Source organism: Augochlora pura, chromosome 5 (assembly GCF_028453695.1).
Source record: "Augochlora pura isolate Apur16 chromosome 5, APUR_v2.2.1, whole genome shotgun sequence".
NCBI lineage: Eukaryota > Metazoa > Arthropoda > Insecta > Hymenoptera > Halictidae > Augochlora > Augochlora pura.
In genome coordinates, this window is record NC_135776.1 from 9,269,083 (window position 1) to 9,413,261 (window position 144,179).

The 144,179-nt window shown below is 35.6% G+C and overlaps 6 protein-coding genes across 16 annotated transcripts; 4 read left to right on the plus strand and 2 right to left on the minus strand.

Annotated features, from left to right (window-relative positions):
* The first annotated feature begins 2,748 nt into the window (after positions 1-2,748).
* Ptx1 (pituitary homeobox homolog Ptx1) lies at positions 2,749-74,338 on the plus strand. 2 transcript variants are annotated; one of them, XM_078181297.1, is made up of 4 exons: positions 2,749-3,625; positions 31,206-31,403; positions 36,949-37,205; positions 73,534-74,338. In XM_078181297.1, exons 1-4 carry the CDS (start codon positions 3,340-3,342, stop codon positions 74,332-74,334), a joined length of 1,542 nt encoding a protein of 513 aa, XP_078037423.1. In that variant the 5' UTR covers positions 2,749-3,339; the 3' UTR covers positions 74,335-74,338. The 2 variants fall into 2 exon arrangements, with proteins under 2 accessions (XP_078037423.1, XP_078037424.1); XM_078181298.1 differs by having other exon boundaries at positions 3,427-3,625; positions 36,967-37,205.
* A 229-nt stretch (positions 74,339-74,567) lies between these two features.
* Positions 74,568-76,473, plus strand: LOC144470312 (uncharacterized). Its single transcript, XM_078181299.1, has one exon. It carries the CDS (start codon positions 74,596-74,598, stop codon positions 74,890-74,892), a length of 297 nt encoding a protein of 98 aa, XP_078037425.1. The 5' UTR covers positions 74,568-74,595; the 3' UTR covers positions 74,893-76,473.
* Positions 76,474-104,996: 28,523 nt separating this feature from the next.
* On the plus strand, positions 104,997-109,254 carry LOC144470558 (uncharacterized). Of its 2 annotated transcripts, XM_078181851.1 has the most exons (5): positions 104,997-105,146; positions 105,227-105,476; positions 105,725-106,150; positions 106,284-106,535; positions 106,618-109,253. In XM_078181851.1, exons 2-5 carry the CDS (start codon positions 105,336-105,338, stop codon positions 108,076-108,078), a joined length of 2,280 nt encoding a protein of 759 aa, XP_078037977.1. In that variant the 5' UTR covers positions 104,997-105,146; positions 105,227-105,335; the 3' UTR covers positions 108,079-109,253. The 2 variants fall into 2 exon arrangements, with proteins under 2 accessions (XP_078037977.1, XP_078037978.1); XM_078181852.1 differs by lacking the exons at positions 104,997-105,146; positions 105,227-105,476 and adding an exon at positions 105,492-105,650 and having other exon boundaries at positions 106,618-109,254.
* A 12-nt stretch (positions 109,255-109,266) lies between these two features.
* Dmtn (transmembrane and coiled-coil domain 2 protein Dmtn) lies at positions 109,267-123,365 on the minus strand. 9 transcript variants are annotated; one of them, XR_013494144.1, is made up of 12 exons: positions 122,504-123,363; positions 120,653-120,798; positions 120,279-120,477; positions 119,571-119,736; positions 119,223-119,451; positions 118,790-118,846; positions 118,412-118,494; positions 117,034-117,362; positions 116,493-116,893; positions 116,029-116,202; positions 115,734-115,841; positions 109,267-114,474 (listed from the first exon to the last, which is right to left on the minus strand). XR_013494144.1 is itself a non-coding variant. In XM_078181856.1 (11 exons), the coding sequence occupies exons 1-10, from the start codon at positions 122,549-122,551 to the stop codon at positions 116,037-116,039; spliced, it is 1,785 nt and encodes a 594-aa protein (XP_078037982.1). In that variant the 5' UTR covers positions 122,552-123,365; the 3' UTR covers positions 109,267-115,841; positions 116,029-116,036. The 9 variants fall into 9 exon arrangements, 8 of the variants coding, with proteins under 8 accessions (XP_078037982.1, XP_078037983.1, XP_078037981.1 ...); XM_078181856.1 differs by having other exon boundaries at positions 109,267-115,841; positions 117,034-117,323; positions 122,504-123,365; XM_078181857.1 differs by having other exon boundaries at positions 109,267-115,841; positions 117,034-117,323; positions 118,790-118,834.
* Positions 123,366-123,402: 37 nt separating this feature from the next.
* On the minus strand, positions 123,403-124,092 carry LOC144470561 (GSK3-beta interaction protein). The gene has a single exon (XM_078181862.1). The coding sequence runs from the start codon at positions 123,759-123,761 to the stop codon at positions 123,408-123,410; it is 354 nt and encodes a 117-aa protein (XP_078037988.1). The 5' UTR covers positions 123,762-124,092; the 3' UTR covers positions 123,403-123,407.
* Positions 124,093-128,087: 3,995 nt separating this feature from the next.
* On the plus strand, positions 128,088-133,378 carry LOC144470307 (F-box only protein 39). Its single transcript, XM_078181293.1, has 7 exons — positions 128,088-128,279; positions 129,259-129,491; positions 130,403-130,567; positions 130,982-131,208; positions 131,762-131,920; positions 132,573-132,737; positions 133,227-133,378. Exons 1-7 carry the CDS (start codon positions 128,088-128,090, stop codon positions 133,376-133,378), a joined length of 1,293 nt encoding a protein of 430 aa, XP_078037419.1.
* The last annotated feature ends 10,801 nt before the right edge of the window (positions 133,379-144,179 follow it).

The window sequence follows — 144,179 nt, forward strand, 5'->3', positions numbered from 1 at the left end:
AAATGCTCGAATTAATAATGTTTGACACATGGAATTTTTTTCGATCTGATTACCATGGCGATCGCAGCCTTCGATAATCGCGGAGGGCGAAAAAAGGAGGCGTTTATCGGCCGCGGTCCGATACTCGTCGAAATAATCTGCAGCGAATGAAAAAAGAAAGCCGACGATAATGGTCGAGTGTCCGTCTGATTTTTCTTTGTAAAAATTCAATTACGAGCCCGACGAATGCGATACGGATAAAGCCGGCGGCGGAAGACGTAGCTGCGCACGTAGAGGGCCGGGAGTAGTGGCGCAGCAATTACGTTGAGCAATAGGAAATTCGATTCGATAGCACAGCGAAGACCCCATTTTGACAAGCTATACGTTACACGCGCGACACACCTCTCGGTCAATTTGAAACGCCCAGCACAGGAGTGCTCTAGTCTACCAAGATAGATGTTTGCCCCGATAGATAAGACAAGCGATAACGGCATGCACTCGACTCGAGTCGCGGTGTATCTTGGGAGATTTTCTAGCGCGTATAGAGAAGCTTTTAGAACGCTCGAGAAAAATAATGGCGGTGCCATTAGATCCGCCGAATCTGGACCTCCTTATTAATCGAGTCGAACGCGGCCTCGAAAATGGCGTTCGTCGAACAAAGAAGTCGCTGTGCTCGATGTTCGAGTGCCGAACGGAAGGGTTGCTGCATCTATTTGCGTTCTCCGCGCAGGAACGGTCGCGGCGGCGGCGGCGGCGGCGAGGCGCGTTGAAGATTAAGCTCGCGCGTGAGGAACCAAGACAAACGTCGCTGAGAAGAAACAAACAATAATCAGAAGGTAGACGAAGCTCGCGCGGAGTATGGAAAAGAGGACAAAAAGAGGAAAAGGGAAATACTGTGGAGAGGGTGCGTGTGCTGCGTGCGTTTCGTTCGTTTGCTCGAGAGGGATAGCAGAGACGGGTCGGCTCGCGTCGGTGTGTACGTAGGAGGGGCGATGCCGAGGACGTTGGAGGGGTGGCAGCAGAGTGGCTGGAAGGGATGGACGGAGAGAGGTGCGCCGACGATACCGAACATAGGCGAATCGGTGACTGGTTCGAGCGGAGCGCGCCGCGGCGGGACGAAAAGAGAAGGCGGCGGTGTGAGAGATCACGGCGGGGCGCACACAAGAGAGAGAAAGAGAGAGAAAGAGAGAGAGAGAGATCCACGTTGGCTAGTAGGGGTGCGATAGGGGTCGAATCTGGCGGTGAGAGGGGAGACTGGGGGGCCAAGCGAGGAGATACATGCGTGGAGATCGTAGGACGGTGGGACGGAGCGCGGTAGCCTGAAAATGTAGAGGAAGACGACGAGGGTAGACAGAGAGGGAACGAAAACTGGGGTGGAAAAGTGGGGGGGAACGTGCGAGGAAAAAGGACGGGTAGGGGTACGCCTGGAGGGACGAAGGGAGCGCGAGGATGTGAGAAATCGCAGCGGTGGGAGGGAGACGGTGGTCTATAGAAGGGAGATAACAAAAAGCAGAGTGGGAGAGCGGAAGAGAGAAGGAGCGGATGGAGGGGAGTAAGAGCGAGCGAGCCAGGGAGAGGCGCAGTCAGACAGTCAGGCAGGCCGCCCGGCAAGCAAGGAAGGCAGGCAGGCAGGCAGGCAGGATAGCAGGCAGCCAGTGCACCAGCCAAGACCACTAGATCCGCTCGGCTTACCGACTTAGAGACTTAAGCCGGCAGGCAGTCCGAAAGGCTCAACCGGCTAAGCCTGGCGGACCCACCTACTACCGACGCGCGGCCACTACACGTTCCATCTACTACGAAAACCGACTATACTACCGCGACCTGCAGCACCACTCACGCTTTCTTACGTTTCCTCTGTCTGTCCCTCTTTCTCTTTCTCTCTCGCTGTTGCTCCTGTCGTTCCTCAACGGCCGCGTGCCCGCCAAGGTAAGAAGAGCGAGCGACGACGAGCGCACCGTCGTCGACGACGTCCACCATCGACGTTCCCGGTGATCGCGGTGTCGGCCGATCCTCGTGGTGACTTTTCACGGAGGGATATCGCTCCGGCCGTGTGGTGCAACCCTGCGTGGATAAGTAGTCTGCTCCCGGTAACGTTCGCGAACGATCGCGTCCCAGTGACCAATATACTCCGTCGGAAGTGTTGATGCTGTCTCGGGCTCTCGGGTGTCATCGGCGGCGCATTCGGTGGTGATCTAGAGGATTAAACGCAAGTGATATTGTTCCAGGCGTACAAAACAAAGTGCGGTGACAGGATATCGTGTGAAAATCATTTGCCGAGAGTTTCGGCGAAGTCTGAGGAACCCGGCACGCCGGATCGAGGATTCTGTGCTCAGGACGGTGAATTTCTACTGCGCGTCGCTCTCCATGTCTGTTGACTCGACCGTTGGAAGAATGCCCTGTGATTATTGACATTGCCAAGATAACCGTCGCTCCATCGGCGTGCAAGCCCCGAGAACGGAGCAATCAATCTGCAAAAGTGGTACACTGAAATTCATCGAATCCGCTGCCTAGCTCGGCCGTAGTGCGAGCCGTTTAACCTACTTTCCATTGTGGGTGTTTCTAAGTCTCCCACTATTCTCGTCGCGTCTCTTGATCCTTACGTAACGCGTCGTCAGCCGTCGTCGGCCGTCCGTCGTCGATCCGCGGTTATCTGATTTCTTAGTTGCTTGTATCTAAGTGCTGGAGCACGTGTGCTCTGCCGGGTCCTTCAACGGGACAGACGTGACAGCCGGGACGGGGATCGGGGTAAACCAGTGGCTACGTTCGAAACCGATCCATGGAAACAATTCCCGCAGGCCCCGGACGAATCCTTAGCGCGTACGTGTTGAAGAGCCGCAGGAAGTCGGTCGCGAAGCAACGTAGCTCGACGCGCAGCGACGGTCACCGCTGGATTCTCGAGCTCTCCTTTTGACGAGTTGCCCGCTCCGATAGCACTGATGTCAACTGAACCTATGACGAGGGGGCCCGAAAACAACGGACAGACGACAACAGCAGATTCTCTAGAGTCGCGATCGGTCCTATCGCCGGCGAGACGCGCTCGATCCGAGCGAGTTTGTTGAAGGCTCTCGAACGCCAGCGTCCTTATCCATGTAACCGAGCGTCCGCTACCGACGGCCGTCGCCCAGTGTTGAGCCGTCTTATCGTCGAGACGAGACGAATCGAGCCGGAACCTCGTTTCCGTTAAAGAGACCACGTTCCGTCACGGGTGCGCGACAGGCGAATGCTATCCTGAGACCAGCATCCGTAGCATCCGTTTCGCCCGATTTCTTCCGATATACCTGGACACACGAATACGAAGGCCTGGCTTGATCCTGCGTCGCGTTGTACAGATCAGTCAACACGACGTTAACCTTCTATAGCATGGAGCGGGGCGACGGGGGCGGGGGGAGCCTCGAACTCGCCGGGGGTGGAGTCGGCGGTGGCAACGCGGATTTGTTGCTTCAGGATCTCGTTACGGGATCGACAACCGGTCTATCGGTGCAGCATCATCAGCACACCTCCGCCACGTCAGCCATGGCCGGCCTTCACGGTGACCACTTTCAAGGAACGATGCACCATCCTGATCTTCACGGGAACTCGCACCACGACACCTCCATGGGCCACAATTCCATTCATCAGTTGCACGAACCGTTGGAAAAACTGAAACGTGGTGAGTCGGTCACAATACCAAAGGACGCTTACTTGCTTCTCAGGGTGCGCCGCGATAACGGAGTCGATGATTCTTTCCTCGATTCTCTAAATAAACGACGAACGAAACGCAAGAACCGCGTGCAGGTGTAATCGATTTCATTCTCCGCGGATAGACTGTCTTAATCCTTGCGCGAGGACCGCTTTAGCAACGCGGATCTACGATGACGTTTATCATCGGAACACGCTGTATCGTTCGAGTCCATTGAATCGAGATAACTTCGAGCAAATGTACAATCTTATTTCCTGGCTTTGCGCAAAGACAAGATTAAGAAACGTCGTCTCACCATTCCATAATTTCAGTTCAAAATATCAGAAATATAAATCAAAGTATAGAGAACGTAACAATCATAGTGTTATTAGGATGCTCGTAATTTCGACTCCGTTATCCCGGCGCACTCTGTCTAACCCCGTGTTTCAAACTTCTTACGCTATCCCATGAAATTCGGCAGCCAAAATCCGGAAATAAATTCCGCCGCGCGTCCTTTTAGAATACGCGTAAACTCATACGACATACACGATTTGTGACTTTGCATTCTATTCCAATTAAACACAACGTTTGTGAATAATCGAGTGTTTGAGTTGTCTATGGGCTGGATGTGCTAAAAGAGCAATGTATGATTTTAATAGTTGAGCCGTGGAATTAATAGATTTGATGTAACGATGATAAATCGACCAAATATTCGTTACAATCCACTTGGAAAATAGACGGCGCTTGCAATTCCAGTCGGAAATTATTTACGAGTTTGTTGAAACAGTCGACAGATCTATAGGAACATAATTAAAACAATACATCATCCACATACGTCGTCTAGTAAATATCTATCGCGATTCGTTTCGGATTTTAAAATTCATAAATCATTGCAACTAAAAGGAGCGTTCAGACTGAAGAATTTTAAAATCTACCAGAACGTCGATAATAATCTCTTGATTACGCTTTGACGATTTTTATCTATTGTTATTACTTGACATTGTTTAATCGGAGATGACTTTTGCAAGGAATTTTGTATATTAACGGTAAACCTGACGCAGTCGAATGACTGGTGTCTCATTTTAGAATAATAAAAGTTACAAAGACGCTTTCATAAGAAACGATCGAATAAAGTACTTAATCGCGACAATTGCAGCCATGAAAACTTTACAGAATCTAAATAAATCGTATCCTGCTAGTTTTATAAAATAAAGTAGACCAGTCAGTTTGACTATTTGTTATGTTCAGTGTTAACGAGGCTTACAGGTGTCACAAGCATAATTACTTTTATCCGTGTGTCGATCTAAAAGAGATACGAGAATCGTTGCTTCCTCCTTCGTCGTCTATCGCGATATAATCGCTTGTACGAGCTTGTCGATTCGTGTGATTTCGTTATTTGCGACATTATCGATGCCGTCCGTCCGACCGACAAATACTCGCCGCGTACCTGCACTGAAATCGCGCACTGCGTCGTTTCCGTTATCGCGCAACAATTTCAGAAAATCTTGACGCAGCGAATTTCCACGCACGCCGCTTTGTTTCCGAAGCCTACGAATCCTACCGAACCTCGACGATTATCGCCGAAACTGCGAGGCTACGCTAATACGAGCAGTTCGAATCCAACAATTATCACGATATCTCCTCTCCCGATCGTGTTCGTCCGATAGGTTAGTTTCTCAGATAGTCCAATGTCTCTTTGTTTCCTGGATCGGGTTTCCCGACGTTGTCCGGCGGAATAGTCTAGAACGGAAACGGCGCTGTCATGACATTCCATCGACATTGAATCTGTTTGAATTATTTCGTTGCAATACCGTTGAGCATTTTCGTGCGATAAAGCAACATTGTACGTCGGTTCTTGTCAGGTGCCAGCCGAGCACAGATAAAACATTAGTACGAATAGCGTTGATAAGCACCGCGCCCATCGTGTTATTTCAACGGCGATACGCCGCGGCAAACAAAATTTCGGACTCGTTCCCTGTTAATGCAATCGCGGAATTCCTTTAGATCGCAAAAACCAACCGTTCGACGAATCAGGCGCACTCACCTGACCACTGTCATCCTCATTTTACCAGTTTTTCTTTAAATTTTATTGACCTGTTCTCGTCTGAATGCATCGGTTACGTGTCCGCGGACGCGATCGAAATATTCTCCAGGTTTAGGTTATGTCTACGAGTCCTTCGCTGGTATTGTTACGACGGGAGTCAAGCGAGCACTTACATGCGACGATGATGGTACGAATAGATACAGTTCTATCTGCGACTTATCTGCTGATTTGTTCCCACTCTTCATATCAGTGTGTTGGATATTTAGTTGGATATTTGAATCGAACGAATTTTCAGACAGGTGGATTAGTGCAGAAAGTACAAAAGAACGGTACAGATAGAACTGTGGGAATTGTGGAACGATTAGAGAGATTTCTTCGAGAACCCGAAATGGCTGTAGAGGCAATTAGAAACGAGCTTGACTAAGATTCAGGTAACGACGTTGAAATTTATCGTCTCGATGATAAGAAATCATTCAACTAAAATTTATTTTACGTGTCGTAATGCTGGCCCACTGTTTATCCGAATCTGATTCGTTTCCGAATGCTAGCGGACGAAATTGGTAATATTTAACACTGCGTGTTTTTTCCTGACTTGTTTATTAATGTCGCATATGCTTGATAGCAATTAGCGACCACTCGTGGGATTACAGTTGTAGGTTAGTGTATGCCGATTAGGATATATTGTATACAATAGTATTTGCATTGAATTCCTCTTTCATTAGGTTATTATTCTATTAATTTATATTATAGTATCTATATTATCTACTTATATTAAATTATTTTCTTAATAGATTCCTTGAGTTATCATATAATTTCGCTAAACAATCTGGTCTCTTCTAGATATCGCAAAACTCTTTTTGTATTTTTCTAGTCGTCCAAATATTCTTTGATAATACTGAATATTTTTACAATTTTATATTATTTTAGGACAGGTAAACTAATAAAAAGTGTTTAATTGCAAGTTCATTGTTACAATTGATATAAAGAGGTTCATCTGCTATAGAGAACATATCCTCATGGGTTATTTGCATTAATGTAGTATAGTACAATTTGTTTATTTCTTGTTAAATATACTTACGGTTGGAGTTAACAGGATTCTTTACATCATTTCGAATGCTGTACAACTATTAAGAGAATTCGAAGGAAACTTTTATCTCGCAAAAAATTCGCAATCTAATAACCATTAATATTTGCTAGCCTGCGCTATTTAACCCTAAAACGACTCCATGAAGTTGTCAATGGTCCCACAACATTTTGAAATTGTCTGCAAATGTAAAGAACGTTAGAAATACAACTGTGAAGATGTGGTTTCGTAAAGACTTAATAAATGTTAGAACATTGAGGTTCTCCTGATCTCTCCAACTCGTGTTGTACTTCAAATTTTATATTTTGGAAGTAATAAATAATATTTTGATCGTCAAGATACTGTTTTAAGTCATTCGTAATCTCGCGATGTCACTTGCGTCGAGAAATGGAAGGAGGATGTTCTAAGGTTAGAAAAAGTTTATTATAATTCGCAACGTATTATATATTTATAGATCTATATGTAATATAGTGGCAGTGCATTCTTCTCAAAAGTTTTGAAATTTTCAGGCTCTGGCATTTCCGTATCTCAAGCTAGAAATAATTTCACTATCTTCCTGTAGTATATTCAAACATTTCCAAAGATATCAAGCTAACTAGTCTGGAATCATTTTTGACGAAATGATTTTCAGGTGCATACGAAACATACAAAGTATATCACGAAGTATAATCGTTGAGAAATTGAGTTAACGATGACAAATATTTCATTCTCGCAATGTTCAGGTGATTATTAAATTAATATTTCGTGCCACGGGTGGCATCAGGCTTGACATTGAGTTAAAGAGATAAGCTTCTGCGCAACTCGATTATGGTAGGTACAAGTTGTTAGATACCAATTTATGTACCTCTGCGATGATAAACGGACTTTCTTTCGAGAGAACGCGTCGGGTAGCATAAATCAACCCCAGAAATCCCCGGGAAATGATAGCGATTTAATTAAAATGAAACTACATACAGAAAGACAAAATTTATCGTAAAAACTTATAGTTTAATTCTTTCGTATACCAAATGTGCTAGAAAAATTCAGTTTGTTCGAATATATCGCAGTAGAAATGAATTTCGAAGCCAGTAAAAAATTAGTACCACTTATGTTAGCACCACATTTAATACTCGACGTATTAAATTGATCCGCTCGGCGCACGCGAGTTAACGCCTATGTAGACGACCTATTTCATACTTGCATTAAAAATTCATTAGACGTTCTCTTGAAAATCAGAAACGCTATTTCAGTTTATATTTCTATTCAACAAATCGTGCATAAAAATGCTTTAAATAATGAAGTTCCATAACTGTTCAAGTAACCGGTTTTATATTTTTATTTCATATTTATTGAGGTTATATTCATGTCCATTAAATTGTATTATATCAATGTCCATTAAAAATTGTTGAATATATTTCTTTATTTAGATACACACTGTTATGAACATTGTAATAACTTGAGTAACATCGATCTGGTGATTCTTATGGGGTGATTTTTGTCAATTGCTTTCGAACCTCAGCAGGTTTAATGTTAATTACGACGAATGTACCAACATTTATGCTTAGAGGAATATTTAGGTTCTTATTTATAGATTGTTGATCATTCTGCATATAAATAAATTGTTGGAATCTTCGTGACTCCTATACATTATTTTCAAACAATTGTTTCATGTATTAAAATAATATATAAAAATGAATATCGCATATACTTTAAATTGAAAATTGTTCGTTGTGGATATCTTAAAATCAGTATTTCTCTATTTTCTATTATAAGTATTGAAGAAGCACTCATTTCTCCAGTTTCCAATCTAGATATCATAATATATGATTTATGTAACATAAAACTTTTGTTCATTAATTCCAAAAAGTATGGATTAATGAATCAACGGTTGAAAACAATACGTTGTCATTTTTAAATATCCTTAATGCCCAAAAATGTATAAACTTCGCGAGATCAAAGTTACTCCAGTTTTTTATAATAGTTATGATAGCGTATACCTGGGTAAAGAAATATATATTCAACAATTTTTATTGAAAACAGCTTTATAACTTCAATAGCTACGAAATAAAAAATATAAAATTGTTTACTTGATCGGTGGTAGTAGCTTTAGTGTTAAAAGACTGCATCTTTGCGCAATTAGCTGAATAGACATCTAAATATATACAAAATATAAATCTGCAACGAACAACTTTCTTATCCATTAATTACTATTCACTTATTAATGTACTACTATTAACTATTAGTCTGTTCCATAAGTTTCTTCCTCTTTTTAATGCGAAATCAATAGACGATATTTGTTATTAAAGGTTGATTTATTTTGTCCTATACGAATCTTTTTGCTCTATTACCTTCTTGCATCTCTCAGTAAGCCTTGTTATGCCCTCTTTACAAAACAGCTGAGACTTACTTGCAAAATATTCATCGAGCTTCGTTTCTATTTCGTTTTCGGATTTCTCACATTTATCACGGAGAGAATTTTTTAACGAGAGACACAAGTAATAATCGGATGGAGGGGATATATAATAATCGGTCTGGGGAGTGAGGAGGATCAGGTAGAACATTCTAATCAAATTGGAAGAGTTTCTGTCTTACGGCCAACGCAACATGGCGGTCTTTCGTTGTCGTAATGAAAAACGAAACCTCGTCGGTTCGCCAATTCTGCCCGTTTTTCGGTTACGGCGGCTTTCAGTATATCCAGTCGATTGCAATATTTTGCAAAATTGATCGTTTCACCTTGTGGAAGAAGCTCGTAGTACACTACACCTTTCCAGTCCCACTAAGTGTACGAAAGAACTTTCTTCGGATCAAGTCCTGACTACGCAATAGTTGAAGGTCGATTTTCCTCGGACCAAATGCGTTTTCGATTCACATTTTCATATAAAATCCAAGTCTCGTCTCCAGTGACTTGGCTCTTATATACCGTTGTCCTGGGAATGTTAGTGTCATCCACTATCTAGTGACCACTATGTCGCGGATTTTTTGGAACTTGTGAGAAACCTTAATACTTTCTTATCAAACCTATAGCTAGGAAATAGTCTGTCTTCGTTGTCGAACACTCTACACTGTATTAGAATCAAGTAGGATTCCATTGGTGCTTATCGTCGGTCGATTCTAGGCGGTTCGATGCGGCTTGGTTGGGCCGCGGGCCGGCATAGTGTTTCATTTCAAATAAAATGCTCCGTGAACGAGCCGATGTGTCGAGCTGGAGATAAAGAACGGGGCAACGAGTGCGTGAACAAACATTGAAGCCAAATTTTCTGGTATCAGTCAGGCTGCTCTGCGCAGAGGAACAAGTAAATTAGAGGGCCGTGGAGAAGAGTTCGGATGCGCGTACCGGGCAAGTCGAGGACGGAAGACAATCTCTCAGTGGCGCCACCACCTGTTTTGTGATTCATTAACTCACCGGCTTATCGGGATAAGGCAGACTTATCCGGGGCTCGAACCCGACACTGCGGCTAAACCCGATCTTATTCCAATGGCATCCCACCTATCCCCGTTTCAGTTTCAGTCCCGGTGCCATGCCGTATGCCGGCAGCTCCCGCTTTGAGACCGCAGCCATCCGGTTCCGCTCTTTACAAAATCAACCACTTTTCTCCCTTAACCCTTTTAGTGTTGAACAACGATGTATCGTCGTTCGCTATACTCGTGAAAAGTGTCAGTGACGATATATAGTTGCGCATGTGTCGGCGCCTTATTAGCGCGTCACGAGAGATTTGTGTCTCAAAATCACTTTAAAAATCGTTGTAAATGGTTCGAGTTCGTTGCAACACAATTGAAAATATTGTTTTTGTTATATTCTATGCTGATCGGTGGCGAGGCTTTGTATACGCTGGATAGAGATAAGGTAGAAACTTGACACGGAGTAGTTTATTGGGGCCGTAATCGCAATCTGTTTAAGACATCAGACAACTTTGATTATTTTATTCAAAATTATTGAAAATCAAGTACTTATATACTATATTTCATTCTATGTAACCTATATGAAATTGATCAAACGATGATTAGGATAAATATCGTTTGTAGAAGAGAAACTTGGTTCTATATTTCCTATCGTGGTTTATATTGTTGTTATTCGTACGATTTTCAATAAGTATCGAAGTACAATTGTTATTATATTACTCTCCCTTCCTCTCTCAATACGCTACATTTTGAATTTTTTTAAATATCGTTCTTAGTTTGATTTTTATGAGCTTTTTCGTAAACCTTAGTAAATTCGTCCAGTTAACGTCGCATAGGCATCCGTTTACGCGCTGAAAGGGTTATCCCTTCCGCATCGATAATCCAGTACGTAGAAGTACTGTCACCGAACGGAAACACGCGACAGAAATACACAGGTTGTAATAGAGTATGTATAAATTAGGTTGTATTTAAATACCCAGGTCCCAACCAGAAATTCGTGGTTGAATTTTTTACTAAAAAATATTATTGTTCCTAAAAATAAAATAAGAAGGAATCGCATTTCTGAGTACTATAGATTAAAATATCCCGTTAACACTGAGGAACATACGATGTTTAATTCGTTACCGTACTTTAACGACTTGTGCTGGAAATTGCTAATAGTAATGTAGAAATATATTATATAATAAGTTTGTTTAAAATTAGAGAAACTATAAACTAGAATAATTAACAGAAAAATACCGAAATTGAGAACACGCCTACTCGACAATGCTTAAGCTTCTTTACTCTTCGATTTTTGCAACAATCTGCCGTCCCTTTCAGCAGACGAAAATCGTTAGTTGATCTTCTTTGTTTAAACTATTGTCCTCGCAACAACGGATGCGAGTAATATCGGATCTCAGTTTCTATTTTTACTTTATTTATTTCATTAATCATAAAAGGTATCTAATATTTAAGAAATCATATGATAATATACGTCAATAATTCATTAAGTATGCATATTATTCTATTCTTTAAAACTGAAATAAAATTCTAATTACTTATCATTGACATTTAACTACTTTTAGTCAATTTTAGCATCGAATAAACATTAACTTCCTTTGCCTTCTAAGAAATTATTGTAATTGAAAAATATCTAATCTCAATAACTGGTATATCAATAGAATAGTATATCAAGGGGTTAATGAGAAATCCTTCCCATGGACCAGTGACAGAACGTTTATCCTACGTCTAAATCCAACTGCGATTTCCTCGTGGTCAAATCAGGAGAAAGGAACCCTTCGAAAAATCTTTTATCCCGTTCGGTCAATGCCAATATCCCAATATTTTGTCAACAGGGTGGCATACGGCTTCTACTGGCTTCCCGATCGAGCCCCCCCGGTAGTCATTAACTACCCCTTTATTATGGCGACGGCTCTGTGATCGAGCCTGGCAGATGCGCCGAAGTCAACCCTTGTTGCCTTCCTCTAATGGTGTTGACAAATTGCTCGGCTAGCCGCTAGGTCTCCCCAGGGTGGCCACGCTGGAACTCTTCTCGCCGCAGACACTTTGGCGTTTCGATCTTTCAGATCAATGCGTTCCCGAAATAAGACGATCCACCCTTTAAATTACCCTCAGTCACCCTTTGAATTACCTAGAGTCACTCTTGAATTGTAATTATAATAAGGATAACTGAATAACAGAAACACTACAACGAGGTTCGATGGCATTAATGGAATTCTGGATTTTTACAATTTATAATAAGTGAGGTTAATGTTTGCACATCTTCTAGAATGCAATAGTAATATTTTCTATCTTTTAAGGAGTACAATGATTCAATAATTTGGTTATTGTAATTAATAATACGGTTAGTTTAGTCGCTGTCTACTTTTGTGGATAAATTGAAGTTAATTGGAATGATAGGGGAAATGGAATGGTTTTTAATTTATTTTTTACCGAGTCTGTAATGGAAATAATGCAATTGGTATTGGGTTTTGGTAATATATATGCAAGTTAAATATGTTTGTGATAAATTCATTAATTCTGCATTTTAGTCATTATTATGTGAAAGAGGTTATTTATGTCCTTTTAGATACAGTGAAATGGCTAAAAATCCTAATGGAATTTCGACAGTTCAAGTGTCAAATTTATGTATTAAGGATACTTGTAAATATAGTTTGTTACCTTAATTTGTGAACGCATCTGAAAATATTTGTAATATTAAAATACATTTTCGGCTCATTTACAAGCTAATATTAATATAATATAGAAAACATTAACCACAATTCTAATTTTACAAATTTCTTCAGATGCATTAATAGATTAAGATAACAAATTATATTTACAATTATCTTAGACGTAACTGTTCATACTCAAGTTGGCCGGATAAATTGCAGCAAACAAACATATACTATATAGAAATCATAAAATCGTTTAAAATAGAAATATATAAAACGACATCGATTATAAACAAATAATAATTTTTAATACTTCAAACTTCTTGAAATATATTATTAAATAGTAGAGGTAGAAAATTAGCAATCAAAATGTTGAAAATATTCATTTTTATAACTTTTAAACCTCACTTTATAAGTCGTCCGACTTATATGGTAAGCATTATTTGATAATTATAATTTATATATCATTAGAATATATATAATTGATATATAATTATAATATAATTGTAATATATAATTATAATATATATAATTCAACGTCGTTTTATATTTTTCTAATTACGTAACTAAAATTTTATATTAACCCTTTCGGTACGAGCACTTTATCCGCCATGACACTCTCGCTGTACGAGCCGCTGCTCCGAAAATTCACATATGATCAGTCCTCCTTTACACGAAGATTGTCCTAAAGGTTAAATAAAAACTGTGCTCAATAGAACAGTGTTTTTTAAACAAAAAGTGTTGCTTCTAGCTTTAATATTAAGAGATATAAAATTCTGTTCTTTATACGGGTCATCGCATGAACGCCGGATATATCCGGCTTTCGTATCGAAAGGGTTAAATCGAAAGTCTGTTGTATTATGTCATTTATATACACATATATACCATAAATTATATTTCCCTCTCAATATATATTTATCTAAACATACGCCATAGAAGTAAAGATCGCACTACCATCCAAATACTTTTGGAAATAACTGTACTATCCTCGGTCCACACATTTCCTGCTTAGCAAATGACTCGACCATACTTTTTTCTCGAAAGACTCGATCCGTCCATTCCACGGCAATATTATAGAGAACAATAGTGCGACTATTGTAGCGAACTAACTTCTTCAATCAAATAGCACAAATACTATAATGAACTAGCTTTTCCGTTCTATAGTACGAATATTATAGTGAATTAGCTTTTCCGTTCTATAGTACGAATATTATAGTGAACTAGCTTTTCCGTTCTATAGTACGAATATTATAGCGAAGTAGCTTTTCCGTTCTATAGTACGAATATTATAGTGAAGTAGCTTTTCCGTTCTATAGTACGAATATTATTATAGCGAAGTAGCTTTTCCGTTCTATAGTACGAATATTATAGTGAACTAGCTTTTCCGATCCATAGTACGAATATTATAGAGTCGACGGAGGTAGTTAAATCTCCCGATGAGCCGGGCTATCAAGTCGATTTTCCGGCTCGAATTTCTCGATCACCGAGGCAATCGTGGCGGTCTTCTAAGCGCGACAGGAACCAAGCCCGTAGGATCAACATAGAAATGAACTGATTTCCTTCCCATTATCTCAGCTGCCGTGGCAAGGTGAAAGCCCGGCCCGACCCGGCCCGACCCGGCCCGTCTTCCTCTGGAACGAGGTTTGTGTAGAGTGTACTCACAAGCGGGTTTCGATTGAAGTGGGCAGGGTCGTTCCGCTCTGGGGAAATTTCTGTGCGTGCCCGAACCTGTGAAGACCGAGGACACCCGAACCGGGGAGCCATGGGAAACCATCGCGAACCTCTCGTCGAATTCGAAGCTGTAATTCTAGAAGTATCTCAAAACATAGCAGGTTCCTAAAAACAACTAACGCAGGGAATCACGCCTCGAATGCACCCGCTTGGGAACAAATTTGGAATTCATACCTTCCGACGAAATTTCTGAAACGGATCGTGTTCGAAATGGGGATGATAGTCTTTCAGTTTTTAATTTGTTGGTTAACGATTTATTTGCAAAATAATGCGTGCATAGATTAATAATTTAATGATGATATTGAGTAAACATTGAATAATATCCATTTTTAGTTATAAGGAAATTGAGAAAGGAATTCTTAATATAGTTGACGTTATTTAGGAGGAAATTTGTAAACTATTTTAATTTGTTTTTAGCATTGCTTATTATCTCTTTATTCTTTCTTTGTTCAGACAAGTTATTCAATTAATTTTGAGATCTATATTCCTATAATTTATTCGATTCATTTTACAATCTCCATTCGAATAATTCATTTGATTAACTTTACAATTGCTATTTGAATAATTTATTTGATTAAATTCACAATCTTCATTTCATTATCGAAATTTATTTATTTACATTCGATTTATTCGAATAAATAGATAGATTAATTTATAGTGAGTTATGAATCATTTTTATTCGAATATATTATTCAACTAAATAGTATTCATTTAGATAATATTTTGAGATAAATATTTAGTCGGATAATGTCCACTGTCATAAATACATTATAGATTGTGTGCAAGTAGATTTAATATGATACAAAAAGAAGCGAAACATTAATATGTTCGCAAACAATAAAAGTTCGAATAAGCTGCAAAAATATACAGTTGATTAATTCTTAAAGTAATTGCGATATAGGCATTCTGATTAGCCACATTTTGTCCGCTTGCTTAGAATATCAAATTCTAATAATTATATATATTATATAACATCCACGTCGACACAGATAAAATTAAAATGCATAATGATTTCACAAAATAAGTACCATATATATATAGTAAATGCATAACAATATAGCTTACAAATTTCAATTTTAACCATTCACGTAATTTTGCATTACAATGAAAATTAATGTAGCAACCCTAACGTCTACGAACGCGTTAAAGTCACATCAAGATTACTAAAGGAAAATTAATTTTCTAGAAAGTAGTATTTGGAAAATACATTCGTTAGCTGGTGTAGCACGCTTCCGTATCTAAATCCCATCGTTCGCGAAGCTGATACATCCATAAGGAACTCATAAAACAGTGGAACGGTGACGCGAACACATGTTTTACTTCCATGACACCAGGAAGCATCGTTGTAGCCTAATTAATTAGCTCCCTTGCCCCATAGGTCGCAGGGGGTTCCCCTACGTAGCGCCAAGCTGTCTAAAACTCTCGTAAGACATTCTATCCGTAGAGTTTTCCGAAACGTCTTGCGTCACGCGTGTTAAACTGGAAAGACACATTGCGTCTCGGATTACTTATCGGTCCCATGTGCTCGCCCCCGTGTCAACTTGGAACTAAACAAATTGGTTAACAAGCGCTGCCGAACCCTATCCAACGAACTATCCGCTCGGACTGGTCGTGTTGGATAAACAAACCTATATACGTTGTTTGTCTTGACGCTGGTTTAGCTAGTTTCTCGTGGAAAGCGAATTTTTATGGGACTCGTCAAGTGTTAGTTTTTATAAATCGGAAATAATCGAATATTTTTTCTAAGAAAAACGTTCGATTTGCAAGAGCTGTTTATAAATTGTACGTCCGACGCGACTATTTTCGGGATTCTCATTTTATTTTTATATTTATATATTATTTCTATTTTTATATTTTATTTTTGCCATCATTTTGTTCCACTATAATTTCACGAGAACACTTTTTTTAAAAATTGCTCGTTCGGTTGTGATATTACTATTATTATAGGGTAATCTCTGTTAAAATGTTTTTATTTTCTTAATACTTGCGTTAAATAATATTTACTTTATTTTATTTTATTAATTACGAAAGGTATCTAATATTTAGGAAACTATGTAATAATATCGGAGGTTATAGCAGCTCAATGTTAAATTATAGCTTCTATGTTTATTTTACATATTTTGTTAATCGCAGAAGGTATCTATTATTTAGAATATTATACAATAATATTCAAAATTGCAATAATAGAATTTAACACTTTAAAAACCGATCTACAGATTACCGGTGAAGTATTAAGTTTAAAAATGCTTTATTAGGAAAATTACTCGTTTCGATGTAAATTGAATCCAATTATTCAATCGCAAAATTTTATTTCATTTTTATCATCATTTCGTTTCACTATAATGCCACGAAAATCCTTTCTGCAAATAAAATTGACAAAATTTAATTCTTTTTAATAATATTATCGTGTTATCTCGCGCATGAAAAGCGAAACTTCTTTATAATATCAAAGAAACAAAAATTATGTTAATTTGAAAGGAGACTACCTCCTCTTCCCGAACAAAGAGCCGAACAGGGGACGTTCGTTTCCGAGAAAGCGTCGCCCAAAAATATCATCGATCGGCCAGCGTTTCCGAATACATATTTCTAAAAAGAGCAGGATTCCCGGTTCAAGTACACCCGGTCGTCGCCCCAACGATGCGACGCGGTCGCTACGGTTGACTAATAAACGACTTCCTAAGGAAGCTAAGGATTACGAGATTAGGAGATCGTAAGCAGCCTGCGCTCACAGGTGCTACTGCCACGCGGTCGTACTTCAACCCCTGACGGGCACCCACGGTTTTTCCTCCAACCGGAGGGACGTCGGGTTCGGTAATTATCAAGTGGCCGACTGCGCTCGTTCGTCATTCGAAGATCGGTTCGGTGAAGCCGTCGCGCACTCTTCTACGTGACAAACTTTGATTTTTCGAAGACGTGACTCCGACACAGGAAATACGTGCGGTTTGCGTCTTCGAGAAACGCTTCGATGGTTTATATTGGGCTGGGAACTAGGTGATGGAGCATTTTGACAATAGTTGGTATTAATATATTCTTTGCTATTCAACGCACCTGACTTAAAGTTGTTTTCTAGTTTGGACTTCTACTCTAAACTTAGTGAAAGAATTGTGTAGATTTGTTATTTAGTTTCGTTTCTATCCTAGTTTGAAAATGGAAGGGCAAGGCGCATATTACAGACATATTTTATTCTATTATTTCTGACAAAACAAGATCAAAGCACCTAACCTATATTGTTTTCTTGTTCTTTGGACTTCCATCTTTAATTTAGTAAAAACATTGCTTCGATTAGTTATTTTGAGGAATAACACATCTGATAAGTTATTCTTAATAAAGGATATTGGGGTTCTAATCCTTATTTTGGCTGTCTTGCTCGAAAATTATTAGGACACAAAAATGTGGTGCCTATTATATAATACATGTAATGTATTATTCACCACTTTATTAATAATTTATTACTAACGAATAATATAAATTACATATGTATTACAGTTAAAATACTATGGTTAGACAAATTATTTCAGATTCGCAGTTAAAATGACTTTGAGTGCAATGGATTAATTAATAGTCATCGCTACTAATAATTATGCGATTTATAGGTTTTGCAGCAAAGAAACAATGCGATTGGTTGTCAGTCGCATAGCAAAATTCCGTGATCGTTGAGAAAATAATTATCCAGGCGATTAAGGGAAAATTCGCTGGGTTTCGGTTTACCGTTTTGCAAACCAGCCAAGATCTTAATGAATTCAATCTATCAGAGTTATAAAACCCAGGGATTATAACCAGAACCACTGCACCACCGTAATCTCCGATATAAAATTATCGATGGAGCGTTATTTCGGTCCTGCTTTCATTACCCGGAAATTTTACCAGCGCGGCAATAAAGCTTGTACCAATATCCCCGGCATCGATCAAGAGATATTTGACGAGGACTGACATTTACCGTTAACGGATTTATCATTACCGTAATATTTTCTTTCCTAACAGATTCATCTAATCGTTTTATTAACGGAGAACGTTAAATAGTTTTCGCCTAAGCGGTTATCTAGCTGATGAAAGATGGCGGTGTTTTATAGCTTCGTGTACGAGAGTACTACCGGTTCTCTATTTTACTTTCTTTTTAGAAGAACCGTGAATTGTCTCTGGCAAATTAATTGTTTAGAATGTTGTTTTATTGCTGTTTCTGAAATGATAGGTTTATAGAGATCTTTCAAAATGGAAATGGAAGTCAGCTTTTATAATGTCAACGAATAGCTTCTTTCGAAGTTATTTGTTAACTTGGACATTCTTATTATTCTTAGTTATCATTAATGTAATATTTCGATAATAATAAAATTGCAAAATATGTTTTCTCGAAATTAATAAAATAATGCATTACAGAGGCTTTTTTAAGAGGAAATAAAAATTAACTGTTATAAAGGCAATGAATAATCTTTTTTAGATTTTTTTATTATAAAATATAAATTAGTATACTATTACTGATATTACATATGTTAATACATATATTATTATTATTATTATTATATATTTTTTACAGATTTTAGAGTATTTTCTAAGATACAAATATTTTCTTATATTTAACTGAATGATCGTATATTCAACTTCATTATACAAGATCTCTTTTGCCTTGCGTTTTACAAATATTATTCTTACTAAATCTATTTAAATAAATATATTTTTACTAAACTTAAATGTTCATTTTCTGCATCATTGTTTTATTCTTACATAATTTTTCTGCCGTAAAATAATTGATTCAATTTATCCATCATTATTAATCCAGCTACCTCGAAAAAGCATTTAAAGAACAATAAACGTATTGTATATTAATTTAATTATTCCTTATAATTATTAATTTAATTAATATCAACTAGCTTAAAGAATTACCAATTTCGATTTCCCTAATAATATATTCCCAAATAAATTAGAGTATTATCCTTGGGAGGGGAGGGATGATTTATGATCACGTGTTAATAGCGAATCCGCAGCTGGCAAAATTAATGTCGTCGTTTCGAAAAAAATGCTTCGTGTTGGGAAAAAAAAAATAGTGTACGATTCGTCGATAATCGTTCAGCAATGATACGGTTGTATGCGGACACGAGTAAAATGACGCGTTGTGTAAAAATTGTGGGTGTTTAGTGGACCGTGTCGCGATTGTAACTCAACAACGAAGAGGGTTGCGAGGGTCGCTAAAATAATCGTATCCCGCAGCTGTGGGGACCATCGAAGGTCCCACGAAATTAGTCATTCCGGTAAAATTCTTGAACTTGACTCGCAGCACAAGTACTATAAATATTAGCAGTTAATAATGTTGGGGTTCTTTTCACAATTCGGGAAGATTTATTGACCGCGGAAATTTATGGCAACGCGTACGCTTTTTTTCTAATAATATTAATATAATATAATATTAATATGTAATAATACTAATGTAGTAGAATATTAATATGTAATAATACTAACGTAGTAGAATATTAATATCTAATAATATTAATAAAATACAATATAAATATCTAATAATATCTAAAAATATCTAATAGTATAATAACTTATACATATATATTTTTTACTAACATTCTGTCACAAAATCTTCAGAAATTGGATAATTAAACGTGAATTGTTCGATGCATATCTTTTTATTACAAATTAAGGTTATGTTTTAAGATTTTAATAAGGGCGAACGATATTTTTATTAGAAGCTACAATATTCAGACTGACATTATTTTTATGATTATTCTCCGTTTGTTGACATCTTTCTATTGAAATTTTTATTATTATTTGTTTCTTTTTTATTCACAATAAAAAACTAAATTAGAATCTTGCTATTACTTATTTTCTAAGTTTCTTCATTTACTATTTTTTTACAAAGCAACAATAATTCTTCGACTTAACACTCGAACAACAAACGCATCTACTAGAAATAATATCGACTATGCTTAGCATAATATATAACTTCATTTTATCATATCATTTAAGGTATTCTTTCTGAACACATTAATTATTCCAACTACTTTGAGAAACCATGCGAAAATTACGATTATTTAAACTCGTGTAAAAATGTTTTAAACCGTGATTCGATTTTTCGATCGGGTTTCCGTCGGATTCGTTCGATTCTGGCGGTAATCGATGGGGTTTATTCGAGTGTAAAACGAAAATGGTCCATCGGGTGTCCTCGGCGTCGCGACGCGTCGTCTTCTTGGCCGAGAGCGACGTCGCCGGTCGCATGCACAGCCGCTCCGTAAAATCCGTGCGGATTAGCGGTCTACTAATATATCCCGCGGGTGTAAAAATGCGACGAAGCAGCTGAGATATTCGTTTCGTCGTCTTCCCCTCGGCTCGTACATGGCCGGTTTGTCTTTGACATAAAATAACTCGAAGCTGCGGGGAAAAGTAATAAATTTGTGAGTTACAACCTGTCTCGGTGTCCCTCTAGTTGCCATCTTTTGCCTCTTTCTCTCTCTCTCTCTCTATTTTTCTCTCTTTCTTTCTCTCTGTTGCTCTTTTTTGCTCTCTATTACTCTCTATTGCACTTTTTCTAGCTCTCTACTGCACTTTCTCTGTTACTCTTCTTCTATTGCTCTTTATCTAGCTCTCTATTGCTCTTCCTCTGTTGCTCTTTATCTAGCTCTCTATTGCTCTTCCTCTGTTGCTCTTTATCTAGCTCTTTATTGGTCTTTCTCAATCGCTCTCTATCACTCTATATATGTTGCTTTCTATTGCTCTTTCTCTGTTGTTCTTTATTGGTATTTCTCTGTTGCTCTCTACTCCTTTTTATTGCTCTCTTTCTTGCTCTTTCTCTGTTTCTCTCTTTCTCGATATCTTTCTTGTTCTCTATTGCTCTATCATGCTCTCTATTGCTCTTTCTCTGTTGCATTCTTTCTTGTTCTCTCTCGCTGTTTCTCTCTTAAAAATTACAAATAAATTCGGTCTTTCGTCTTCTCCGTCTCTTTCCCGGAAACGGAACAATCGAAATATCTCCTACCATCATGTTCTACGAGGAAATTTACGAATATCTGTTCTCCGAGTCTTGTCCTTTACTAATCCGTTTACAGAGGATATTAGTACACTGAAGAGATCGATCCGAGTGTCTTTCGCTAGCGATACTCGCCGGTCTTGGATTTTACGATTATCCCGATAAATATTTCTTCGACAAATAATTCTTTGGCATCCATTTACGGATTAGGTTTATATCTGTTTCTTTATTTATTATTGCTTCAAGCCGGATGGTTTACTTAGCAAATATTGGTTTTTGTTCGACAAAATTGTAAATTATTCTAAGTCTGTCCTTATCGCTATTAATATGTTTAATATGTGGAAATCGTTCCATTACATTCTATTACATTACATTACGTTCCATTTCATTCCATTCCATTTCATTAGATTACATTACATTACATTACATTGCATTAAATGACACTGCATTGTATTAAATTATATTGCATAGCATTAAATTACATTAAGAAATATTACGAAACATTACGTTATATGACATTACATTAAAAGTTAATAAATTACATTACAATATGTTAAATTATATTATAAGAAAAATATTAGACCTAATTTAATTCCTGCATCTTACAATGATCTCACAAAATTGTTACTCTCCATCAAATTTTGTTTCTACTGTCATCGATTTTACATATTCTTGACATTATTACAATAATTACGTAATTAAATTCCACACAGAATTTACACAATAAATTGACGGAAACCAAGGAACATTTCCACTATCCGAACACGCGTGAAATCTCAAATCGTTCGGATATTTCGAGAGAAACTCGTCAACAATGGGTGCGGGGTGGGGAAATGTACAGTTTTCGATTCTATATATCGTAAGATGGCGTCCTATAAATTTCGACCGGTTGAGCAAGTCGGTTTAATAGCGGGTGTCGGATCAGTACGCAGATTATAAGATTAACTCTAATCTTGGCATAATACACAAGCGTCGAAACGAGGAAGTTCGGCCGTTGTAACGCCGCTTTTATCAAAACACCATCGGGGAATACATTTTTAGTGCGGCGGCCATCGGGATAACACCGTGTTTCATCGTTCTACACCTACAATTCAAGCTCGGCTACCCGATATGCGGGGGGGATCACCGACGTATTTACGTTCGGGAAGAATAAAAGCCGTGACATGTGCGACAAAAGCCGTCACAGTATTTATCGCGTCGTACACGGGTATTTATTATTTTGGACGCGCGCATCAGCCGAATTCACCAATTGAAAAAATAAACCGGCAGTTCTCAGCGGCGAGCGATTTCGGTATATTTCCGAGCCACTTTTTCAAACATCGAATCCATGGAAACAACAGCGATGCACGCGATCTATCTTTAACCCCTTGACGTGCCATCTTCTTGGGAGTCGATGCGATTAAGATTTTCTTAGTTGCAATCGTTTCTTAAGGGAGACAGAAAATGTCTCAAATATTAATGACAAGGATTGAAATTTTATTCTTATTTTAAACGTACTTAACCTCTTCAAGGATGAATTTTAATAGTGGGGAGCAATCTATTTTATTGTTTCTTTTTTATTTATCATACATCTCATTTCGTTCGATGAGGTTTTGTTAGGAATGCTGAGAGATTCTGTAGCAAATACTTTCTCAATTGGATTCGCATTTTCTTTACGCTTGAAATAATGATAATTTTAAGAAAACTAAACGTACTCATACGTGGCCTTGGGCGTAAAGAGATTAATAATTTATTACTATAATTTTCATTACGAATCGGATTTATCGAAGTATACTAAAAGGTTAAGATCGGTGTAGATGAAAAGATAATTATGCTAGTTGGTTTCGTTCGCAAGGAGTTATGTATATTTATGTTTAAAAAGTATTAATGGCGAGGGATTGGAATTTTATTCGAATTTTAAACAACAGAACAACACTTGTACTTATTACAACAGCGTAAGTATAGTACTACAGTACTATAATTATTGTACTTTTCATAACGAGTCGGACTCGTCGTAATACGCTAAAGAGTTAAGTTTGACGTAGGTGAAAAGATAATTATGCTAGTTGGTTTCGTTGCGAGTGATGCGTATTTATGTTTGAAAAATCATGCTGGAGCTCCGTGCGCGTTCAGTCTGCGTGTGTGCCGTGGCTACATGTGTACTGTAGCACGTGTGCCGTACTTGTACAACAGAATAAATACAGATAAAAATAGAGATAAAAAGTTGTACAACAGATGAACGCTCGAGTACTACTTGCATGGTGTTACGAATGCAACCGAAACGCTCCTAGTGCGATCTAACAGGTTAAGAGCGACAATAATGGCCGTGCATAAGAGCCTGGACGTAAAATCGTCAACGTTGCGTGTTATTTGATTGGTAGAAACGTTTATAGTTTCTTCTACAAGTATGCGGATATTAGTATGAATTTAACGTGTATGTTATATATTTAAATAAGTGCAAGTGTACGACTGTCCAAGTGCAATGAACTCTTGATTTAGAATAGAAGTTTATTTATATAATTCAAGGAATGCAAGAAAACATCGAAATATATGTAATTATAATATAATTATATTGTAATTATACATATATTATATTATATATATTACACGAGTCGGACAGCTTTCAATGTTAAGTATAAAAGTTACAAAACTTAGTGCTTTTTAAATTCTCATTGCTAGTTCTCTATAATTTTATTGTTCTAACAATATACTTTGACAAGTTTGACATTTTTATAATTATTATTTTCAGTGACTTCCTAAAGTATTTGGACACTAACATAGCTATAACTTCTACGCCATATATACTGTATAAGTGTACATTGAAAGGAAAAAATCTTTAATGGTATATAAATATCAAAATATAACAAACTTTCGATTTAGCATAAAACATTATCTGCATAATTAAAAAAAACAACATCAAATTATATACATATATATATACATTATAATTATGGAATTATATACATTACCTGTATTATTGTATATAAATCACACAATTTACGAAGTTAAGTATAAAAGTTGTAGAAATAATTATTTCTTATATTTTCATTACTAGTTTTATACCTCTATTCTGTAATAACAAATCTCAAGAAGTCTGCAATTATTAAAATTATAATTTATTTATGATCAATATCGTTTTATATGTCTATTTTATACGATTTCATGATTTGCTTATAGCATGTATCCAGGTAGCATAAAGACGTCTTTAAAACATCTGAATAACGTCTAATGTAGGACATTCGGGACGAACAGCTTGAAAAAGGTTTAAAAACGTCTTATTTTGCAAATCAAAACATCTTCTAGAAGTCTTTAAGACGCCTAAAACACTTTAAATTGAACGTCCTTTCAATGTTTGAAATAAGATATCTTAAAAACGTCCATTCTATGGCGTAAAGCGTTGAGACCTAAAATGGACATAGAATGTACATCTATAAGACGTCCAGTGCTTATTAGTTATTCCTTTATCGCATGTACAGGCGCATACAAAATACTTATAAACACAATTTATTTAAACCATTCGCGGTCGAATAGCGACTCTAAAGCGCCGCTAAAAAGGATCGTACTACGTTTCAAATAATTTTTATCAGATTTACTTATATTTAGAAAATTGTGAAGAGCTGTTAACTGTTGCACGAGTCTCAAAACACAATTTCATAATATATAAACAGCTCCAGATTGTATAAAATGGAAACGCTATAAGTCTAAACAAATGTTCTGGATTTCCAGTTAACCCTTTGCACTCGAGGCTATTTTAGTTCTAAAATGAAGACATTTATTCCAACCCATAGTTTTTCCATTTTGTATGATCGTTTTTATTTGATGTATACGAATATTGAACGCGTATGCTCAAAGAAGACTTCTATTACTTGACAATTCATCGAACACAGATAAAATTAATAACGTGAAAATTTTTTTGAAAATGTTGTAGCGTCGCTCCGGATTCGCCAGACGTGCGTAAAACGTTAAAATGGCTCCGACTGCAAAGCATTAACAATAAATATAAAATTTCTTTTTCTTGTAAGAAATTAGCGTAATCCGAAAAATGCTAGTCATAGCAATTGTAAAGAAAATGATGCGGCAAGGGGTTAATTTCGCACGCGCTATTCTTTATTGCCTTCATTGAAGAGACACGCGTTTGACAATTATAGTTAAAGCCACGATTAAAAAGTTAAACATCGAAAGTACAAGTTCGTCTCTTTTGCATATTAAGATCCTAGTAACATTATGCTTGTTTAATGTATTATAATATAACATAAAAAAATTATTAATGTCGGCTATACGTGATCGACGTGACAATCAACGCGTTTCTGAAATGATACGATAATATTCGAGTTTAATTTACATTTCTACTTTATTAAACATGCAAGGTATCCAACATTGAAAAAATTACATAATAACAATAATGTACAATATCAAAGTAATCAATAACAGAATACATTTACAGTATACATGTAATATAAGTGAAAAATCAACGAAAAATGCGACGTGAAGGAATTTTTCCTTGCAATATATATTTGTTTAAACACAGTGTAGAAGCTATACTAACGTTCGAATTCTTTCGGGAGTCATTGTATTTACGTCGGCGACGTTGTTCGCATTCTTCGGCTACATGTTCCGTGATAAATTGCACGGACTTCATGTTCCGAGCTCAGATGTGTTTGCCGAGGAGGCATCGCCGATAACGGCGCATCAGCGCGGTGTGCACGCTTTTCCTTAGGGACTGGCCTAGCAAACAAACCACTCGGGGCCACCCTCTTCGGCAACACGGCTTATCCTTGTATGGCCGTCCGTAGGTCTCTACACGTGTTCCACGGTTAGCACATCAAATAGGTAACCGATCTGTTTGCCCACCGTAGATTAAGAAACTATTCCGCGCGCTCTATGGAACGATCCCACTATCGGCAACATTCTCTAATTACTCGGGGATGTTCAACTCCTCGCCGTACCATTTTCTTCATAGTGACAATGGTAAGCACCTTCTCGGTTGCAATCATTTCTCAGGAGAAAAAGGAAAATTTATATTGATTGTATGTCTACACTTATTAGAATGTTTAAATATTGATTATAAGAGAATTTTATTCCGGCTTAAAAGAACGGAATAATAGTCGCACTGAACAGGATATTACTAGAAATCTCCGGAACAAGTCTGACTCGTTAAAGTACGGCAAGGGGTTAACCACTTGCGCTGGAAAAACGTGCCACGTACGTCGTAATGCTTTTGTCAAAGAATCACCAACGACGTGATATGCGCGTCGTCATGCGATTGTCACAGAAACAAAAACGACGCGCATTGCTCGTCGGGAGGGATTGTTTGCCAAAGTACAGATTGCACTACATAATGTAGACAAAATTATTAAAAGTCCTGGATCGAAATTAAATTAGTTTAGAAAATATAAATCTTTTTCCGATTACTTTGAGGCGTCGAACACTGCGCGACACCTTCCAGCGAGTTACACTGGACCGTTCAGGTGTACGCGTCGGTGAATTTTTTGCTAGATCAAGTAATCAACCCCTTGCCGTACCATTTTCTTCATAGTTGCAACGATTTGAAGTTTTTCGATTGTAATATTTTCTAAGAAGAAGAAAAGCAATTTAGATTTATCGTGTGTCTACAGTCGCTTCAATGTTTAAACACCGATGACAAGAAATTAGAATTTTATTCAAATTAAAACAACGGAATAGCATTCGCACTAAATAAATTATTACTAGAAATTTCCGTTGCATGCCAGACTCGTCAAAGTATGGCAAGTGGTTGACATCAGATTCGAATACGTCGCGCTCGCAATTTCGCAGCTGTCATCCGTCACGTTGCTATAGACGATACTCTATAACAAAATTTAAAAAGCGAATCAAATTCAAGACAGCTTATCTTTTATATAAAATTTCTAGTCTATTTTTGATAACTCTGTATACCGCATTTGAAACATACTTTCATTGGATGTTCCATAAAACATTGGATGTTCCATAAAAAATTTAATGTTAGATGGATAGATTTCTTCTATAGAAATTGTTTACGACTTTCTCGAATCATTGAACAATTTCTCTATACTCAGATATTTGCAATACCTGCGGCGCGATTTTACCATTTCGTGTTCCGTATTTCACCCCTTGCTCACTATGAAAATGAGCCAGGCTCGTGATAAATATTCAATGCTGGATCTAATAAATATGAATATTATTAATATAATTGAATTCTTTTATTTTCTTCTGAAGCAAATAAAGACAATAGCAGAAATAAAAATGATCTGATCCTGTTGAGAACAGTATTATGGAGAAATAAGTTTTAATCAACGCAGCGTGAAGGAAGTCGTAGTGCAAGGGGTGAATTTCTTGAACAAAAGACAGGCAGTCTAAGCGACGTTTCTATTATTTTATAATAAAATATATTTATTTTCGAAAAATATTAAAGACAAAGTATTGAAATTTTATTCGAATTTTAAAAAACACAATAACACTTGTTCTTAACAATTTATTACTGCAATTTTCATCGCGAGTCGGACTCGACGGAGTATACTAAAGGGTTAAGACTGGCGTAGATAAAAAGATACTTATGCTAGTCGGTTTGGTTTCGAGTGATGCGTATTTATGTTTGACAAATATGAATGACCAGGGATTGGAATTTTATTCGAATTTTAAAGAACAGAACAACATTCGTACTTGATCAATGCTAGATCTAATAAATTGGAATATTATTAATTCCGTCTAAATCGAAATAGAATTTAATTCTCCTGTTATCAAAGCCTAGAAACGAAAGCAAATAAAGACAATAGAAGAAATAAAAATGATCCGGCCCTATTAAGAACAGTATTATGGAGAAGTAAGTACTAATCAACGCAGCGTGAAGGAAGTCGTAGTGCAAGGGGTTAATCTCTTGAACGGAAGACAGGCGGTCTAAGCGACGTTTCCATTATTTTCTCCGACGAGTCTGACGAACGGTATCGCTTCGTCATAAACTAACATTTGTCGTCGACCGACACGGCGCCGTGTCTGAAACGGTCAAATCATCCGAGAGAGTCGGCCCCGCCGGCGCACAATCTCTCTCTGTCTCTCGGGTAATTATTTATCCGCGCGGGTATTCCGGCGAGAATAAAAAAGAGAAGGAGCGGAAAGTAGTCGAGAATAGGGCTCGCGAGTGTGCGAGCTGTCAGTGGCAGTCGGGCAACGGAGAAGTTAATCGGCCCGGTCGTTTAGTTTCGCTCCGTTTAGTTATATTTGGTTTCCACGGGGGCGGCAAAAGGGAGGGACGTGGTTCACAATTAGTCGGCGCGTAACTCGGGCTGATTTAGCGACGTGCTGCCGGCTACGAACGATGGGGATACGCGTGTCACTCTTCCACCGTGTCGCCGATTCTATTGCAACCCTAACCGCGCGCGCGCGCGCGCGCGATGCTCTTCTGGAAAATCTACCTGGAAAATAGGGACCACCCATAATGTTCGAAATATTCACTGTAATGGTTACTAGCTTCTCTAAATTCTGGATTTGATTAACACCTTGCTGTACTTCAACGAGTCACACACGCGATGGAGATTTTTATCAACAAATATTCGTCCGCGTGACGAAACTTCGTCAATAGCTTAATGACGGATATTCGTCACGTGTATATTATAGAAATTAATTGAGTCTTGTCCTTTGAATTCTAAATAAATCAAATTCTAATTTTTACCAAACATGGATAATGCCAATAAAGAACGGATTTCAGTTTCAGTTGCGTTGCATAACGGTGCAAACGTCAACAGAAACAAAGTAAAAGCGTAGTATTTGGTATTGGGTATAGAAGAATTTTATTCAAAGTTTAAGCGCTTGGCTGTTCGGATTTTATATAACTTCAGGATGCAAGAAAAAATTAAAAATTGATATATAAAGACAAATTTTTTTTATATTATTTTCCAAAATTTCACTGAAGAATATATGATTTCGAACAAGTTACGTTGTTTTTATGTAGATCATATCATCTCTACAGATAGCAAAAAATTCCGGTATTTTGTGAATGACGACGCAACAAATTATCGGATGAATATTTGTTAATATCCTGTTAAACCCTTGCACTGTAATAACGAGAGTCAGACTCGTGATAAAGATTCCATGCAAGATCAATTAAATATGAATGATATTAATTTCTTCTAAATTGAAATAAAATGGAACTCTTTTGTTATCAAAGTTTATAGACGGAAGAAAATAAAGACAATAGAAAAGACAAAAATGATCTGATCCTATTGAGGACAAATAAGTGCTAAATAACGAAGAGTGACAGAAGTTACAATGCAAGGGATTAATTATGATTGTTATTCCATTCTTTTATGTAGGAATCAAATTTTATTCTTTTGTCACCATTATTTATACATTCTAGGACAGGATAAATATAAAATTCCTATTTCTTCTAAGAAATTAGTGCGATCTAAGGAATTCGAATCGTCGTAATTGTAAAGAGTATAGTACAGCAAAGAGTTAATTTATTATCGATCAGTCTTAAAATTTCAAATGTTATGGCTCGGAATTTTTCACCGTAACGTTTTCTATTATGTCTAGACCATGAATTTGATTAATTTATTATTGATTAATATTAAAATGTCAAATACCATGGGTCGACATTTTTTACCGTAACCCTTGTTATTACGTCTAGATTGCGGATTTGATTAATTTATAATTAATCAATCTTAAAATTTCGAATCTTATAGCTCGTAATTTTTCACTTTGTTTACTACGTCTTTGATTAATTTATGATTCAACAATCTTACAATGATAACACATGTAGGGAATTTGTAATTTGTTAGTGTATTATTTGCAATTGAAATTATTAAGTATTTTATTTCGCATTAAAATCTTTCGCGCACTTCTTTAGAAAGAACAATTCTTATCTATCTTCGACGCGGTATAATAATTTCATTGTTACAAGTAGACTGCATTTACTATGAAACTGCACAAACTATACAAAGAATAAATAAAACAGAGAAAATATGAGACATAAACGAGTATAAATTAGAATGTAGTGTAATAAGGTGTATAGAATATATGTAATATAGAATAATATAGTAGTTAATAAATATTACGTTGCTACATACATTACGACATTAAAGTTAGATCAGACAATAGATAAATATAAAATAACAGAGTAGTTATTAAATATTAGGTTTCTACATATATTGCGACACTAAAATTAGATGATACAATAGACAGACATAGAATAATACAGTAGTTAATAAACATTAATTTCCCACATACATGCAACACTAAAATCATCCCTAGTAAAGATCCCTTCACAACGAAACTACAAACCATTGTGGAACCTCGATTATCCGAACAAGGGGATCCGAATATTCCGCACACTAGAGTACAGCTGCAAATTACAGTATCCATTTCTACGGTAATTACGATAATTCGTGTCGCATTATCCTTAGATTTACTAGCACGAATTTGAAATATATTAAATAAATTTTCATCTAATTCTACGGAAAGTCATGTGCGCGTGTCTCGAATTTAGTTCAATTCAAATACAGTAACACAATTTCTATATAATAAACTAAATAATAATAATAATAGTAATAATAATAATAATAATAATAATAATAATAATAATAATAATAATAATAATAATGGACACGATTCGGACAATGAGAGTCCGGATAATCGAGGTTCCGTCGTGCTGGGAGTTCCCCTCGGTCGCGAAACGGAACGTAGTAAATAGTGGTGATAATGGAGAAGGTAGACAACGTTGCAAGAGGGTGTAATGCGTTTTGCAGTATGGACACAGGGTGAATTCCGGGAAGAAATGAACGAGAGTTTAGCGAGGCTCGATTTGACGGGCCATGGACCTCACACTCCCGGCGGTAGCAACCCGAGTAAACAGGGCGCGACGCCCACAGCACCCTCCGGTGGATTTTCCACCGCGCCGCCCAGGTCCCGCACGAACACGACACACAGGCCGCATATCCGAAAAGGTACGCCTACCCACTTTACGAACTTTCTTATTGCAACCGTTTATGCTCTACCTTTCCTCGCAACTATCATCGCGCCGAGTTAACCCTTTCCGATCCGCGCTGTATTCGCAGGTTCGTTCCACCGGTCCGCACAGATTCCGCGAATCGCTTTGCCGCTTGGTACCGTTCACTTTGGAATTTGCCCAATCCTTAATTTTGATGATTTCATTCTGAAAGGTGTTCCATTTCTATTCGTCATTATCATTACAGTTAAACGGCATTGCATGTTAAGTAATTTTTGGCCGAGAATGATGCTAGTATAGAGTCTGTCGGTGAACATACAGTATCCTACAGCTTCGGGTATCGACTGCTGTAGATTATTGTACAGGTGTAAAGCAGTCCGGATTTATCGACTGGTAAATCGCGGTAAATTAGTGTGTCTGTCGTTTGTTTTCCAAGATATGGTAAAAGTATACATAAATATCCGGATGATGAGTCAGCCAATAAGTATAGACGAAGTCCCCATTTGTTTAGTTTTCTGGGATTATACATGTAATATATTATATGTATTATATTTAATATTTTATAATATATTATATTATATAATATATAGTTTTGAATGAAATTCTTTCATTTGAACGCAACATTGGATTCGTCTACAGAGATATTCTGGGCTGGTACAAAATGATGTCTGAACTTTTTGTCGAAATAGTCAAGAAAATAGGCAACTTTATCTACAGAAATTCTTTCATCGATTCACACTCGACATAGGACCGCTAAGGGTTAAACGCGAGTCCAATTTAACAAAGGCAACGGGCCCCGGTTTCAATGATCTTGTCGTATCAGGTAACCTCGACACAGGACCAAGTTAACCCTTTCACTCGAACGATGACTCTGAAGTACCATTAAAATTGTTCTGTCACATTTCAAAATGATCTTTATACTAACAAAGTTTGCATTTAAAAAAATTTGTAGGTTATGTCAGGTTAGTTTGAATCACAAGAATCAATTGCATAAAATGCACTTTGTTATACAAGATGGAAATACTATAAGCTAGAGAAATTGTTCTAGATTTATAATTGAAATTGTTTCGAGTGCAAAGAGTTAATATATACAGTGTTTACAGAAGGTGCGAACAAGAGTAGAAAAAACTCTTTTTCAATGCATAGAATACACTTTGTTATACAAAATGGAAATGCTACAAGTCAGAGAAATTATTCTAAATTTCCCGTTAAAATTGCTTCGTGTCTAAAGGATTAAAAGTACTCAGTCATAGTGAATAAAACAATAAATCAATTATCATATTACGATAAATGAAATACTATCTCTTTAATTTAGCTATCAATCGGATTAATAGCATAAATTAAAGCTTCTTCATCCGAGGCTGTAAAGATGCATTTTATAGATCTCGATAATTGACAAGAACGTACACAATTACCGACACAAAATAGCTTTTACAATGTTACCGATGATTAAAACAAAATTCAACAAACCCCGCTGTATTTTTTGTCTCCATTTCTAATTATTTCTAATATCGAACGAATTAATTTCGTTACGACCTAGAATAAGCTCGTTAAACCTTTGTACTCGAGAGACTCTGGAACGCCACTAAAAATTACTATACTACTTCTCAAAATAATTGTAATAGTATTAGACCCGTTTATATTTAGAGATTATTAAAATAACAAATATTGTACTTGCTAGTAAGCTAAATTTCTTACGCATAAAACGCAACAAATGATAAAAATAGAAATACCGGGAAATATGTTTAAAATATAATAAAAATAGCTTCGAGCGGAAACGGTTAAAATTCGCTGTAATGAAATTCGGTAGCAGGGAAATTCCTTATGATCATCCCTGACAATTCTCACGGGTGGCGCTATCAAATGATAATAGAGAGCGTCGCCGGCGTGCGCGCCGCGAGAAAGGTGAGGAAAATGCTGCCATCGTTTGTTTGCACGTTTGTTCGGCACTTAGCCGACGCTCTCGCAGCCGCCCCAAATCCCCGCAAATTGAAATATCTCTCCGAGTCTTACGGTCTTGGTTAACAACAAACCCCGGGGACGGATCTCACTTCACTCGTTGTAATCCCGAGACGAGGGCGAAGCCTCTCGTACTCCTTACGCGAGTCCAGCACGTACCTCTTGTTACCGGCAAAGCTCGCTAGTGTGTCTGGATTCAAAACTCCTTATCGTCGAACTGCCTTCGTGGAACACCAGCCACCCTGCACACCGATCTTTGTTATTCCAAATTATTTCATAAACGAGTCCTCGATCCTGTTCTCGATCAGGTATACCGATGGATGAGGACGATAAAGAATATACTCGCGTTGGTGTTCACGTTGACACGTTACATTATATTATTAATGATTAACAATAATCTTGACACGTAAAGTTCTGTTATGAATAATTAAAAATAATCTTGTCATAACTTTCATACGTAAGGTTCTATTATAATTGATTAAAAATAATCTTGACATTACTTTGACGCCCAAAGTTCTATTATGAATAATTCACCCTTTGCGGTCGAGTGGCGACTCCATGGCGCCTTTAAAAATGATCATGCCATACTTAAAAATAATTTCCATCGAATTTACTTATGTTAAAAAAATTATTAAGGGCTGTTAATTGTTACGCGAGTAACAAAATGCAATTTCATAATGTATAAAAAATGCCCGAGATTATATAAAATGGAAACATTGTAAATCTCAACAAATATTTTGGATGTCCAGTTGAAATGGCTCTGACTGCGAAAGGTTAAAAATAAAGTTAATTACAGCTACTTTATTGTGTTTATCAAAGTTTAACGCACAGAAGAAAGCTACAGAATTATAAAGCTAAAGTAAAGAAGCTAAATGTTTGATAGAACTGGAGACAGAAAGTATGTTGACATTGTAATTCATGTGATTGTAATATACACTTTACACTGATTGTAATATATACTGTAATTCATGACATTGTATAGATTTTGATATTCTCTGATTCTTATTACTTTAAAAAAGCGATTTGGATTACTTCTAATTAATTTGTTTAACATACAAAAGCTCAATTCGATTTTTCAAATCAATGATCGAAGCATCAATTTTCAAATCGATAATCGAAGCATTAATTTCCAAATCGACAATTGCTCTATTTTTAAAATCGCTAATCGAGAACCCCGAAGCTATTTATTATCACAAAAACCGCCCAATCAAGCAGTACAATGATTTAACACAGTAGTCTTCAACAATGAATATAACATTTTCGATGATACACTTTGGTTCCGTGCGAGCCCTAGCTAATACTAAATAAATTCGAATGCAGCGATAGAGAAATCGAGCGATCTCGATACGGAGTGCAGCCGATATCAGCGCGGCCTAATGTCGGTTAGGTATCTCTGTAAATAATAGCCGGGGTCCTGAAAGATAGTTAGCGGCATCATCAGACGCGGGGCCAGCGGCAGTCTTTGAAAAAGTAGGCAATCGATCACGAGTTGTCAATGGAAGTAAGGGGGGTTGGTGATTTGTCGCGGGGTCAGGGGCGGCGGCATACCCTCACCTGTCACTATCATGACAAACACATATTCGTGGCAGCTCCTGAACAACGGGATGGAGCTTCGCCGTCGCACAGAGATAACTATAGGAACGATCTAACTGGTGTAGGATCTGCGTTGGTTCCCATTGCATTCCGACGCTTGCATTATTCTATAGATAGATGCGTTACTGTATGGACACTACACAGATAGGTGCATTACTGTATAGATACTATAGATAGACGTATTACTGTATAGACACTGTATACATAGATGAGTTACTGTATAGACATTGTATAGAAAGATGCATTTCAATTATGAAAATTATAACTTATTTATAATCAGTGTCGCCTTATACCTTTATTTTACACGATTTTACGATTTGCGTATAGAATGTACTCAGATAGCACAAAGACGTCTTTAAAACATCTAAAAAACGTCTAGTGTAGGGCATTCGGGACGAACAGCTTAAAAACGGTCTAGAAACGTCTAATTTTGCAAATCAAGACATCGTTCAAATGTCTTTAAAACATCCTTTATACGTCTAAAACACTCCAAATTGGACGTCGTTATAATGTCTGGCATAAGACACCTTAAAGATGTCTATTTTAGGGCGTTGAGACCTAAAATGAACATAAAATGTACATCTATGAAACGTCCAATACTTATTAGTTATTCCTTTATCACAACTCATGTGATTAATTCTATACTATAATTTATTACAGGATCATACAAAATACTTATAAATACAATTTATTTTAACCCTTTGAATTCGAGTGGAGACTCTAAGGTGCCGTTAAAAAGGATCGTGTTACGTTTCCAATCATTTTTAGCAGATTTACTTATATTTAGAAAATTGTCAAGAGCCGTTAACTGTTGCACGAGTCACAAAACACAATTCCATAATGTATAAACAGCTCCAGATTGTATAAAATGGAAACGCTATAAGTCTGAACAAATACTTTGGATTGAAACTTTTGCACACAAGGCTATTTTAGTTCCAAAATGAAGATATTTGTTCCAACCCATAGTTTTTCCATTTTGTATGATCGTTTTTATTTGATGTATACGAATATTGAACGCGTATGTACAAAGAAAACTTTTATTATTTGATAATTCATCGAACACAAAGAAGACTTTTATTATTTGACAATTCATCGAACACAAAGAAACTCAATAACGTGAAAATTCTTTTCAAAATGTTGTAGCAAATTTTAGCGTCGCTCCGGAGTCGCCAGACGGGCGTAGAAGATTAAAATGGCTCCGACTGCAAAGGGTTAACGATAAATATAAAATTCCTTTTTCTTCTAAGAAATTAGGACCGTCTGAAAAATTCTAATCATAGCAATTGTAATGAAAATGGTACGGCAAGGGATTAATTTCGCACGCGCGATTCTTTATTGCCTTCATTGAAGAGAGACGCGTTTGACAATTATAGTTAAAGCCACGACTAAAAAGTTGAACATCGAAAGCACAAGTTCAATTCTTTTCCATGTTAAAATCGTAATAACATTCATATATTATAATAACATAAATCAACTAGTAGTATCGGTTGTACGTGATCAACGTGGCCCTTAACGTGTTTTTATTTTATTAATCCTGCAAGGTATCTAATATTTAAAAAAATCATACAATGACATTGAAGCTCAGTCTACTTTTATTTAATTTATTTCATTAATCGTGCAAAGCATTTAACATTTAAAAAATCATACAATAACATTGAAGCTCAGTTTCTATTTTCACTTTAATTATTTCATTAATCGCGCGAGGCATCTAATATTTAAAAAATTACATAATAATAAGAATTTACACTATTTCAATCTAACACTTTTATCTCAACAATGAATCGGAAATTATTAGTCTTCATGAGGATCAATAAATTGTTAATAGCGCCTTCGACCAGTTTTTAATTCCTTGCTCATTCTATTATATCTATATTATATATCTATACTATATGTATACATATGATATCTATCTATATTATTCCAGTCTATGTATCTGCTAGGATAAAACGTCGCTGTCTTCGTTGAGAATGTGATATCTTAACACGTTTCAGATGTTCGGACACCGACAGAAGTAAAACACGAATTGGGCGCTGGCGGAGGGGTGGTTTCTCCTGTTGGCGTGGTCGGTGTGAACGACGCAGACGATAAGGACGGGAAGAAGAATAAACGCCAAAGGCGGCAGAGGACACATTTCACGTCGCAGCAACTTCAAGAGTTGGAGCGGTTTTTCGCGACGAACCGGTACCCGGACATGCCGAGTAGAGAAGAGATGGGTCAGTACCTGCGGCTTGCAGAGTCACGAGTCAGAGTAAGTGATAACATTTTCACATATTTTTCATAATATTTTACTTTCGATTTTAACGGGATTTTAATAGTATTTAACAGTGTTTTACTTTTGTCTTTTACTGAATTTTACTTCCGACTTAAAGGATATTTTAATATAATAGTATTTTACAGTATTTTAGTTTCGACTTTAAGAATATTTTAATAGTATTTAACAGTATCTTACTTTCGTTTTCAAGAATGTTTTTAAAATATTTAGCAGTATTTTACTGTCGTCTTTAACAGTATTTAACAATATTTTACTTTGGTCTTTAACAATATTTTATTTTCCTATCGTCATACTTAATGCTATAGTGTGTAGTAGGATTTTTATTCTAAAAATTAATATCACCTTGTATGAAATATTTTTTAAATACAATTCTTAGAATAATATAGATTTGTATATAATAATCAAGACCCACGAAATGAAATTTATTTATTGAAAGCCACAGTTAGAAAGTTAAATATCGAAAGTACAACACTTAGTATCAACTACAGTACTTGGATCAAGTTACGTTGATTTCACAAAATTAGATTACGATTATATATATTTAATACAATGATATTATATATATTATTGTGTATATAAGAATTGTATATATAAATGGATAGATATATATAATTACAATAAATACTTTATATACATATAATTTAGTAGATATAAAATAATAATATATACAATATCGTTACATATAATAATATATATACGCATACATATGGAAGACAATAATGCATATAACATTATATCTAATAATATATGTACACACTCACATATCTTTTAACACGTTCGTCGCCAAGCGTGCATTGCTCGAGTTCCTTACTAGGCCCAAATATAATCGGAATGTATAGAATAACGTTATATTTTATACATTAAATATAAATTAGTGTATAACAAATCTAATAATGTATAAATTTTAAGTATTTTTATCATATATTTTATATTTGCCGGTGCTTATTCCATTAAATTCCTGTACTACAAATGCGATTTTCATAAATTAAATAAATAAAATAAATAAAATCCTATTTAACTAGAACAAGAAGAGCGTCACTCTTATTATGGTGACGGGTCCCCCACAGAAACATACCTGTCACTCGATATGGGTGACACGACGACGAACGTCTTAAGCAAAAAAAGAACATTCTCTTATATCTACTATTTCTTAGTAAAATATTCAATTACTCTATACATATAAATCAACAATTAAGCACGCTACCCTAGCACAAATAATTAATAGTCGTAACTTGAAGCGGCCATATTTTAGAAGTAAAATCATGCAACAATGCCCCGTACCCAGAAAAATGTCCCAAGCTGCAGAATACACAAAGTATAAATTTCGAAAGCGTACGAACGCGTTCCGAAATATTCGTCGAACCGTGCGAACAAAATCGCGACGGCATTTTCTATCGAAGATTGCGCAGACGAGATATACTCGGAGAGACCCGCAAGCTAATGAGTCACGTTGCCTCGTGACTAATTGCCGTTCGATTAAACGTGCAAAATGAGTCGACACGCGGTGTTCGGGTCGCCTGCGGGTTTTTTCTCTTCGTCGAAAAGCACCGCTATCGGCTCGTTGCCGCGTTATCGTCCGATCGAGCCTCTATCGATCATGTTTCTTATTCTGGACAAACAATTCTGCGCAAACGGAAACGTTACTATCTATTTTAATCGGCATGTATAGCGCGTCCTGTTGCAAATGACTTACCGAATGTACACACTCCTGAATTTCTACGTCTCCCGAGCTCGGGCGCGAGCAACCTCCATCCCGCTCGATCGAAGTAGCGCGACCCACAATGGACGCATTGATACGGCGAACCGTCGATTACAAAGCCAACAATTCATGCTTACCACGTTCTGATACCTCGAGGTGTTGTGCTGCGGACATGGATCGCTTCTGGAAAATGGCACTTCTCTGCCCGACGGTGCTAATAATTTCAATTTCCTTTCGACAATCGAGTTCTATTAATTGCAAATTTCGAGCACTGATTTAAGCATACTCGGTAATATTAGGCTGGTGCATATGAAATATCGGATTTTTATGTGAGTAATCAAAACTGCATATCTTTTTTTAAAAGCTATGGAAAGTGTAGTATTGTACTGAAAAGTAGCAGTGTTTTGTTTCAACACACTTTTCCCAACGCGATTTTATTTCATAGATGTCTGTCTTCGAGAAATTCTGATTTTTCGGATCAATAAACTGTGGTATGGAATTTTTCAGACTGTATTCATTTACATACTGTTTAGCCCATAAAAACTACGCATACGTCGTGCAAAACAATTGCGAAATTAAACTAAGTAAAATATAAAACTTTGCAAGCCTCAGCTGATTCATCGGATCTTTTGCCAACAAACTTTCATTATCTTGAACATTTAGGACACTTTTTACGGGCTAAATAGTACATAAATGAAGACAGTCTGAAATATTCCATATCAGAGTTTATTAATTCTAAAGATCAGAATTTGTTTAAGACAGGCATCTATGTATTGAAAACTCGTTGAAAAAGATGTAGTAAAGCAAACGGGGCATATTTTGATTGAATCAACAACTTTTGAAAACAAAAAAATACACAGTTTTATATATTTACTTAAACATCCGACATTTCATATGCACCAACCTAATATTTTTGTGAAAAAGACACGTGTGTTAATAAGCGACCCAGTGCTAATAATTCAATTTCTTTTTAACAATTGTATAGCGCAACTTTCTATTAGGATCCTGAGAGTACCGACATTGTTATTTGATTTTATTAATTGCAAATTTCTTGCTGAGATCTATGGAGACGATAAAATGTATCTAGAAGAAGTGTATAGTATAAAAATAATTTGATGGAGAACTGATTTATGTATACGCGATTATATTTTTGTGTATAAGGTCTGTGTTAATAAGTGTTAATGGGGACTAATAAGTGACGCATTGATACGGCGAAGCATCGATTACAAAAAAACAGTAATTCATGTTTACCAAATTTTGATACCTCGCTTCTGGAAAATGGCACTTTCGCCTGCCAGTGCTAATAATTTCTGTTTTATTTTAACAATGGTATAGCACTGCTTTCTATTAGGGTTCAGAGTATTGATATTGTTATTTAATTCTATTAATTGCAAATATCGGGAGCCTCTCTGAGATCTATAGAGAGGCTAAAACGTATCACGTATAAGTATAGCTTTTCAATTAGCTCTTTTGAGTAAAGAATTATTCAATTCAAGAATTATTTCAATAAAGGATTATTGTACTAAAAAGTTATTCTAATAAAGAATGATTCCAATAAAGAGTTATTGCCATAAAGAGTTGTTTTAATGTAGATTTATTCCAATAAAGATTTGTCCAATATAGAATTATTCCAATGTAGAAAAAGAAATTACGTGAATCATTCGAATAAATATACAGAATTTCTTCAATAAAAATTATATTGCCTGATGAAACACATGTAAACGCCAGAAAAATTTGTCTTCTTCAAAGTCAATCTTTTTAATTTTAAAATCGTGATTTTTTTTATAACGCAATTATATTGTCTTCCATATTTTTATAGATCGCGAAAAGACGAATTTTCAGAAAGGCATAAAACTATACTACGACGAAAAATGAATTACATAAATTAAAAAATTTTCCAATTTAATACCGCGCGTCTTCTTATTGAATCAACTTCAGATTTCGATGGTGGGAACACAAGATTCACTCAACTGTCTTTTCTCGAATTATTATAATCGAAGCAAATATAATTGATAATACAGTTGATCTCGTTAAAGCAGTTTATATAGTTGAAACAGATGATCTCGTTGAAATAGTTGATATAGTTGAGGTAGTTTATATGGCTGATATTGAAAATATAGTTGACATAGTTAACCCCTTACTTGCCGTACCATTTTCTTTACAATTACTATGATTAAAAATTTGTTGATCGCACTAATTTCTTAGAAGATAAAGGAATTTTATATTTATTGTTTTCTTACATCTGCCTGAGTGTTTAAATATTGTTGACAATGGTATAGAATTTGATTTCTACTTAAAGCAACGGATGAACACTTGATACCTAAGAGCTTATTACTATAAATCTCCATCACGAGTCTGACTCGTTATAGTATGATAAGGGATTAAAGTAATTTATACATATCAAGTCGCTAAAATGCAGTACCCAAGTCTCATAACTATATCACAATATTAATTAACTTCTTGACAACATAGTCACCAAAAACTATAATCAAGCTTCAGCCGATAAATCATACAATTCTCTACTATACCCTGAAACCCCAAGCCTCTATAACCATACAAAAACCATAAAATCTCTCCACAAAACCGTACAAATTTCGACCGCTACGTCTAGGCAAGAATATAATTCGTGCTAGAAAGATCAAGGGTGAGTTTCCGATTCAGATGCGGAGGCAAGCAGGAGCCGTGTTCACGGTTTATCCCACAGTTTATCCCACAGGTTATCCCATAGTTTCAGTAGGATCAAGCGACGGGACATGTCTTTCTAGGCTTGACAACTCTCGCGGTTCCGCGCGTTTCAGCGAGACATCTCGAAACGATCATATCACGGGGCCAGACACAGATTAAGAGAGCGAGAGAGAAATAGGTAGAGAGAGAGAGAGAGAGAGAGACAGAGAGAGAAATAGATAGATAGAGAGAGAGAGAGAGAGAAAGAGAGAGACAGATGCATAGAGAGAGACAAAGAGAGGAAGAGTCAGAGGAAAAGTAAGTTCGAAAGAGAGGAAAAGAAGGGGGAAAGGAGAAAGCAAAAGAGAAAAAGTAAAAGAGAACGAACGAGAGAAAGATAGAGAAATAGGACGAAAGAGAGACAGAGAGAGCGCAAAAGAGAGTAAGAAAAGGAGGAAAAGAGCGAGTAAAAGAGAAAAAGAATGAGAAAGAGACGAAGGAAAAAGAGCGAAAGAGAGAAATAGGGCGAAACAGACAAAGAGAGAGCGCAAAAGAGAGAAAAAGAAAGCTTGTAAGTGAGAAAAAGAAACCGCGAAAGAGAGAGACAGAGTAAAAGAGAAAGAGAGGGAAAGAAAGAATGAGAGAAAAACAGAGTGACAGAGCAAGAAAGGGATGAAAACGGAGTGACAGAGCGAGAAAGAGAGAGAAATAGAGTAAAAGTGGGAAAGAGAGAGAGAGAGAAAGCGAAGGAGAGGGAGAGAGCTCGGACGAAACGTCGGGATCGCGGCGGAAGAGAAACGGGTGTACGGAGGTGGGCAGGCACGGGGTCACGTGGGGTTGCGCAGCTCACAAGGGAAGCTTTGCGCCGGTAAGCCCTCCTGGATTTATAGAACCACACAGAGCATGGCACGGTGTTCCCGCCACGGTGCTATACGCCATGTACCAAAATGCTGCGGATCCCAACTATCGCGAAACCACGGATGCGTCCGCGAATCGTAACGTTCCCACAGTCGCATTCTTCGTCTTTTTCCTCTATTTACCGCCGCACTCCGCCGGCATATTTTAAGACCCATAAAAGCGAGGAGATCGCGACGGATTAAAGTTTCCCTTACCACCGGTTAATTTCGGGGCTCGTTTGTTTCGTTCGCCGACGGGTCAGTCACCTGTTCTACTCTCCACTGACGATTATCAATTCCAACCAGCGACCGGATTCGTTCGACTATGGAAGTTATGCACCTTCGCGACTGTCGCGTGGCGCGACAGTGAAATTGTTCCGTCGCGTTGTAAAATTATTTCTTTATGCTGAGATAGTTCTAACAAATTGGTAGATGGTAATAGAAAGTTATGTCAGGGTTATGTCGAAAGTTAAATAAAACTAAGTATGAAAAAATTAAAAATTAATTAAATGATAAATAATGTTGGTATGACTCAAGAGAATCAATTTATTAGGAATACCATAAATAGGATAGATAAATTATTTCAGATTTGTAATTAAAATGGCTTCGAGTGATGAAGGTTTATTTGAACAGGGTGCACTAGAGTAGTTATATTACATTTATGCAAATATATATTTTAGAAAAATTAACTAATAAAGTCAATTTAAATATGCTTTAACGATAGAGGATATAAAAAATATGGCAGAATGTTTGCATAGTTTGCATAAAAGTTGCATATTATATGTATTACGTAACTTCTTTATAGATTAATACTGACTTAATTATGTAATTATTATTATTAGAAAATTATTAGTTATAAAAGTGGCTTAAATTATCAGAAATTGCTTAATCCACTCTACTATAATAACATGTCAAATAACTTACAAAAAAAGGTAGATGTACTAAATATGAATTTTATATATTTTGTTTAAATTGATTCATTTGTTGTTAAAATCTATGAATAAATATAGATAAAAAGATACAATTAATAAAAATTCTGTCGTTTTATTAGGGTAATTATTAAGACTGCAATACTAATCAATATAACTATGAAAGAAATTATAGTGCAAGTGGGTAACTTTATCATTCAAAATTATGTCAGCGTTATGTCAAAAATTGAATAAAATTAAGTAAGGAAAAAATAAAATAACTTGAATAAAATAAAAAAGCCAAATAAAATTAACTAAAACATCATCGTTGAATTAAAATCTTGAGCCAAGTCTTTCGTCTCTCTTTTATTAAATAAAACAAATTAAATCAAATAGAAAACTTTGAATAAAGAAACCAAATAAAATTATCTAAAAAATAGCATTTACTTAAAAATTTAAAACAAGTCTTTCGTATCTATTCTTAAAAATACTATTGTATTGAAATCGTGAAAATTGTCTCTCGCGTTCGTCGCTAAAAAATACTCTTTAATAACGCCGAATTAGTCGCGACTATTCGCGGGGGTTCGGGGTTTGCCGTACACCGTGGACAGTGTTTCCGGTGTTGCTGTCATTGGAGCCATCCTGGTCGCGCCATAATCATCCCCGGTACGCGCCTCGGTCGTTGTTCGACTCGTCGAACCGTGAGGTCATTCTTCGGTCGAAATTTCTGTGTTACACGAACTTCGAGATACATAAAATTTACGGGCCGCGATTGCGCCGCATTTACTCAGTTCTAGCCGTTCCGATACGCTTAATTAATCTCGATGCAACATTTAATGCCCGCCGATAAATGCGTCAAAGCTTATCTATTTTGTCCTCGGATTTAACGGAATTCCGGATAAAACCTGAATGCTAATTCAACCAGTGCAGCGCACAGTGGATCGGACGAATCGAAAAGGTCGATCTTTCTTTCGATGAACGATGATTTCGAACGTCGAGATTATAACGAGAAATACTAACGAGCTTACAAGTTGCACTATCTGTTAAGTACTATTACTGTTATTATTAGCTTTAGTGCTACTTTTATTGTTTTTACAGTTACAGTCTTTAAATTATTCAGAATAAAGCGACGCAAAATCGAACGGCGTGTATAGAAAGTCTATTTGAAAAGCAGAAATTTTATCCAGACTTCAATTAACCGTTTGCACTCGAAGCGATTTAAATTGGAAATCTAAAATAATTTTTCTGGCTTATAGTATTTTCATTTTATATATATTCATTATTACATTTTATATAAATTGTGTCTTGTGACACGTATAACAGTTACGCGTTCAACAATTTTTTAAATCGAAGCTTTGATGGTATTTATAAAAATAATTTTGGAACGAGTTGCAACAATTTTAATGGCACCGCAGAGTGAAAATGAACGAAAAGATTTCCCATAATTTCAACATATAATACATTTTAACAAAAGTAGAATCCGCAGTTCCATAATCAGATTCAATTTCTTGTCTATTAAAGACTGGATCACTTTTTATAGTTGTGTGTTTCAACGAATAATAATAGAATTATGTAATATTAATTAACTGGTCCAATTATGTGACGATTATTGTCAGCACCTCTACATATACCATGTCGCGTGGACGCCGACTATAATCGATACCCATAACGAAAGTGTTAACCATCGCATAATTCCGTTTATTTTTATCTCTAGATTTTGATGACAGCAGAGTCATATTTTCAAGAATAATTAGTATAATAATATAGAGAGATAGATAGAATAGTAACTAGTAATTCTGGACTCTATAATTATTCTATTATTAGACCATAGTAATACAGGACTCTATAGTTATTCTATTACTGGACTCTATAACTATTTTAATACTCGATAATTATATTTATTCCATTCTCTACTCTATAATTTCCATTCTCGACTCTATAATTATTCCATTAGTCTATATTAGTCTATAAATATTAGATTCTGTAATTATTCTATTACAAGACTCTAATTACATGGGACTCTATGATTATTTTATTACAAGACTCTAGTAATACTGAACTTTATAATGATTCCATTAGTAGACTCTATAATTATTCTATTGCAAAACTCTAATACTACTAATAATATTATTAGATTATAATATTAATAATACTAGACTTTACAATAATTCTATTAGGCTTCAGTAATACTGGACTCTATAATTATTCCAATACAAGACTCTAGTAACACCAAGCTCTATAATGATTCCAATACTCCACTCTAATGACTTTCCACTCTCCAAACATTCATCAACCATTCTCCCCAAAACCATACCAACATCACCGCATCTCTCCCGCCGTTTCCTCCGCAAACAAAGAATCTCGCAAGGGTTTCGCGACCGGGGGAAGAATCGATGCACCGGTGCACTCTATCAATTGGCAATCGTCCCGCAGCATCCCGGTGACAGATAAAAGATCCGGAGATGGCACCACCGGGGAACGAATATGCTCGAGGAAAATGGAGAAAGAGGAGGAGTAGGTGGCAACTCGAGAGAGGGTCGTAGAGAGAACGCGGGAACGCGAGTGAACCGGAGAGAACTAGAGAGACAAAGAGAGGGAGGGTAGGAGGGACGCCTAGGTACAGTTATCTGCAAAGAGGCAGGCGTATGTTTCGGTCGGTGGCAGCAGAGCGCGGCCGTCCGAGATAATCCGCCGGTGATTAAGACCATAAATCCATCGGCGGATTAGTATGGTTGCATCGCATACCGCGCGGTGGCGTCGCGGCACAGGCCCCTCTCCCTCTCTCTCTCTCTCTCTCTCTCTCTCGCTCTCTCTCTCTGTATGCAGCGATGTTGGGTATCTCTCGCTTCACCTGACCGGCTGCATTCCCCCGTCTACTTCGGTCGGCCTAGGATCTCTCTTGCGCCGATAGGCTTGCTCTGTCGCGACGGACACACGTCGCTGATCCGTGTTGGTATATCTGTTGGCGGCGGCGGGGTGGGTCGAGCGAGGGGCGGGGAGTTAGATATATATGTATATACATATACAATGTAACGCAGGGAGCGAGGGTGGACAACGATGGTCGCGGGAAAGAGAGGGAGAGGAAAACAGAGAGGGCTCGGCCGCGGCGGGGAAGGGACAGGGAGAGACCGAGCTTACACGCCATGGGAATGGGAAATGGGACGCCGCGGAATATAGGTGGACACTAACCGGTATGAGAGTGAGGATTACCGAGTGTCATCCGTATTCGGCCGGGTTAGCGGCTGTCAGCGGCCAATGCCATCGCTATATATCAATTATTACCTTTGCCATTGCAGCGGCTGGTTGCATTTCGATGCACGCGGTGCTGCACTGCGCTGCGGTCGCCCGGTGCATATCTCTTCCGTAGGCCGATTTACATCTGCATGAGAGCGCCTCTCTCTCTCTCTATCTCTCTTCCTCTCTCTATCTCCATATCTCTGTCTCTCTCTCTCTATCGCATCCGTCTCCCGCCTATACCTTGCTTTTCCATCTCTCTGGCCGGTTAATCTTTTTCCATGGCAACCCTCTCGCTCCAGCATTCCAGTTACGCAGGTTTAGCATCGAATCGCCGGGCCGCAGCTCATGCACTTGCCAGCTCGTAAGTTCTCGTGCGCACAAAGGCTCAGCCGGCTGTCTTCGGGATTTTCGTCGGCGTGCCGGCGGCGGCGGCGGCGGATCCGCGCAGCGTTATGAAGCTCACCACCGAGCCGGACCAGAGGGCTCGAAATTAACGAGACCCTCTGATTGAGCCCGCGACGACGTAGATATCTGTTACGCTGATGCACGGGATTCGAGGATAAGCGTTACGACGCTTTACGCCGGCTCGTTTGATTCCGGGATTGTCTTCGGATCTTTTATACACCCGTGCCAACCAGCCGACGGTGCGCGCCGCCAGTCGGCTCTATGGTAATTGTCTCATCAGTTTCCTCTACGGATATTCATTTCGCGATGGATCCGCGATCTTAGCAGTTTACTAACGGCCGGATTCGTGACCCTTTGCGATCTAATACTCGGGGGCGTCTTTAGCGGTTTTACTAGTGGTGTGGACTACTGTTAATTCCGAGAAGCTGGTGGAACTGATTGATGACTAGTTGCTAGGTCTTTGGTTTGTTCTCGGGTGGAATTAGTGTTTTAGTTATTTAATAAGGTGAATTGAAGTATTTTTGTTCTCGTGTTTTGGTTATTTTTTAAGTAACATGTTTAATGTAATTGCTGTATTTTTTATCTTCGAATGGATTTAATTTTTTAGTTATTGAATCAGGCGTATTGAAATATTTTTACTCTTTTATTTCGTTTATTTTTTAATTATAAGATCTAACTATTGCCATATTTCTGGTGTAATTAATTTCTTATTTGTCGAATAAAACATATTGAATTATCTTTAATCTTTCGTTTCGTTCACTTTTGGATTAAAGTATCTAATATAATAACTATATTTTTGGTTGTTTTCATTAGTTCGTTTATTTTGGAATTAAAGAATGTAATATGTCCCATTCAATAAAATAGAATTTATTTTAAATTAAACACACAAAAATTGGTCATCACGTAGTAACTGGTACCACTACTTAATGTCTTCGCTTACTTTTATTCCTAGATTTATTTTATTATATATGTATTATTGTTATTATTATTTAAACTATATTTATTATTATATATTTATATATATTATACCTAAATTCCTCAAATTTCGTCTAATTTATGCTTTTTAAAATATTTTTCATTCTGCAATCACTGTTTTAAAAGCCAAAAACTTTTTAGTTTTGTTAATTTCTGCCGGGCAGCTGCAGTTTTCCTTGATAAAGCAGTTTTTGTTATTGCAACGATTTATATTAGAGCACAGAGTTAATCGCAATGGCTTTTGAAATCAACTATTTATTACTCGGCGAGCAAAATATTTTATTGTTTTACCCCTTGCACTGTAACAACGTGTCAGACTCCTGTCGAAAATATCATATCTAACCTACTAGAGTATGAATTTCATACGTTTCTCCTAAATTGAAATAAAATTTAATTCTCCTGTTATTAAAATCAAGGAATAAATATAGACGAAAATATGCAATAAACAAAAATTCTATCGTTCCTTTAGGAAAAATAATTATGAATAAAATAGCGCCGATCAGCGTAACTGTGAAAGAAATCATACTGCAAGGGGTTAATGGTATTAGCATGTATTATTTGGGAAATTTAGTACAAATAAAAAGAAAGTTATGACTGAACCAAGTGCTTTGACACTTAGATCTCAAGTATTAAAAAATTGCTGAGTTAATCGATTTGGCCTGTGAACAGCTCATACTTTACACATGCGACTCTAACATATACTCAAACGCGCAACATAGGGCGTACCCAATAGTCCTGTTACATTAAAAAATACGCGACCGATATGGTTTACAGATCCACCATTCTCCAGATCTAAGTAATTATTATTCGTCTACTCCGTCTCGATGCAACATCTATTTTTCTAAAAAGAACCGACACTCGAGTAGCGCGAAAGCATCGCATATTCGCGGACAACAATTAACAGAAACGAGGAAAAATAAATCTCCGCGAGGAAATCGCGAAAACGGCTGATCGCCGATGCGAGAGGAACGATTGCTTGATAATTATTTGCAAACACTGTTAACCGGGCGCCTCTTTTCTATTAACATTAAACAAAATTGTCTATCGGTACACGTGACGCGGAAATAGCCTGGCGTTTTCGTTGGTTAAAGCGGAAGTTTTCGCGAACGCGAGGGATCGGAAGTCGAAACTCGAGGATTTTAAGCCGAACGCATTCATTCATGAAACGATATGACGGTTCTATCGGAGATTTCCAGTTTCAGCGAAACGGTGGCGAACCGGCGCACTGTAAATCGCGCGCGAAGTTAATACCGCTGCGGACGGGCTTGGAAAACGTCGAAGGCCGCTATGCGTGATCTGCGATATTTCGTTGGTGGATTACCACACCGAATATTAACCTTTTACGGTGAATTGTAGCTCCGAAGCAACGGATCGAATTTTCAGATTTATTTCCAATAACGTTATCTACAGGATCGCCATCGAATAACGCATTACGGTATGAATTACGCGATTGACGTTTCCGGAGGAAGACGCAACATTCGTTTCCGTAAATCCTGGGTTACTTTGCGGACAATTTTGGTAACGATACAGACAGGAATTATAGTTCGTTCCTATGAATTATATAATAATTAGGAATTATGTATAATTCCTGTCCGTATGCAATTCATAGGGACGATGTATAATATTTGTTCGTATCTTTATCAAAAAATTATAAAGATACAAAAATTATTTCCAAAGTAACTCGGGATTTGTAGAAACGAATGTTCCGTCTTTCTCCGCAAATGTCAATCGTATAATTTGAATTAATTTAAGTGGAATAATTTGAGTTAAATTTAAGATTATTCTTCGTTCGCAATTATTGTATAATTCATAGGAACAAAGTATAAGTTCCGTTGGTATTGTGATTATTATATGACTAATGAGTTATATATTTTAAGTTCGCATTATTTACATCATCAAACCCTGTTTAACTTCTCGACAGAATAACTCTAAAATTAGAAGCGTGAAATTATCGCGTAATATACGACAAGTAAAATTTATATAACGAAGAATTGATGATGTACGTAAGTACAAATTGTTTGCGGTAACAATTATCCCTTGCACCATGATATATCATGTCGGATTCGATGTGAAGATTTAGGACAATATATGTGGTTGTTATGTACTTTTTTTAGTTGATATAATGTTCGACTGATTAGTTATTAATCTTTATACATTACTGTAGAGATTAGTATACAGTAAATAATTTTGTTCTTCGATAGTAATATATTAGTGTAAAACATGAAAGAGAAAGTTACTTCGACTGACCTCAGGAACTCTTCATTTCCTGGAAGTATTATAATTTTTGGACACCCTGTATATTCAATTACTACAACGATAATATTACAAATCAAGATTTATTATTAAGTCTAAAAATTGAAGTTGCTAATATAAGTATCGACGCGAGTGAACATTGTCAGCACATTTTCGCCTAATCATTTTGCTGATAGAATGGGACATTTTATTTTTTATATGCCTCTGTTTGCTTTCCTCCCTAGATTTTTACGACAAAAGAATTAAATTCAATACAAAACGATTTATATAACCTTTTTTAACAAGTGTGCCCAGTGCTTAAATGACAACTAAGTGGTTTCCGCGAGTAAATTTGCCAATTGTGACATGGCTAGCACATTTATCGAATAATATCTATAGAGAACTTATAGGGAATCTTGGCTAGAGAAATTTATATAAACAATAAACAATATAGCAACGATAAAAAGACTGTAAAGCGGGAATTGATCAAAATTAACACTGCAACATCGCAGACGTTGGTTTACTGCATAAAGAATAAAATATTTGAAGCTATTAGGTGTAAATATTAAATATTATTATTACATATTATATTAATTAATATTAAATATTAGTATTATATATTATATTAAATAATATTAAATATTAGTGTTACATATTATATTAAATAATATTAAATATTAGTATTACACATTATATTAAATAACATTAAATATATTTAAATGATGTAAGCCCGGGGAACATGATTTAATAAAATAAAGCTAGTAGTATTACATTCTATATTAAACAATATTAAATACTAATATTAGTATTAAAATTTTTTTACAACATTTTAATTGACAGACTCTATATAAATTTCGCTGTATAGCTGTGTCTTTTACAATTTTATTCCGTTTACGAAAATTTATTTGAAGTAATTCGCCATGAAGCTGGAAATATTAATATTATATTATGTTACATATTAAATTACAGTATCATAATATTATATTACAATATCTTTGTTGTTTTATAACATTTTAATTGTCAGTCTTTACGCAAATTACGCTGCAAGCCTTTTCTTATTCGACAACATTTCCAAAAAATAAAAAGAAATTACCTCTAGCGCCTCAACTTATTTTATATCTCATAATTACTATATAAATTCAACCAACTTTTAACTACCGGAATACTTAAATCTTTGTTAACAACCCTCCACGACAACAGATTCAAGTGCAGACAATTACTTCCATCTTTCTCAACTAAATAAATACCTAAAAAAACCGCGCGTCTAGTTGGTCGATCGGTCACCTGTTAACCGCGTCGCTTTCCTAAAGCGCGTTGAAAACGCGGCCGAAGCGATAGAAAATCTCCGAGAAGAGTAATTCTATCCGGCCGCGGTGTCTCGTAAACTTTGTCATCGCGAGAACGCGTTCAATCCAATCTTTGAAGCGACGGGAACAAGTTCCGGCCGTTTCAATGAAAACGAGAAAAAGAAAAACAGAGCCGGAGAAGAGAGAGAGAGAGAGAGAGAGAGAGAGAGAGAGAGAGAGAGAGAGGAAAAAAAGAGAGGCGGCGAGAGAAAAAGGAACGAGGGGGAGGAGAGCAGTTTCAATTCGATGGGAATCGATAGCGCGGCCGGGCGGAGTGCGCAATGAGCCGTAACTATTTATAAATTACAAAAGAATGGAAGAGGCGCGAGAGCTAGGCGGGACGGCATTAAAAATCACGTGTTCCGCTTGAGCTCATAATCTCGTATAATCTTTTGCAAAGTTGTTAATACTCGCGGCTTACGGGTGTTAATTTAATATCCATACAGGTACGCCGACATTGAATATCCGAATCCCACTGGCTGCAGCTGTACGGTCCACTACCACAACGATAAAAAAAATCCATAAAATTGCACACACCGGGAGCTAGCTACCCACTCCACGTCGTACGCTCCGCTCATATGCCGTTTGTATCGTTCAGCGTTCGCCCTCCGGACCACTTTAATACAAACGATAATACTCGCTCTCCTCGTTTCACGCACCGCAACCCCTTCCCGCTTCCCTTACTTCGCGCGACGCTCCTCAAGAATTTGTTTACGCCGCCCGATCTCGATTTCTACGCCGTTAACTTCTTAGGCATGGCTGAATTTTGAGAGAATGCAATTTTGCGGAAATAAATTAGCTGCTTTTTTAATATCGATTTTTCTTAGTATATACAGTATATACACTATACTTAGTGTATAGTGTTAGCTGTTTTTACATGTTTTTGTTAGTTTATTGTATATGTATATGTGTACTCTTTCGTTTACCTTAATGACTAATTCGTTTATTCAAATAGTGTCGAGGTTATGCTTTTCAGGATTACGTTACTATTTTTATTAATTATTTTTCTTAATGTATATAGTATTGGTTACATATATATTTTTCTTAGTGGATTGTATATATATACACATTTACTTTAATCGTTTACTTTAAAATTAACAATACAATTGAGTAAAGCACGAAATATCAGCGAAAAACACTATAATATAATACAGTCAATATAACATAAGTAATATAGCCATTATAATATAAGCAATATAGTCACTATAATATAAGTAATATGACCACTGTAATATAAAAAGAGGAACGCATGTTTTTCTATAATATATATATTGGTACACTAATTTCAAATCCGGTCGCAAAATTCCTCCATCGCTTCAAGATTTTTAGAAAATGTTAGCGAGTTATTAAGCTATTTATATATTATATCAAGTTTTAACCTTGATATAATGTTAACCTACACATATTACTATGTTACTATATTATATTAAGTGTTAAATTTGTTGCATACATCTAATGATAATTTATCCATTTAATGTGAAACAAATTTTCATTAACGCCACATCGTGCAAATATTTTCATCGATAGGTGTCATTCTAATATGGTAAATTAGTTTTTAAATTAGTTTCTGCAAAATTATTTAAAGAAAATTAGCGACATTGAAACTTCTCTTGGTAGAAGCTCTGTCAAGTTTGTACAGTTTAAAACTAGAAGCAATTACTATGGAGTGACCAATTGCTGTGCCTCTGATTTCCTTCATATTCAATGTTCGATGTTCAATATTTTGATTCTTTTATTACGTTTGTTTAATAACTTATTTATTTAAACGGCCGATAATGACTTTGCATGAATGCAGTGTAAAAATTGTAGCTACGATGTTGAGAAGAAAATTATTATAATTATTCTACAAATAAGCTGTAATAAATATATAATAATACAATACAATGCAATACGATATAATTTAATATAACGTAATATATATAAACATAAAAAAACAAAATAAACGTAAAATTTTAAATACAAAACTAACAGTTGCAGAGTCAACAAGTAAATCTATCGAGTAAGTAAGCAATATTTAAATCAGTCAAGTGAATAATTATAAATATAGAAATGGTATTATAATATAAATAATTAATCGTTACATCAGCAATAATTGCTGATATAACTAAGAAAATAATCGGGAATAAAAATATAGTAGCTATAAGATATCAATGTTGTACGTCTCCGCTATCTATTCTCGACAGAATTGCATAGTAAATTCAAGAGAATTTATGTCAAACTCTTCCGATGACGTCGCATTTTCACGATTACGTGAAAATGCCCACGGAACGTTCACTAAACCGCGTCTACCCCGTCACATTCCGGAAAATTGTTTGGTCGTCTTGGCGGTGATCCAGCCGACGACATGAAAGTCCTCGCGTTGTCCGCAAGATCTCAAGATTTCCGGCAATGTCACGTGATTCCTCGGACAGATGGACTTTCCGCTATATCTTATTAATTAACTCTCTCTATTCTTCTCTCTCTTTCTTTCTCCCTCCCTCTCCCTTCCTCTCTTCTCTTTTCTTCCACTCGCACTTGAAATCTATTTGGTTGTGTAAATGTTAATATATATATATATAATGTAAATTGTATCTGTTCGAAAAGCACATGTAACGTCAAAAAAATGGTCTCTTCTTCGAAATTAAATTTTTAATTTGTAAAATCATGAATTTTTTGACGCAATGATTTTTTCTACATTTTTAACGATTGTGAGAAGACGAATTCAATACGATTCAATTTCACAATATTGTCGATGTTTAACTTATTTCATTTTATATTGCATATTGTCAATGTTCAAGTTATTTAATTTTATATTTTATATTGACGATGTTTAAGCTATTTTGTATTTTATATTATGGATGTTTAGCTTATTTTATATTTTGTGTTATTGGTTTTTAGTATATTTGATTTTAAATTTTATATTGTCGACCCTTATATTTAATTTAGCCTATATTTATTTTATATCTAATATTGCCGATTTCTAAATTATTTCATTTTATATTTTCAATATTTAACTTATTTTATATCTTATATTTTCGATATTTAACTTATTCTATATTTTGTCATCTAAGAACATAATTCCAAAGAGCGTCTCCACAAAAATCTTGCAAACAAATCGTCACCCTAAATCCACCCTAAATTGCATCCCACTGCCCATACGTGTAATACAACTGCAATTATTCCACAAGCTAATTTTCTTGTCAAGGCTAGGTCATAAATCTACGGTAATTGTTCACACATGCTCGCGAATTTTCCGGTAATTACCTCTGGAATCCGTCGCTAAGGCCGATTTCCCTTGATATCCGGTATCCAGTCGCGACAGCTCGATTTCTCCGCATGCAGTCGCATATTCATAGCAATCCTTGAAGATAAAGTCGCGCGTGCGCGGCCAAGTGGGCACACATATTCGCGGAAATACGATACAAGTAGGAGTCGGCTCCTCTACGTGGTACGTGGCCATTCTCCCTGATCCATCTCGCCGTTATAGTAAGATTTATGGAGACGGTGCTGCTAGAAACTCAGACTGCCTCGGTGCGCACCCGGGGGTGGAACAAACAGGGTAAAAAGAAAGTGTCGCGGAAAAATAGGCACCGGTGTGTAGAGCCGCACGCTGAAACAACGATAAGCGTAAGAGCGTCCAGGGGCATTATTCTAGTGCAGATATTCTCATAAACGTACTACTGTCTGTTGTATGTGTATACTTATATTTTCATGTGGAATGGTTAGGACTACTTGAAACATTAAACGTAACCGAACGTGGATACACTTGACGAGAAATTGGAAAAATTGTGAAATGTCTTTTTTGTTTTATGGCTTATGTTGTTCAAGATGTTTAAATATTTTAATATTTCAATATCTCACTATCTTAATAATTCAATACTTAAATATCTCGATATCTTAATATTTCAATACTTAAATATCTCGATATCTTAATATTTCAATATTTCAATATCTCAATATCTTAATAATTCAATACTTAAATATCTCAATATCTTAATATTTCAATATTTCAGTATCTTGATATGTCGATACTTCAATATTTTAATACTTAAAAGTTGCAATGTTTCAATATCTCAATATTTTATAAATTTATAATATTTCGCAGTCTGTGTCAATGCGTAGACTTAAGTTATTCCAAAATACCTGAAATTACTTTGAACGCAAGACGTTCAATCAATATAACGATTACAATTCCACATTTCGCCATCATCTCTGTCCATACTAACGCGTTCCCTTGCTATTGATAATTACTTTTTCATACTTTTTCCAATTATATACACACGTATAAAGACTCTAAAATACAATTTATATTAGAAAAACAAAATAATTGCAATTTAGAGTCTGCATTCAAGCGTAATGATTAAAAATGCAACGAAAAAGCCAGGAAACTAGTTAATGCGGACAGCGATAACGGCGAAATCTAGAATCTATTTTTATGTCACAAAAACAAAATAAAAAAATATATTATAGTTTTTCGTTTGCTCTCCACGGCTCTAATAAGTGTGCAGTTAATTATCCCTTTGCTCTCGAATAGCGCCTCTGAGGCGCTAATGAAAATTGTTCTATCATTACCAAAATAATTTTAACATTAATAAAGAGCCTTCTATTTAAAATACTGTTAAAAGCATAGCAGTTTAACAAGTCACAAGACTCAATCTTATATGCATAAATAGTACTAAGTTGTACGTAATAAAATGGCGAAGCCTCAAAATGGCTTCGAATGCATAGAGTCCATGATTAAAATTATGTCATTGTCAAAATAATTTTTGATTTCGTTAAAAACTGTTAAAAGTGTAAATATTTTATGTGTACTTAATTGTACTATATTATATACAATAAAATGGGAATTCAGCTAGTCAAAGTAACTATTTTGGATCTAGGTATAAAATGGCTTCCAGTACAAAGGGTTGAGAAACATCTCTTGGGGATGGGAAGTCACGTCGACAAAAGTAATTTCAATTCCGCGTAATAAAACCTCTAAATTACAATTATATTGTAAAGACAATATAAGAAGGATATTATAATAATTTTTCGAATGTTATCCACTACTCTAATCACTGTGAAGTTAATTAAGAAACATCACTTGTCGATCCGGTATTCTCATCGACGAAAGTAAATTCAATTCCAAGGAATAAAGACTTTAGAGACTTTAGAGTCATTTTTCTTTCTTCTATTGTCTTTATTTCCTTCCGTTTCTAGATTTTGATAACAGAAGAGTTTTATTTGATTTCGACTTAGAAGAAATTAGTAATATTCATATTCAGTAGATCTTGCGTGGGATCTTGTCACGAGTCCGACTCGTTATTAGAGTGTGCAAGAGGTTAACAGGATATTAACATATATTCGTCCGGTAATTTGATGCACCGTCATTCACAAACCGCCGGCATTTTGGACACTATACAAAACTATACTAGACTATACTAAAACAACGTAACTTGTTAAAAGTCGTATATTCTTCAGCGATATCTTAGAAAATGATATAAAACAAATTTGTCTTTATGTCTGTTTGCTATTTGCCTGTTTCCTTTCTGAAGTTATATAATATCTAAATACCCAGGCGCTTAAACTTTGAATAAAATCCATTTATACCCAATACCAAATACTACGCTTTCACTTTGCTTGCGTTTACGTTTGCACCATAATGCGATGCAACTTGAAATTAGTTCTTTATTGGAACGATCTCCGTTTGCTAAAAATTAGAATTTCATTTATTTAGAATTCAAAGAACAAGACTCAATTATTTTCTGTAATATACAATCGACGTACTGTTCCGTCGTTTAGCTATCGTTGATTGTTTGCGAAACGACGAATATTCGTCACGCGGACGAATACGTGTTAATTAAGAAACATCCTTTTGGCGATCCGATGTGACGTCGACGAAAGTAATTTCAATTCCGCGAACGTAACACGGTGAATCGCTGGATGATAATTCACGGGCGTTCCGTTTTATCTTCCACGGACTTTTGCTCTTCCCGGAGAGGAGAGCGGGGAAGGCCAGGCTAATTCTCTGTCAGCGCATTCCATCCAGAAGCTCAGCGGCAAGAAGAGAACGACGTCGCGTCGCGGGCGCAGCCTCTTTCATAAATCCCACGGGCGAAAAGCGTTCCTCCACAATTCCGCCCGGTACTACCATCCGTGACGATGTAAACGGCGTCGAGGGGCGCGTCGGGGTTGGGTAATCGTCTAGAAACGGGCTCGTCGAAGATGTATAGAGTTAAAAAGGCGGCGTTCCGCGGCGCACCGTGGAAAGAAAGGGGGCAAGTTCCGCGGCCGCGAAATCCCCGCGAAGCCGCGCGGATATCCGTCGGGACTCCTGCGTGGGAATTTATTTTTAATGAAGTGCTGTCTCCTAGTTTTTTTCGGCTAGCCGTGGGACAATCGTTTTTGCCAACGGGATGGCCGCCGTACGGAAAATGAACAAAATTCTGGCTCGAATCATTTTTATACGGCGACGATGCGTTATATGAGAATTTTTTGTTTTTTCTTTCGATTTGGAAGAACGTATATATTTCTAAATAATGTATAATAATAATATCTATGATGTAATAGGTAATATCCACATAGAATGGTGTTATATCTATACAATTAGTAATATACAATATACAATATCTATAGTTATATAGGATATATTATCTATTATAATATATAATATAATATATATAGCAATAAATAACATAATACCTACAATAATATCTATAAAAATAAAGAAGCATAACTCTCACAACTCTATTATTAATATGTATACAACAGGCATAAATATTCGCAATATTAGTTAACGCTTTATATTAAAGTATCAGTTCTTATTAAAAGAATTGTGATAGTTAACTCAATTAAAAATAGCATAAAAATCGACTTAAGATTGATCAAAGACTTGTTTTTTTGAATTTATTAGGTGGTTCTCTTAGACTGTACCATAATCACAGGATTAAATCACAATTTTTTTTATTAAAAACACTTTACCAGTAAACTCTATTATTACATTCTTTTAAAAACTATTGAAAACTATAGTAATACAGAAAAAGCTAAACCTTATACAAGTTTACAAAGGAAAATAATTTTTGTTAATACGAGACTCGGTTTGCTTTTTTCAGGAAATTAACCTTTTACATTTGCTCAACCTATTTCTTTCTTTTTCTTTTTCTAATTGCCTTTTTTCTATTTGTCCCAAATGTCTCATTATTTTTTATACAGTAGTATTTATAAAAATAATTTTGCAGTTACCACTTAAAAGATATATGTAATAAATTAGACAGAAAGTGGTTTTATTTCTAATTCAAAACTCTGTTGGTGGAATAAACGAATACCGCGCTATTTAATTTCTTAATCGAGAGATTTTTCGTTTACAAACACCTGTAATACTGCGACGCGATAAAGAACGACATAACAAAGTTTTTGACGCAATCAACGTAAATACAGTGCAGTTTATACAACTAATATGGATATTATGACACAATAAACTCGAGGAATTATTGACTGAATTAAGAAGAGAACGAGGAGGGGCAGGAGGGTGTAGACAAAGACAATATCTTGACATGTCTCTTTCGTTTCACAGATTAAACAATGTCCCGTTATTTATTCTATACACGTTCTACATGTATGCGCGTCCTATCAATATTTATGCGCACAGCTAAAAAACGATAGAAGAATATTTGTATTATTTATTGTTTTATTATTTACATAACAGATTTTTGAGTTTACTTTTAATATGTGTATAATAATACCAAGCTGTGAAGAAATACAAATTAAAAAGACGAAACAATTGAAATCTGTAAAAAAAAGTATTTCGTTAATAAAAAAATAATGTTTAACTTTTATTTCGTTTAGGTAGTATATATGTTTAAGACATAAAATATTAAATATGTGTAAAATGATTGTGTGTATTTGTAGATTTGCTTTGATTTGATATAAAATCGATGATTAAAGATTAATGCCTGCGTAATGTGTTTTTGCACGATGTCAAGCTAGAATATTAAAGTCTTGAATTAATTAATCTTCGTGGTACGTAAACTTTATAGTTTATATGTTATAAATTTCTCCATTATTCAACCCCTTGCAATGTAACAACGTGCCAGACTCTTGCCGAAAATATCATATATAACCTACTAAATATGGATGATATATTTCTTTTAAATTCAAATAAAATTTGATTCTCCTTTTATTAAAATTAACGATTAAATATAGATAAAAATATACAATAAACAAAAATTCTATCGTTCCTTTAGGAAAAATAATTAAGAATAAAATAGCGCCGATCAGCGTAACTGTGAAAGAAATCATACTGCAAGGGGTTAATGGTATTAGCATGTATTATTTGGGAAATTTAGTACAAATAAAAAGAAAGTTATGACTGAATCAAGTGCTTTGACACGTAGATCTCAAATATTAAAAAATGCTGAGTTAATCGATTTGGCCTGTGAACGTCTCATACTTTTCACACGCGACTCTAATATATACTCAAACGCGCAACATACGACATACCCGACATAACCTGTTACATTAAAAAATACGCGACCGATACGGTTTACAGATCCACCATTCTCCAGATCTAAGCAATTATTATTCGTCCACTCCGTCTCGATGCAACATCTATTTTTCTAAAAAGAACCGACACTCGAGTAGCGCGAAAGCATCGCATATTCGCGGACAACAATTAACAGAAACGAGGCAAAATAAATCTCCGCGAATGAGTTACGAAAACGGCAGATCACCGATGCGAGAAAAACGCTTGGAACTTCCTGAATAACCCAATGAATAACGAATGTGTCCATTTGTGCGTGGAACAAGAGGTAGTGGAACAAACAACGAGGAAGAAGAAGAAGAATAGAAAGAGGTGGAGGACGAAGGAGAAGAAGGACGGGAAAGACAAAATGTATTCGTTTCCTCCTGGAGGACCCGTTTCGAGAGTAGAGTGACAAGCAGATGTGCGTGGACCAGAGATCCCGTAGATTTTGAGGTCGTAGGTGTGCGCATATGTCGGATAGACGGAGGGATGGTGGATAATATAATGATGGCGTCGGCCTGCGAAGGAGGGGCGGGGCTACGAGGGGATCAATATTATCCTCCTCCACCTCTACCTCGGCTCTCCTCCTCTGTCGCCCTCCCCGCGGCGTCTAGCAACCTTCCCACGGCTATTCCCCTCGGTCCTCCTCTGGTTCTCCACCGCCATCGTCGTCTCCACCCTGCAACCGTCGTGTCGACCTTCTCTCTACAGTTCTCCTGCCCCTCCCTCCCACCCTTCCCCCTCCCCCCCTCTCTCGCTTGCTCTCTCACGCTCTCTCCGTTTCTCACTTACTTACTAGCATCTCTATTCATCTTTGTCTCCACGTCTTTCCCTAGCATTCTCTCTTTCTCTTTGGGATTTTCTTTCTTTATATCGCGTACCTCTCTTGCACCCATTTTTCTGTCTTTGTTTCTGTGACTTTCTCTGTCTTTCTTTCTACTTCTCTGTCTATTTCTCTACATTTTTCTTTTTTCTTTTTTTTCCATTTTCTCCAACTCACTTGCTATCTATGTCTTTATTTCTCTTTTCCTCTATCTTTTTTGCTCTTTATTTCTCTATTTCGCTTTCTCTCGTGCACTCTTGCTCTCTATTTCTCTGTTTCTATATCTCTCTTACTCTCTATTTCTCGTTTTCTCTACCTCTCGTGATCTCTAGCTTTTAATATCTCTTTCTCTCTGTCCCTCGTGATCTATTCTCCATTTTTCTTTTTCTTTATATCTCTTGCTCTCTGCTTCTCCTTTTCTCTATTTCTCTTGCTCTGTATTTCTATATTTCTCTTTTCCTCTATCTCTTCTTGCCCTTTATTTCTCTTGGCTTCTATTTCTCAATCTCTCTTGTCCTCTATTTCTAGGTTTCTCTTTTTCTGTATTTCTCTTGCTCTCTAGCTCTCTATTTTTCCGTATCTCTTTTACTCCACCTCTTCTGTTGTGTAGCTCTCTTTTTCTCTACCTCTCTTGCTGTCTAGTTCTCTTTTTCTCCACTTCTCTTGCTGTCTAGCTCTCTTTTTCTCCACTTCTCTTGCTGTCTAGCTCTCTTTTTCTCTACCTCTCTTACTGTCTAGTTCTCTTTTTCTCTACCTCTCTTGCTGTCTAGGTTTCTTTTTCTCTGTGTCACGTGATCTCTTACTCTCTAATTCTCCTTTCTGCTCCATTTCTTCCTCTCTATTTCTCTATCTCTCTTGCTCCCTATCTTTCTGTTTCTCTTTTTCTATATCTTTCTTTCTCTCTGTTCCTTTTTGCTTTATCTTGTTCTCTCTGTCCTTCCATCACTGTCTTTCTCCATCTCTCTTACTCTATATTGCCTTATCTCACTTTCTTTCCATTACTGCCTCTCTTCATCTTGCTCTGTTTCTCTCTCTCTCTCTCTCTCTCTCTCGTCATCTCTCTCTCTCTCCCTCCGCCTCTCTTTTGAGTTTTCTCCCTATATATCTTTCTCTCCATATCTATCTCCCTCTCTCAATGTCCATCTCTCTCCAGCCGCTCCTCTCCCTCTCGACGTCTTCCCAGGAACCGAATCGTCGGGCCGGCGCGCCGCGGCCTCCTCGATACGCTTGATTCGACGCGTGCGTCTCTATCGCGTCGGATTGTTTATCGTGCCATGGACGACGGTGATTCGTCGATCACGGACAACGGACTCTTTTGTAATCGGAACCGTTTCGGGGGCCGATGGGATCGCCTACGCCGCGCAGCGCTTTTAAACGCTGCTTTCGCCACGCGAGAAACCTGGTTCACCGCCGCAAGGAATTCCGGGCTCGCTACGCCCCCGCAGTTATTTCCAACAATAAATAACCGATCAAGATAGAAGTTAGTCGATATTTTTAGCGTCCAATAAATATGCGACGCTTTTGTTCACCGCGCGTTGTTATTAAGAGCGAGAAATAGATGCTGAAAAGCATCTTTCTCGTAGATTTGGAATGATGCATTGAGGTTTTCTAATTTGTCAGATCTCTCTGCTATTTTTAATAATAAAAGCTATTGACGATGAGATAATAGAGTTTATTCGAATTTTTCACGTTTTTTATGATAGCGTTTATCTGAGCAAAGAAATATATTTAATGTAATATAATATAAGTAAATAAATATTAAATATAAATGTGTATAGTTATGTCAACCGAAATAACTCACTTAAAGTAAAGTAATTATTTAATAACAATTCATAAATATTTCTACAAGCACGGCCGTAATGTTACTCAAAAACAGAAAGGCTTCTGAAAGCAGTATTTATTACAGCCGTCCAAATATTTTATTTATTAGTAGCGTCAATCTGCGTTATGTACAAAAATGTATCGCTAATAAATAATACAATATATAACATGTTAAAAATGAAAGAGAGTGACGACCAAACCAAGAGCCTCGAAACTTAGATTTCAAATATTCCATAAAGTTACTCAACTTGTCCTGTAAACGGTTCAATTTTGCCACCGTCATTGTCATCGCAAAATATTTTACTAATTACTAGCATAAATTCACATTATATAAAAAAATATATTACAAATAATACAATATAATATAAATAAAAGAAAGTTACCACCGAACCAAAAGCTTCGTCGCTTAGATTTGAAATGTTCGAGAATGTTATCCGATTAGTCCCGTAAACGGTTCAATTCCGCCACCGTCATCGTCATCATAAAGCAAAGGAAAGAGCGTTGCAACAGTCGAAACGAATCGCGTTTATCCGATTGTTCGTGGCCGTTGTTAAGTCACGGGATTACCTCGTATGAGGCAGCGTTTTCGAGGGTGTCTCTCTATACGGTGTCGAATCGTATATACATATATATATATACACGTGGCGCAGAAGGAAACCCAGGGAAAACGGCGAGGAGTGCACGTAGGAGGGGACGTAGAAGTTGGCCCGTGTGGGGGTTGATTGATGAGGTAGCCCTGGTCACGGTCTCATTACATTTATATAAGCTTTCGTAGATTGAGCCGTGCGCGGAGGCTTACGCGGTGGCGAGGGGTCGTGATTTGATGAGGTTTTATTGCTTGGATGACGTGACGGGAGCCATTGTTCAAGCGGTTGTCGAGCGGAAAACATTGGATTCGATTTATCGCGTCTACCGTCCCTATTCGTAGACCAGAAGGAACATCTCGCTGGTACATCCAGTAGCCATCTTTGAAAGAATTACTACAGTCGTTGCCAGATCCCGTACGCGTCTTCTTGATGTGCGTCATCTGGATTACTATAGTTACTAGATCGCCAGCTTTCATGTATTTCTAATATGGATTGATAGGGGAGAGTTGTTGCAATTGTACCACTTAGTCAGATTTTATAGATATATAGATCTAGTCATTTTATTTATGAAAGGGATTAGAGTAATCGTATGGAGTCTGGAATAATTGTTTAGAGTCTAGAATAAACGTTTAGCGTCTAAAGTAATCGTTTAGAGTTTAGAATAATTGTTCAAAGTTTAGAATAATCGTTTAAAATTTCTAATAATCGTTTAGAGTCTAGTATAATCGTTTAGAGTCCGGAGTAAACGTTTAGAGCCTAGAATAATCGTTTAAGGTCTAGAGTAATCATTTGGAGTTTAGAGTAATCGTTTAGATCCCAGAATGATTGTTTAGAGTCTAGAATAATCGATTACAGTCTAGAATACTCGTTTAAAGTCTAGAATAATCGTTTAGAATCTAGAGTACTCGTTTAGAGTCTAGAGAACCATTTAGAGTCCAGAGTCATCGTTTAAAGTTTAGAGTAATCGTTTAGGATAATAGGATGACTCATTATTCAAACATTATTCATTTTTATAAATGTGTAGTAACTTGAGTGTCTCAAAAATAACTAAATATCTATAAATAAGGGTTACCTGAAGTTATTTCAAGTAACTTTTTCCTTTGCGAAAATCTTATTTGAGACGCCCTTAACGCGTTATTAACGAAGAACATTTTTAATATTTATAGATATATAGAAAAGAATTGTTATTAAATTGAATTTCAATTTGTAAAAGGTTTGGAAGAGTCCGATTTTGACTATTGTGTTATAACTTTTATAATAACTAATTACATGGTTTATAAAGTGTACTGTCGAAGATGAAACGTGGAATATGGTCATTCATAGAATGATTTCAGTTTAATTTATATATTTATTTCTTATGTGATGTATAAATTGAACTGAAAACTTTTACATATTTATTTATTATGTTATATTTGAATTAAACTAAAATCATTTTATAAATGACCGTATTCCATTTTTTATTATACGACTGATTTATTACATGGTAATAAATTTATTACATGAATAAGATTGCTTACTAATATAGTCTTATTTCTAACATGTAAATATAATATTTCTGTATTATATATTATATTTATTTATTAGCAACAAGATCAAGTTAATACTCAATCTTTGATCATTCTCAGCCGACGGACTATACTTTTATAGCTATACAGTTGTCAATGTTCGTTTTTCGTTTCATTTATGAATTTATCTAAACATATTTATGAAAATACTTTTCATAAATCTGTTTAGTCTTTTTATTACAGCAATTTATTTAATTAAATTGTAAAAAATTGTGCAGTAGTATTTATTGGATTATTTAGTGACGTTGCAAATTATCTAATATTTGAAGCCTCTCTTTACGATTGTTTATATTTTGTTATCGCGTATTATTATTGTTTCGTTCAATGTTTATTCATACAGAAAAGTAGTAACTATGAATAAAACTGACGGGGTGGAAGTCTTTAACGCTATGGGCTTCATTTAGTTGCTCCGCAAAAACGCTAGCATGTAGACATGTCAGAAGATAATTTAATTTGTTGCAAGTCACGATGAGGATGTAATTTTTCAACAAGATAACGCAGCTGTGCACAGTGCTAAAAAACGAACGCGTTATTCCCGCACAATAACTTGCAGTTATAACAAGACTAGTACATTCACGAGACAAAACTCCATAGAGAATATATGTGGGGAATTTTGACAAGAGCAGTTTATAAAATTAACAAACAATACGGTAACGTTTAAAAAACACTGTGAAGCGGAAATAGAATGAAATTGAGACTGCAACATCGCAGAAGTTGGTTTATTGAGTTAAGAATAAAATGTTTAAAGTAATAAATAGCTATAAAGACGGAAATATTAAATTCGAGGTAAATTAATATAGAAGTTGAATTACAACATCTTTGTTTTTTATAGCATTTTAGTCGACTTTCCTTATGCAAATTTCGCTTTATAGTTGTCTTTTATCATTTTATTTCATTTACGAAAACATGAAGTAATTCTCTTGATTAAACTTCTATTTCATTAATTATTTCCTTACGTATTCAAGCGACTTTTAATTTTATTATATCAGAGTATTAATAACATTAATATTATTATTAGAATATTAGTACTAGAATATTATTATTAGACTGTTATTGCTGGAATATTATTAACAGAACATTATTATTAAAATATTCTTCTTTTAATATTATTATTCTAATACTAGTATGTATTATTATTATTAGAATGTTATTATTAGGATATTATTACTGGAATAGTATTATTAGAATATTACTACTAGAATATTATTATTAGAATATTATTATCAGAATATTATTAATAGGTTATTAATAGAACGGGTTATTGTAGCAGAAAAATGTCATGTACCTGTCGTTGTTTCACTACTGTAGGCTAGGTAGGTGTAAAATACAGTGATGCAGAGATAGAAATAATATCCTAGCATTAATATTACAATAACAGTATTCAAATAATAATATTGTATTAGAATAGTACTCTATGAAGTATAAAATACAGTGATGCAGAAAGATAAATAAAATTCTAATATCGATATTAGAATAACAATATTCTAATAATAATATTCTACTAGGATATTATTCTTTTAACATTATTATGCCAATATTAACACTAAAATATGACTTCTATTCCTACATTTAATACCCTACCTATCAAACACCATTAAAACAAGATACATCTGACTCTTCTACTCCGACAATCCATGAACATTTCCCTTCTTTATTATAATACAAAAAACATTATTGGGTGATCTACTACAATGTTTTTAACAAGCCTTGACACACCCTATCCAACAATTATAAAGTTTAGAAAGACATTGAAAAATGACAATGCAGATGACTTCGTCATCGACGCGTTGTCATTTGCCTAGAGGCGACGCGCGAGGATCGTGGCTCGGTATCAAGGTCCAAACTTCACTGATCAAGTTTCTAAGCCACGAATCGGGCATCAGGCTGTTTCCCGACAGCCTTGTCTTCGGCGCCGCGATTCTGCGATGCTGTTAAAGTTTATGGGCGCGGCCTTGTGTGTATACCAACGACCCGCGCGCGCCTTCCGAGAGTTTATTGATTCTCGAGCCACGGCATCTTTCGCCCGCCGTTCTGCCCTATCGAGTTTACTCCCCCTCTTGGCTTACCGACGCCCCGTGTCATGTCTACGGGGTTGCTTCGTGAAATCCAATGATGTTACTCGCGAAGAAAAGTTTGGTTATACGGCCGGGAACGGACCGAAATATTTTTTCCTGCGACGCGTCCGCCTTTCTTCTTCGCGATATTCTCTCTCTCTCTCTCTCTCTCTCTCTCTCTTCGTCTCTTTCTATCTCTTTCTCTTTGGCTCTCTCTTCTTCGAGTAGCCGGGAGAGACGCTTGCGCTGTGGTCTCGTGATTTAGGGGTTGTTCTCGGTGTCGGAGTCTTGCTGATGCGATGCTTCTTTCTTGGGTCCCTTCTGACCCGAGCCTTTCCTACAAATTTATATTTTATAGAAGAAAATGCGACAAGTTTGCGAACGCATGTTATAGATCTCAAAATATTTTGAGACTCGTACAAGTCATTTTTTTATTCGAGATAAGTCGAGAGGTTATGTCAAAGACGATGTCTCCGTGTGTAATAGTACCTAAATGTATATTATTTTATATACAATGATGAAATTGCAGTTATTTGAACTTTGTGTGTTTATATTGAAATTTGTATGTTGTGGAAGAAAGGAGTTTATTTGAGAATATTTGTTAGAAATATTTTTATAATATTTAGGAAAGTGAAGGAAGATAATCTGAAATTGTCTTGCAAACATTTAGATTAGTTTCAAACTATGTAGTTTTAAATAATGGAAAATCTTTATTTATAGAATGTATTCTTAGTAATGTGGATGTGTAATAACAATTATTATATTTCAATGTTTTTGTTGCCACTGTTAATTATAGAGGAAATAGTGTAGACTTAAGAATTTTGAGTACAATTACTGAAATAATGAAATTATTTTTTCAAATTACGATGAATTAACATTCATACCTGGAGGTTTATTGCTAACAATCTTCACCATGAGTATGAGTCGACAAAGTTTGACTATTTAATTCTTTTCTATACTTACTCTAATACTTTAATGCTTACTAAACTGCAATACAATAATATTGTACCTGACGGTTTATTATTCAAAATCGTCAAAGTTTGCCTATTTAACCATAAATTTTGCCATATTTGCCATTCCATTTCTTTAACTCTTTTCACTCGAGTGATAACTCTGAGGCACCACGAAAATTACTATATCACGTTCCAAGATCATTTATATTATCAAAGTTTATATTTAAGAAATTATTAACAATGTAACTGTAGTACCAGTCATAAGACATGTAGGAAAAGTCAGAAAAAGTGTTTTGTATTTACAATTAAAATACTTTCTACTGTTCAAATTCCATTCTCCTGCCACCAATATTTAAACACTATTATTATCAATATATAAACATTATTCTTGCTCTTTATATATACACAATATAAATATAATTTCTTACATCAAACATACAGCCAAACGATCACTATCAACAATATCAAAAACCAGAACGAAAGACAAACCAAAATGGCACCCACTCTAAAACGTTTTTCCTCGCACATACACTTAAATATACAGATAATTTGCAAGCTTATTTCACCATGCATATGTAGATTAACCTCTTGCCATACTTTTATCCCTTACATTATAATGAGATAAACTCGTGACAAAGATGAATATTATTAATTTCCTTAATTTTAATAATTCTATCATCAAAGCTTAAAAACGAAAGTAAATAAAGACAATAGAAGAAACAGAAATTGTTAATATCAAATTAATAATAATATAAAATTCTATTAATATCTTATCGTTCTGTAATTAATATCCTATAAATTCTATCGTCTTGAAATTGATATTTAACACATACTCATCCGCATCACAAAAATTCACTTCTCAAACAATCACCAATAGCCAAACGACGAATTTTCTTTATTTCTATATTATAAAAAATAATTAATTCTTGTTCTTTAAATTCTAAATAAATTAAATTCTATTCTTTAACAAACAGATATAATTCCAATAACATATCATATAACTTCAGAATGCACACGAAAGATATGAAAAATTTATACGTATATTATATGTATATAAAGACAAATCTGTTTTATATCATTTTCCAAAAGTTCACTGAAAAATATACGATTTTTAACAAGCTACCTTGTTTCTATATAGAACATATGATTTTTACAGATAGTGTCACAAAATGCCGGCACTTTATGAATGGCGGCGCAACAGATTACCAGATGAATATGTGTTAATCATCCTAGTAAAACGTAGGCATACGATAAATATAAATTCTCATTTCCTCCCAAGAAATCATTCAGATCGAAAAGGTGCTTGCCAATCGAAGTACGAAGAAACGGTACGGCAAGGGTTTAATAATCCACGGTAGAAATTCCCGAGTGCGCGCGAGGCCGCGGCGTGTCCGGGACGCGTTAATCTAAATAAACGGCGTGAACTTATGGGGCGATCCAACACGTGTAATGAAAGCCGATAATTCTTTGACTCGGCCGCGTCGTATCGAACGCGAATAGTTGCGCGGGTGTGCGAACTTGATCGCGATAGGAACTACATTACTCTTCATTAGCCAGTCTACTTCCCCTCTTTCAATGATTCGTCGCGCCTCTTAGCATTTCCACGGCGTGATCGTGGGTCCATCCATCTTACGGCGAATCCTCGAGCCGCCTCCGTCATTGTTTCTTCTCCCCTAGCGGTATCCCGGCCTCTCTTCCCTCTGCCGTTCTTCTTTTCGGTCCGCGCTGCGAAGACGGCAGCAGGATAGAGTTCCCAGCTCGAAGTTTCCGCGCGCGCGGCGGCGGAAGCATCCGCAGCCGCCGCTCGTTGCCTTTTCCGAACAGTTACGGGAGACCGACGTGTATCCAAGTGCAACCACCCGTATAATTGCCGGGGACGAGCAGGTTGGGCGTCATGGGGAAAGCAAACGCGGCGGCCTAGGGACGGCGTCGAGGTTGAAGGGCGAATGGGAACGGGAAGAGGGTGGAAACGGCTGACGAGGTTCGTCTCCCTTCCTCGGACCACCCTACGCCCACGACCCTCGTATAGTATCGAGCGCGGGAAAGGCCGCCTTGAATTAACGCCATCATATTTCAGGATGGTGGAGCATGGGGGTTTCTTGCCATTTGTCTCGGGAACTCGCACCGTCTTCCCAGCGATACCGCCTTCGTTATCGTCGTCGCTTTTCCTTTTTGCTGTATGAGGAATAGCGACGCTGATGGGACGCGCGGTGATTCGAGAAACTAATGGAGAAATCGGTGGTACTTTTTGCAATGTCTGCGTAATCTGGTGTCTTTGTTTATGGTGGAAATTATTGAATAAATCTCGACGTACAGGTAACGCGATTGTATGGATATTATAGGCGCAAAAGTTCGATAGCTTTTGAGATATTTATGATTTATTTATTTATTTATTTATTCGTTTATTTATTTATTCATTTAATTATTTATTTAGCTATTTACTGCTACGTTGAACCGGAAATTCACCATTGTTTTCAGGGGGTTGGAAAATTATGGTGTCAACTACGGTGTTTGGAACAGTCACGGAGAAATAAAAGGTTTTGTAATTTATAAGCAACTTTGAGCAGCTATTATACGTTTATTATGCGTTTATAACTTTATGTATCTATAACGAGATTGGAGACGTATTGAAATATCCCTTTACAGACATATATTTTAGATGTATTGTATTTACATAGATGACTGTGTTCCAAACGCCAAGTTACGCGATACATACATGTACAATATAGTGTAGTAACTATACAGGGTATCTAAATAATGTTTAAAAGTCGAGAAATGGGGGTTACCTGATATCATTTCAAGCAACTTTTTCCTTTACGAAAATATGCTACTCGGCGTCGTTGATGAGTTATTAACGAGAAACAGTAGCCAATGAGAAGAGGTGAGCTTTTTTGGCGCTTAGACGGTCATATTAATCAACGTAACTAGGTTTCGTCCGTTCATTGGTTCACCTGCCTCGCACCAGTCGAGCTTGCGTTTCATTGGTCACAGTTTTTTTATTAATAACTCGTAAACAAAGTCGCGAATTGAATTTTCGCAAAGGAAAAAGTTGGTTCAAGTGATCCCAGGAACCCTTCATTTACCGATTAGAAGAGATTTTGGGACACCTTATATATTATAAATATATATTTACTTTACCATTTCCTATGTCTTATAATAACCAGAAATATAAAGTACACTCGTATCAGTACAAAAAAATGTTTAATTATCAAAGCCACATTGCAACTAATACATTTTACGCCTTTCAAAGTGCACTGCAGACGGCCTCAAATTTTACACGAACACCTTGTATATAAAAAATCGATAAAATATATATATATATACGTTGCTGTCTTACGAAATAAATTGAGAATATTGCAATTCCTCGGCAATAATTTATAACGTTTCGCGATGACAGAAGATTAGTAAGGGCAAAGATTTTGGTTGCGATTTTTAGGAATTCGAGATACGCGGTATTGGACAGACGTAATCGTCTACGACAAATTCTGATAAGATCGAATTGAAGCGTACAACTGAAAAGAAATAATCGTTTTAAATGCGGGAGTATGTTTAACACGGTGTAATTTTCTCTCCAACGGGTCATAATTATTTCGTAGCAGATAAGATAAGATAAACTGCCGCTAATTGATGTACTCGTGAACATTCTTTCAGTTTTTGTGCGGGCTCTTCAGAAATATTCCATTCTCTTGCAATTTTCTTGTATTGTTTATTGCGACTTTATTAATCGCTGCTACGTTCCTTGCTAATTATGAGCGCGTTTAGATAAAGCGAATGCCGATTACGCTTGACGGTAACAATGAGAAATTCGAACACGAGGAACTCGTAATTATGGAAATGTTTATTGTTGTTTTGCACGTGTTTAAAAATATTTATGTTGATTTATACAAGTTTAAAAATATTTATGCTGATTTATACATGTTTAAAAATATTTATGCTGATTTATACATGTTTAAAAATATTTATGCTGATTTATACATGTTTAAAATTATTTATATTGATTTATCCATGTTCAAAATTTTTTATGTAGACTTATACAAGTTTGAAAATATTTATATTTTTTATACAGGTTTAAAATTATTTATGTAGATTTATACAAGTTTGAAAATATTTATATTTTTTATACAGGTTTAAAATTATTTATGTAGATTTATACAAGTTTGAAAATATTTATATTTTCTATACAGGTTTAAAATTATTTATGTAGATTTATACAAGTTTGAAAATATTTATGCGACTCGCGTATATGGAATTATATAAAGAAATGAAATACATAGTTACTCCGATTGCATAAATAAAACCGCAAATCGGAGGAGTTATCTATTTTTACAGACACACTAATGACTATATCGTTGACCTTTATGCAGAATAAACATTGTCTAGGTTAATTGTAAAAAGCATAAGTTAGGTGAAAACGTATTTTTTCTTTTAATAGACATAACGAGTTGAATAAGATATAGCAATATGTTTAAATTTTTATAATCTCATCGCAGTTTTATATTCGAAATTGTGTTTTTGTCATAAATTGTAAAGAAATGTAAAACTCATAAATTATTAGTAGATACGTAAAATTATAGTCACGGACTGGATATTTCATAGTGATTGGCAGGTTGTGTGACACTGGATTGACCCTTCTATTAGGACAGTTATTAAAACATAATCGTTTCTAGCTTATGACATAGTTTGACATATTTTATAATATGTTTGAACATAGCAGTACTTATTATAATTAACAATAATATGGAATGTAATCAATAAGGCTGATTTAAGAACCCCGTCTAAAGCAAAAGCGTTTAAATTAGACAGCACTTGTGCGATATAGTTAAAAAACATTGAAAACATAAAAACCGCCTTGAAGACATATTTTAAGTGTCGTGAGACATCTTTCAGGCGTTAAAACGACGTCCAATTTGGCGCCTTTAAGCCGACTTTAAGTCGTTTGTTATAGGACATCTGTAAACCATTTTTAAGACGTCTACAATGGGACGTCTTTGAACCATTTTAAGACGTCTGTTATGGGACGTCTTTGAACCACTTTAAGACGTCTGTTATGGGACGTCTTTGAACCACTTTAAGACGTCTTTAAACCACGTTAAGACGTCTTTGAACCACTTTAAGACGTCTGTTATGGGACGTTTTTAAGTCGTTTCTAAAACGTCATGTTGTGGGACTTGTCATGAAGCCATCTTTAAACCGTCTTTAATACGTCTGTTATAAGACGATTTTAAGACGTCTTCTATAGGATATATTTAAGCCGTCTTTAAGACGTCTGCAATAGGGCGCCTTTAATCTATTTTTATAACGTCCCAAATTAGAGGTTCTTTGAACGTCTAAAATCAGACGTTTTAGAGACGTCCCAAACTGAACATCTTTTATCATCAGAAAGTAGAACGTCTTAAAAACGTCCATCTTCGGTCTTACGACATTCCCACGTAAACTGAAGGAAAAACTAGTACCCAGTACCACCGCGTACTGATTCTTTATTCAAACAATCAATAACGGTATACACATAAATCATCAACTATACACACTACCCTATTCTAACTACAATCAATACCCCACATTCTTGCAAACAATTAACAAATAGAACTACGATCAAATATCCCGGTAACTCAAGACTGTGGATATCCCCTCGCCTAACAGAATACTCGCTTCTGTTGCAGGTGTGGTTCAAGAACAGAAGAGCGAAGTGGCGGAAGAAAGAGCGGAACGCGTTGAACGCGGCCGCGGCCGCGGCAGGTGAGTTCAAGGCCAGCTTTGGTACGAGCAGCTTGAACGGGTTCATCGGACAGCCGTTCGCGGACCCGGACGCGCTGTACAGTTCGTACAGCACGTACAACAATTGGGCGGCGAAGGTGCCGTCTCCATTGGCAACCAAGAACTTCCCGTGGGTGAACACGTTGGGCTCGGTGGTGCCGACGGCGTCGCACCACCATCACCACACCCAAGTCAGCCCGGTGAACTGTTTCAACGCGGCGACGTCGGTGGCCGGCGGCCACATGGGCGGCATGTCGGTATCGGTGGGCCAAGCGGCCACGTCGATGCTGCCGGGCATGGGGTCTGGTCTGGGGGTGGCAGGATCGCCGGTGGCGGCGTCGGGGGCCGCGTGTCCTTACGCGACGCCGGCGGCACCGCACCACCCGTACGGGCCGCCGGTGTACACGCCGCACCATAGGACGACGGTGGCGCCGGAGATGACGTCGAGCAGCATCGCCTCGTTACGACTGAAGGCCAGACAGCACAGCAGCGGTTATAGCGGCTTGAGCGGCAGCTCGTTCAGCATAGACAGCACACCGGTGTCGGCGGCCGGTAGTCCGGTCAGGTCCAGAGCGTCCTCTGCCGGCGGCGGCGGCGGCGGACTGAGCGCCTGCCAGTACGCATTGGCGTCGACCGGCGAGGGCAACCCGCACTCGCCGAGCAGCACAGAGGCCCACGTGAACGCCACCGCCAGGGCTCAAGTCTGAGGTGAAGCGGGGGCTACGACTAGCCCCCACCAGCACACCGTTACCGGTAACTCTGGAGGCTCTATGGCGGCCGCGGGGAGGCCCCTGGTCGGCGCGGCCAGCCAGGTGGTGGTGCCGGTCGGCGCCGCGCCCGGCGTCTCCGCCAATCAACAATCAGACAATCATCAGCTGCGGTCGCAAGAGTGACCCAGGCCTAGGTCCGCCGCCTCGCCAACCTTGTCGTCGAGCCCCTCGTCGACCATTTCGCACCCGCTTTACCTCATGTACGACGACGACGGGACCACGGCGGACCAGAAGATCGATGACGACAGAAACGCGATGGAGACGAACAGCAGCGAGCAACAGATCGTCGCGGCCTCCGGCGGCATTGGCGTGGGTGTCGGGATCGGGATAGGCGGCTCCGGGGCCGCCGCTGGAGCCGGCACGGGATTGGCCGGCTACTGGCAACACGCCACCAGCGCCCCGCTCCCCCACTGCCCTTCGTTCCTCGATTGCTGGGCCATGCCCCCGATCGCTTTCGGATCGCAGACGCTGTCTCTGCCGCGGGACGAGAACTAAGGTCGCCGCTCCACCGAGACGCTACCACCACCGCCGAGCTGTCCTTGCAACTGACCACCAATCCGAGGGGGTTGCTTGCGAGTATATCCTTTCTTTATTTCGTTTTCGTATGGGCAACCGGCAGCTGCGCGAACATCGCTCAAAACGTTCTCGGAATTTCGATTATTTCGTTTATCCGTCCGCTTCGCACTCTTTCGAGCAATTTTGTGTTTTCTATTCTCTTGCGGCTGTAAAACGCTCACCTTGGAATAGCCTTTTTTTAATATAACAGCCTTTCGCGTAACCTTGGAATAGTCTTGAGCTCCATAGTCGCGGAACGGTGTTTTCTTATCGTCCTCTGCCGAGCACAGTGCAACTCTACTTTTCTGAACTCCGTTTATCGAATGGAAATTTTTCAAATATTTCTTTGTTTAAATGGAATGGTTATAAATAGTGGAGTTCGTTTAATGTTCATTTAAGCAGAGTTTTATTGTAATCACTTTTCTTGTACTGTCTATTGTTGAAAAGATGGCAGAGAGTAAAGCTAACGCCTTCGCAGAAGTATGAGTGAACGCGCTTTTATTGGCAGAAATTATCATTTCCAATCGGTCCTCAATTTCTAGGAAACAGGGGAATCGAGAGTGGCCGATTGCAAAGCGGACGTCACCTTCTGACTGTTTAGCTCCTCTAGCGTCTTCCATTTTGTTTCCATTCCGAATGACACAGGTCTCAAGGTTTCGTGTCCCTGGATAAAAATTATGCCATCTTTTCAGCACTAGACAGTATATTCGTTTTTATTGATCTTCAATGTACTAGGACGTCCATCTTATTATTAGACTATTCATACATCCTTGAGTTTTCATAGCAGACTCGTCGAAAGCTTTCTTCTTATATCTCCGTTGACGAAGAATGATACGAATTAGATAACAATTATCTATAATTGAATAATGACATTGCATAACATGCGAAGAGTCGTCTAACCTCACTTTTTGGTACGTAAATTGTTACGTGCGTTCTATGTTTCTTTAAATTTCTTTGTTCAAAGGCCGTTCAAGTTAAATGCATACCTTGCATTTTATGTCGGGTTTACAAGGAGAGTGCAAGACCTTTTGGGTCATCGATACAACTTTGACATAACTTTGTCACATTATGCACGTTTTTGTAGATTTAATCCTCAGGTTTGAGAAAATATAAATTTACAAGACGCATTTTTTTAATTTACAGGCTCAGATAAGAAAGATAAGAATGTTAAGAGAGTTCTTTTATTTTGTTTTTATTTACTTCAAGTAAAAGCAAAATTGTAACAAATTAGTCATTATCTAGTATACTAGTCCCTCTATCATCTAAAAAGAATTCCAATTATTTATGTCCTGTTTTATGGAAGTTACTGCATTTTAGATAGTGTCCGAATATTAATGGGAGTCAACATATTTATTACAAAATAATAAGGATACTATATGCAAGGAGATTAATTTTCTATAGCAATTTTATTTACCATACGAAAACACAGAAATATAAATTATCATTACATATACAGGAAATATAAAACCTGTATCAATTACACCCTGACAAATTTTCTGACCAAACCTCGGCAGAAAATATTCCAAATATTGAATAAGTGAAGCTTATTTTTTTTTAATCTTTACATTACTTTGTTATTGACCCACAAAGATATTTTGCAATGATTTCGAAATAATTTTTAATAACTCAAAATAATTTTATAGTAAACCCTAAAACAACCACCTTACATTTTCCGATGCAAATGATATCGCGGAGATGTAAACGACTCGAAAATCTAAATAATAAAAATATTATTTACTATCTTTAAAATATAAAATATCGAGCGTAACACGAATTTGGAAGATAAAGAAAATGTTTTAGTATTATTTATTTACACGTTCACAGATAATTTAAAAACATTGCGAAGTCGCTGTCAACCCCATGAGGTTGTTCCAAGAAAGCAATAAAGCTCTGATCACAAATATCCCAAAAACTATCGAGCAACAACGCCTGTAACACAATAATTTCTCAAACCAGATAACTAAATCCCCAAAGCACAAATTTCCAACTAAATCAAAGAGACTCGGAAGACTCGCGCTCCCCTTCTTAGCCTCGTAAATCCACTGAACAGGCGCGTAGCAATAACCGACAAGAAGATGGCCGCGATGACGAGCATCGCGCGGAGTTAGGAAATTCCGAAAACTTTTCGATCGAGTTTCGCAAATATGCCGCAATATACGAGGACACATCGCGCGACCTCCGGATCTAGCCACTCGCGGACGATCTCACGGCAATACAACGACTTCCTGTTGCAAAAGAAAACGAGCGTGCGTTGTTCGTCGAATCATTATTATTCGTCGACTGGTGGTATTCTTCCCAGCCGAACGGACGAAGGAACGACGGCGTTGTACATAAACTCATGGACGATCGAACGATTATATTGGTGTATATTTATCACGTTTCGAGGTGCATGCTTCTTCTGTAATGTTCGGAGAGACCGTGTGCGAGCTGAGTGTGTGAAAAAGAGAGAGAGGAAGAGAGAGAGAGAAAAAGAGCGAGAAAGAGAGAAATAGAGAGTAAGAGATATAGAGAAAAAGAAAGAGAGAGAAAGAGAGAAATAGTGAACAAGAGATACAGAGAAAAAGAAAGAGAAAGAGTTAAAGAGAGAGAGAGAGAGAGAGAGAGAGATAGGAAGGGAGATGGCAACGTTCTAAGGATTCTAAGTTGTTCGATTAATCTTTGGTTGCCTTCCGATTGGACACGCGTTTCGTCTCCGTTCTTGACAAATACTCGAGCCCCGAAGTGCAATACGATGACGCCGCTGCTCTGGTAGCAACCAATCGCGGAAGAGAGGCGAGCCAAGAGCGCGAGCGAGGGAGGAAAGAACAAGGGTGAAGAGAGATAGGACGAGCTTTATTTTCTTAAAGGTTTACTTGGCTTGCGTCGCTCGCGACACGGAACGCCGCGCGTTTCGAGGCGATTCTCCGTCCGGCGATAATCGAACGGTCGGGGAAAAAAAGAACAAGGGAAAGGATTCAGTTGCGATTTAGACCGGTACGAGGGTGGGAAGAGTATGCTTAATAAAGAGATCCCGGCGCGGATCACGTACTCACTATTCTGTAGATACATGTATAGTAGACGCTGGTTTCACGCGATTCGTAAATATCTAACGGAAAAAAAATTGTTATATTGTAACGATGATGATAATAACATTATACGGCAGGATACCAAAAGAAAAGCGAAAAAAAGAAACTGTATTACGGGCTGTAACTAAATATGGCCGGCCGCCGGCTTCCGGCGCCGCTTTGTATAGTGTACCAGGAGAGAAATCATTTTATCGGCTAAGCGTACGTTATAAATATTATTAACATTATTGAGTAATTATAAAAAAAAACTGTATTCGATACCCTTGCAGGCCGCGTGCAAGTCGATCTTCCGAGCTGCGTCGATTCCCTCCGCGGCCACGTGATTTTTCTGCCATATCGGCCAATCGGGAATGCAGAGAGAGAGAGAGAGAGAGAGAGAGAAGAGTGTGCGATGAAAGAAACGCTAATTAAATGAAATGGAAGAGAGGCGAATGCAATGCGCGCGCAGGGAAATCGCGAGGCTCGAGGAGAACGCTGCGACACCAAAGAGACTCGACGAGCCAGAGTCGAGCAACCTCGGAAGCCGATATAGACCTAACGCTATACGTCAACTATCGCCGTAAGTTAGACATAAGAAACGACCGCTATTTTGTATGAATCCCGATGTCGTACAAATGTTCGTCGTAATCACATATCCCAGTTCCCGCGTTGAGTGATCGGAGAAATGCCCGCAATAGAATGTTCTCATTCCCGTTGTCGTTTCACTCACTACGTGTAAACGTTCCTACTGGGCGATATTGAGCGCCGAAAGGCCCCGTTTGTAATCTAGTCACAATAAAAACCAATTCTATTCTAAGCGAAGCTGTTACGTTCTTTCACAGACCTCTTCTGCTTCTTAACACTTTATCGACCGGTCATCCGGTCGTAAAAATTTTCGTTTCTATTTTCATTTTATTTATCTTATTAATCACGAAAGATATTTAATATTTAATAATTTATATAATGATATTGAAGCTTGTAGTACAATTTAACACATTCATCTCAATAATATATAACAAATTAAGGGTTACTATAGCAACAGATTCACAGGCTACCGATCGGGGGGAAAAGCCGATTTATAGACTACCGGTTGATAAAGTGTTAACACATTTAGTGCAACGCGATTATACATATAAGAAAATCCCCGTCAGGCCATGCACGCTGGTATCGTGGTACAGCAATGCGAAGCGCACTATGTACTTGCAAATTACAATTTACTGGATGCATTAAATCCATTAAAATTTTCTGAAAAAATACATTAGTAATAGAATCCAGTATTGAATAAAAATTAAGAGAACTTTAAATAGATTTTAGGTAACAACTTAAAACAATGTAAATTTTTTAGTTTTATATCATATTTCACACTGTCAGTCACCGGCGACTGACGCGGTCTGAACGGAGAGTTCAGTGTCAGTCACCGGCGACTGACGCGGCACTTAACGTGTTAATGCTCTTTCAGCGAATCCTTGAGTTCCATCTTCCGTATCCCCGGGCTAAACATTTGCACTAGAAAGTGGCATATTCTTGACATAACCTTGATATAATTCTATTATAAGCGAAGTTGTTCCGTTCTTTCACAGACTCCTCTGCTTCTTGCTTATCTTTCAGCGACTCCTTCGGTCTCGCCTTTTGAGTACCCGGGATAACTAATTACGCTAGAAAGTGATGTCACCTTGACATCATCTCGAAATAATCTTAACGTAACGTTGACATAAACTAGACATAATTAATTCTATTCCAAGCAAAATTGTTCCACTCTTTCATAGACTCCTCTGCTTCTCTTGTCTTCTGTATCCCTGGGTTCATTACTTGCGCTAGAAAAACATCTTGACAAAACCATGACATAACCACTTGTATTCTAAGCGAAGCCGTTTCGTTGATTCACAGACGTCTTCTCGCTGCTCTTTCAGTGAATCCTTCGGTCTCGCATTCTGTGTCCCCGGGTTAAATACTTGCACTAGAAACTGGCATAACCTTCATACTGTTTTGATAAAATCTTGACAAAACCATGACATAACCACTTGTATTCTAAGTGAAGCCGTTTCGTTGATTCACAGACGTCTTCTCGCTGCTCTTTCAGTGAATCCTTCGGTCCCATTTTCCGTGTCCCCGAGTTTATTACTTCCGCTAGAAAGTGACATAAACTTGACAAAACCTTGACATAACTTTGACAATACCTTAACGAAACCATTTGCGCTATAAAAGCGTGTCACGAAAGTCAAGATGCTTTTGCTTCAAAATCGCCAACGACGCGTAGACCACGTCGATGTTCCAAAATATTTTAAAATCTACCATACAGAAGTATATTATTAATTAATAAAAATGCCATTCTCATCGTGAATATTCCTCCATATCCGTATAAAATTCTTTATCTAATACTACTATCAAATCATTGAATCTAGTCCTTTCACATCCCTGTTATCTTTATAAAATTATTCAACCCTTTGCATTCGGAGACATTTCAACTCCAAATAAAAAATAATTTCCCTGGACTACTATTTTCATTTCCTTCAATTAATAATTAGTACAAGAAATGAAATCAAGTCTTGTGACACATAAAACACTGTTAACAACTTTTCAAATGTAAAAAGTTCCTTATTTATATTAACTATGAGAGAATCGATAGATATATTTTAGAATAGATAGATATATTTCATATTAAATATAAAAGAACAGATATATTTCGAATAGAAAGGGTTAACAAGACACGATTTTTCTTACAAATTAATGATGCATCTTTTTATTAGATTCTTGATACATTAAATGGCTTAACCCTTTGCACTCCGTTGTCCCCTCTCAGGGGACATCGTAATTCTAGTATATGACTAAACATTAAAGTTTATTAGCGATTTGCAACTATTTCTCGATGTCTATAAATTCATAGAAATCAAATATTATTATAATAATATTATATATACATATATACATTTTATAACGTATACTATATAGTATATTATTATATAATAATATATAGTATATTATTATATAATAATATAAATGTTCATAAGCGCTGGCAAGTAACATCCATGATGGCGCGGAGTACAAAGGGTTAATATCCCTCTTAACCGAGCGTTAATGAACGCGAAAGGAAGAGTCGCGTCAAAAGGAGCCGTAAACATCTCCGACAATAAATTGAACGGCTAATAAATGAATGAAAAAGTGACACCGATGTCCGAGACGTGCGTAATCGTTCCCGTCGCTCGCCGGCTCGCTGCTTTAATTACGCGTTAGATATTGAATTAAGAGAAAAGCCACGGCAATGAATTCCAATCGATGATTAGGCTATTTATCGGTAGTTAGGCGAGCCATTATACCCTCGGATGCTAAGGGAGCATCGATAACCTTCGGAATCTACATGCATACCAAGCGTGTAACGTGTTGCATTATGGTGGCCGGAGGAGGGGGGGGGGGGAGAGGAAACCGATAAATTATGCACCCTCCGGTGGCATGCGAAGGGTCGCCCCGCGCTTGGCACCCCTCCGTCCGCCGAACTAAACTAAACGTATATTACGATGATCGTCGCGCCGTTAATGGCACGCCAGTCATAAGATATTACAGTCCGTATGTTTCCAATTACGTACGACACCGGTACCAATTCCGCGAATTCCGCCCGTTTAACTGTCCCCGCCGTACCATTTTCTTTGTAGCTCCAATAGCAAGCACCTTTTTGATTGTAATAATTTCTTGAGGGAAAAAGAAAATTCATATTTATTGCATGTCTATATTTACTAGGATCGTTAACCCTTATTTTGCAGTCGTATTAGATTTGTATATAAGTGTCGTGCTGGTTGAGAATTAATTTTTACTGTATGCATAGTAGTACGTAACATGCAAGATTAACCCTTTGCATTCGAGGCCATTTTAAGCCTAGATCTAAAATAACTATTTTAACCAGCTGCATTTCCATTTTATATAACTTAGCACAATTTATGGATATGAGATTGAGTCTAGTGAATCTTGAAACTGTTACGCTTCTAACAATCTTTTAAATAGAAGGGTCTTTAATAATGTCAAAATTATTTTGGATATGATATAACAATTTTCGTTGGCGCCTCAGAGGTGTCACTCGAGTGCTAAGGGTTAAAAGTGCGAAACAGAATTGATTAATTTTTCTTTTTAAAATTTAGATATGTCTGACGCAATAATATGTTTCAATTTTATGTAAAAATAAAATAGACATCTTTGGCGGCTGAGAGCGGACATGCGACAACAAAGGGTTAAATATTGATTGCAAGAGGACAGAATTTTATTCCGAGTTAAAAGAACGGAGTCTACCTCGTTAACCCTTTGATGAATTTTCGGAAAGAAATTACAAGAATTTTGTGAAACTTGATAATTACCAAATTCAAAAATGCAGCAGGAATAAGAAATGAAATTGTTATTTTAAAAAATTAGGTATCACATAATTCGTGATTAATTTAGCGTAAAATTTTTATTTATAACTGGTTAATGTATTTAATATTTGACTTCCTGTTATTATTTATAACTAAAATTGGATTGATATGAAATATATTTTAAGCGACATTTAATTTTTCATAAATGAAATAATATGATTTTTACAACAATTATGAAAATACTGCAAGTCCATTTGCAACCCGTAAATATATATTATTTTATTTAAATTCGTCTAACAGAAATTTATATGATATATATTGATCATATAAATCTCTTTTAAGCGAACTTATATAAAAGAATATATATATTTCAGGCTGTAAATACACTTACACTATTCTTATAATTAAGTAATTAATTTTTGTAAATTTTAAATTCGACTCTTTTTTACTCAATGTGAATTTAATCAGTTAATTAATTTTGCCAAGTAAGTTCGATTAATGCTGAAATAATATATAATAAATAGTAAATGGTGAATTGTTTAAAAGTAAATTTTATTTACAAAAAGTTAAAAAAGGATCAGGAGAAATTTTCATCGGGGGACTCGTAAATATGACAGATTTCGCATAAAATTGCGGTGTCCATGGTTAACGTACTAATTTTAGAGAGATTCCGAGAGACGCTCTGAAACTCCTATTAATTACAAGTCCAATGTACAAAGAGCGTTTTATCTCTCTGCAACTTATCTTCTTCCGTAATCTTATCACCTATCTGGCGCACGACACACTTACACCAAAAAATGCCCGCGTAAAATGAACGTTCTACTAAACTTCGTTGCATTTCCTTCACACGCGGCACGTGCCTCCTTAACTATCATATCATCATCGGCGTTCAATTTTCAAAGAATTCAAGAAAATCATCCAATTCCGCAAATTTTTCTGTTTGAGGAAGTCTTATACGATTTTACAAATATCGGTATCAATATTTTCTTGAGCGACGGTGATATTAGAATTTGTTTTATTCATATAGTATATTATTTATTGCATAATTTATATTACATTACCCTATATTATATATTAATATTATATTATAATATAATATGGTTAATATATTATATTATTTATCAATAATATTATTTATCTTACGTATCAATGTTATTTAAATGAGGACGGTGGTAGAATTTCTTTTATTCATATATTATATTATTTATTGTATAATTAATATTATATTATTATATATTATGTATTGTATATCATATTATAATATTACGTAGCTAATATGCTATATTAGAATTTCTCAAAATACTACTTTTTTATAAAAATATATTATATTATATACATATAAATATATATAATAATATATATATTATATACAAAATTTATCGAAATCATTGTAACTCAGGGAGATAAGAGTCATTTGATGTGACAATAATTATACAATTAGTTACAGTTCAACTTAACTGTACCTTTATCCTTAATAATTTAATCAACAACGAAACCTTTCCTCTAATTCAAGTCCTTGTAAACTGTCGCAGACAGCAAAGCAACGGGGAGAACTACCGGTGACCGATCCGAAATAAAATCGTCGGTGCCATTTCATTGAAATGTCTCTGTCTCTAGTGGGAAGACACTCGGTGTTTTACGAAGCATCAACGTAACGCCCGAAACTTCTCTCTCTCGGTCCTTTTCCACGACTGCGAAACGAGAACAACCCTCGCGAAGGTGTAAACACATCCGGAATACCGGGTCCCGCAGAGATTTCAGGATATAGCGACGAAATAAAATCCAAGGCGAGCACAGCCCGGTGAATACGCGTTGCCCGGTTTTTCCAATGGTGTGCGACGGCTCTACCCCCATGAATCGCGCTTGGAACACTGACGTTCGACGGGAGAAACAAATATCGCAGCTCGTTTCAAACCTGAGACAGTCTCTCAACGAGCCGGCGACAAACTCATTTATTTCAACGGCGATCGCGATGCCGAGTGTGATCGGAAAGCTGACGAGCCTCTGCCGGCTTTTTGGTAAGCTGGGAAATTGAGGCCGAGCAAATTTCATTCGTTTCTTTCTATCGATCTTTGTTGCATAGATACAGTATACCAATGAAATGTATTAGTAATCTACTATATTTATGTGTTAACTATGTACTGTAGTATGGCATATTAATATATGTGTACTGTATAATATAATATGGTATATTAATATACATACTATATACTATAATATGATATATTAATATACATATTATATACTATAATATACTGTATTAATATATATATATATATATATATATATATATATATATATTATATACTATTCTATATTAATAATATAATGCAATAAAAAATATTAATAAACAATATATTGATATATATTTTTATACTATATAGTATACTATATTAATGATATGCTATAATAATATATATTTCAAACCACAATAATTTCCTTCTACAACTAATTCACGCGATCCAAACATTTCTAGATTAAATCAGAGATTATTTTTAACATTTATTTTCTCCATTCAATATATTCAACATATATTAGAATATAATAATATATGAAAATATATTGGGAATACAATATATTCTTTCCATATGTTCAATACATTAATTAAATATTTAAACCATGACAAACATCCAAAGCGACACCGATAAACAATTATAAAATCGCAGATTCACTGATCATCTGATTCACCCTACCCGTCGAGGACGAATCAAAAGCAAATAAAAGGAAATTAAACAATTTATTAATTACAGATAAGACAAGTTAAGAGAAATTCACGAAGACCTCTCCAGTCTGTGTCTTCTAACAGAGGGAGGAAGCAATTATTCAGCGTTCAATTTGGCGAGGCGATATCCGCGAGGCGAGGGCCGCGCGCGCGCGCGCGCGTACAGCAGATGCAATAACGTCAAAGTGATTCCGTCGGCCGTAAAACTTTTTAAGAGGTTACGTCGGCCAGTTAAATTAAGGTGCGCGCGAAAATAGGTTGTCGATGGAATCGGAGTCTGCAAATACTAAGTGAAACGCCGCGCCGGCCGAAGTTTCCTCCCAAAGTTCGAAGGTCTAGTTCCGCCGCGGCGCGACTGTCATAAAATTCTCGAAGATTACCCGTCCGAAATATCAGTCGTCTGAACAAGATAAAATGGCAATTAATATTAACTTGAGCAACGTGTCTCGCTTAGGGTAATAAAGATACCGCGGCCGTATCTCCGCCAACATCGCCGCGACCATTGGCGTAGCCTTTGCTCGCGTACGCGCGCGAGCCCGACGAGCGAGCTGCGAAACAACCCGCTTTGTCCCAGATCAGTTACGTCGACGTTATTGCGAGATAACCCTTCGAATTCGACGCAGTCACGTTTTTATCCGGTTCACAAATTTTCGGTTCTTTCTCGTAACCTCAACTTTTACGCGGTGACGTCATCAATACCGATCTCTGAGAACGTTCGATTCCTCGACGATCTTATCCTCGTCCGTTTTGTTTACTGTTGTTCATAGATAAATTTTATTATCGGCCGCAATAAGTGACTTTAAATAAATCGTATCGCATTTTTGTAGCGACCTTGACGTTTTAAGTAGAATTGTTGTTAATATTTACAGTAATATTTTGTTCTTTTTAAACGGAGTTCGGTAGGAACTAATCTGATTGGTGATTACAGATTATTAGTGATTTGAAGTCGTGTTCATGATCAATGATTATTTATTTATTTATTATTAATGTGAATTGTTACGGAATTAGAATTATTAGTGAGTAAAAATAATTATTAGTTTATTTATAATTACTAAGTATTTATGAACACAGTATTAATAAATTGAAATCAGTACCGAGTAGTATCATTAACAGAATTATTAGTACGTCATGGGTATCATTAATTTGTTCGTTATCGTTAAGTAATAGTATTAATATGTAAGTAATATAATATATAGTATAATAATGTATAATATATAGTCTAATATAATATATACAGTCCAATATAATTCAATACATAATATTGAGAAATAATCTTAATTAATGTACATTACTACTAGATAATACGAAATACATTATCACTAAATATAATACAATACAAATTAATTTAAATTTTTACAAAATTAGAATCATTACTAGGTAGCATTAATTAACACCAAATGACAATAATCATTAATTTATTCACTATTACTAAGTAATCACGTAATGATAATAATCATTGTGATTAAATCAATGATAATAATCAATCAATGATTAAAATCAAATATATCTTAATCCTGGTTAAATGAAAAATTTGGTGTCATATCAATTAATAATAATTCAAGAGTCCCAATAACAATTGATAAGGACAATTACATTAATCGTTTCATCCACGACTACAGATTACTAATTAATAATATACTATATTAATATATATGTAGACTATATACTATAATATACTGTAACATTATATAATGTATAACCAAGTGTATACATTTACTGTTCACCAAATATACCCATCACTACTAACCTAATCGATTAGTCAATTAATGACAATAAAATAAAACAGAATTCTACGAATAAATAATAACAAAATTATCGATTATTATGCAACTCTAATTTCAATGGACGATTCTACTATCACTAGAGGCCGAATCTACAATGTATGCATAAATTCGTCGAGGCAGCATAGTTCGCGTCATTCAAAATAAAACGCAGTTTGCGAAAGATAACCTGGAAACGAGGTTGGAATTTTTTTTTCGATTTCACAGCTGACGGAGGTTGGTTCCACGCGTTTTTTCGTAAATAACTCTCGGTTTAAGTTAAAAACGATACCATTAAAGAGAAACTTCCTGTTATTACATTTAATCGGATGCAATCAACTTTGTTAGCGAGGCACTGCGTTTTAATCGACTTAATTCCCGTTTAATCAACTTGGCCGCAGCTTGTAATCTGTTCCGTTTATTATAATTCACTTATTCGATTTCATTACATTCTGGTTTCCTTTTTTTATTCTTATTATCATTATCATACTCCACCGTGGTGTTCTCGTTCGTTTTTGATAATTAATTCCTGGTTGGACGATTTATTTTTAAAGAAACTTGCGTGTGCAGACAATTCAAGTTATCAGAAAATAAAAGTATAACGTAGTGCTGTTTTTTATTATGCTGTATTTAATTGTTATTGGTATTTCTTTGTATATTTATATAAACGTAGGTTTTATTTCATTTGTAATGAAACGAGTGAGTAAAGTATTAGTAAGATATGAAATTGGAAAATATTAAATGGAATAAGAATATTAAAATAGAAAAGTGTATGTTCTTAGTTAGAAGGAAATATAAAGGATAATTGTTAATATAATTTAGATTATTGTGAACAAAGAACTGTTTAATTTCTTATTCAATTTATTATTTAGTAACTGTACTCGCTATCATACATTATTAAAAAGCAAGCAAATGAAATATTATCTTATAGAAACAAAACTATTTCATCAACTATTTCCAACAATTATTCAAAGTGTAAAAAATGTTTAGTCTATAAAAAACTAGAAAACAATATATGAAATGTTTAAAAATAAACATCGTCAGAAATTCAATAATTTCGAACGTAAGACATTTACTAATTTATTCACTAAAACAAATCATGGAAACAAATCTATTTCATAAACTATTTCCAATAGTATATTGAAACTATAAAAAAATATATCGACTATAAGGAAAGTACAATATAATATTTGAAATAATTAGAAATAAACATCGTCGTCCAGATCTTCTAGAAATTCAATAATTTCGAACGTCAGATGTTTACTACTTTATTTTGCCACCCCTGCTCAGATTCCCCTGCACGAATTATGCCACGGTGATCCCGTATATACCGTATAGAGTGGATCTCGGCAGCACGTTATTTATTGGCGGTACGCTGGCTTGAATCGAACCAAACCAACGGACCGTACTCCGTCTTCGGATTACATTCGAAACCAGCTGGCTCGCTGGAACTTGCTTGCGAGAAACTAATAGGGTAGTCACGTTTTCAAAATTAGGAATGAGCGGAAATAAAACAAGACGCGGAGGAGGAACCGTTCGTGAAATATTACAGGATAACCGATCCGGGAATACAGATTTGTGGTCCATTGTTCTTCTGGCTTTTTATCCCTCTAATGACATAACTTTCGAGTATTATGGTCCGTCTTATTGGAACTATTGAGACAGGTTCCGTAGACGATGATTCCATCGGCAGAAATCATCGAAACTAGATTTCTGAAATATCTGATTTCTGGATCATTTTTCAGTAATTTTTTTTTAAGCTAATAGCTCTTTATAAAATTATAAATAAAATTGTAAGCTAGAGTTTATTATTGGAATTATTGAGACAGGTTCCATAGACGACAATTCCATCAGCAGAAATCATGGAAACTAGATTTCTGAAATATCTGATTTTTAGTTAACTTCTCAGTTGTGTCTAGGTTGTTTTTTTTTAACTAATAACATTTTATAAAATTATAAATAAAATTGTAATCAAAATACTCTTCAGAAGTCTTTCACAGCCAGGTCGGATTGTTATGAAATCTTTATCTGCCTCTATTATAACAATTTCCTATTATATTATTAGTGCTGTTGGCTTTATTCTTCTTATTATTATTATTATCATCACTGTAAGATATTTAACATTGCCACTTTAAAAGTTTTTACCTTCCTTCGTCACCTGTGTCAATTTATATACAGTTACTCTCAAAAGTATAACTTTGACTTCGATGCTCCGTGTATTTAAATAAATATACATTGAAAAAAGAAAATCCTTTCCGATATATTTGGGTACATAAATGTCAAAATTTAATGTATAAAACAGTGAATAAATCGTCACCTACAAAATTAAAGATATATATAAAAAAAAGAAATTAAATAAAACTTCTATTATTAGCTTTATATCTCTATTCTTTAACAATATATTTTGTAAGAAGTTCAGAATTTTTAAAATAGTTACTTATTTACTATCTTATTTATATTTTCATTTTACCTATGCATAAAGAGAGATGCATTCTATCAAAAGGATTTATTAGTTACGATTTTATTTTCAGTATGCATTGAAAATTATGAAAATTCCAACTCTGACATATTTCACTCTCTCTCCTAACGTGATTAGAACAATTTCAATCTACATAAGATCTTGTGCAGTTTATTATAAATACTTGACGAAATAATGCTGAGTGGTCTTCCATTCTATTTGTTCTGATTGCTACGACGGTGCACCGCCGATTGTTCTCCGTTTAATACACTCGACAGTCCCTGCGAGAACGCAATCAACGTGAGTGCAAAACGTGATAGTACTTTCCTATGCGCGTTAGTATAAACTGAACTCTGTACTTTTCTCGAATGAACCTACGGTGATTCCACACTTTGAAGGTTACTTCGGTTAGACATAGGATACTGGATCTATTATATTACTATATATATAATATAATGGATTATAATACAATTCAATACAATACAATATTATACTACATATTACGTTATGTTGTATTTTATAATATAATACTGTATCCTATGGTATCCTTTTGTATTTTATTGTATCATAATCAGATCCCATTATATCCTATTTTATTCTGTTCTACTCTATTGTACTGTATTGAATTCTATTGTATCCTATTGTATCATGAATGTATCCTATTATATCGTATCATATGCTAATGGTATTTTACTATATGTTATTGTATCCTACTTTATCCTATTCTATCCTATTGTATCCTGTTTTATCTTATTGTTTCCTATTACACTGTATTCTATTCTATCCAATTGTATCATAGCTGTATCCTATTGTATCCAATCGTATCATAATTGTATCCTATTTTATTCTATTGCATTCTATTGTATCCAATCGTGTCATACTTGTATCCTATTACGATTATAGTTGAATCCATTGCATACAGCATCCCCTAACAAAAAGGGTTAAGCATGGAAAACATCAAATCGACACATTTTCGAAAAAAAATCTCACTGAAAGTATTTATCGAACGACGAATTGCTAATTAACACAGCTAAGAGTTGCATAAATCATAAAGCAACGTTGTTAAGAAAAAGAAAGGAACATCGTTCTGCATCGGCCAATTACCAAAAGATTACGTCAATCAGCTAGCTCGCGGGATCGTGTGTCTTATCGCGGAATGTTTTCGTCGGGCAAAGCCGAAGGAGCACACCTTACCGTTCAGAATGCGGCTCGTGTAGATATTAATTTAGCCGGTCGGCGGATGTTCACGGTTAAAGTTAAAAAGGCCACTTGCGCGTCGGGGCACACGCGGGACCCGGCGGTCGCATAATTTCGCCGGTAACTTTTTTCGAGAGACGATCCTCCGAAGTAAGACGATAAAACTAATCTCGAGCACCGGGGCAAAGTTTCGGGAAGAGCAGCCAGTTGAAATATGCCGGCACGGGGGGAGGGGGCGGAGGGTGGGGTTGCGCGGAGCGGTTCGGTGCGGGGCGGGGGACGAAGCCGGTTTTGTGCATTAACGCTTTTCGGATCGTTCGTACGTGCTGGTACAGGTCGTTCATAAAGTTGCCTACGCCTTGCAACCCCATGCATAGATGCATATAAGGATCAGCGCGATGCTACATAATGCATCGCCGCCTTCCTGCCGCCGCGGCGCCCTCCGCCACTTATGGCGCCGGCTCCTGTCTCTGTCCCTTCGCATGGGGCATCGACTAACACGTTTCAAATGGATCCCTTTGTGGCCGAGTCGGCCGAGATTGAATATAAACGCCGGAATAAGAAACCGTTTTATCACGTTCGCCGTCCGGTTCAGCTCCACTTGAAATTGGGGGCTTAGGACCGGAACTTAGAGAATCGACCATATTGCTCTGCGACTTCGTTTAACTCGAAAAGAAAATTACGCGGGCCCCGGATCCAAGCTCTAAGATGGCCGCTCTCTTTCTCTCTCTCTCTATATATATATATTTCTCTCTACTACTACCGCACTCTCTCTTTCTCTCTCTCTCTCTCTCTCTCTCTCTCTCTCTCTCGCTCTCGCGTTCTCTCTCCTCCGACGCGCTCGACGACGCTCCTTTAATTCGCATGGTAATCGCTATCCGTGCTTTCGAATTTGCCGCCGCGCATAATCTCGCGCTAGCAACTACGGTACCCCGGCCCGTGTTCCTCAACGGTGCGGTATATTCCTCGGTATCCCGGTAATTGAGTATTTTCAGTAACGCAAGCCGGGAGCTCTGGATAATAGAATTGAAGATTCAACCTTGCCCCTGTTCCGGTTTTCACGATTCCCTCCGCCGGCTTTAATCGCGCCTGCGCCGCGCCGCACGCTGGATATTCGAGAAATACAAAAAAACTCGGAAAATCAATATACTTTTTATTCTTTTGTTTATAACGTATTCGTAATTTAGAGTCTTTATTTTTATGTGAACATTCTAGGACGTTTATAGAACATTTGTTTGAAGAACGTCGAGTAGTGTAGAATAGAATAGAATTTTATTCAATGCTAGATTAACGTACCCTATTCAATTCTATACTACCCTATTCTATACTATAGAAGCCTATCCTATTCTTATACTTCACGATGCTATTCTACACTACCATATCCTATTCTATCCTATTCTATGCTATTATATACTGTCCCATTCTATTCTATAGCATTGTATTCTATTTTATAACATCACTTTCTATTCTATAGCATCTTGTCCTATTCTATAGCATCCTACCCTATTCTACACTATCTTATCCTCTTCTATACTATCCTATCCTCTTCTATTTTATACCACGCTATTCTATTCTATACTATCCTATGCTCTTCTATTTTATACCATGCTATTCTATTCTACACTATTTTATACTATCCTATTCTACCCTACATAACCCCATCCTATTCTATACCATGCTATTCTATTCTATACTATCCTATTCTACCCTATATAACCCCATCCTATTCTATACTTCACGATCCTATTCTACACTTCTCTATCCTATTCTATTCTATGCTGTTCTATGCTATTATATACTGCCCTATTCTATTCTATAGCATCCTATTCTATTCTGTAGCATCCTATTCTATTCTATAGCAACATACCCTATTCTTGTAGTATCTTATCCTCTTCTATACTACTCTATCCTATTCTACACCATGCTATTATATACTGCCCTATTCTATTCTATAGCATCCTATCCTATTGTATAGCAACCTACCCTATTCTTGTAGTATCTTATCTTCTATATTACCCTACCCTATTCTACACCATGCTATTCTATTCTACACTATTTTATTCTATTCGATCCTATTCCATTACGTATCTTTGACGAAAGCTTTAAACCGTTACAAAACACCTTGACAAAACCTTTGCCATGGAATAATTTTCACTGTTTGGAAATATAACTAGAATTCCCCAAAGGTTTATACCATCCCACCCTGAAATAATATTGAGAACACTTTGATGAAGCCTTTGCCATGGATTAATTTCCATGATTTGAAAGCATAAACTAATAAAAAATATAAAGCGAACATAGAATTGCATGGAACAGTATAGAATGGGATAGGATAATATAGAATGGGATAGGGTAGTATTGAATGGGCTAGAGTAGTATAGAATAGGATGGGATAGAATACAATAGGATAGGGAAGTACTGAATAGAATTGGATAGCTATGGAATAGGATAAGATATAATATAAAATTGGATCGGGTAGTATGAAATGGGATAGGGAAGTAGATAATAGAATAGGATAGTATAGACTATGGTATGATGCTATGGAGTGAGATAGGATATAGTACAGAATTGGATTGTGTACTATAGGATGGGATAGGGATAGTATACAGAAAGATAGGATCGTACAGTATAGAATAGGATAGTGTAGAGTAGGGTGTGATGCTATGGAATAGGATAGGATATAGTACAGAATTGGATTGGGTACTATAGAAAGCGATAGGGATAGTTTAGAGAAGGATAGAGTTGTATAGGATAGAATAAATTACAATGCAGTACAATATAGCATAATATAAAACTATAAATGTCGCGTTCCCAGGCGTCACTCCAGGGGGTGGGGGAGAGGCGATTGCCCTAACGAAAGGGTTAATCGTCGGAGCAGCGGCGAACGATTTCGGCGAACTGGCCGATAGGGAACGATGGGGATCAAGGAATCAGAAATGACGATGGTTTCGGTGTTGCATTCCCGTCGCAGGTCTGAGTATTTGTACGCGGCTGTTTTCGGGGGTGGCAGAGCAAAAGGGACTCTTAAAATACTCCGGGAGCTTCTAAATCATGGAGGCTTAGTTGCCGTCGTGCGAGCAGGAATTACCTACCTTACTTCAAAGTGCCCTGCAGGTGCGGGCTCTCCGTTTCGGATCTTCTTCCACGACAGAACGTTGAATGATGTGTCAGTTGCATTTAACGGTACCCTCTGTATGCGCGCGCGCGCGCGTGCTCGCCGGCTATTTGCTCCTTTTACGAACGGGCGGCCACACGTATTTTCCTCGGTTTCGTACTTTGTCCCTTGTTTCCAGGATATTCTCAGAGAGAATCTTCGATTCGAGTTCGCGCAGCCTCCGACTGCTTTCTTTATCAACTGCTCTCCGCGATCTCTCCGGGCGCCAAAGAAAACTTTGTTTAGTCCAATGAAATTTAACGTCGATTACAGTTCAATTCTTTTTCATTTTAATACGATTATCTTTTACTCTTTTTATTTTTAGCAGATATAACAGGACTAATGTGACTAATTTAAGAATTTTTATAAATTACGTGCTTGATAAAATCCTCGTCGTTCAAGAATAATATCTATATATTTTATAATAACTGTCTTTATATTGGGTCTATTGGAAAGATAATATCATATCGAATTTTAATAAATATGCGTACGCATGCTTGAGACATATATATTTCAAAAATGTTATTTACGAATTGCCGGTAATGTGTTTTTACAAATTTCTCCGGTAGACCTAATATTACTTTGAATAATTTACCTAATTTAGATGGCGTCAATATATCCTAGATACCACAAGGACCTGTCGAATGCCCTAGAAGAGTCCTATAAGGGTCCCATTATCAATTAAGACGTTTATAAGACGTCTTTTAGACGTTTCGAATGTCTTACGAACGTCCTAGAAACGATCTAGAATCGTTACAAATCAAAACGTCTTTAAAAACTGCTTTAGATGTTTCATCCTCTGTTACCAATCAATGGTCATCGACTAATCAATGATTACAAATATAAAAATCAGGATTTACAACAAATGTAGTTCATCGCTATTACGAAGTCAATGAGCGTCGCCATTGGCGCGGTTAAAAATGCATCAGGTCACGTACACGCGGTAATATTAATAAACTACGGCTTATTTTCATTCCGTCGTAAATTACTGGACGATTAAGTTTTCGGTACCAGGAATAGTGTTGGTCGAAGAGGTTGATTATCCCTGGGTCGGCGAAGCTTTTGTATTTCTGCTCACGTTCCTCTTGCTTTTCCCCAGTTCTATTTGAATCTGCGCTCTTACGCTGGACCAATCTCCCAGACACCAAATAAATGAAATGATTCTGGTCATTTCTGTTTAATTACATTGCGGGATTAAGCTTCGAGATTGTTTGCGGAATCATCAAAGGCGGGTTCATCAATTCATATTATTCCGGTAACAAGAACATTCGCTTCCTATATTCTTTTGATCGAACATTTTTATATACGATAAAAAGAACGACTACGTTGGATTATGTATAAAAAAAAATATTAAAGGTATTCGGACAGTAGTATGATTTCTACGCCATATATTTAAATAAGTATGTATTGAAAGGAAAAATCTGTTGTGGTATATCAAAGTAGAATATATAAAGGTGAACGTGTAACAAACTGTCAATTTAGTGTAAAAAGGTTACCTACATGATTGATAATATATGAAAGAAACGCCGTCGCATTCTAGCGGAACGACAACTGCCTAACGAAAGGGTTCAATAATTAGTATATCGGTTCGATTGCATACAATGACCCAAAAATAATTTCTTTAAAATCATATATTTATATATACACGTACATATTACATAATATATTGTAAACATAGTATATTATACTAATTATATTATATTATAGTACTGTGGGGTTGTATAATGATTATTATTACACTATATAACATATGTCAACTTTATATATTTCATATAATGTTCTATATTATCATTGTACTATATTATATTAGTAGTGTAATAGTATAATATAATAGTATAATTATCATTATATTTATAACCCTACTGTACTATAATATACTATAATTTTGATCATATAACCATACTGTACAGGTTTCCGATTAGTGACCGGATTTTTTGTTGTACCATTTTATTATATTATAATGCAGAAAGGTTGTATAATTGTCATTAAACTTTATATATTATATATTATCATTATACTGTATTATAGTATTTAGTATAATAGTATAATATAATAGTATGATTATCATTATAATAACCCTTATGTACTATAATATAGTACAATTAATCATGACATAATCGTATCATACTATAATATAGTGCAATTAATCTTGACATAACCATACCATACTATAATATAGTACATTCTTGACACAACCCTACAATATTATAATATAGTACAATTAATCATGACATAACTGTACCATACTATAATGCAGTACAATTAATCTTGGCATAACCGTACCACACTATAAGGCAGTACAATTATCCTTACCTATCCCTACCGCACAAATATCCGATCACTGACCGGCGTTCGTCGTCGAAGAAGACTCCTCATCCCCTACAAAATACCCTGAATCCAGCTAGAAGGCCACCTTTCCGTATCCTAGAAAGTCGGTATAAAACTGAGAGCCCAATATTCGACCGGAAAGGTAGTCTGTATCTTCGCGGGCGCCCGGTTCCCTCGAATAACATAATCCTCGCACTAAACTTCTTTCCGAACGTTCCACGCAACCACGTCAAAAAAACACGTATTGCGAGAGTGAGAAAAGGCGGCCGGGTGAATAGTCGTAGGGGCGGCGAGGGGCGGTATACGGCGAGGCAGGGGTGGCGGCGCGGCAGAGAAACGAGGAGAGACTCTGGACATCCGGAGGCAATGGCCCTCTTCAGTAACGCAGCTCGAGAGCGAAGCTACTACCCTCCTAGGCCACCGCCGCCTTTTCCGACCTACGAGCCCCTGCCCGGCCACCCACCGCCTTCCCTTTTCGCTCGTTGAATCTAATTACACCCGCCAAGACCCACCCGCTCGAGAGGGAGACACGCAAAGCTGGTAAGAGGGACGCGGGAAGACGAACGGAGGGCGAGGGAGAGCCCGAAGGGGGTGAGCGCGAGCGACGGACAAGGAGCGACGGTCGAAGAAGGAGCGACGCAGGAGAGCAGCGTGGAGGAGCAGCAGAGCGTTGCCAGGCGACGGGAGCCATCTTGGAGGGTTGCAGCCACTAATGGCCTAATGAATTTAATGGAGGCTTCCCGGCATAAAGTAGCAGGAGGACCGAGAATAAGAGAGACGGAGCAAGGAGCACCAGGCAACCCAGGCCAGAAGGAACCAATGAAAGAAAGGGACCACGCGAAACGAACTCGACGTCGTCCTCGTCCTCGTCGTCGACGTCGTTGTCGTTCTCCTCGTCCTCTACGCCTCTAATTCTCTATACTGGAGCACGCGGAGCGAACGCTTCGAGAAAGAGAGAGAGCGCGGCATGGAACAAGGGGTGGAAGAAGACGCGTCGCAGGCTACCTAAACGTCTCGGCTCCCTGCTAACCGAACCCAACGACCAAACACCGAGGCCTGGTCTACCTTACGACTCCCGGATTTTCGCAATTAACTAAGGGGTGAGTGGATGTCGATTATGCTAGTTTCGCGGGAGACGAGAGCTCTGTTGAAACTCGCGAGCAATTTTTGAGTCGAATGCTTCTCTCTACAGAAGACCTATCCTATATGGTGATCAACTGTGGAAATAATATTGACAAATTTTTCATTCATTTCACATGGTTTTTACTATATGTAAGTTTATTATACAATTTGTTGTAGAGGCGTTTTTAAAGTTTTTGGAGCATAATGACGCGATTTATAGGAACTTGTTACAAATGTGTAACAAAATATGTGGAATGTATGTATTTTTAATGTATAGTACATGTTTAATTGTATACTCCTTTAACTGGATATAAGTTCTATAAATTATATATTGTTTATGTAAATTATTTGAACATATATATTAATTATATTTCCAATATACAGAATTATTTACAATTGGGTAGTCCATCATGATTAATCTCATAATGACAATTCAGTAACATTAATAATATACTTAAACCTGTTGGCTTTAAAATTAATATATATGTTATAAAGTTAATGAAGATATTACTATGTATTTATCAAAACCAAATTGTAAATTATATATATTATTAACAATAAAATATAAATATATTTTTCCGCTAATCAGAAAATTATATTGGAAATATTCATTTCCAATTAATAATTCCAAAATATATTATATTAATATTAATACAATGTTGATTAATTGTAGGTTATATGTATTTTCTCTGACAGAACAAGAAGAATTAAGAATATTACGTATAATATTAATAATAATATTAACACTATATACTATAAAATATATGCTATAAACAATATAGATTCGAACAGCATAAAAATTGCTATAAAAATTGTTACCATAGCAAAAGAAAAATGGAGACCGCATTGGAAGCAATAAGACTACTGAAACGACGAAAATATTAATAAACGCCCTCCCACTATGAGCCGTACGGGGAAGATAAATTCTGAATTGGAACACGTGCGCTTGGACGGCCCATCGAAAGGGTAGTTTGCTCATTGATAACGAGCGCATATGATGTGAGATTATTGTAAAGATAGGGACGGCCGAAGCGACAGTTGTATCGCGTCGCGTCTATGCGTGAAGGATAATGAGAGGCACGGTGTATCTATCGTTTTAATTGGCTTGTCCGGTTATTTGCACAGCACTTACGCCACTTTTCATGCAATCTCTAGCAAGGAATATATACACAGGAGTCGAAGAATATTTAAACGGAAAGCGATTACGTTATTTCATATTTATTTATTTCTATCATTTTTTTTCTGATTTCTTTATATCGTTATTATTATTATTTTATATTTCTGCAAGTGATTGCGTTATTTTTAATTTATTTACTTATATCATTTTTTCTGATTTCTTTTTATCGTTGTTATCGTTATTTTATATTTTGCAAGCGTTGCGATGTTTTATTCTTCGAGTTACGACTTATTTTTCATGGGTATGAGAATTAGTATTTGTTTGCTACTAATATAAGGGCTGATCGAAAATTCATATTTTATAACTATATTTTATATATGTAGTTTCTATATTTATAATCATCGTATGGCAATTTTTAATGTTTAAATATTGTTAACTCGTTGAGGTCCTATGTCTAATTTCAGCTACCGAAGCTGTTTTTCACTTATTTCTTTTAATTTCTATATATTTTATACTTTAAAAGAGAATTAATAAATTTATCTTTGACATAGTGTGGCTGCAAAGAGTTATGATAGATGGGTTCAATTCAATTTCAATTTTAGAGGCGCGAATAATGTATATATCTTGTAGGTTATGTTCTGAATTTTCGTGACCAGGCTGATAAGATATTATCGGACAAAGGGTTAAAGGCAGAAAGAATTAACCCTTGAAAGTCGGTGCTATTTTAATTCGAAATTAAAAATAGTTTCTCGGACTTATAGTATATAATATATACATATAAATACTGTTTAATAATATATAATATATAATAGTATATAACATATACATATATTATTACTATTATTCAATATATATTATTAATGTATATTATTACATTAATATGTAAATAATAACATCTCAAATTTAAGTATTTATTAAATGTAAATATTTATAAATCGCCATTATTCTGGCAAGACGTAATAACTAATGACAGAAATTATGTTATGCAATAAATATAATCAAGTACTTACAAATTTTATTATTCTTTCTCATTTCAATAATAGACAGAACTTTCCAGGAGACTAAATATTTGATTTTATATAACTTAATGCATGTAATAATATAATATATAATATATGCTATAACCTATAATATAACTTTGACATAACCTACTGCATATAATATATGATATAGTATGTGCTATAGCTCAACATAACTTTGACCGAGATTAGGTCGTATCAAGATTATACCTTATAACGTAATGTAATATTATATAATATAGTATACAATAAAATATAATTTAATGTATATAAGACTATAGACGATAAGTATATAAAACTAGGTATGTATACAAGACTATACAGGACCCGTGCCATGCCATAATTCCAACACAGCATGCTGCCCTAACAAAAGGGTTAATTGGAAGCAAAGAACAAATCGATTACGTTAGTAACGCAGTTACATTACTAAAGCCATCACCTCCTAATCCAGTTCCAGGAGGAGATCGAGCCGGAAGAGAGGAAGTACATAAAGAATGACAAGTCCGGTTTCTTTTTCGACAGGGTGAGAGAGTCACGGTAAAGATGAGTCGAAAGAGGGAGGCATTGCATCCGGAAAATAAAGGAAAGTAGCGCCGGTAATCCAGAGCGCAGACCAGGGTCTTACCAAGGCTTCTACGGATGTTTATTGAGTCGGTACGCGCACGCGCTACATGCAACACTATCATCTCATCTCATCTGGTCTCGTCTCATCGCCCGTGTACCGTCCGACCAACTCCACCTCCTCCCTTCTTCACCCTTTTCCCTCTGATTTTTCCCGCCCTGTCCTTTTCATTTTACCCCAAGCCTCCTTGCGTTCGCTTTTCTTTACCAGAGCGGATCGCTTCGTTCTACCTTTTTCTCATACTTTCTTTCCTTTCTCCTTCTTTCCTTTCTCCCTTCCTTCATTCTTTCTTTCTATCCTTCTTTCTTTATATCTTTCTTCCTTTTTTCTTTCTTTCTTTATTTCACTCTTCCTCTCTTTCCTACTTTCTTTCCTCCTATCTTTCCTCTTTTCCTTCCTTCTCTTCCTCCTTCCTTTCCTTCTTTCTTTCCTCCCTTTTGTTCTTCCTCCCTTCACTCTTCCCTTCTTTTTTTTTCTTTCTCTCTTCTTTTTCTTCCTTCCCTTCTTTCTTCATTTCTCTTTTCCTCTCGTTCTTTCCTATTTTCTTTCCTCTCTTCCTTCCTTCTTTGTCTCTTTCTTACTTTCTTTACCCCTTTCCTTCTTTTGTTCTCCCTCCCTTCCTTCCTTTTTCTCCTCCTTTCTTTCTTCCTTTCTTTCTCGGTCTGCTGATCCGTATCGCGTGTCCCCGCACACTTTTCTCTCAGTCTCGCCAGTTTTTCCATCTTCTTCCGTCTCGTTCGCCATACTCATCCGCACGGATGTCCCTCAGCAACCATCCGCCGCGACGTCCTCCTTCCCGCACCTTATCCCTCGTCTTCACGACGTCCATTCAATCCTATCTCATCTGCTGCAGGTTATCCGAGAAACCCGCGCCCTTCTTCCACCCTCCGAGGAGCTAGCTTCATTCATTTCCACCTCGCGAGCAGAGAAAGAGAAAGAGAGAGAGAGAGAGAAATCGTGTCGAACCGGTCGATCGCGCGCGTCCGTTTAAGATTGCTTGTCCCTAGGGAATTACTGTTTCCTGTAAATAAGTCGAGGAATAATGTCGTCGGTGCAACGAGGGCTTTCTTGCGAGGTTAGAATTGTCTGCGCTGTGTTATGGGGTGCTTGTTGGAATTATTAATCGTGTTGACAGGGTAGTAGTGTAATGATATTGTAGATGGTAATATTCTCTAATATATTTAATAGAATGTAATATAGTATATATTAAGTAATGTATAATACTAAATAATAATAAGATTAGTAATAATAGCATTTATATATAATATAAATATCCTAGAATACGATATAACGTAATATATGTATATATATATCCGATAATATTATCCTTATATAACAGCCTAATATAATATAATAATATAATATAAACCCTTATATTTTTTGTATATAATACATCTCTTGCATTATTATATAAATGCACCCGAGCAATGCAGTTTTACAAAACCTTATCCAACATATTTTTAACCAGCCTACCTTCTCTCCATTACTATTGTCTCTTTCTCATTTTTTAATGGTTTTCTAAATTTTCTACTCAAACAAAATTCTATCATCTCATTTCGTATAAAATAAATTTACTAATTACTCCTACATTATTTTATAACATCATGTTTCACAATACTGTTTTATAACAATCCTGTGGTGTGTATTATAAGAAATTCTTTCTTCGTGATAATCCGCTAGCTATTTCTATTCCAGTATCATAATTAACCACTGTAAAATTGTCTTTATTGATCAATATTAAATCGAACAAAGCATTGACATTATTTTAAACATTAAATATTAACTAGTTACAAGTAAAAAGTTTATATTCAATTAATCACAAATCAATGTCAGATCTCTTTAAAAAAAAAAAAACATGGACTTAGAAGCATGATTTATATTTACATGGTCAGACAGTGTAAAGAATTTTTGTATTGCGTATTAGTTCGAAGACATTTAGGCGTGCTGTAACTCATTCTGTACAGCCACAGCCGCAAGATGGAGTCGCGACTGTCATTAAAATCTGGGAAAGCAGCGAGTGAAGTACCCAGTAAGGGCAGGTGAATGAGTAAATGAAACCGCTTTTACGGTTAGGAGATTAGTCGTTGGATTTCGGCGCAATCGCGGCGATTACGCGCCTTATAATATTTTAGTACAAGCGATTAAAGGATTCGTTTCACGACTGATTCGAGGTTTCCCTTAGCCCCCCCCCCCCCCCCCCATGCCTCGTATAATATACGATTGCTTTCGATTTTGTACTGCTTAGGGCATCGTCTTTTTATGAATCGTAAATTCCATTCTTCCAAGTTACTGTCATGTAACGTCAAAATAATATCATTAATAATTTTATTTTAGATAGATCAAATATACCAAACCAGTTATTTGCAGGTGGAAGAATTAATTCATTTTAATAAAGTTGAAAATTAATAGCAGTATGATATTATTAATAATTTTGTGCTGACAATACCAGATCGAATACGTAGAAATAATTATTTAATGGTGGATAATCTATGGTGGTGAAGGTGGTATTAAAACTAAAATAAATTAAAATATACAGTATTAAACATAAAATAAATTAAACTCTCAAATATTAAACTCAAAATATATTAACCTAGTATTATTAAAATATATATATATATAATTACAATTATAATATAACTATTAAATTATACGTTAAAACAATAAATAAACTTAACTCTGTAAGGCAATGAACGTTTTCCAGTTCTGACGACAGATGAATCCTTCATAAACAGCCTTTATCTGGCACAGTATCGGCCATTAAATCATTGGCATACTTGCGAACGTCCCTTCGTTAGAAATTGAGAGTTTTAACAAAAGTGTTTGAATGTAACGAAGAGGTTCGCGATGATGAGTGGCGCGGGGAGAACAGCGAAGCGAAGAAGGATAGGTACCAAGAAATGCGGAGTAGGGTGATTCCGCCAAGGCCTCTAAGTAGTGAGATTAAGTGCTACGTAAATTCTTCCGGCGGCCTGCTTTCTCTCCCTCGGATAAAGAATCGCCGTTTGGTTAGACGCATCGCCAACGAAGAAAAAGTGAAAGTTCTTCGCCGGAAAATCGCCATTACGGTTTTTCTGCTGTTCTTACGACTGAGACGCAAATTTTTCATCGATTTCTAAATATTTTCTAGGATCGAATAGGGCAGCCTATATAGTGATCGATGGACGATTGATAGAAAAGAATTATTTATTTATCGTCCTAGAAAGGCATTAAAACTAATACAAAAATTCAGAATTCGTATAGAACACGATAAGAAATGTGAAAATCATTCATTGTTAGCACATATCTCTAATTATAGTTGTCGACTGGATATTTTATGGTGATTCAGAGGATATGTAAATATATAAATGATTATTATATTGATTATTTTATATATAAAATATAATTACGATGAAATTCGAAGAATTTAAGCTTATCATTACATTTTATTCAACTTATATAACTGTTAAAAGAGAAAATACATTTTCACCTAACTTATGTTTTTCACAATTAACCTAGACAATTTTATATATATAAATATAATGTAAATGTACGTCTCGAATTAATCATCGTTTTAACGTCTGAAAGAATTTTCCGAATTGGTTCATCGAAATTGTTTAACGAAGAATCAAACTGCAAGATTTAAAAATAAAGTTTTATGTTTCTGATAATTATTAACATAACTGTGATTTTCGCGAATTTTAATTGTTTGTCACTTTTAACAACTCTTATCAAGATTTACAAAATAATTTTTTATATTTTCATTGTAAGTTTACATAAAAAAGGTAAAAAGACATGCACTTTTTATTTATATTGTCATTTCAAGTGATAATAAAATTTTTAAAAAAGCAGTTTAGCCATTATCTCTAGTAGGATAGCTCTTTATTATATAAAAAGATTCAAACCATTTTGTCCAGTTTTTAAAAAAAATGTAGTATTCAACTTGCTCCATCTATAAGGAAACTCTCAAAATCACAAGCAATTTTATCAACGATCACAAATACAGATGTAGAATTACATATTATAATTCTGGAGTTTTGAAATATAAAACTAAGATCCATACAGATATTAAAATCTAATAAACTTTTTAGAATGATGGAATTCTAGTTTGGAATGTTAGAAATTCTAAGACTCTCCCACCATTTTGATGTTATTTCCACTGTTACCAACAGTTGGTGAAATTAATCATATTACACAGCCTTAGAAACTGTACAGACATTAATGTGGCTAAATTACATGACTACACTGATAGCAAATGTTTTTTATAACAAATAATACAATATAACAATGTCATTGAAGATGGTATTAAAAAATGAGAGGTACGCAAACATGAATATTAAATGCAAAATGTGCCTGAAAAGAACATAAAAACTGTAAAGATTATAAATTTATTGATATTGTAAATATTATTTGTAAATAATGCAAGGGAAATGTATGCCATTGCTAACTATGTAGTTATTAATTAGTTTCATAATTATAATATAATGTAATGTGGTGTAATATAATATAATATAATATTATACAATATAATATAGTACCATATGATATCATAAAATATAATATAATGCCGTATAATATAATATCATATAATACAATTCCATATAGTAATCAGCACACATAGCAGAAATGAAATATATAGAATATATTCGCTTCTTGCTAACATGTCTAAGTTTCTAAACTATCGGTAACATTGGGCACAACTCTAAAATGGTAAGAGGAGTCTAGAGCACTCTAGAGCTCCCAATGCTGAGACAGAAAAGTCCATAAGATGCAATGTCTGTACGTATCCTAAGTCTGTGCCACTGATTTTGTCGGTATTTCAGATCTTGGGACACGAAACCCTATATGGTGATTGGTCTACTCTTCACATCATCTCCGATGAAGCATTAAAATAAGATGAGCAATAATTATCAATAATCTATCAAATATTATCTGGCAAATCTTTAATAATACGCTGCTACGTTTTTCACTGTAATGAGCACACAAACTGTAGCAAAAATTAGCGTAAGTTATTGCTTGTTACATGCGAAGAAACCGTAAATATGCGAAATGAACGCAAGCAATTTTTTTACAATCACGAATATCGTTCGAATTTTAATATTATATTTAATTAATCGCGTTGAAAAGTGTCTCGATCTTCGATACCTCGTTAATCGATGAAAAGCGTGTTCGCTGCGCCACCTACAAAATCTATTCTTTTTTTAGGAAAAGAGAGCAGCGCAAGCTGTTTCCTTCGCTAGGGGTATGGTATGTACATACCACGGTTGATTGCAAGAGGATCCTGGATGTTGTGAACGCAGGCTTACTTGACAAATATTTTTGGATAATGCATATCTCTGAAGTAGAGAAATTTTCAACTAAAGATCTACCGGCGTCGTACTAGGAAACCTCGTAATGCCTAACGAATCCGTTTTATTCCAGGGAAGAACGGTCCTGTTGGATTTTTGAAACAGAACGCATTTCGATCGTGCCTTAGGCCGTTCGTTCGGTCTGGCATCGACACCTCTCAGATCTTCCCTGTTCTGTTGACATGGCGGTCGTCGAGGAATTTGATTACCTGTGTCGTTTATGCGCGACTAAGACTGGTATTCTGATGGGATTACCGATCTTCGAAGCCGGTGATCAAATGCGTAACATTGACAAGAAAATAGCCGCGTGTTTGCCAGTGCAGGTAAAATCAGGCGTAAAGACGGAGGTCCGATTTCACTGCAGTCTTTAGTGCTCTGTGCCTTCACCCCCTCTTCCTAATTTAACTATAAATAGAGAAAGAAAATTGGTGCAAGGTTTCATGATCTTGTAACAATGGTCAGGATGGCTGCTAGTTTCCACTGCATGCAGTTTAAATGTAGACTATGTCACTAACTCGTAAATATCTTAACCAAAAGAGTACTGTGTTATTAGCTAATTAATTGTTTTCAGGTGTCTATGACCGATCAGTTACCAAAAGTGGTCTGTGAAGAATGTGCTTATAAATTGGACCAGTTATTCGATTTTCGAGAAAAATGCTTGCATACGGAGGGAATGTTTATGGAAATGTTGAAGGCGATTGCTAAAGAAGAAGTTGTGCACATAACGAAGCATGATTTGGATGAAGTTGAAGAAATGAACAGAATTCAAAGGGATATAGATAGAATACAAAATAATATGGACAACGTTCAAAATCCTCAGGAGACAGCTGAAACTACTATACACACAATGCAAGTTATGGATGAAATGGACTTAGCAGGTGGTGAACAGGTTGTAACACAAGACGAAATAGGACAACAGGATGCCAGTATCGAGGTTACAGGTATCGACTGTTTAGATGGCGATACGGTCAGAATGGTCAACGAGCACATACGAGAAGTAAATAAACCGATTAATTCTATTTGGCTGCATTTTGTTTACCGAAATAAACGAGATTCCGTTTGTTATAATAATGGTTAAGGTTCAATTATACTGTGTGCATCTATATTGTATTTGTATAATCATATTTCAGGTTTCCAATCATCAAATAGCTGTACATCTAGAAGGAGATATGACCGTAGTTGGAAATTTAACGGTGAGCGATCATTTGGGACAGTTAGGAATAAACTATGTGACTTCGATAACTCCCGAAGATCAAAATCGAGAACAAATAGTACATTATTGTGAAAATGTAAAGTTTGAGTCTGTGCCAATAAAAGAAGAATATCACAGGCTACAAGAAAGATTAAATGCAGAAGAATCTACAAATGTACTTGAAAACAATGTAAGATATGTCCATTTAGTAATAACGTTTACAGGGAAATAGATTTAAACAATGAAATTTATATAATAATTTTAATCTACAGACACCGCACAGTGATTTTCCTGCAGCTCATTCAGAAGCTGATAGTGATATAGAAGAAACACGAGTTGTGGAGACTGAAACTTCTACACATACAACTACTCAAACAGAAACTATAGCATCTACAAGTCAAGTAACAACGGGAAACTCGGAAATATTAGTGGAATATACAAAAGGTGCAAAGGATTCGTTATTGGAATCTACATTAAATAATCCGACAATTGATGAAACAGGTTCTCATTGGTACGTGTGTCCATTCTGTAACGAAGCTATTTTAGGTTCAAATAATATGATAGCACACTTTGAGCAGTACTTTGTTTGCTGTTCGTGTGGTTTAAATTATACAAACATAGATGCGTTGAATGTACATAAAGAAAGTTGTGATATACATAAAAGTAAAACTCTCATCAGTGAAGTACAAGACAAAGAACCAGAATTGCCCCCATCTCAAAATGGTGTGGACCCAAATGAACAAAAGAAACAAGCTCCAGTAAGGCAAAGATGGACTCCGAAAGTTTGCACCCACTGTGGAAAACAATACAGAACAAACTATAAGCTGCAAGAGCATATGCGTAAACATACTGGTGAGAAACCTTTTCAGTGTGTAACTTGTGAAAAGGCGTTTAGAAGTAAGATAGGGCTTGCACAACACACAGCTACGCACACAGGCCAGTTTGATTACAATTGTTCTACATGCGGCAAAGGTTTCCAGTCGAAAAGCTACCTTGTTCTTCACCAAAGAGTGCATTCAGACTTGAAACCGTTTCCATGCAACACGTGTGGGCAACATTTTAAAACGAAACAATCTTTACTGGATCATCAAAATAGACATCTCGGTGTGAAGCCGTATGTGTGTGAAATTTGTGGTAGAGGTTTTATAACTAAAGGACTATGTAAAAGTCATCAGAAAATACACTCGGGAATGGATAACCGACAATATCCGTGCGTGGTATGCAATAAAATGTTCGTTAGTAAAAGCTATCTCAACACACACTTGCGCATTCACACTGGCGAGAAACCATACTTATGCGAGGTCTGTGGGAAAGGTTTTTTAACGCGAGTCGATCTCAAAATTCATTCAACGATGCATACCGGGGAAAAAAGCTTTAAATGTGATATGTGTGGAAAGGTGTTCGCTAGAAGGGCCGCATTACGTTGTCATAGAAGATTGCACACAGGAGAACGACCGTACAGATGCGATATCTGTGGAAAAACGTTCACACAGTTTACTCCAATGGCTATCCATAAAAGACTGCATACCGGGGAACGACCGTACGAATGCGACGCTTGCGGTAAAACGTTCGTATCCAGATCAACCATGATGTGCCACAAAAAGAAACATCATGCTACACAACCTGTGAAAAAAGAAGAACCAGTTCCTCGTCAAAATGAAGTGAAAAGTGTGTTACCGGCTGAAATCGTGCTTCGAGATTCCCAGGAAGGAATTCAAATTACGGCTGATTGAATATTTTAAATTCAACAAACCGAAAGAACTAAGAATTCTGAAGTTGATACAGACACATGATAGAAAAGAATATATTGAGTCTGCATTTTATAAGAAGCGGCTTTAGTCACCATGATGTATTCCTTTACTGTAACATATATGTTAAAATTGTATGCAAAGAATATATTTTCGAGAATTCTTTGTAAGGGGTAAAACTATGTTTTCTAAAAATTACACACAAATACGAGAAAAGGAGTGAAATTGAATCAATCGCTTATATTTTCCTTTTTATATCGGTGTAAATATTTCACCGAATTATGTCGATAATTTTTAAATTATCTACTTTTTGTATTGTATTACAACATGTTTGCAGATGAATGGTTGCTGTTAATTGAGCCACAGAAGTATATACATATCCATATGTATGAATGTATTTATGCATACATACGTATATGTATAACTAGAACTATATGTAGTCAACAATAAGTTATAAAAGAAATACGTATGTTGTAATCGCTTCAGTCTATGATATTATAGTCTTTTACTTACAATAATCAATTTTCATAATGATGCATATTAAAATGCTTCTTAATGTAGAAATCTATAATAAACAATATTTGTGTTTGTTTTAGCAAAGAGCTCAACTATTTGATTAATTTTACATAAACGAATATCATTGAAATCAATTAATTTATAATTTATTTTTTAATGTATTTCTAAGAAATACAATCACGCATTACTCATGAAACAACAGGAGTCATATTTATTTAAAAAAAAAAAGAAATAATCAATCACGTTAACTCTTCGTATTTTATGTGTATTAAAACATTGTTACAAATATTATCGGAGAATTATTGAAGAATTAGATAATGCAGCTTTTACTGAATATAATAAAAGAAACATGATTACGATAAGAAAAACGACATATTTTCTTATTAATATTAGCAAAATGTTAACGTATTATTTAATAAATCAAAGGCTGATAGCTACGGTTATTATACAAGGAATACTATTTAAAAAAAGCGATTAATTATATCTCGTCAGTGGCGTCTCTCAGCGATTCTCTTTCAAATGAAACAGCTTTCAGCACTACACAAAGTAGAAATTGTGATATATTATTATTATAAATGAAATGATTACATTATTTGTAAATTTGTGATGATTGTAATATTATAATTCACAAACCCTCTCGATATAAAATACAAAAACTTTACAGTCAACTTTGAAGTTACTTTAAATACACATCGTATCCCCCATTCACGTTATTTATATATTTATTTCTCAACATGTTAGTGAAGGAGAAATATAACAAATGCCTCTAACTCATATGAAAAGCTTTCGTTTATTTTTCTATACGCAAGTAAAGGGGTAAATCTTGCTTGATGTAAAACGTGGTCGAGTTTAGTAAAAATTATTTTTATTTCGAAACGGTATTAAATAATAACGTTAATTATAAGGGCTGCCAAATCAATACTTGGCTTGCAATCGTCTCTTAGCAGCAATAACGTTGTACGAGTATTACACGCGTATGCCATTCTGCCCCCCCCCCCCCCTTTTAAAAATGGACATAAACATACTTTTGCCGTTAAATACATTATTACACTGACCTGTTATACAACTATTACATGCGTACACCCGAGTGTATGCATAATGTGTATGCGTCTAGCGTGGTAATTCCAGTTATAGTCAATGATCATACTGACCTACATCGTTCTACAATTGACAACAAATATTTAATCTATAATTTGACATTAACTACCTATGCAAGGCATCGATGACGATATTATTTACTTCGTTACGCTGTTACTTTTCCTTCTAAACTATAAGCTAGGGGCCCCTAACGTCATTAGGACAGTGAAGTTAACGATTACATCGATTGTAAGGATTCCAGGATCATAACACGTTAGCCTGTCATGAACTTATTTTAAGCATACGTCGTACGTTCCCCCGTCGAACTTCGGTAAATATAAAATACATATAAAATTGTAAATAGCCGCGATAAAGAGAGAAACTTACAGAAAAATGTAACAATGTAAGATACAAAATACGTCCATCGTTGTTTTACATACATACGATCTCCTGTCGGTATAGACTGTCGCGACTTGTTCGCTATTTTGCCCTCTAGTTTGCTTTTTAAAACACTTCACTTTCGCTACGTCCAAACATTATTATATAAATACTGTTGTAAGCGTGCAAGTTATAGGGGCCCTCGCTAAATCGGTGGTCCGACGACGTTAACAAATTCTCTATTGTTCGATCTCAGAGACTGAAACGGAAATTTCGCAGTTCCTTTTTACAATTACCTTGGAGGATTTTGTCTTGCGTACAATAAAACAACCGTCTTTTAAAAACCGAGCGACTAGAAGGACGACGAGAATTAATTTGCGACTATTCGATTCAACCTTGCGCTGACCGGACATCCGGTCACCACGAACTTCGGATCCGGTCGAAGATCTAAGCTCATTATCGACCCTGATCTAAATCCTGTTCCACTAACAAGAAAACGTGCGGAAGTAATGTTCGCCGGTTTGTTACGCAACTTTGGTAGAAAGCAGTTCTTGCAATGCTCTTTTGCCGATTATCATTTATATTAACAGTCCTTTATACAATAAACTAAAGCTTACAGCTGAGTGTGCATCAGTATCTTTGAAACTACTAAAGACAGAGGAACCTTGTCTACAACCGAATTTGTCAAGTTCTCTTAACAAGTACAGTGTCAACTCTAAAAATTACTACACAATATCAGAGTCATTTATAGTTATTGAAACTAGAAGTTTAACAATCACCATAGGAAATATTAAGTTAACTGTTTTGTATATTAAAAGTCCTAAGTTTGAACAAACATGTTGGATGAACAGTGAATTACAAAATCTAGTTAAAAATTAGTGTCATGGACGCTGCACTCATCATGTTAATAATGTATTTAACATCAACTATTACTTATGGGTTTTATGGATTCTTTAATCAATTTTTCAATAGCTATATTATCTACATTTTTAAGTTTCTGTTTAAAGTAGCATAACTGTGGAAAATGAACTTCCGATAGGTAAAATGTTAAAACAGTATTTTCTTAACCATTCTCTGATTCAATGTCTTTCTGTATATTTACAAGTGAAAAATACAAGCGAGAAATACGAATAAAATAGAACTTATCGACACACCCGGGTGATAAGGTTCAGGAGGCTTTGTAAGAACTACTTTCTAGCAAAATTGCATAAAAATTGATGGATATCTGGCACGCATTCAAATTGTACGATTTTGAAAAGCATCAACATCGATCAAAAATCGCTTTATCAGCCTTTCACCCTTACAAAATCGCTAATCAGAAACAACATTTATAAAAGGCGCAAACCTATACACGCCGAGGGACTTCACGAGAAAACCTCTAATCGTAAAGACATTGCGAAAAAGGCCGGAACAGAAGTCACGCACTACACGAGCAATGTTTTACGCGCGAACCGTTAAAAAGTAAGTCGCCTATGTCAAACATGTTTATTCGAATCACGGCTTATCATTTGCATGATACAGCCCCGGTGTATCGTCGCGATCGTAGTGAACGCATTCAAAACCTCCGATAAACGGGACGCTACATCTTATATTGGATTATATACATATGTATCTTACAAAGCACCATGGAGCTATTTCTATACAATACATATAGGGTGTCTAACTTATTTGTTACAAAGCTATAAACAGTCAATCAGGACGTACAACTCTTGTAGCTTACGGTTTTCTTCGATTGTTTGTTTAGGTACCCATATCTACATGTATAAATCTACATACAAGGTATCTTCACCAGTTTATCGCTTGAAATATTTTCATCATTATTATTATTTATATGTTTCCTAACAGTTACATAGCTTTATTCTGTTTTTGTCGATTACAATTCTAGTTGGTTTTCCATGAACATATTCATTCTGTAGATAAATTCAACGATATACAGTTTCAAGTACGTTACTAGTGCTGTAAATGTGATTTTTAAATTCCAAGGACATGTTTATCCTACGCATTAAACAGTTCAGAACGCATATAATAAGGCAATAAATATGTAACCGGTTGCTTCATTTTGACTAATTTGTTTTTTATACAGTATTTCCCATCGAGTATGGCATTTTGCTTGAAAAGTCCCTTACAGTTTCTCTACGAAGGTTTTGAAAAATACGTATGGACGGTAAATGTATATCAAGAAATCTTTAGATATACTAACATTTTAGAAGCATGCGTAAGAACTAAATATCATTTCAAGCTTTTCTTCGTTGTTATCTCATTTTGATCATGATTCCATGACTCATATTTGATTTAAACTCCACACAGGCTGAAATGAACAAAAACCTGCGACGAGTGATAAACAAATGATATTATTTATTGATAATATTTTTACTTAAATTTTGCGTTTCAATAATCAGCGATTCTTACAGGTTTAAAATTTTTAAACAGAAAATCGAACGTCATTCTCCTTCATCACCTTCAATTATTGAGAATTTCAATTTTGAAGAAAGTCAAATTTTCAACTTCAAAAATTATTTCTATTGTACTCTATTTTAGTATACTTTGTTAATACTTGGTACATCGTTGAGTATGTCTACAAAGAGATTGTTCAAATTAATCCAATGACTCAGTAGTCTTTAAAAAAAATCAAATATAAATAACTATAAGCATGAAAATATAATTTTCAAAGAAATTGTTATGTTCCTTTGGTAATAAGTTATTAAAAAGCAATTAATAAACTTCCAACGTCCTTGATACCACATGCCAATCACTATAGCCCCGTGAAATTTGTGTAAGAAATAATTTAAAGGAATTTTGATAGTACTAAAAAATATTTCAAGTAATAAAATTAGATAATACGTTCTGTATACATATATACGTACATAGAATGTTCAGTATAAATCGAATTTCACTGTTCGTTGTACAGATAAATACTAGTAAATGTTAATACATGAACAATCAACCAAAAGTCAAGGGTTGTAAGTGTGGCGCGACACTGAACACCCTATATATTTTGTCTAGTTTGTCACTTATACAACAACAAGCGAACGGATACTTAAATAGATACAGTTTGATTTAAACAAACTAAAACGTTTCGACAGGATCAACAACGGATCATTGTTGTACATATTTTTCTCCGTAATATAATACATATATCTATGTCACAAATTTCCGTCCGCCATTACATTGATCCCAGAAACTAATTTGTAAATTTCTACCACTTACGTACAAACTTATTATAGTCACAGCAATGTGTTTAAATTAGGAACGCAAGTGGATCATTCGAAAGAAATATTTCTTCGTCGTAACAAAATTTAAAAAAATTCTTATGGTACAACGGTAAAGAAAATCAGCTTAAGAAAATAAAAAATACGGGCAATTCGACAAAACACACTTGCTTGGTACACTCACAACCGTCGGATCAAATTCCCTTCCTTTCAATTTTTCATTAAACAAAGATAAAGTTTTTGCATTACCTAAATACGTTTTACGTAAAATGATTTAAAGGCAATAATAAATAAAATTCTACAAAAATATTATTTTCTATAAATATTATAGAAAATGAATAATGACCAGTTTTAAATTCTTTTTTATTACAAAAAAAAGGAATTTGATTTTGGTTATCATGAACAACAAGCAAGAAATAGGAAACATTGCTATAGTAATCACGTTTTATTTACACTTCTCATTATTAAATTGAAAAAACGTTTTCTTGTATTTCCCTTCAATCAATTAAACGATAACTTTACATAATTCAACATAGTATATAAATAACAAAAACCTAGTTTCGCGAAATTTGTAAAAATTATAAATTATTTTTCTGTGAAACTTAAAGATGAGACCGTGTATATGTATATATATATATATATATATATGTATACGTATAAATATATTAGGCGATAAAAAAGGAATTAATTACTTTTGGAAAAATATGATTTGTTTTTGTGTATTTCGCTCGTCACATATTTGTGAAATAATAGTACGTTATTGAAAGTTTGTGTTTATCGATACTGTAATTGGTGATAAAACTACGAAGACAAAAACTAAGGAACATAACAAAAAAAAATAAGCTATACTCCGCTATTAAATAGCGGCGACACACTAAAAGAGATTTATGTAGACGAATAATTTATTTTACACACCCACAGATTTGAGCACCTGTATGTTAAATTAAAAATAACTTTGTTTCCTTTCTCCACCTTACAATTGTACATTTTTGCGATTGTTGTTTTGCTTTGTTTATTCTTTTTTTTTCTTACATTTTTCAACTCGTCTCAATATTTCGGTCATTTAACAACATAAAATTGTCACCAATACTAAATTATTCACAATTGTAATAGCGATGTAGTCCATCAGTCTTTCTCTCATTTCAATATCTGTCATGGTTCATTTCTTTATGTCCATTGTAATGTATGTGCAAGCTTGTGTCTGTGGAGGTTTGAAGCACTCATGAGCAATGCCATACTAAAAAACCAAATATTCGTTTATATTCTATCACGTATCACTTTTACATCATACACGAATAAAATTACAATTAATTAATAAGAGGAAGGGAGCATGTTGGTCCTCTTTTGATATTTGCTGTTATATATACACTTTTTGTTTATACTCCAAACAGTTTTCAAGTTCCTATGAATGACAATTAAGTTCGTGAATGACACATAGAGGCTACAAGTTCATAGTAAAGAATGTCTACATTGAATGGAAGAATCGTTCTGTTTTCTTAATTTACATTATTGTTTAATAAATGGACGTTTTTAATTATTAACATTTGGTTTAGAATCGTGTATTTTGTAAATGACGCGTTCTCATTGTTAACACGAAACGTATCGACTTCAATTTCAATAAAGGCACCATCCACAGACACCAATAATAAAACACGTCCTCCTCCTCTAGCTTCCAGCGAGTGTACTCACTTATTCAATAATTTCTTCTAATTTTGTTTAAATCAATGACTTATGTAAAAGTGAACGTGGATCGTTACTTGACGTTACTATTACCGGAGTAAATACTCCTAACAATCTGCCGCGTATAATCAAGCAATATCAGTGTATAGCATCCTACGTTTTTGTCCCCTTTATGTTCCATAACAGTTATTTTATTTTCATACAAATTATAAACACTTCTTACTACTTGCACACATGCAATTATTGCAATCAAACGTTCGCTCTCTTCTTTTTTTTTTATAAATAAAATTCATCAGACAAATAGGGATGGGACAATTCGAGATGGAAATTAAATTTATAAAGAATGAAAGATGCTTTTACATTTTTCTTTCCTAAAAAATCTTTTTTTCTTCTAAGCGAAACATTTTTTGCACAGCAAAATATGCTTTTTTATAATTCTGTCAACAGTATCAAATAGTCTTCATCACTCATTCAATCTAGTACAGTAATGGTGATTATGATCGAGTTCGAGGAGTTATACTTAGAAGTAACGATGTAGTGAGGTAGTAACCTAGCAGGAAAACGATACCTCGCCCAATGCTGTGGAAAGAAGGCCCCTTTTTAAATAAATTTTCTTCTCACACCAGTTTTAGAAGTAGATCTCGGATACCGAGCCATCCTAGATCCGAAGATCTTAGCTGTACTGAACCAGCGAAAGAAGCTTTGTTTAGACCTGCTAAGTTTACTACCTCACAATATCGTCAGCTCTCAGTATAGATATAAAGTCGTCTGCGCATATACCTGCTATTATTGCTCCAAAACTACAGCACTGATAAACGGATCCAAAATGTTGATCATTGTGTACAACTTTTCTTCATCACAGGGTATAGTAAATTTATGTATACCACCCTAAAATAAATTTCATGTATTCACCTATACCTCTTGAAGCGATCAGATTTAATTCAAATTCAAATCGAAGAAGACGAATCGTTTGACAATTATTTATGATATGTAATATCTTCTGCGTTTCTTGCAAAATTATTTCGACGTTCGGCTTTTCTCTCCGTAAGTATTAGCACGATAATAATTTACTTACGATGCTACTTAACGTCTAATCATCTCGGTGAGCATCTGAACAAGATGGCGGATGAGGTGACTTCCAACTTCGTGTACCTCAGGCCATTGATTGAGCACGAACACTATGCCCAATACAACAATCGTTGTCGTTATTATGCGCACCCTGGACATGAAACAATGAGGCTTATTACAGCTGCAACAGACATGTGAAAACAAAATAAAACAATGAATGAGCAAACATAAGAGTTGAAATGGCATTATTACGTGGCAAAGAAATATGAATCTATGAATAATATGAAAATGAAAAACATCGGCAACAATGACGTGACATGAATACGTAAAAAGTATTAATTAGAATTATGAATTCTTAACTTTTATTTAATAACTGTCGTCTCTATCGTTACATTTTATGATCCCGTGATTTCTGATATCTTAAATTAACTGGAAAAGAAAAAGATTATTTATATTAAGAAATAACTATACCTGGTCCTTAGAAAAGGCGTCATTATACCAGCACATGTTGCAACAACAAGTAGTATAACTTGCAACACTGTTAATACTATGTTTATGAGTTTTACATCTAATGCCCTCGCATTGCTATTATCTAAACCTTCAAGAGTGACATACTGTTGGTGTTGTGCCTGTTGATGTTCCATTCTACAAATTTTTGTTTGACAACTCTCCAACATTTCGTGTATGTCTCTTAAGCGGTCTTCACTTTGGTATTGCACTTTCTCTTCCGTATCCGTTATGGTTTGCTTCAAATTTTCTACTTCATTTTGATGCAACTCCGTTAGATCATTAATTTGCTCTTCTAGACGCTCGCTTCGGAAACGTTCCTCTTGCAATGCATGGGAAAGAAATGTCACCTCTTGTTGTAAGGTCTGGAATTATTGAATAACGAAATTAATAACAATATATTGAAATGAATTATTACTTATTTAATCCATATGTACTTTTAAGGTGAAAATATGAAATCGTAATTATTTCTGAGGAACATACAAAGGTTAATTATTTATATTACCTTTAAACCTTCCAATTTTTCCCTCATCCTATCCAAATTTTCTCTGTACTCTTGTAGCTCCAGGAATATAGATTTAAGACTAAGTCCAGCATTGTTGCTGTCGCATGTGTGTGCTTGTCCTCTACTTCCAGGGCCACTTTCACTTGTAACACTAGAACACTCTGAACCTTCTTCCGATGGAAATTTCATTGCTGCTGCGCTATGAGTTGATCCCAAACTACATCCACCAGGAAGTGTAGCAGAGCCATGGTGTGCTTTATCATCTTCAACACTAGCGTTATCCCCATTACCTGCACGCGGTGTATCGTTTACATAAAAAGTCGAGCCATCTGCAGAGACACAGACGTCGCATGTTAGAATGTTATCCAATACTAAATTATTCGCCTTTGTTAACAACTATCGTGTTTAGTTTAATTCTTCGCAATGAAATGTTCTTGTTGTCCTATAGAATCGAATAACCTTGTAAAGTTATCAATATTAAAACTGTTTCAAATTTGGGTAGAATTTTCCTTGTGTGTATGTAACGAGTTCCAAACTCCAATGTTATAAAGTAATTTTCCTTGTGTTGTTTTGATTATTTTAATTACATTCTGAACATGTATTCTGTTAGTGTATTGGATAACTCACATTTAAGAAAAGCAAAATTTGTAATTTGTGGAAGCCACTAAATATAAAGCAAACTTAGTGAGTAACACAAAATCGTAATAAAAATATTGTGTTTATAATATGTAAATTTAACAGTCAAGTATAAAAATGTAGGTTAAGTATATATGTATATATATGTATATATATGTGTGTAACTGTTTCATTCATCGTTTAGAATATTGAATACGTAGACATCTATGTTTATAGAAAAACAAATATAGGTATTGTACATATAATATGGAATAGCATATTTACAATTTATGTATGGGAAAGGAATATAGTAGAATGCAGAGGTACAGAGAAGTGAATAGAATAATTGAGCCAAAATGTTACTTACTACTTTCAACTGCCGTGGCAGCGCAAGGAAATTGAATAATATATATCCATCAATTATTAATAAAAAAATTAATTAGGATAAGACTGACATATATTACATTTATAGTGTATATACACATTATATGTACCATATACTTATGATAAATATACATATAATATATTTGTGAACCATTTCTTTCACAATGATATATGATAAATAAATAGAAATGTGCGCGTTATTATTGCTTGTAAAATTGGAATTTGTTAGCATAAAGCACTTGTGCTAATAGCAGTGCGGTTTAGAACACAAAAAGAGATATATTTAATCATTACATTCGTTAATAAACCGTATTTGTAAGTTGAATAACAGAATAAGAATTTCGAAGTATGCAAATAGTATTATTTCAAAGTTACTCACGTGATAATGTGTTTATGTTGTCGGCACTACCAAATTTATTTTTTATTAAATGTGCAAATTCCCGTGGCTTTGACATAACAGTCCTAAAACAATCAAATGGAATTGGAATAGTAAGAAATGTCACAAGAGAAAAGGTTAATTCTTTGTTGGAGATTACATGTTTCATATATCATGTTCAATATTAGTCTACTGACAATTCTGGATACATAGTACTAATATAACACTATATTAAACACGAGTACAGCACAGCTATTGCAGGTACAGTGTCTATCTTTCCTGTAAGTTGCTAATTTTTACGAGCAAATTTGCAACAGCGCACGCGATATGAAGGAACACTCAAGTGATATTAATAAAATCTATTTTCATATCAACACTCACCCTGAAAAACCAGTGATTCCATCCCTAATATTGCCACCCACGTTTCTGGAAGTGATTCTTAAATTAGATGAAGAAATGATTTTCTATATTTATCAAAATAAAAGTAAAATAAAATAAAAATAATTCGGAGAAAGCATTTGCATCCAAGTTTCAACATAAGATATGGTATAAATCTTTTATTTTATTTAACCGTATGCATGTATATATACGTGTTACATGCTTCATATTTTAAAGATAAAAATGTCATGAATTATGTGATTGCTGGAAGCCATCTAATTAATAATTTATTGGATATTATTCTAGAATTCAGTCTTAGTAACTATACCTAGAATAGCTAAATCAACTATAGAAGCTGTTAAAAATGCATACTTTTTCACTGTAATACTATTACAATTAATATTTTACATGCAGAGAAAAGAATTATTTTACTTACTTAAGCCCTTGTCCCATATCACGAAGTACTTCCCTAGGTTGTCTATGACTTGCAGGTGCTCCATTTAATTCATAATTTTTTAACTTCTTTGTGTAACTGTCCAGTTTCTTCTGAAGTTGAGAAATACTGTGCGCTGATTTTTGATTTTTTTTTTCAAATACTGCCTTAATTCGTGTAAGCTGTTGCTTATCAGCATTTGCAGCTAATTTTAAATATTCATTTACATTTTCTGAAAGAAAATATATATCATTAAGGTCTTTGTGCTTTTCTGGGTTACATCTGTAGCAATACATAAACCATGTGTATCATAATTTAATTAGTAATAACTAATAATTATTGAAAAATTACCATCGCGTGTAGTTTGTTCTATTCTTATCAGTTCTCGTGTTTTAGCAATTTTGCTTTGGATATGCTCAATAGCTTGAGAAACACGAACAGAATTTGAATCAACATCATCAGTTATTAGTTCAGAAGATCCATTCGACAGGAACGATTGAGTTGCATGATACTGTTCCTGTAAATTCAATAAAATATACATTCAAACACTTGTTCTTAACTTGTGCATAACACTTGTGAACAGTAATCACCATAAAGAATGAATTAGGAGGGATTTGTTTCTCTTGTACAATAATAAATAGTGCCTAGTTCATGACTGTACTTCAAAGATTGAGTTCTCCAGCTTCAAGACCACTTAGAACATTATGCAAATAGCTGTTTCATTTCTTAACCTATAACCCTGATTATACAGTTGTGGTTGATGACCTTGCATTACAGTGTAATTGTCACAGAGTACATAACAACATCACATTACATAAGCATCATTATAGAAAGATAGATCTACTACTGCAGTATCTGTTAGTAAGATTAATATTGTGAATTTTATATCTTTAAACATATAATGAGAAGATATCAGTACTATAAAGACACCTCTGTTATTCTAATTATGTTGAATTTACCACAAAATGTCTAATCCTAGTATGTACATTATTTGAGGGCCAAGTTACAAAGGAAACCAAAAACTAGGACCAAAATTATTTGATAATATAAATGACATACTCCTTCGTCATCAGTTGGTGGGTGAATATTTGGCACAAACTCATCTGGTTCGGCAGTGATTAAACTGGTAGTTGCTTCATCCATAGCATCTCCTATTCGAATCAGGGTTCCTGGTGATTTTTGCCTACTACCTTTCATAGTGATACTACCTCCACCACCACTACTTCCACTGCCTGTACTACCCTCCCCTGTTTGGGAGCTGTAAATAACATTTAGTTTTATATCATTATCTTTTTACATATTTGTCTTACTTCTAAATAAAAGTGTGTAGACATACATTATACTACTAGAAACAACATATAATTCTTTAAATCTTAGTCTATTTTCTAAATATGAATATTTGCATGATATATCTAAAAATAATGAAATCTTACAGTGAAGCATTACGTGCTTTTGGCGGATGATCCAAAATAGCTGATAACTGTTGTGGTGAAGTTAATGTATTTCCTCTGTTCGGTGATGTACTGCGAGAACTATTCTTACTTGATGCAGTTACCATCAAACTAGCCATTCCTTTATTCTGAAAAAGTTTTAATTTACAAAATGACAACGTTTAAACTATCTCTACATGTGACCCATTTTATTCTAAAGCTTACAATCTTTGTGATCTGTAAGTTCTCGCCTGCTCATTATAAAATGTAAGATACAACAGAAAAATAAATTATGATATATAGAGCAGTATTTGGAGCATCCTATCAATTCACCTCCATGGCAAACGCTTGGATTAGTGCAATGAGTTCTCTATCATATCTTATCATACTTCTAAAGCCATATTTTTATCAACTGTTATCAATATTAGTCTCAACGATCTTTTATGCTTAGCATAATTACATGTACAAAAACTCACTACTGTAATAATAGTTGTTAAGTCTTTTTGATTGCTATTATTATTAATTTAATAATTTGGAACTGTATTGTATTTAAGAGACGCGCAAACATATATATGTATACGTGGTTAACAAATAAATAGAACTTTTATAGTTACAGAACAAGTAGAGTTATTCTGTTTGCCTTTTATATATCTATTTTAAGCTACAATTTTCTCTAAGGGTGATATTATCTAATCTGAACCTTGTGTATATGTATGGATTATACTTCTTGTCTAAAAATAGTATATATGTGGAATATTCTGTTTAAAAGGTATTGCGAATGTATTTGCTTTTATTAAAAATAGAATTTGGTTTCGGTAAAAATATTTATTAATAAATTACGACAATTTCTTAAATGACAATGTTACAGCACAATAATGAACACAATATACACTACACAATTTATTTCTGTCAAATTTGATAAAACTATTCCCAAGGAAATTTTGTAATCCTTAAACATAACAATAAGTAAATAATTCCTTGAAGAGATGTCTTGTCCTATTCACACAGAGTCTGAGAAAAGATCCAAGATGTATCATTCATATTCTATCACCTTTAACCCAATCTTTTAACTGATGAATCATCCTGATTATTATAATTAGACCATCGACATTGCTTCTTAACTCTGACTAACACAATGAACGGACAAAATACGTGGCGTACAAAAATACGTAAAATTGCAATTCCCAAATACTTAAAATAAAAAGCGATAAATAAACGCGCAAAAATTTACGATTCAAATTGTGAACCGTTTACTTAGCAACATAGAAATTTTAAAAAGTTATATTTCGTAAGATCACACTTCCTAAACGCGATAACAGGTTTACATAATTCTACAATATTATCCTGCACAACGTACTCCATAATTTACTGATACGGTCGAAAAGAAATAATAAATGGAAATACAATGCGCGCATAGAAATGTCGCAGAGGAAGTTTCAACCGAACGACACAAATTCCAACATATTACTGTTCTTATGTAAACTGTATATTTGCAACGGAAACAACAAGAGTTCTCGTAAAACAGCGAGTCCGAAACAATATATTCGATCTAGACAAAAAACACGTATCAGCGACGGAGGATAAAACCATTAATTGCAGAATTTCGAATGCGGATGCACGCGTATCGTATACATTGACCTACGAGTGACAATATTCAGTAACCTGCGATATTACGTTACTATCGCAACATGTTTCCGTGCATATGATATCATTGGCGACGATGTGCGTAAACCGACAGTCCCACCCTCTCGCAATAGTACCATGGGGAAGGGTATGACGAATAAAAACAAACGATCTGTCAAAATTTCACAGTGCGTTGGCACTCGATTTATGGAAGCGTTCGTGACACTTTACCTTCGTTACCGCCGGGTGCGCGGAGCTCGTGGGTGAAGCATGTTTCATTTGGTGTCGGTGTCACAGAAATTCGCAAAGAGGGTCCTTTCCACGTTATCCCGTTTCGTCCGAGACGCTCCTGGTCAATCAAAGGATCTCACCGTCGTTATCGTTTTTCACGGGCGTGTCATCGCTCACCATTCGACATCGTCGCACTGACCACTGCAACGATAGCCACCGTAGCGTACCGTGTCGTTCTCGCGTATTTGATCGACGATAAACTCATTCAGAAACACAATAGAACGCGCACACGATGCAACACATTCGCCGAAACCGCTTCGTTACTTCGCAACTGGACAGTGGAATACGCCAAACGAGGCATGAAGCAACGAACGCGGAAGAGGGGGTAAACACAATCGATATCACCACTTGCCCGGAGTGATCTTTCGATTCCTAGGGATATTTTCTAGCAGCCTGCTATTCGTCGGTACACTCCACTGCCGTATCTACGAACACGAGACCGGGCGAATTTGAAATATACTCGAAACGCGATTGCAGATCGGAACTTTGATTGCTCGGCTATTATTTTGAATATAAGGCTGACAAATACGGAAAAATTAATGACAGCTCGATTAAAGAATACAGTCGACAGAAAGTTTTCACATATAAGCCTTGAACTTGGGAGAACTAGACTTCGATCAACTTCGTCTTGCAAAATGATTTCTTCTTGATTAATTGAGGAAAAACTTAGATCCTTGTGACGTTGGTTCAAAGTTTTTGTGGCACGTGGAAATGTCAGAGAATTGATTAGCATATATTTAAGCGACCTCTTCGTAATCAACTACATTTAAAACTTTGTTAAACCGATTGTATTGAGACGAGAGTAACAGCGTGGTCAACAAGTATTCTTGATAGCTTCCATCGTTCACTGTTTGTCACTCAACTTCTGCAGTTTGTCGAGGAGAGAATTACCGAAGGAATTTCGGTACCGGGGGCTCACAGAGTCCAACAAGCTATAGGGTGTCTCGAAACGTTGGCTTCCCACATTTGATGCGTCGTCGTGCTGGTTACCAACGATGGAGAACCCAGCGCCTGCCAATTCGACGCAGAACTTCAGTCCCTCTAACGTGGTCAAATTCAAATAAATAAACTGGTTCGTGCTCTGCAATTTCGACGACAGCTTGATCTCCGCTACATGTTGTTTTACGTCATTAATGACAGTCTGCGCCTCGAGCTTCCACTGTTCCTTGTCCAACACTTTGTCCTCCTCTTCCTTCATTCTTTCGTTTTGGCAACGATGACCGACGACTTTTCATCGATGCTCGTGATATTTTCGCGGAATTGGCAACGAACGCGGTGCCGTTCACGTTACGCTGCTATCTCGTGCGTTCTTTACGCACGTGGATAGGATAGATTCAGGGTCAAAGACCTAGATCAGGCGATTATACAATTATACAAAGATGTTTTTGTTTCACAAGAGGTACGGGATGTCGTAGCTAGTGTTATCTGTGCCGTGGTCGGTATATATAGTCCTTGACACTGCCTAAGTTGTAAATTGCGTTACACTCTCAATTTCACATGTACGTCTAGTTCACGTGCACTAACGTGCACCGAATGCGTTTCGCATACTGACGTGTATCAACTACTGACTTACCAAGGTTTGCGCGCGCAATATCTCGGCACTTGCGACGCCATCTTTCTCATTTTATTCGATTCGAAAATAGGGGGCGTTCTAAGCGGTTGTCGGTACTACAGATTCCTGCCGTTTAAACCTAGATCGCTGGTCCAGCTTGTAACATCTTTCTTTCTTAATTATGTTTCTCGAGGCAATTCAAATTTTAACACTAAATGCAATATTTGAAATATGTATCTTGGCAGTAAAAATCATGAACTACAGTTTGTCATTATATATTTAGTATTTATTTATATCTTGTTCAGTCACATTTCATTATTTAACTGTGAAAAGAAAAAATTTAATATTTGTCTGTTTAGTTTGCAAATTTTTCTTTTATGTAATTTATGATTTAGGGTCTTGAAAATAGGTTTTATAGCGTGTAATGAGTTTTAAATAATTTTTCAGATACTACAGGCTAACTAACATAAATAAGTAGCCTGTATTATCTGAAGAAATATTTAGAATTGTTCGTTCACTATACAAATTTATTTACGTTAGTTACGCTGCTTATCGTTATCTGAAAAAGATACTTGGTTGTCATTAAAATCGGAAATGAAGGAGATAAGAAGAATATCAATGTAGAAGACCAGCCATATGGTATAGGAATCGCAGATAAGAGATAAATGATACATGATTCTTTGCTATCTCAAAACTACGTCTTGTAAATTGGCATAACTCGAACTAATCTTGACAGATTCACTTGAATTCTCATCGCAGCTGCAAAATTACATTATCCTGAAATAGATAAATCATTTTTCCTCTTACAAGCAACTGTACATTTAATTTTCTATCAAAAGTAAAAGCCTTGAGTTTTATCAATTGTAACTTTTAATTAATTTTGCATATGTTTTTTAGGACATTTTTTAAGGTCCACGTGTCTTTATACTCTCTCCATAATTTTTAATTGCACACTTGATATTAATAATTTGTATAACTTGCAGTTTCTCCACATGATTTTGCTAGAATAGACCGTTACACAATTATCTTTTTTGCTTGAGTTAATAATAATCTAGCGCACATATAATTTCCGTGAGTACTTTATTGTCACACGGTTCGAATGATTGCCAGCTCAATTTTTGGCGACCGTGAATTTCATTCTGATCGTCCGCCAAGTTGCACGTGCAGTAGAAATTGAACTATGAAAACACTTGCGAGGCTAACAACAAAAAACATCTAACAATAAAAAACCAAGACGCACGGTGCTGTTTCGGAGGCTCGCGAATCTAGGTACTTTCCACGCCTTCTCCCGGCATACCCATTGTACTTCGACCTATTTCTGGCACTCCTCCAATTCTTCTCGTCTTGAATATCTGAATTTTGAGTCCTCTTTACCCACTCGAGTTCCTTCTAAGCTTCCGAGCTGGCGATTTCGAGCCTCTCTCCACCCTCTTGGCTGCCTTTCAGATCTCCAAGCCCACTTTACACTACCGAGCACCTATCCATTGACCTTTAAGTAGCTCTTTCTTGCTTGGGTATATGTATCGTGTTTGCGCACTCCTCGCACTGATCGCTTGAATTCGATATTGTGTCATCCTAGATCCTCCATCGTCCATCGTGCATCATCTTATATCATTATTATCATCGTATTAGGGTGTCCCAAAAGTTCTTTCCGCGCCACGCTATGTATGATCTCGAGAGCATGTTCGATGAAATACCGCGATATACAGTTGCGCATATTGTGTGCGCAAGATAGTGGATGACACTAATATTCCCGGGACAACGGTACAGAATCATATAATCAAGATGGGATATTATTTTAATCGGTACGAAGTTTGGGTTACAAACCAATTCACGGAGACCGACCTTATGAACCGCGCCTCTACGTGCGATTTGCTTTTTCAGTGACAAGAAACAAATCTTTTTTTAAAGAGCCAAGTCGCTGGAGAAAAGACTTGGATTTTATATGAAAATGTGCATCGAAAACGCACTTGGTCTAAGGAAAATCGACCTTCAACTGTTGCGAAGCCAGGACTTGATCCGAAGAAAGTTCTTTAGCGAATTTTGGTGGGACTGGAAAGGTGTAGTGTCCTACGAGCTCTTTCTACAAAGTGAAACGATCGATTCTGCATTTCTGCATCGGTTCAACGATGTATAAATAATGATGATGATCAATTTTAGCCAGAAGTCAGAATAAACTATTTAGAATTTGGAATTTAAATGACTTCGAGTGCAAAGAGTTAAAGCGTGTCCATTTTTCTGTCTTTACATATTTATAAATAACACATCAAATGCAAATATTGTTTCTCTAAAGACAGTACCTCTGTCATTATAGTTTCAGTATCCTAAGTTTAATCCTTTCACAATGACTGAAATTGTCTACATACAGCAATTATTTATTTGTTGCACGTAGTTCAGCCGCTGTGAACAGTTATATATTAGTTCACAGCGACTGAACTATACATAGCAGTCATTCTAACAGTACAAAGATTGTTCAAAAATAGTATGAAATAAACACTATTGGCCTTTTGCACTCGAAGTTCTTTTGACTTACACTATTTCAATTTCACATGATTTATTTCGCGTTGAGCACATGATTAAATATATTAAATATATTAAAAAAACACGACAATTAAATATATCTGTTTTCTTGCTTCCTCTTTATGTCCGCTATTGTATCTTTGTGTCAGATAAATAGATTCAATACGTGGTTGAAGTTTTAGGTCAGATTCATCTTTAAAGTCTTTACATCAAAGAAATGGTGGCCGAGGTACAATGCAATACCTGACCGCAGAATTGCACTCTGAATTGCCTCAATCTCTGGTCACTTTCTTTGTCATCCATTCAGAGTCAGCTTCGCCTGCTCCGCCATGCAAACATAGCTTGTCAAGATATTAAGAGCAATGGTCGAAAGTGATGTCATCATTCTATCGAACGATTTAATAGAGATTTGAGATTCAATTGCACGGTTAAACAATGCGTCTCTTTCGTATTCTTAAGGTAGGACTAGGATAAGTTCACTGCTGGGTGTTCCGATCATTGTTTAAATAAAGTAATCTTTATAATACAAGAGTTTTGCGTATAATATTATAGTTATACGATGACGTTGTAGTATATTATATTATAGTAGTAGGATGATTGTATAATATCTCGTAAGAGAAAAAGGCGGTTTTGATATAACTTTTTATAAATAAATTTATGAATTCGAAAGAAAGAAACACTATAACAATTCGAGGAAGAGGATGAGCCAAATTATTTTGCTAATGACGTCGCAGCAATTTAATTCTTTGCAGTCGAAGCCATTTTTGACTGGAAATCCAAAATATTTGTTTAGACTTACAGTGGTTCCATTTTATACAACCTGGACCAGTTTTTATACATTATAAAATTGAATGTTGTGAAGTGCGTAACAGTTAACGGATCTTAACAATTTTATAAATGTAAATAAATTTGATCTACCGCAAAGGGTTATAAAGTGATTATGAATAAGTAACAGCCAAGGAACTATAATCTATTATTGCAACCCCTTGCACTATAGTAATTCAAGAAAGAAGATAATAAAAATTATCTCGCCAGTGGCATCGCTGCAAACAAATTTAAAAAATGATAGAAAATAAATAACAGTCAAAGAACTATTATTTATATAAAGCAATATTAAAAATGAATAAGAACCATCCATGAAATTAAATTTCTAATAGAACGCTTCAAATCAGTGAGGTGTTTCTCTAACACACGATTTTAGCAGAAGGTATTTTCATGTGTTTCATGGACATCGTTGCGGCGTTTGCACGTGTTAGTAAACATGATTTAAAGTGTACTTCACACGGCTTTGGTTCCATGTGAACTCGTGCAGTTGATGGTGCAGTTGCAACGCTTCGAATGACGATCGACTCGATATCGACGAGGGAGAGTTCTGTCAAGGAAACCTGAACGAGGTTGCAACAGCTACCTCAGCCACGTAGAGATGAAGACGGGCCAAGCTGAGACTGGGAGATGTGGGATCAGCTACCGGAGCTGATACTGACGCAGATATTCAGTCACCTCGATCGTGAGGATCGTGCCAACGTTGCACAAACTTGTCAGTCATGGAACCGTGCACTATCATCCCCAGTTCTTTGGCGTTCCGTCACAGTCCTCATCGATCGTGATCTACGGGGTGACTTCCCATTGGCGGGAGAACTAGCCGTGCGTAACGCGTACATACACTCACACATACACAAAAAATTAAAATATATCAGGCAAGATCTCTTGACGCAGGACAGCAATCAACGGCAAATATTAAACAATTTATTCAGTGATTCGATGAATCTTTCTGTTGGATTGAAATTAGGATGTTGTGGAGGTCATTCGAGCAACGGAGTGATCGAATATTTTAACAATATTAATTGGCTTTACGCGCACAGAAAATTTAAAAGATATTGAGAAAGGTCTCCTGACATAGAACAGTACTCAATGGCAGACATTAAACAGTTTATTAAACGTTTTATTAAACGATTTGATTAACCTTCCTGTTGGATTCGAGTTAGGGCTTTGTGGAGATCATACGGGCAATGGCACCTTCGAATATTTTAACAATATAAATCGGTTTCCATGGAGACCGATAATTTGATTAATCTATTATTGAGGTATTATTACATAATTTTTTAAATAGATACCTTTCGCGATGAAAGAGATAAGTAAAACAGATAAAATAAATACTGTTTAATGCTAATGTTACTAACTGACCTAAACACTTATTTTTATTCTCGATTAATACGATTGTTGCAAAAGTAATTTCGGTTCTACAAAATTTACAGTTTACAAAAAAGCAGAAATTACTGTAACACCACTTTTCTAAACATACTACACAAAATGAGATAATAATTAGTACGAGGATACAAAAGAAAGTCAATTTTTTCTAATTAAAAATCAAGAAATTCGATAAATTCGAAGCTAATAATAATGTAATAGTAATGTAACAGTTCATAAAGTTACATATACAAAAATTGACGAAACACAATGGCACGGTCATGTAAATAAAATCGTGTCTTGCATCACCAGGAGAAATGTTCAGATTCAAACATTTTTATTTCCCTTCGATTATACAAAATTTAGTTAAAATATGTCATTGGAATTTACTTCGTAATAATAATATTAATCTGTAAAACGCAATTAACGTTTCCAGGCGAAATATGGACAGCATATGCGCATTCTGGAGCTCGCTTGGTCGCGACCATACATTCTGCCAAGAGAAGCGCGTATAACTCGTAACATTCAAGCCGAAGCTGGTACCGACTTCCTTACGGTTGTTCGAGCCAAGAATGTTCAACTGAAAAAATTGATACTTACGGATTGGATATTCAGTTGCAAATGGGGAAACAGAGGGAAGCTTCTTTATGCACTTGCAAACTTTTTAGGGTAAATTATGTTTATGTTGTACCTTCGACATTGAAAATATTATTACTATTGTGTTTTAGATATTTTATAGTGCAAAATCGATTTGTCATTCACTATTATGCATGATAATATTATATATTATTTTTTTTTTGTATCATATTGTATTATTATATTTTATATTATATTATATGGTATAAATATTATTACTATCGAGTTTCAGATCTTTTATAGTGCAAAGTCGATTTGTTATATAGTATTATGTATGACATTGTTATATATTATTTTTTGTTGTATCGTATTGTATTATTTTATATTATATAATATAATCAGATCTTTACGGTATACTCAGTATACGTACAAACTCTCGGTATGCTGTAGTATATTCAAATCTTTTACTGTGCAATATCGATTATTATATACTATTTTATATAATAATATTATATATTATATTATTTTATATTATTGGGTTGTTCGGAAAGTAATTTCGTTTCTTTCCAACAAAGGACCTAATTTTTTCACAGCCAACTTCACACTTAAGCTGCATAATTATTATTATATTTGGACAACTGATATAGTAAGCCTTGTTTGTTAAAAATTTTGTTTGATTCTTTGAAATAGCTTTTGTTTAGTAATCTATTCTGTTTCATTTCCACCAAAAAAAAAAACGAAATGACTTTCCGAACAACCTAATATATTATATCACAATGTATCATCGCTCACAACACCAAATTCCACCCTAATTGATTAGTATAAAATATAAATCGCTAAATTAATAAAAATCATACCATATCATCAACAAATACACTTTCTGCTCTTTTAACCAATTTCGCGATCGTTTAATAAAATCTACTTACAAAATGATTCGACTGGTTCAGTAAAAAGACATTATATCTAGTATTAATTGTTACTAAATAATTATTATGATTACACAGCTGTCAGCACAACTTGGAAACACTGAGCTTGCTAAATGCGAACCTCGGGGTGAGCGACGTGCTGCGGCTTCTGGCTAGCGCTATCAGGGGTTCGAGCGAGCATTTGACATACCTAGATCTTCGTGGTGCATTCCGAGAATGGCAAGCACCCCATAGCAATTCCAGGTACAAGATACGGTTTATGCAAATTATAAATTCGTTGTCATCTCAGATAATATTCCCCCGGGGATTCGCATTCATACCTGAATTTATAGGATAATAAAATTATCGCCAATCATGCGTGCGCTAATAAAGGACACGAAGTAATATTATAGTAAATAAAATATTGCAGCAGATAAAATAATAATATTGTCAAAGAAAGCGACGTTCAGCTGGCAAGATAACATACAAATTGATTTAAAGCAATCAAAGTGTTGCTAAAGTGAAAGAAGTAAAAATCAGTGAAATAAAAGCGCGATTTTGATTTTCAAATTATTTATTGGTTTAGAATATTTTAAGAAGCCGTAATGCAATTATAATGCTGAGAATGCTTCTGAGGCTTAATGAATGAATTCAGCAACTTTTATAATAAACTTCCAGATATTTGCGGATGTTCGGTCGGTTCCGCGCGTTAACCGTCCTCAGGCTCGATTATCCAGCTCTGTCGGATCAAACTCTGAACGCTTTGGCAAACGCGGAGCCGAAACTGCTGAAAATTCTGCACATATCAGTGCGAGATTCCGACTCCAGACATCATACCATCACGGATACGGCTTGGCACAATTTGGCTGTCGTGTGCCCCAACCTGACAGTCTCCTACACTATAGGTACAAAATGATACGGAATTATATCAAAACGGTCGTTCAATTCTCTACTAAATTCTCTATTAAATTCAATTCTCTATTTACCTCTTTCACGTAGAATAAGTCTCGTGATCTAGATTTCTAGTAGATCGTAGAAACTATTTAGTTAAAACTGAAATAGTGGTTGCGATATTATTTTATTATTATTTCGTTACTATTTTATTACTATTTTAAATCTATTTTATTATTACTTTATTACTGTTACAATAATGTTCTATTATTACTTTATTACTCTTTCATTACTATTTTATTGTTACTTTATTACCGTTGCATTACTATTTAATTATTACTTTATTACTACTTCATTACTATTTTAATATTGTTTCATTAATTGAAATATTATTATTATATAGTAAATATATTCGCATGCTATCGGCTATTATCGCTGGAAGCGCGCGAGCATCAAAATCAATGCACGTTGATGGGAATGTTATGCAAAGAAATAGATATTTTTGTGAACGATAAACTAAAGAATACAATTCTATACACCATTTAGTTTCTTAAGTTTGATTTCTAGTTAATATCTCCCATTACGAAGATATGTGCTATTTGCTGCTACCCAGTGTGCCATTGGCTAGGTTTCAAATGTTCAGCGGACACGTGTGGGATCAGAGCAGATCGCGCAATTTCCGGAGCACTGTTGGATTACTTATCACTCATTATACCAACACGTTAGGTATATATTGAATTTTTATGAATTCTTATACAGAGTGTGCTTAAGTTTACCGATCAAGCTATGTTAACACATTTTTAACGGACTTTAATTAAACTTTTCACATGTTACGTTAAAATAATTACAATTATTTCTGAAATTTTCTCAAATTGCTAACTCTGCAACAATTAGAACGTATTTTGTAGCAAAGTAGTAATTGATGCTTGAAATTCCATATTAACCCTTTATAATCGAAGTCATTTTAACTGGGAATCAGAAATAATTTTTCGCTTAAAATGGCTTCGAGTGCAAAGGGTTAATATCTAATATTAAATACAACAAAGTGTACTTTGTTGAACAATTTTTTTAATCTATACTTTGTTATTATAAAAATTGTAGTGGTGCCTCAGAGTCACCACTCGAGTGCAAGAGGTTAATACACAAGATAGTATTAAATGATATATTAGATACTATTAAAAATTTCTAAATAATATATGTATAATATACAAGATAATATTAAATAAAATTAAAATGTTATTTAAGTCTTATTATAGCAAAATATTTAGTGATTTAGTAAACAGTTCGATAGTAATGTTAAAACTAAAACTTGTTTCCTAAAATTAAAGATTCGAATGAATAATCACGAATCATTAAATTATTGCCTGTACCACCGCAGCGGAAGTAATGTTGCAATTGAGAAACAATCGAGAAATGCTGGATGACCTATTGATCTGTATGTTGGTCCACTGTAAGCACTTAACAAGATTGCAATATGACGGTATACTGAGGAGCCTCGACACTTTGCGGGACATTTGTCAACTTCAAGCTGAAAGCAAAACCCGTGAGTAGAAAATATATGTATATAGTAACAAGTATATAAATAGGAAGATACATGAATATGTGGTTTCTGAAGTGATTTTAAGCAACTTCTTCCTTTACAACAATTTTCTACGAGGCTTCGTTCACGAGTTATTAACGAAAAACATTAGTCAATGAGAGACGTGCTCGGCTGGTCAAGACAAATGGCGGAACTGGGCCTCTATCGCTCGTTAGCCGATCTTGTCTCTTATTGGCCAATGTTTTTCGTTAATAACTCGTTGACGACACCTCGTAGAAAATTTTTGTAAAGGAAAAAGTTTCGTCAAATAAACTCAGAAAAGTAATAATAAATAATAAATATTAATAATATAAATTAAATCGAAAATGAGGGATAGAATTTTTGCAGCCAACGCTTTACTGCCGAGAAATTCGAAACTTTAATTTTTAATTAATACACAAGCCTGTACTGTTTTATTGTTTGTTATATTATTATTTCGAAAATTTCTCGCAGGTTTTCGTACAATTCACGTGAAGCCACGCAACGTTAACACCCGGAATCGCGGCATCTTGAACGAGATCAACTATCAGTACGACCACAAGATGATGGAACAAGGAGTAGATTTTCGTATTGAAGATCCTGCCTCGGTTTTAATGTTCTATTAATTTGTTTTTTGGGCTCTTGTGGCTGTCAACTACCGGTGTCTGTTGCACTAGCATCTCGCGATATTACAGCCAAAAAAATAAATACAATGTCTGCCCCTGTTGGTGCTATTGTTATTTTTTTCTTTATGCAAATTTATTTTTATAATTTCGATCATATACTCCTATATTACTTTTGTTAAATATTTCCTATGATATAAAGTATTTTTTTCAAGAAACAAATATGTTTATTTCTCTCTCGAAAGAGCTTAAGAATTTAATAATGGCGTCACGCATTCCTATAACAAAATGGACTTGCATTATGGGGGTTAAATAATAAATTTACAGTGCTCAGGAATTACGTTCTTTTTTTATTCGACATTAAATCGTTGACAATCGAGCTGGCGTTATTTTTCCAATAATAAATACAGAGTTATAAAATAGTTCCACTGTAACAATTTCTAGAAACGTGTAGAATGTTTTCTATTAGAGTTTTTATCGATTTAAATTGTTGCTCGTTTTGTCGATTGTAAGACACAGTCTTCGACGAACTTTTGAAAACATTAACCCTAACGAACAGAGTATAAAAACAGCGTGTAAAAAAGTAAAAGATCTAAATGCTAGTTTTATCACATTATGCTATTAATGTTGTTCGTGAAAGATTCGCCTAATTCTAGAATAATAGCAAAATTCAATTTCATGTACATCGAATATCGACATTTTCTATTAAACTATCGAGGACGATTGATGCACTATACTAAAGTCGCGATAATGTTATCTTTACTTGAATATTAAAAATTCTTTCCTCATTTATTAAAGAGTATAATAATGTTGCTTATTGTAATTCGTAAAATTGATATATTAAAAAGCAAGGACGGTATTTTGATTGCGAGAATTGTAAACGCAAATTGCGAGCTTAAATTAATGGATCGATAAGAAAATTTACAAATGTACTTTGTAACTGCTTTCGACGAAATTGTTTATCTAGTACATGCAGCAATGTAGCACAAACATCGTAACACTGCTGATAAACTTATCTTAGATAAGTTGCTTGTGATTCTATATAATAATAATAATAATAATATAATTCTGCGAAGTACTAGAAAAGGATATAGTCGAGGAATTAAACTATAATAATTTTAACAAGCTTGAAATAATATATCGACGTTGTCGAATTATTTTACAATGCTTTTGTTCATTCCATACTTTCAAATTTCATGGGACATTTTTCATAAACGTGTTCGTGGCTTTATTACTCTATTTATTATTGAATTTACTACTCATTTATTACTCATTTTTGTTAATTATTGTACATATAAATGCACAGTCCGTGGTAAAAAGGTAGTGCGTGTTCAGATGTTGCGTTTTATTAAATAAATTGTTTGTCTGTTCAATGTTATAATTTTGCATTACTGACAAGTCAACTGGAACGATTATTTACTAAAATAATGTTAAAATATTGTGTAAATAAAGTACTAAAACATTTACTAAACTAAATATTAAAATGCTAAAATATATGTTAATCTAATTTTAGATAAACGACGCATTGAATTTTTTCTCAGGTAGTTTATAAAATAATATAATAAACACGTTAGAAGTGAAATTTTTATTATAAATAAAACATAGATAGAATATTGAATAATACAGGTTTACTTTGATTATTTCATTCTGATTTAAAACATAAATAGGGATGGTTGTTAAATCGAAATTATCATGGAATAAAAGACATGTAAATAATTCTGTAATAATAATGAAATTTTAATGATAAAAATATAAATGTTCTGGAATAACCACTCATTCTGAATATCAGAAAATATTTTAAGGCAATGCTAGGCCTAAATGTTTACGAAAATGGAAGACAGTTTAGTAATATATCAAAATTATAAATTATAAATACCTATGAACATTATTTAACTCGTTACCTAAACGTATAATACTTTTAATATTTCCAATAATAAATTGGCAATAAATCGTAAAATGCGATCGCATTTTTCTTTTATTATTTTTGCATAATAGGAGTGCCCTATTTTTATGAAATTTTCGTATTCAAGGTTACGCAGCGGTCATAACATTACAGACTGTCGAATTCGTCTTGACCTAAATAATCATAAGACGATGATAAAAATATATCGTTCCATTTAAACAAACTTCGATGATCTTGAAATCTTAAAAAATATAACCTTGAACAAATTTGTTTATTTATTATAATATTTGCCCCCTTGAATCAACTAATGTTTTCTTCTGACATTTCCTTCTACTGTAAAAAATAAACGAGATATTTCAGATGCTTTAATTAGGCGAGACACCCTGTATATTTAACGCTTTGCATTTCAAGCCATTTTGATTCTAATTCTAAAATAATTCTCAATGACCTATAGTATTCCTATTTTATATAACTTATTGTTTCAACTTATGCACATGAAATTGTATCTATATAACAATTATACTTTTAATAGTGTTTTAAAAGTAAACAAATTTGATGATCTTCAAAATTTGTTTAGAAAATTATATAACAATCTCGAGTGATGCCTCAGAGTACCAAGGATCAAACAACAGGACTTTTCTTTCTCTCTTCCCTACTAATCCTTTGCAGTCTTAATTAAATGTATACATAGCTATCATGCTTAATTAATGCAAAAATAATTTCCATTAATTACTATTAATTCATATAATTATTAATGTATATATAAATCAACTTATACATATGTAAGAGTCCGTAGGGAAGACAAAATCCTTTTCTAATTTTTAGATATATGTACAGCTAACACAATTATTATACTAAAATAATAATATATATATAACACAATACTAAAAAAGAAAAAGAAACAAATAAATAACTTTGCTGTAGCAAATACCTAATAGACAATACTTGATAAAAAAAGATTGTATTTAAAATAGATCGCGCAAAAATGGCGAAACCGTCGCACGCATCAGATACGCATCTTTTTACCACGGACTGTACCAGACGGATCGACGACTTTCTTAACTCTTCGTTACTCTTTCTTTAACCCTTTTAGCGTCGCGCGAAAACGGATGCTCATGCGATGATAACTGAGCGAATTTACTAAGGTTTGGAAAAAAACTCATAAAAACCAAACTAGGAACGATATTTAAAAAATTCAAAACACAGCGTATTGCGGAAGAGAAGAAGATTAATACAATAACAATTATACTTTGATACTTACTGAAAATCGTATAAATAACAGCAATATAAACCACGATGAGGAACATAGAAAAAGTATCTCTTCTACAAACAATATTTACCTTAAGCTGTTTAATTTCCATCGTAAACAGATTGCGATTACGGTCCGAAGAAACTATTCCGTGTCGATTTTCTACCTTATCGCTCTATCGAACACAGAGCCTCGCCACCACTCAGCATAGAATATAACAAAAACAATGTTTTCAATCGTGTTGCAACAAATTCGAACTATTTATAACGTTTTGTAAAGTTATTTCGAGACACAGATCTCTCGTGCCGGCGCACGCGCAACGATATATCGTCGTTGATATCCTTTAAAAGCGTAGCGAACGACGATATATCGTTGTTCGGCACTAAAAGGGTTAAACAGATTGCGAGACGACTCACGTGTGAAAGTCGCGCCAGGCGACGACTGCAGCCGGCTCATCGACAAGACTTCATGTGCGTGTTTAAAACAGTTCTTGTCACAAACCCTTTCCCACACCGCGGACAGACGTACGGTCGTTCACCGGTGTGATAACGCTTGTGAACCACCAACGTCGACCTCTGCGTAAATGCTTTGCCGCACTGGTCGCAGGAGTACTTCCGTTCACCCGTGTGCGTCACGTTGTGCGTCCTCAGCAGGGTCTCGCAGGCGAAACACTTGCCGCAGACCTCGCAGGTGTACGGTTTCTCGCCCGTGTGCGACCGATTATGGATCTCCAGGCCCTTCGCGGTCTTCAACTCTTTGCCGCAAAGGGCGCACAGGTAGCGACGCCTCTCGTAGCTCGGCGCGTCACCGTGGGCCTTCACCGTGTGTTGCTTCAACACCGACTTGTATTTGTAGACTTTGCCGCAGACATCGCACTTGTGCAACGGCGGCTGCTGACCACCCTCCGGTGCATCTTCTTGCATCGAAGCCGCGGGGTCGTAATGGTAGAGTCGATTGTGCTCCTTCAAACTGCAGCAATGCGATTTGTTTAGACGAGGTTTTTCTGATGTGATTATTTTTGTGGTTACTACTGTTTGAACATTCTGCGGTCGAATGGCGGTTCTAAGACGATGCTAAAAATGATCGCGTTACAAGATAATTTTTATCAGATTGATTTGTGTATTTAACCCTTAGGGCTCTAAATACTCCCGGCCGAAACGGTCAGTAGGGACGGCGCGAGGCTAGCGCTGACGGTCGCTGGGGACGGAATACTTTTATGCTAGACTGAACTAAGTATTTGAGGCGCAAACAGTAATAAATTATAGTAATCTTTTTGCAAGGGGTTAAATAATTAAAGAGTGTTATTTTGAGTGTTTATTTAACCCTTAAATGCATGAATTAATGAATTTTATTTAAAAATTAGGGTTATAATATTTCAAATGAGTGGAAATCGGGAAAAATATTTAAAAAAATTATAAGTCATATCTTATAGGGTTTTTATTGAAAAATATTAATGATTCATTTTTGGTACACTATGCAAAATAGACATAAAAATTCTTTTTTTTTTCCTGACAAAAGTACTAGCAAATTAATAAATAAGAGCCTTACCTTTAGAAAATATTTTTTGTTTAACGAATACGCCAAAATATTTCTAAATAATCCACTTCCAAAAGTACGTAAATTCGCTATCAAAAATGCGCGCCAATTGGTATAACGTCAGAAAGATACAAATATTGAAGTCAAATGTCATTATTTTAGTTAATTTTTGATAAATCAATGGACAAAGGAATCACTGCCATTCAGCCAAATGTATCGATATCAAAACTGTTGTCGGGTATCCGCGCAAAAAGTTATTGATTCATTTTTGGGACTCTATGCATTTAAGGGTTAAATTACTAACGAGGGCCCCTGTATTATTTAAAAAAAAAAATAACTGCATATTGATCGAAAAAATCGACAGACGCATATATGCACCCTTAGTCCACGACGATGACTTAGAGTAAACGCATATCTGCGTCCTTCGGCCACAACGGCGACTTTCGCCAAACGCATATATGCGTCCATAGACCCCTAAGGGTTAAAAGATTATCAAGAGCTGTCGATTGCTGCACGAGTTACAAAATTTAATTGTGTAATGTATAAAATGCTGCAGGATGTGTGAAAATATAAAGGGTGTAAGTGGGAAGAAATATTTTGGATTTACAGTTGAAATAGCTACGACTGGAAAGAATTAATAAAGATATAGATAAATATGTATTATTATTTTATATGACTTAGTGTGATTTATGTGTATGGAATTGAGTTTTGTGGTTTATAAAATAGTTTTAGTTATAATTGTCTTTTAAGTGAAAAAATAAATTTAGTAATGCGAAGGTTGTTCTGAAATAAGATGTAACAAATTTTAGCGACACTGTAAAATTAATAGTAAAATATATGAGAAGATTAATAATAATACTTAAGAAAAGATTTAGAAGCCTGTTTAGTAGTTTTCTGGTAAAACAATTAAAAATAAATAACAATTATCTACAAAAAAATCGAATCTGGATGTTAATTCTACAATTTTCTTAAATTCTTCAATGGATATAATTGCTATAAATTGCGAATGTATAATATCATACGTGATATTAATAATCACAATTTATTAATATAAAAATGAGTAGTATATAAAATATCATATATAATCTTTGTTCTTTATCAATACAGTAGCGAGAAGAATAAAGGAATCAAAACAAAATCGAAATGTCTTTAATTATAAAATTTCTTCAAATTCTTCAGTGAATATAGTTATTACAAATTGCGAGTATATAACATATATAGTCACAATTTATTAATATAAAAATCACTAGCGTATAATATATCATAATCTTTGTTTTTAAGAAAGCAGTAAGGAATATTAAAGAGAATAAAGGGACAAATAAAAGGAATAATAATCATCATAGAAATCAATCAAATAGAAAGCCAAAGCAATCACCATGGAAAGTAATCAAATAGAAAGCCAAACCAATCACCATAGAGAGTAATCAAATAGAAAGCGAAACCAATTACCATAGAAAGTAATCGAAAACCATAATACCTGTACACGTCGTCGAATGTGTTACCGCAAGCGTTGCACTGTTGATACTCCATAAAGTTGTGCATAGCAGTGTGCGTTATCAGGGAGTCTTTGTCGACGAAATTCTCGCTGCAGATTTCACAGGTATGTTTCACTTCTCTATGGTGCCGTTTGGTGTGCCTCTCCACGTCGATCGCGTTCACTCCCATGAAGTTGCACCGGCCGCAAGGGGTTGTTTTCGGCGTGTGCGACTTCTTCACGTGCGCGTTCAGCATGAACTGTTGCGGATACGTTTTCCCGCACGTGGCACACTTGAAGGGTCTATGAATACCATGGACGATCCTCAAATGGGCTACCAGTCTCGTCGCGAAGTGGAACTTTTCTTGGCAGAGATCGCACACTTTCTCGTTACCCTCGAATCTGAAACGTTCCAAATGATCGATCAGAAATTATTGTGGTAATCGTTCCAACGTTTTATTTATAATAAACTTTTATTCAAATATAGTTTTCGATTGTCGGAAGTTTAATGCAAAAATTGATTATGTTCGTTTTTTAATCATATTACTGAGAAGTCGACCAAGTTAACTTCGATTTGTAGGTAATAATTAAGTAATACTAAAGCTGTCATGGTCGAGGTAATAGGCTTTTTATTTTAAGGTTTTATGAACCTGTAATGATTATTAATTATAGTAATTGTTATAATATAATATGATTTTTATTATTATAAAGGAATTGCTACCACGGTCAAAGTAATCGGTCTCTTATTTTGAAATTGTATATATCTGTAATTATTATTATATAAATTAATTGTTATAATTTAATACAATTTTTATAACCATTACTGCAAAGTAATTATTATTAATACCTATTTAAATAATACTAAAGCTCCCACGGTCAACGTAATCAATTTATTATTATCAAATTGTATGAACTTGTAATTATTATCCTATGAATTAATTAATGTAATTTAATATAATTATTATTATTATTACTGTAAAGTAATTATTATTAATATCCAATTAAATAATTTTAAAGTTACCACGGTCGAAGTAATGAATTTCTTATTTTCATATATTATAAACCTGTAATTATTATTATATAAATTAATTGCTACAATTTAATATAGTAATTAATATTATTGTAAAGTAACTACTATTAATATTTAATTAAAACTGTAAAAGATTGCAATTAATTCTGTGAACTAACTTTTATAATACTACCTACTATCGCTGTTCGAATCGTTTTTCTTTATATTTTTCGTTTAAGACATATTAAAAGATAAAATAAAAGAATAACAGAAAGTATTTTCATACAGTAGTGACGTTGGTTATTTGATGTAGAATCCAACTCAAAGTATATATACGATAATCTTATTATGGTAACTAATAAATCTTATTGTAGTATCTAATAATCATATTATGGTAGAACTAATTAATCTTATTATGATATAACTAATCTGATTATGTCAAAGTAATTAATCTGATTACGGTATGTAAAAAATAATGTAAAAAAAAACTTACTTTTGTCCTGGATCCAGAAGAACCTCTACGCTCTTGATTCTGAACTCGTCACAATCCGCGAGCTTGTCGTGATTAGCGATCCAGTGGCTGGAATGAGGGATCCTTCATTGATAAACAATACACATTTACAATAAGCATCATGAATGCTTTAGAAAGTGGTAAACAATATATTACGTATACGCATGTACCATCGTTAAAAATTACCTGTTGGAAACAAAACGAAAGATTTAGGTGGCAATGATAAAAGACGATTAATAAATTAATCGCAAACGATTGTTTTTGTAATATTACAATTGATTATTTATGTAATATTACAATTTTTTGGATTTGGAAAAAATAGAGAGGAAATTGGATTTAATAGTTTTTGCAAGAAAACAACGAGAAATCTGCATTATTTATTATTGGTAAAAATGATTGACTTATGGAGATAAGTTGTAATACGAAAGTATGACTATGTAATGTTTTTATTAATTATAGTATACAATATGTTAACGATAGTGTAAAGATAACATAGTTTTTCACATTTCTTAAAATCTCGAAATTTGTTGATTACTGCTTGACTTTTTTATTTTATATGATTGTTCAAGTTTTGTATTTACTATGGTCCCAAAATTATAACGACTATCATACTAACGGTGTAAAATATGTAGTCTATGGTATTATTTTAATTGCAACAATCAGACCAATATGTTAAACAAATTTTCACTTATGAAAACTTAGAAATGAAACATGTAAGTCATTATTTTTATTACTACAATATATATTACTATATACATTATTATTAATATATATTGCTAGTGTATATTTCTATAATAGAAACGATGACTTAACTTCTTTATTTCTAATTTTGTATACTCGAATTTTATAATTATATATATTCTCTCTTTTTCAAGAGACGTCGGCAGCTATAAAGGCGAGGCTCGAGGAATCGTCTCTTGTCTACTCTAAATGTCACATAACCTAGACATCCATGCAAACAATACTGCATAGTGTACATCAAGCTATTGTAGAAGACACATTTCATCGTCGGTCGCATCAAGTCTCAAGCTGCGGCTTCCCGTGTATCTTCCGGTGCTTTTTGAGGAAACTCCCGGAAACGAAACCCTTGCCGCAGTCGTCGCACTGATAGGTCCTCTCTCCCGAATGATACCGTAGATGCAAAATCAGAGATGTCCTCTGAGTGAACCCTCTGCCGCACTGCGAGCAGACGTGCGGCTTTTCGCCAGTGTGTATCCGGTGGTGAATGCTGAGATTCTCTTTGCTAGCGAACTCTTTGCCGCAGAGATTGCACATGGCGACCTTCTCGTTCACGTGGCCGCGGCGGTGCGCCATCAGCCTCCTTTTCGAGGATAGCACAGCGCCGCACAGGTCGCACAGGTGTTCGCTCTTCTGGCAGAAGCCGTGCTGTTTCTTCAAGTGTCTTCCCAGCAACAGCTTCTGCGCGAAGCTCGCCAAGCAGATGCTGCAGACGTGCTTCTGCACCGCCTCGCTCTTCGCGGAGTCGACCGGCAGGACGCTCGCGTGCTGCAGCCTCAGATGCGCCATCAGGTTCTTCTTGTAAGGATAAGACTTGCTGCAATGCTCGCACCTATACATCTGCTTCCTGGTGTGCGCGTTCATGTGCTCCAAGTACTCCGTTCGCAGGAAGAAGCCTTTCTGGCACTCCTTGCACTCGAACGAGTACTCCTTCGCGTGTCTTCTACGGTGGCACTCGAGGTTCGATTTCTGGTTCGACCTATAGTCGCACAAGTCGCAAGCGAATCGCTTCAATCCTGTGTGGATCAGCTTGTGTCGCGCAATGTTCATCGGACTTCTGAACGTCTTCCCGCATTCGTCGCAGCTGAAGGCTTTGTCGATGCCGTGCAAGTTCTTCAGATGCTCGACGAGCTTCCTGGTGTGGCAGAAACAGGCGCCGCACTTCACGCATTCGTGGATCGCTCGGGACGTTGATCTCCGCATTCTGAAACAAGGGCGTTGATTTATTAATTCAGATTTTAGGATTCAGACATTCCTATGAATAAGTTAGATTCAGACTTCACATTTTTCGGAGGGTTGTATTGGGGTGTCCATAAAGTCCTTCCGCGCCACGCTATGTATCACTTCTAGAGTATGCTTGATGAAAATTCGCGATTTAGTGGATGACCCTACATTCTCAGGACAACGGTATAGAATCACTTAATCAAGATGAGATGTGTGAACCGGTATGAAGTTTCGGTTTCAAAACAATTGACAAAGACCGATCGTATGAACCGCGTCTCTACGTGCGATTTGCTTCTTCAGCGACACGAAACAAATAATTTTTTAAAGTGCCATGTCAATGGAAACTTCCACCGTTGCAAAGCCAGGACTTCGTCCGAAGAAGGTTCTTCTGTGCATTTGGTGGGACTGGAAAGGTGTAGTGTATTGGATACCCCTTCCACAAGGTGAAACGATCGACTCTGCAAAATATTGCAATCAAGTAAATAAACTGAAAGCCGCCATAGCCAATAAACGGGCAGAATTGGCGAACCGACGAGGTGTCGTTTTTCATCGCGACAACGCAAGACCGCCATGTTGCGTTGGCAGTAAGACAGAACTCTTCCAGTTTGATTGGTACGTTCTACCTGATCCTCCTAACTCCCCAGAACTTGCCCCATCCGATTATTACTTGTTTCACTCCTTAAAAAATTCCCTCCGCGATAAATGTGAGAAATAAAAACGCAGCACGATGAATATTTTCCAAGTAAGTCTGAACTGATTTATAAAGAGAGCATAACGAGGCTTCTTGAGAGATGGAAGAAGGTAATAGTATAAATAAAGCAACCTTAAACAACAAATATCATCTATTGATTTCGCACTAAAGAAAGGTAAATAACTTGTGGGGCACCCTAATGCTATGAATAGTTGAGGGACTTTTGATGAAGAGTCTATTTGATAAGGAAAGATAAATATCATGTTTTACAGGTGATTATATATGTATATGGGGGTTAAGTATGGTATAATAATGTCTGCATTAATTTTGTAGATATGGAATTGTAAGTTTATGTTTAGTGTAGAGAAGGCATGACTCGTCGAGCCTCGTATTTCCTTTTACAGTTGCCGACATCTTGTGGAAGAAGAGAGAGAGAGAGAAAAAAAGAGAGAGACGCTTTTGAGAGACT

Bases quoted from the DNA above. Each gene is read 5' to 3' on its own strand.
- Ptx1 (XM_078181297.1), top strand. From the start codon at position 3,340: ATGGAGCGGGGCGACGGGGGCGGGGGGAGCCTCGAACTCGCCGGGGGT. The intron at 31,404-36,948 runs GTACGCCTACCC...AACACGTTTCAG, and splicing joins CAGGCCGCATATCCGAAAAG to ATGTTCGGACACCGACAGAA. The intron at 37,206-73,533 runs GTAAGTGATAAC...CTTCTGTTGCAG, and splicing joins TTGCAGAGTCACGAGTCAGA to GTGTGGTTCAAGAACAGAAG.
- LOC144470312 (XM_078181299.1), top strand. From the start codon at position 74,596: ATGTACGACGACGACGGGACCACGGCGGACCAGAAGATCGATGACGAC.
- LOC144470558 (XM_078181851.1), top strand. From the start codon at position 105,336: ATGGCGGTCGTCGAGGAATTTGATTACCTGTGTCGTTTATGCGCGACT. The intron at 105,477-105,724 runs GTAAAATCAGGC...AATTGTTTTCAG, and splicing joins CCGCGTGTTTGCCAGTGCAG to GTGTCTATGACCGATCAGTT. The intron at 106,151-106,283 runs GTAAATAAACCG...ATCATATTTCAG, and splicing joins TCAACGAGCACATACGAGAA to GTTTCCAATCATCAAATAGC.
- Dmtn (XM_078181853.1), bottom strand. From the start codon at position 122,551: ATGAAACATGCTTCACCCACGAGCTCCGCGCACCCGGCGGTAACGAAG. The intron at 119,737-120,278 runs GTATGTCATTTA...TTGAATTTACAG, and splicing joins CACCAACTGATGACGAAGGA to GAACAGTATCATGCAACTCA. The intron at 116,203-116,492 runs GTATAGTTATTT...TGTCTGTTGCAG, and splicing joins ACGCCTTTTCTAAGGACCAG to CTGTAATAAGCCTCATTGTT.
- LOC144470561 (XM_078181862.1), bottom strand. From the start codon at position 123,761: ATGAAGGAAGAGGAGGACAAAGTGTTGGACAAGGAACAGTGGAAGCTC.
- LOC144470307 (XM_078181293.1), top strand. From the start codon at position 128,088: ATGTGGGATCAGCTACCGGAGCTGATACTGACGCAGATATTCAGTCAC. The intron at 130,568-130,981 runs GTACAAGATACG...ATAAACTTCCAG, and splicing joins GCACCCCATAGCAATTCCAG to ATATTTGCGGATGTTCGGTC. The intron at 131,921-132,572 runs GTATATATTGAA...GTACCACCGCAG, and splicing joins TCATTATACCAACACGTTAG to CGGAAGTAATGTTGCAATTG.